Source organism: Cucurbita maxima, unplaced genomic scaffold (genome assembly GCF_002738345.1).
Source record: "Cucurbita maxima cultivar Rimu unplaced genomic scaffold, Cmax_1.0 Cma_Scf00008, whole genome shotgun sequence".
Classification (NCBI taxonomy): domain Eukaryota; kingdom Viridiplantae; phylum Streptophyta; class Magnoliopsida; order Cucurbitales; family Cucurbitaceae; genus Cucurbita; species Cucurbita maxima.
Genome location: NW_019272024.1, coordinates 3,759,933 through 3,862,487, shown reverse-complemented (window position 1 = coordinate 3,862,487; position 102,555 = coordinate 3,759,933). Strand labels below are relative to the sequence as shown.

General features: G+C 35.0%; 12 protein-coding genes, 2 long non-coding RNA genes, 1 other non-coding gene and 1 pseudogene across 18 annotated transcripts in view; 6 read left to right on the top strand and 10 right to left on the bottom strand.

The window, feature by feature from the left end:
- The window catches only part of LOC111482658 (probable UDP-arabinopyranose mutase 5), a 4,285-nt gene extending 3,485 nt beyond the window's left edge, over nt 1-800 (bottom strand). Inside the window, exon 1 of one of the 2 annotated variants that reach the window (XM_023128554.1) lies at nt 501-800. In XM_023128554.1, coding sequence (XP_022984322.1) covers nt 501-614 — 114 coding nt within the window. In that variant the 5' untranslated portion in view covers nt 615-800. The remainder of the gene's footprint in view (nt 1-500) is intronic. The other variant, XM_023128553.1, reaches the window with a different exon arrangement.
- Nucleotides 801-7,587: 6,787 nt separating this feature from the next.
- LOC111482659 lies at nt 7,588-8,063 on the top strand. The gene is made up of 2 exons (XR_002718247.1): nt 7,588-7,677; nt 7,766-8,063. It is a non-coding gene; the product is annotated as an uncharacterized LOC111482659 (long non-coding RNA).
- Nucleotides 8,064-10,120: 2,057 nt separating this feature from the next.
- On the top strand, nt 10,121-11,840 carry LOC111483388 (annotated as a pseudogene).
- A 3,340-nt stretch (nt 11,841-15,180) lies between these two features.
- On the bottom strand, nt 15,181-17,017 carry LOC111483220 (1-aminocyclopropane-1-carboxylate synthase 9-like). The gene is made up of 4 exons (XM_023129369.1): nt 16,871-17,017; nt 16,593-16,724; nt 16,353-16,513; nt 15,181-16,180 (listed from the first exon to the last, which is right to left on the bottom strand). The coding sequence occupies exons 1-4, from the start codon at nt 17,015-17,017 to the stop codon at nt 15,181-15,183; spliced, it is 1,440 nt and encodes a 479-aa protein (XP_022985137.1).
- Nucleotides 17,018-24,914: 7,897 nt separating this feature from the next.
- LOC111483252 (putative clathrin assembly protein At4g40080) lies at nt 24,915-26,219 on the top strand. Its single transcript, XM_023129400.1, has one exon. The coding sequence runs from the start codon at nt 25,003-25,005 to the stop codon at nt 26,200-26,202; it is 1,200 nt and encodes a 399-aa protein (XP_022985168.1). The 5' UTR covers nt 24,915-25,002; the 3' UTR covers nt 26,203-26,219.
- A 616-nt stretch (nt 26,220-26,835) lies between these two features.
- Nucleotides 26,836-45,047, top strand: LOC111482822. The gene is made up of 3 exons (XR_002718265.1): nt 26,836-26,848; nt 33,678-33,683; nt 44,962-45,047. It is a non-coding gene; the product is annotated as an uncharacterized LOC111482822 (long non-coding RNA).
- On the bottom strand, nt 31,596-33,441 carry LOC111482818 (homeobox-leucine zipper protein ATHB-6-like). 2 transcript variants are annotated; one of them, XM_023128791.1, is made up of 4 exons: nt 33,053-33,441; nt 32,491-32,864; nt 31,903-32,408; nt 31,596-31,702 (listed from the first exon to the last, which is right to left on the bottom strand). In XM_023128791.1, the coding sequence occupies exons 1-3, from the start codon at nt 33,105-33,107 to the stop codon at nt 31,914-31,916; spliced, it is 924 nt and encodes a 307-aa protein (XP_022984559.1). In that variant the 5' UTR covers nt 33,108-33,441; the 3' UTR covers nt 31,596-31,702; nt 31,903-31,913. The 2 variants fall into 2 exon arrangements, with proteins under 2 accessions (XP_022984559.1, XP_022984558.1); XM_023128790.1 differs by having other exon boundaries at nt 31,606-32,408.
- LOC111482817 (protein DETOXIFICATION 27-like) lies at nt 35,676-40,377 on the bottom strand. Its single transcript, XM_023128789.1, has 8 exons — nt 40,086-40,377; nt 39,471-40,012; nt 39,305-39,391; nt 38,355-38,411; nt 36,568-36,806; nt 36,294-36,412; nt 36,136-36,225; nt 35,676-35,886 (listed from the first exon to the last, which is right to left on the bottom strand). Exons 1-8 carry the CDS (start codon nt 40,350-40,352, stop codon nt 35,830-35,832), a joined length of 1,458 nt encoding a protein of 485 aa, XP_022984557.1. The 5' UTR covers nt 40,353-40,377; the 3' UTR covers nt 35,676-35,829.
- LOC111482820 (classical arabinogalactan protein 4-like) lies at nt 41,931-42,573 on the bottom strand. Its single transcript, XM_023128793.1, has one exon. It carries the CDS (start codon nt 42,554-42,556, stop codon nt 42,077-42,079), a length of 480 nt encoding a protein of 159 aa, XP_022984561.1. The 5' UTR covers nt 42,557-42,573; the 3' UTR covers nt 41,931-42,076.
- LOC111482813 (L-arabinokinase-like) lies at nt 43,849-52,601 on the bottom strand. The gene is made up of 27 exons (XM_023128784.1): nt 52,241-52,601; nt 51,776-51,883; nt 51,458-51,526; nt 50,813-50,896; nt 50,532-50,608; nt 50,308-50,374; nt 50,102-50,159; nt 49,930-49,997; nt 49,792-49,854; nt 49,576-49,629; nt 49,375-49,477; nt 49,178-49,287; nt 48,974-49,093; nt 48,757-48,813; nt 48,458-48,624; nt 48,189-48,354; nt 48,020-48,103; nt 47,797-47,922; nt 47,506-47,718; nt 47,205-47,292; nt 47,081-47,124; nt 46,293-46,388; nt 45,803-45,879; nt 45,006-45,372; nt 44,542-44,613; nt 44,246-44,449; nt 43,849-44,155 (listed from the first exon to the last, which is right to left on the bottom strand). Exons 1-27 carry the CDS (start codon nt 52,346-52,348, stop codon nt 44,024-44,026), a joined length of 2,982 nt encoding a protein of 993 aa, XP_022984552.1. The 5' UTR covers nt 52,349-52,601; the 3' UTR covers nt 43,849-44,023.
- Nucleotides 52,602-55,836: 3,235 nt separating this feature from the next.
- Nucleotides 55,837-59,245, top strand: LOC111482816. The gene is made up of 5 exons (XM_023128788.1): nt 55,837-55,987; nt 56,069-56,213; nt 56,432-56,589; nt 57,831-57,915; nt 58,021-59,245. Exons 1-5 carry the CDS (start codon nt 55,899-55,901, stop codon nt 59,086-59,088), a joined length of 1,545 nt encoding a protein of 514 aa, XP_022984556.1. The 5' UTR covers nt 55,837-55,898; the 3' UTR covers nt 59,089-59,245.
- Nucleotides 59,246-60,947: 1,702 nt separating this feature from the next.
- On the bottom strand, nt 60,948-63,005 carry LOC111482819 (protein CURVATURE THYLAKOID 1D, chloroplastic-like). The gene is made up of 5 exons (XM_023128792.1): nt 62,816-63,005; nt 62,328-62,536; nt 61,512-61,616; nt 61,318-61,389; nt 60,948-61,227 (listed from the first exon to the last, which is right to left on the bottom strand). Exons 1-5 carry the CDS (start codon nt 62,961-62,963, stop codon nt 61,162-61,164), a joined length of 600 nt encoding a protein of 199 aa, XP_022984560.1. The 5' UTR covers nt 62,964-63,005; the 3' UTR covers nt 60,948-61,161.
- On the bottom strand, nt 61,837-61,933 carry LOC111483522. Its single transcript, XR_002718386.1, has one exon. It is a non-coding gene; the product is annotated as a small nucleolar RNA snoR128 (small nucleolar RNA).
- Nucleotides 63,006-63,757: 752 nt separating the features above from the next.
- LOC111482815 (ATP-dependent 6-phosphofructokinase 5, chloroplastic-like) lies at nt 63,758-74,425 on the bottom strand. The gene is made up of 14 exons (XM_023128787.1): nt 74,419-74,425; nt 68,082-68,606; nt 67,838-67,931; nt 67,348-67,421; nt 66,886-66,997; nt 66,568-66,663; nt 66,339-66,440; nt 66,171-66,245; nt 65,482-65,622; nt 65,264-65,380; nt 65,083-65,187; nt 64,864-64,944; nt 64,224-64,352; nt 63,758-64,152 (listed from the first exon to the last, which is right to left on the bottom strand). The coding sequence occupies exons 2-14, from the start codon at nt 68,597-68,599 to the stop codon at nt 63,985-63,987; spliced, it is 1,812 nt and encodes a 603-aa protein (XP_022984555.1). The 5' UTR covers nt 68,600-68,606; nt 74,419-74,425; the 3' UTR covers nt 63,758-63,984.
- Nucleotides 70,359-74,911, bottom strand: LOC111482814 (phosphoenolpyruvate carboxykinase (ATP)-like). The gene is made up of 13 exons (XM_023128785.1): nt 74,720-74,911; nt 74,190-74,457; nt 73,797-73,975; nt 73,394-73,547; nt 73,221-73,305; nt 72,611-72,711; nt 72,107-72,405; nt 71,756-71,929; nt 71,593-71,658; nt 71,316-71,494; nt 71,041-71,210; nt 70,791-70,959; nt 70,359-70,717 (listed from the first exon to the last, which is right to left on the bottom strand). Exons 2-13 carry the CDS (start codon nt 74,444-74,446, stop codon nt 70,574-70,576), a joined length of 1,977 nt encoding a protein of 658 aa, XP_022984553.1. The 5' UTR covers nt 74,447-74,457; nt 74,720-74,911; the 3' UTR covers nt 70,359-70,573.
- Nucleotides 74,912-86,046: 11,135 nt separating this feature from the next.
- Nucleotides 86,047-102,555, top strand: part of LOC111482811 (ABC transporter D family member 1-like) — a 21,227-nt gene continuing 4,718 nt past the window's right edge. Inside the window, exons 1-18 of one of the 2 annotated variants that reach the window (XM_023128783.1) lie at nt 86,047-86,372; nt 87,952-88,066; nt 89,064-89,343; nt 92,633-92,857; nt 93,473-93,670; nt 93,798-94,252; nt 94,468-94,597; nt 94,680-94,758; nt 94,991-95,229; nt 95,340-95,644; nt 95,733-95,832; nt 95,939-96,097; nt 97,653-97,752; nt 97,833-97,941; nt 100,094-100,184; nt 100,481-100,605; nt 101,766-101,915; nt 101,998-102,070. In XM_023128783.1, the coding sequence (XP_022984551.1) occupies nt 88,005-88,066; nt 89,064-89,343; nt 92,633-92,857; nt 93,473-93,670; nt 93,798-94,252; nt 94,468-94,597; nt 94,680-94,758; nt 94,991-95,229; nt 95,340-95,644; nt 95,733-95,832; nt 95,939-96,097; nt 97,653-97,752; nt 97,833-97,941; nt 100,094-100,184; nt 100,481-100,605; nt 101,766-101,915; nt 101,998-102,070 (2,880 nt within the window). In that variant the 5' untranslated portion in view covers nt 86,047-86,372; nt 87,952-88,004. Of the gene's footprint in view, nt 86,373-87,946; nt 88,067-89,063; nt 89,344-92,632; nt 92,858-93,472; nt 93,671-93,797; nt 94,253-94,467; nt 94,598-94,679; nt 94,759-94,990; nt 95,230-95,339; nt 95,645-95,732; nt 95,833-95,938; nt 96,098-97,652; nt 97,753-97,832; nt 97,942-100,093; nt 100,185-100,480; nt 100,606-101,765; nt 101,916-101,997; nt 102,071-102,555 lie in introns of both variants that reach the window. The other variant, XM_023128782.1, reaches the window with a different exon arrangement.

The following is a 102,555-nucleotide window of genomic DNA, read 5'->3' as shown; positions in this document are numbered from 1 at the left end:
AAAAAAAAAAAAAAAAAAAAAAAAAAAAAAAAAGGATATAAATTATGGAGAGGATCAAAATATTACTAGTGTCGCAACATTCCATGACGGATAAGACAGCTCAAGCGTTTATATAATCACAGAGAAAATTAAAAACATAATCATCTAAACATCCAATGACATTTCTACAAAACAAAACTCCACCCTCCACCTACACAACCTTTCTCCTACCAATTTTCAGAAACAACAGACCAGAAATCATAATCTCGATAAAAACCAAGATTGTAGATAGAGTTGACCAAACGTTATAAACAATCAACAAACCCCAACTCCCAAATTAAACAAGCACCACGATCAAACACAACCCAAGATTCAAAAATAGAAGAACCCAGAAGAAAAAAAGCATCAAACTAAGTGGGAAATTTACAAATACGCATTCAAATCCAAAACAAGACGACGATGAATTAAACCATATCTGTAAAATTAGAGAGCGTGAGCGAGAGAGAGAGAGTGAGAAGTACCAGGAAAAGATCAAGGACGACGTGATCAGGGAGAAAGGAGAGATCGGAGATGCGAGAGAGATTATGGATGGCGGAATGGATTGTGAGGGACAAGAGGGAAGGAGGGGTTGTCATCCGAGGTATATATGCAGATCATAGTTGAGGATTCTCTCTCTCAACAAGCCCATAGGGCAAGGAGTGAAGGACAAGGGAATTGGTCTAAGCTGTGTCCCGAGATTGGTGTCTTGCAGCGGAGACAACGCTGTGTATTCTCCGTCACTGATCAAGGAACCCACGTTTACCAGACTTTTTCTTCCCTCTCCATAGCTTCTTCACACGTATTGCCGTGCCAGCTCCTATATTGGGCCTCCTTAATCTTAATTATGGCCCATGGGCTCGCTCTTAAACCTCAAAGGAATGGGCCCAACCACCAAGTCTATGTCAGCCAATGAAAAAGAGTTGGTCTAGGGTTGGCTAGAGTCATTAATTATTTTTGTACTACGTGTATCCATGACATCGAGTCAAAGGTATAGTAGCGGCATTAATTAAATCTACTTTTGACTAAATAATAGCTTTCATTAATGTCTAAATTGGCTTATGGATGGTCTAAAATTTTAGAAAATGACCCAAAACAATCCACGAGGGTTGGGTTTGAGAGGGGTGTGAATCACGACAAGGTAGACGATGCGGGTCTTTGGCTAGGATTTATGGATCGTTCAAACCATTGCAACATTAGTAGCATAAATAGAGAATATAATGGTTTTTCCTTCATGCTCACATTCAAATATTTTTCTCTAAATATTAAGGGTGTACATTTAACCCGACAACCCGGACCAACTCAACCCAAACTATAAGGGTTGGGTTGGGTTGGGTTTTATTAATATTTTGGGTAGGGTAGGGTTCATTTTTCTGAACCCGAACTGAATCTGTTCGATTTCGGGTTTGGGTTCATGAGATAAAACATTCAAATTGACCCGTGTCAAATAAAAATATATAAATTATAATAAAAATCTTTCTGTATTAATAGATTTTTATTTTTTTAATAGTTTAGGTTATCTAACTTTATCCGGTTACATATAAGTAAGCATATAGTAATTAAAATAGTATTTTTATTTTTGTTATATACATGTTTATTTAATTTCGTGATGTATTCTTATATTTTTCTTACTTTAAAAAATTCTAAAGAAATATCGATATTTTGTTGTCTTTAGTTTTATGACAATGTTGAACTATGTTAATATGTTGCCATTTTCGTTTGTTGTTTTTTATTGAGTTTTTTATTATTATTTTTTTTTTATGAATAATTATAGATGGATTTGTGCTTGTTTGTGAACTTTTAATATATTTTATATAACATTGTATCCAAATAATTATAAATTGTAGATAAATAAAACTTAAATATTTTTTACAACTCAATAACCCAACTCGAATAGAGAGTTAGGTTGGGTTTGATTATCAATCCAACCCACCCGAACTTTTGGGTTGGGTAAAAAAAAAAATTCCTAACTCAACCCAATTCAGACCATGTAAATCGGTCGAAAATATATTTTGAAAGTTAGAATTTGACCTAAAAAGCAAGGAGAAATTATTTCCAAACATCTTTTTTTATGGGCTATTTGAATACTTTAGGTTACAAGATAAGAATCAGAGAAATTGTGGCAGTTACAAGCCTTAATCAAGTTTCTTTGAATGGAAATTGTGGCTGTTACTATCTATCAATTTTCATATCTTGAACCATAGAATCCAAAAGGAAAGAGCTATTAATAATAAAAACCAAACGAACAAATATTCTAATATCTATATACTACCCAAAAACACTAAATCTAACCGTTCGAACCCACCGCTAGCATATATTGTCTGCAGCGTCACGGTTTTGAAACAAGTCTACTAGGAAGAGAGTTTCACACCCTTATAAGAAATGTTTCGTTCCTTTTTCAACTGATCTAGGATCTCACAATCCATCCTCTTGGGGACCGAACATCGTCATTGGCACATTGTTCAGTTTCTGACTCTGATACCATTTGTAACAACTCAAACCTACCGCTAACAGATATTGTCCACATTAACCCATTACGTATTGTCGTCAACCTCACAGTTTTAAAACGCGTCTACCAGGGAGAGGTTTTCACACTATTATAAGAAATGTTTCGTTCCCCTCTCCAACCAATGTGGGATCTCACAATCTACCATTTTGGAGGTCAGCGTTCTTGTTGGCACACACCTAGGTGTTTAACTCTGAAACCATTTGTAATAACCCAAACCTACCGCTAGCATATAGACTTTAGCCCATTACGTATTATCGTCGACTTCATGATTTTAAAATGCATGTACTAGAGATAGGTTTCATCTCTGCAACTGATGTGTGGTATCTCACACCAATTATTTTAGATATTAAACGATTCCTTCTTCGCTATATATACACACTAGTGATCAAAAGAAATAACTCACATGATCAACATTATCATCAGTTAGATTTTGCATATTTGTTTAGATCACTTAATGGGTTACATTACTTAAATCATTCATTCTATAATCAACACATCATAATTCTTGTTTTGATGGTGGGCTTGTGTAGGAGAAGAAACGATGGTTAGAAGTGTGAATGGGGCGCAATGCCAGAGGGTGTTGCCGATATTCTCGCCACCGGCATGCAACGATTCATCATGCACTCTCTACGTCTTGTAATAATTGTCATCTTTTAAGATGTCTTTACTCTTGTCTTAAAAATAGTTTAAATATTCAAAATGATCCATAAGTGACTATTGTTGGGATGGAAAAATGCATAGGTGTACCACTTTTATACCCATAGAACTTACTAGACCCATATCAATTTCATATCTTAGCATACATCAATTTCATGCATAAGCAATATGAACAAAACTCAACAACCCATCTTCACTCATCCAACGCCCAACCCACTATCCACGCATCGTACCCAAAGGGCCCGATCCACGACCTAATCCAATACTAAAATGACCCAATACACGATTTGATCTAGTAACTGACCCATGACCAATCCACAAACTGACCCATAATTCTACTCGAAGAGTCGCGCCTTACACCTGACTTTGACACACGCTCCCCCTTACCCTGATTGGCTCGTCTACCTGGTCGTGATCCACACCCCTCTCTAACTTCGGCTCAACTTGGGATATGTGGTCGGTTTCCCTAGGCGTATTAAGCTTGGGAAAATGAGTTTGAGATACAACTACAAAACAAGATATAAAAAACTCAAATAGGAAGACAGACAAATGCTTCAGATGACCCGCTTTATGACTGCACAATGTTACAACCTTACTATAAAGAGAATAGATTGTGATCTGTACGTTGCTACAAACAAAGCGACAACCCTCAAGTGGCGTCCATCCGACCACACGAAAACCTAGAGCAGTGTCTTGATGCGACTAAGGAGGATAATGCATCATCTAACACACCACACAAAATGGGCATGGAAGAGAAGATGAAACATAAGTTAAAGTGCACGCGTCAATCACATAAGTCCCTGCACAAAATTAGGAAGAAACGATTATAGGATTAGCTTTGTTGCATGCATGCTAGTGTATAGATTAGTTTTCGCATGAAATGAATTTAGGATATATGGTTATCAAGATGCATAATATGAAGTATTATGAAAATTATCTGAGTTTTGCCATTATGTTTTAACCTTCAACTATATATGTATATGTTTAATTCATGCGAAAGAAGAATGAGAATTTGTGAGCTCTGTATTCCGAGAGTTTGATGAAAGTTATCGCCCCGTTGAGCATGTATGTTTATTTTGCATGAGATAATGAGATGCAACATTGCATTGAGAGATCTTTACCCCAAGTAAAGGCAAGATCAAGCCAAATAACTCTACCTAGTATAGAGACAAATCGGTTGTATTGCAGACGATTGAATGCACATGCAGACAGCGTGTGTGACCAAACAAATTTAGATTCTACACAAGTTGTATTTGATTAGCAAAGACAAACCTTATCTAAGGTCCATAAAACCAAACGAAAAATATACAACTTCATAAGCATGTGAAGATCACAAGGTCAAAACTACTAACATCAACATCAACCACCCTAAATAAAAGAAACGTAGTTTCATAATATCTTCATCTGGATGGATAAAATATTAAGAAACTTAGAAAAGTGTTTTCAAATACCTCAGGGTTACAAGCCATAATTAAATACACCTTGTTGGAACTTGTTGTCAATAATGATTCAAAAGGTAAGAGCCATAAAAGATTGCAACACATACCATAAAATCACGAGACTTCCCATAAACAGATATCTAAACACTAAATCAACTCTTCTTTGTTTATGTATATAATACCACTAATCAAAACCAATACACTTCAGAGCTTAGAGTTTGCAAATTGGTAAACAAAAGAAACATGAATTCCAAGTCCATTCCAACCATGATGATGCTTCTTGTTTTCCTTCTTTTCAGTGGTAATCCTTCCTTTGATCATATTTTTTCTTTTACATTACTTATAAGAATGTTTTTTGAGCATAAAAATGTTGGATTTTGAATGTAGGAGAAGACATGATGGTGAGAAGTGTGAATGGGGAGAATTGTCATACTAGGTTTCCAATATACAAGCCACAGATATGCAACGATTCATTATGCACGACATACTGCCGACGGCAGTTTAGATCCGAAGCCAATGGACTTTGTTTCGGCCTTCACAAATGTACTTGTACATATCCTTGTTGATCTTTACCTTTCAAATTCTCTCCTTCTAAGAATTTGATGCTTAAAACCACAGCAGCTGTTTAGTTATGTATTGACTTTCGTTCGAATAAACCATGGTTGTATTACAATGTTATTACGTTTCAATCGAATAGGGTAAAGCTCTTAGGGGTATGAACCTTACGGTACCATATGAATGTCGTGTGGGAGTAATTAGGGGATCTCTAACTTTTCTTGGTCGTGAACTTGTTTGGATGAAGGCAAGAGACTAAAAGAATTGTTCACTAGATTAAAGATAGTAGGTTTCGGCATTTGGACCGACTGATTCCACCAAGAAACGACCAAGAACACGAGATTAGTTTGGAGTATTTGACCTTAATTTGTCTTCAAGATTCGCTAGCTAATGTTGGTATTAGAGAATGTTTATTTAAGAAAGAATCCTCATAGATCCGGTGTTAACGCCTCAATTTTTGGTAACAATAAATATTTCTCAAAGTTTCAATGTGCTTATTAAGGTATGTGGTTGACTAAAAATTATATAAAATTTACTTTCAAATTGTTGGATATGAGGTCAAATCTCGTGAAAGCTAATCGTTTCGGGTTAGACACGTGTTGTCTAGCGTCGACAGAAGTGTATTCCAACCAGTGGAGACATATGTCACACACATAGCGGAGACATGCAAAAATACGCTTATCGATATAAGTTATTTAAGGTAGTGCCTCAATTTTGGCTATCGATTACTGCTGCATAAGTAAAGCAAACTATCCTAAATCAAAGAAACGAAAGCTAGTTCATTCCAGAGATGGAATTAATCGCTTCGTCGATCTACAACATCAAAAAAGGGTGAGCCACCTCCTCCACATCAAACATATAACATTATTCTATGATCTCTACCGTAGAAGTCGTCATTTGTCTAGAGACCCCTTTTCTTTACCTATAAAAATGTTGGGAAGAAATGAGTATTTAATAATATTTGGTGGGTGACTCTGTAACTACCCTAAAATTTTCTACTTTTACTTTAGATTGCTACCGTACACACATCATCAACATTTAATGCAGAGTTAACTCTATTGATATTTTATCGTAGCCTCAACATTAAACTTGCATGCTTCGTTTATTATCTTGAAAATAAATTAACACAAAGGAAATAAATAAATGAAGAGTAATACAAAATGAAACGCCCTAAGCAACCTATATGCTACTAAATGGAAATACAACTCAACCTATACTACTAAATGGAAATGCAATTCAACTTGTACTAACCTATAATCTACCAAAATTAAATGTGAATCTATGCATGTGCACAGTCTTGGGATTTGCGATATCACTGTCAGCCTTACAGGTGCGTCTTGCCTTTACTTAAAAATGTAATAGCACATGGCTTGAGTATTTTAAAAATACTAAATAAGCGACCCCTATAGTAGTTAGGGTGCAAGGACATACAAATGCATGCATGGTTCCTATTATAACAGTCCGTTTTCCTAAGGTGGCTATCCTAACAAGCAACTTGGATGTGTAATTACTTTCCTACACTCGGCCCACACGTGCGATTATGGACCCACCAATTGGTTTGCACACCTCTTGGACTCCTTTCTGGTCGGATGAGCATACTCTGTGAGTTGTTAATGTCGGACACCCATTAGAAGTAGCGACCGTCACAACAACATTATGCTAAACATATGACCTTCTTCTGCCTAGTCGTGTACGCATCCGTACTATCGTGAAGGAACAAAGGTATCTCTCAATGTATGAACACACAACAATGCATAAGGTCCCTAAATCTACCTAGAATACAATCCCACTAACATCATTTATCGCAATCTTTCATGCATATGCCAGAGTTGTATTTCATCTATTTGTCATTTTTCATGTCAATCATATCATATTATTCATGCAACTTACAAGTTATAACATAACATTTTCGTGCTTGCAGACATAATAGTTCATATCATGCACATATCATAGCCTACATCATAACAATCACATAATATATTACAAACACGTCATCAATAAATCACATCACAACATATCATAGCATAAAACATAACAAATTCATCGAAAACAGCATACCAATCACATCGCATGACATTTACGTATTATTTCATGAGATGATGGGATGCAACATTACATTGAGAGACCTTGAACCCGAGTAGAGGCAGATATGGATGGATATGAATTTGACCTGAAAACCAAAGACAAACAGTTTTCCAACCCCTCACGGTTACAACCCATAGTTGAATTTATCTTGTTGGAACTTGCTGCCGTTATTATTAAATACTTACCTTAAATAAGGATACAAAAGCCAAAAGCATAAACAGATTGTAACACATACCATAAAGTCACCGGACTTCCCATAAACAGACTTCTTTGTTTATGTATATAATACCATTAATCAAAGCCAATAATTCACAGCTTAGAGTTCGCAAATTGGTAAGGAAAAAAAAAAAAAAAGAAACATGAATTCCAAGTCCATTTCAACTCTGATGGTTCTTCTTGTTTTCCTTCTTCTCAGTGGTAATACTTTCTTTGATCATATTTTATTTTTTTAACATTACTTATAAGAGTGTTTATTGAGCATAAAGATGTTGTATTTTGAATGTAGGAGAAGAGATGATGGTGAGGAGTGTGAATGGGAGGATATGCCAGACGGTGTTGCCAATATCCACATACCAGGTATGCTACGATGAATACTGCATGAGGTTATGCAGAGGTCAGCTTGGAAGCGATGCCGATGGACTTTGTTTGGGCGTTTACACATGTAACTGCACATATCCTTGTTGATATTGTACCTTCCAAATCTCTCCTTTTAAGAATTTGTTGCTTAAAACCACAGCAGCTGTTTGGTTCTGTACATGTTATGGAATTTTATCTCAATAAATGATGGCTGAATTACTATGTTATTATGTTTCAACTTCTTAAATTAATGGGTGTAAATCTGTGTTTTGGATATATATGGTATGAACCTTACGGTAACATATGAATATCATGTGGGACCAATTAGGGTTTCTCTGGCTTTTGTTGGTTGTGAAATTGTTTGGATGAGGGCAAGAAACCACGTAGGTATGTGATAGTTGACATGCACGAAGGTCGCTGTCTCCTTGATGATGATGGTTCCTGTTGGATAATGAAAGTCCCACATCGGCTAATTTAGGGAATGATCATGGGTTTATAAGTGAGGAATACTAACTCCATTGGTATGAGGCCTTTTGGGAAGCCCAAAGCAAAGCCATGAGAGCTTATGCTCAAAGTGGACAATATCATACCATTGTGGAGAGTCGTGTTCGTCCAACAGTTCCAATATCTCAATTGGACATTTTCACCTTTAGCCAATAGTCTCCATTTTGAAGAGATGAAAGGGGAACGAATCATTCCTTAAAGGTATGTAAACCTCTCCCTAGCATACGCATTTTAAAACCACACATATGACTTAGATATTTATTTTTCTAGACTTCTAACATTTTATTGAGAACCTATGAGGCCGAATTTTGAAGAGACGGGATAAGAAAGGGGAACGAACCATTCCTTATAAGGGTGTGCAAACCTCTCACTAGCATACCCATTTTAAAACCACCGAGGGCGAAGTTGATGCTACCTTTTTTTCTTATCGTATGAAGTTACTCATTGTTTATCAATCTAAAAATTGGGTTTGAGAGGTGGGGTTGTTTGGGTGTTAATGGGGATATTTATAAGAGGGTGGCCAACCCACGTGGGATTGTTTATGGATATGAAATTAAGAGAAGATGATATGTATAAGGACTATGGGTTAATCCCTTTAAATTAATAAGTTATTTGGTGTGGATTAGAAAGCTTATGGACCATGCCATTTGTGAGAGCCAACAACATATTGGTCCTATTCTATGTTCCTTTTCTTGTCCCTTTTTGCCATATTTATAATTCCCATTTAATTCGGTTGTTTACACATCTCCATTTGTCTACCAAATTCATCTGCATTTTCTTTCATTTCTATCCAGAGAGATCCGAGCCACCTTTATTCTTAAAAATCAAGCTTATAAGCACAAGTTTTACTTAATTAGTTTCTTTGTTTCAGAGTGATTTATATACTTTTAAACTCGGTTATCATCGTATCATTAAATTTTGATTTTGAATGATTATTAGCATATATTTTTTTTTTTTCTTTTGAAGAAAGTGTCGTTACATGTAACATCCGAGTAAATGAAGGGTACATGAATGAACCGAGATCACATCTAAATGATAGTAATGCTGAGATTTAAAAGAATTGAAAGTTGTCACTTATACCAAATATAATATTAGTATATCTGTGAAACCCCACATCTATCGGAAAGAGCAACAAGTGTTAGTTAGGATGCTGGGCCTCCAAGAGGATGGATTATGAGATCCTCACATCGGTTAGAGAGGGAACGAAACATTTTTTGTAAGAGTGTGGAAACCTCTCCCTAGAAGACGCGTTTTAAAAACTTTGAGGAAAGTCCGAAAGGAAAAGCTCAAACAATACAATATTTGCTAGTGGTGGACTGATCATGTTGGAGGAGATGTAGGGGAATGTCGAGATCATCAGGTGTCGAACTTGGATTCCAAATTCTAATATGACCATGTAGCAAACAGGAGAATGTCGGAACCATCTGATGCCAAATCTAGATTTCGAATTTTGATATGAATCTTGAATATGGAGTGTTAAGAGATGGGAAAGATTATGCAACGGGTCTACCATTTGACAAACTTTAAAAACAAAATAGATTGGTTTCCCTTTTCAAAAACATAGAATCATGAATCAAGTGACATAGCTGTATTGAAAGGAATGAAGAAGCAGGGAAGAAGGTCATTACAAACAGTAGTATCACTGAAGTAGGCCCTAATTACGCCTTCTTATTAGCTGTATCCAAACCTCACTCACCAAGTTACTTCCCTTCTCGTATCTATAAAACCCTCTCATTATTTGATCTCATGCCATATCACATTCAAAGTTTTATCTGTTCAAGAACTCTTCATAGCCATGGGTTTGAGCCATTTCAATGGCATTGGCTTACTTTCCTTGTGTTTTGTTATATGTTCGTCACCGTTTCAGGACGGCCCGCAACATTTCTTGAGGATTTTAGGGTCACGTGGGCGGATAACCATGTTAGGCAACTCAACGGTGGAAGGGGAATTCAACTCGTTCTCGACCAAAGTTCAGGTATAGTAACGTTTTAAATTATCGATCAATCTAAAAACTTAAGTTGATATGATATAGAATACTTCAACCGTCACACATGTGAGCGTGTTGTTCATAAGAACATAATTTTAAGGATTGAATGTTGATGAATTATAAGGATGTGGGTTTGCTTCAAAACGTCAATACTTATTTGGAAAAGTGAGCATGAAGATCAAACTCGTCCCTGGTGACTCTGCGGGAACAGTCACTGCCTTTTATGTAAGTTATCGTTAAACATAGAGAAATTGGCTTAGTTTTGGTATTACATAAGTTGAAATAGAATCAAATCAAATCATAATGTTTCATTGCAGATGAACTCAGACACAGATACTATACGTGATGAATTAGACTTCGAGTTCTTGGGAAATAGGACAGGACAACCTTATACCGTTCAAACGAACATCTATGCTCATGGAAAGGGGGACAAAGAGCAAAGAGTGAACCTTTGGTTCGACCCTGCTGCTGATTTTCATACTTATTCAATTATGTGGACTCATTCGATAATCATGTAAGTTATGGATATATAGGCATAGTTTTGGGTTGCTATAGCTTTTAAAATAATTAGTGATAAAGGTGTTTAAGATTTTTGATTGATTGATAATTAATATGAGATCTCAAATTGGTGGGAGAGGGGAACGAATCATTTTTTATAAGGTGTGAAAACCTCTCCCTTAGACTGTTTTAAATATAATATCTACTAGCTGGAAGCGGGCGGTTACAAATGGTATCAGAGTCAAACACCAGCCGGTATCCAATATGCTAACAAGGGCGTTGGACCTCGAAAGGGGTGGATTGTGAGATCTCACGTCGATTGAAGAGAGAAACGAGTGCATTCTTTATAAGGGTGTGGAAACTTCTCTAACAAATAAATTTTAAGACGGATAATATCTGTTAGTGGTGGACTTTGACTAATATATTAGGTATATTCGATGAAATGGGGTTTTTGTTGATACATATATTTTAATTTGTATGTAGCTTCGCTGTGGATGAGATCCCCATAAGGGTATACAAGAACAACGAAGCCAAAGGGATCCCATACCCAAAGCAACAGCCGATGGGAGTGTACTCGACGCTATGGGAAGCCGACGACTGGGCCACAAGAGGTGGGTTGGAGAAAATTGATTGGAGGAAAGCCCCATTCTATGCTTATTACAAAGACTTCGACATTGAGGGATGCCCTGTCCCAGGGCCATCGAGCTGCCCTTCGAACCCCAACAACTGGTGGGAAGGGCCTGCCTACAAGGCACTAACCCCTACGCAAGCCAAGAACTACCAATGGGTGAAAGCCAATCATATGATCTATGACTATTGCACCGACAAATCTCGTTACCCTCAAACCCCAAAGGAGTGTGCTTTGGACAATCTTTGAAGCACGATGGACTTAAGATAATTACATACATATATATATATATTTCAAACAATTGGGTGTGTGCTACATATAATATATCGGTCTCTTTTTATGTATTGGGTTTTATGAAATTAAAGATTTGATATTTCATTTTGGGTACACTAACGTTCTACTCGAACTATGTTAGTTTGAATTCGAATAGATAAGAATATGAAATTGTGCATGTCCATAAATGAGTTGTCAAAACTTTATAAAAGGTATTATAAAAGATATACGACGTACGTTTTTGTAAGCTATTAATTAGTTGTTGTAGAGCAAACATTATTTATTATCCTAACTTCGAACTCTTTTTGTTAGATAACATATGTGTAACATCCGAGTTACTATAGAAATTAAAAAGTTATATTTTTCATTTTAAAGTCGAACTTTTAAAATTTTATTGTGGGTTTTAGAGATTAAATTCAAGATTAGGTTGATGATAATCCTAGGAACTCAAGAAAAATATAAAATAAAATAGTAAAAATTTGGGAAAATCGGTCAAAGTCAACCCCGAGAGAGTAAATCCGTCATTGCGACCCTTCTAGCCTAGAAAGAAAAGGAAAAGTGAGGAAAAAGAAAAAGAAAATGCGGGTTAAGGGTTCTTAAGAGAGAGTTTCAAACGGAAAGTCGAAATCCGCTTCAATCCAAACTGTACTTAGAAGTAGGAATTTATTTTTACACGGATTTTTCATAGGGAATTTGTAGGGATCGGGTACCCTACGAAAAAAAATTCAATCTTTTTATATAGTTAAATTAAAAAAAAAAAATCATTCTAAATCATTTTTTAAGGGATAATTTTTATATTTCAATATAATTTCTAATTATAAAGTTTAACCTAATTTCTAAAAACTCAAATTTTAATATTATAGGATAATATGCTCCAACACATATATAAAGTTAGCAAGGCAGTTCGGTTTCCATCCTCCGTCCCGTTTAACTAACAAATAAGAATTTATCTCCACTCCATCCCTCTTGTATTTAAACAGAGATTCTCAACTCCATTTGGGACAGATCTCGTTAGATCAGATTATCGGTTCACTCGTTATATCAAATGACCCAATAAGCCCATCGAGCTCCATTATTGCTTCAGCCCAATTCCAAATACGAAACTCCAACTCAAATAAGGAAAAAATTAGACGATTTTCTTCTTCTTTTTTTTTTTTTTTTACCATTATTACTCAACTTTTAGGTAGCTGGAAGAAAGAAAAATGTAACACAAATGCTCTCATTTCGTGGAATTTTTAATCTCATTTCGAATCACTCTTATTTGAACGTGGTCTAACTTCATTCATATGCTTCCATTTTACTCGAACATCATAAAAATATGATCATCGTTCAAATGTAATCTCACTCAATTCATATAATTCTATTTTACCCGAACTTCACAAAAACATGATCATCATCTGACGTTATCCAACAAAGAAGACGCCAAAACAAAACAAAAGCAAGTTGAGCTTTAAAACCTTTTGTAGACCCTCCAAACAAAATGATCGTATTGATATTGATGACTCGAAATGACCTAAAACCAAAGGGGGAGAGAAGAGTAAAGAACGAGAGTCAATGAATGGGGCCAAAAGGAAGGGGGGGCCTAAATGAAAGCTTGGATTCAAGCAGCATGGGAGATGGAAGAAGAAGAAGAGCAAGAAGAATACATAGATAAAAGAGAGCGTGTTGAGTTGATATGCTCACATGGGCATTCTTTCGAAGACAATACAGCAACCAAAGAGTATATGGGGCATACAAGGTTGGTGGTTTGAAGAAAATTTGTTTAGCTCGATGATACGAATCTCTTCAAGAAAAGCAACGTCTCTCACAATGTCTAAAATGATAGTCGGGAGAAATCACTTTGTCTTGAAGCTTTTTGATATGAACCAAGAGACATCAATCATACAATATACTTTAATGAAGATGTGAAGAAAATGCTGTTGAAATTATCAAAAGATATTTCAATTCATGCCACAAGAAGTTTTATTGTTATAAATTTCGGTGGATTACAATTTAGAGTAATTTAGAGTTATTGTATTTCATTAATGTATTTTAAGACATTTTATTTACTTTAGGTTACATTTACATCAGGTTAATTATGACCATAAAGTATGAATGTTACCACTCTTGTAATGCTTTTAATAGTTTCATTTCGAGGCTATATAAAGTCATGTATGTTATATTTGTAGTAAAAAAAGCATTTGTGTTTTCTTTAGCCAACGGCTAAGTTTCTTTTCAATTTCATGTAGTTTAGGTTGCATGTAGAATCATTCAAGCTCGACATGATCAATATTTTTCTAGTGGAGTGATTCGAATCTCAAACAAATGTTATTGCGTTAAGATATTTGATCAACAAAAATCATTCAAGCTAGACACGATCGATCTTACTTGTGGAGTGATTCGAATCTCAAACAATGTTATTACCTTGAGATATTCAATCAATAAGGTAATCCAAATCTTACTCTCCTTGTAGTGATTTCCACATATCACTTTTGATCGACCTGTTGAATCTTTGGAGGGTTAGAAACCCAAAGTTCGTCTCGATGTTTGGGCCAAAACTCGTCGATATTTAGATTTGTTAGAGCTCCATCATGCTTGTCCTTTTCAGAATTCATCTTGATGTTTGGATACGAGCTCGATTATTAAGTTATTATCCAAATCTCTTCTTATCTCAACTCATCTGATCGCTCATAAACTCCTTTCACTCCGCTCACTTTTTCGAGTTTCTTCTATCAACATATATAGACTATTAATCAAATCTAGACTAAAGAAGGCAATCTGGTTGGAGTTGGATTGGGTGGGTTGTGAATGAAGCAAGCGAAGAACTCTCCAGCACCACACCCAAGTTGGTGGAAAGTGGAGAGCTCTCGGGATCCACAAGCAAATGCCATTGTTTTCATACTGCCGGCGACAACACACGATGCCACTTAACAAAAACATGCTTTCGTTGGGTTTGACGCAACATAAACCGACCATGCATGCTTTGTTATTTATTAACTTCACCCTTAATTTCTCCCAAACCCTACCCTTTTCCACTCTCAACGGGATACATGTTCACACTTATAATATTATATTTCGAGAATATGCTTAAAGTGAACAATATCGTATCATTATTGTGGAGGATTGTGGTTCCTAACCGCTACTCTTTTTGATGAATGGTTAAGATTTCACCCTCGAATTCATTATTAAATGTCGATATAATTATATTTGTAGTTCAAATAAGCTTGATATAAGAAAATTAGAGTAAGATAACGTAGGTTTAATATTGAAATTGAGATGAATTACAAATGACACTGCTAATCCATATGGATTGAGTGCACAAGATGAGTTACAGACGTCACTGCTAATCCACGTGGATTGAGTGCATGAACTCTTTTTTTTTTTTTAACATAGAGATTCGAATTTCTCTCTCACAAATGAGTAAAAAAACACAAAGAGGTGAAGAAATTAAATGGGTAAAATATGTTGCACCAAGCTATCGATCACGTGATTCGCTACTGCGATCATGAATCGATAACCGAAAAACCCATTTAGCCACTGACTTCCTCTTCGTGTCGAGGTTGTTTGAAGTAGAATTAACATTCCGAGATCGAATCCAAGTAGAATTTAGCTTAGTAGTGGTGGAGTCAACCACGAAAGCCTTGAATCTCTTCATTGCGAGATCCAAAGTAGCCTCAGACATGTTGGCAAAACAAACACGAAACCAACCGGGTTCGGAGCAATGGCACGATTGACTGGGCGACACGTTTAAGCGCACCTCGAACACAATCTTCCTCCAAAGCTCCATTTCTGCCTCAAACGTATTAGCTCCCAACAAATGCCTCATATCTACCCAAGAAAATAGTCCTGCATTCCCTTTATGGCACTTAATTCCAGCCTTTTCCAGCCCATCCACCAGCATTCTCTGTCTTTTCTTCAGCCTCATTTGATTCTCCCTTATGTACTTCCTCCTAAACGTCTCGTCGGACAACATCACCGATAAAAGATACTGCGTTTGCGACGAAACCAACCCAAAGCTCGACATTTTCGTTGCAGCAGCTACTACTACCTCGTCATTTGAATACACCGCTCCAACTCGAAACCCCGGCAAGCCGAGATCTTTCGAAAGGCTATAAACGATATGAACTTGTTTTCGGATTTGGTCATTGTGTTTGTAGCTTTGGTTGAGGATTTCCATGACACTTACAAAGGCTGGGGTTTGAAAAACAGTGCCTGAATAAATCTCGTCGCTGATTAAGTGAAGGTTTTTTGATGCAATGAATTGGAGTAGAAGGTTGAGTTCTTGAGTGCTGATTGTGGTTCCTAATGGGTTTGATGGGTTCGTGACCAGCACTCCTTTAACCTTGAGGTTGCGATTTTGGGCGCTTTGGTAGGCTTCTAACAATGCTGGCTTTGTGATTTTGAAGCCATTCGAGCTCGAGCATTGGATGGGCACGATCTCTATCCCCGTTCTCCATTTCAAATCTCTATCAAATCTGTATTAAGTAACGTCAAGAATGAGAAACACAAATAGAATTGAGTATTCATATAAACCGTTATATAAAATATATTTCACGTATACAATAAAATATATTTCACGAATATCTTTATATCTTAAATCAAATTTCATAATAAGATATAAAATCAAAACGAGGTTTTTACACGTACCCGGGATAGTATGGGGTAGGTAGAAGGAAGGCGTCGCCCGGTTCAGCCAAGCAGAACATAAGAGTCTCGTTAGCCGAGGTGGCACCAGCCGTGAGGACTATGTGGTCAGGATCGAACGTTACTTTGTTGTCTCTAATTTCCGACATGAACTCAGCCAATGCCTATATGAAACATTAAATTAGCTCCAAAAAACATGTCATGATGATCAGCTTAGGGTTAGGCAGATAATAAAAAACGTACCTTTTTGAATGCTGGCAAGCCATTGTAGTCTTGAAATAGAGCAAGTTCTTTAAAAATGGATTTGCCATCTCTTTTAAAACCCGCTGCATCTGGGTTCTCCTCGAGCCACCTCTCCACGAGGTCGAAGCATAACTATATCATCAAAATATACAACAAAAAATCATTAATTAAGATCTCAGGTCGATTGGAGAGGGTAACAGAAGTGTCAGAGAGACATAGGGCCCCAAAATGAAATGGAATGTGAGATCTCACATTTTAAGAACCGAACAATATCTTACCTGATTTTCTGCGAGACCCATTTGGATAATCCCGTTAGGGTTTCGAATCTCGTGGTAAGGATTCTTCTCGTATTCTTCCCAGCCTAAGAAGTAGGAGGAATCTTGACCATGGGAGTTGCACGTAGCTTTTGTAGACAACAGCCCCATGCTTGTTTCTTGTTCTCCTTTGTGAGGAATGCAAGAATTGAGAGTGAACATTGAAGGGTTGTGAATGTTTAAAGAGTAGTGAGGATGTCCATTGCAGACACAACATGAGGTATTTATAGACATCTTTGTTAAGGAATGACACGTGGAAAAGCATATGCTCTTTCCGTCACCAAGGAAACACCTCAGCACATCTATTTTCTTCCTTCCCTAAGTATTGATGCATATAAAAATAATATAACCCACCACCCCACTTTGCCTCCCATATAATTTAAACTCCCTTTATCTAAAATTAGAATTCACCCTATCATTCAACCGACACTCCATTTAATACATTCTCATTAGGATACCCGATACTCGATCTTGAATTTGAGTAGATGATAACTAAGAAAAGCTTAAAAGAATTGAAAGTACACGAACTTAAGCATGTTTTATTGTGAGTAACTCTATTTTGAGTGATCTCTGGTGAATTTTTCGATAAGATCCCACATTCTTGATAAGCATGTTTTAAAGTCTTGAGTAGAAGCCGTTTAAAAACAACAATATTTGTTAGTGGTGGGCTTAGAATGTTACAAATGGTATTATAGCAAGACATAAAATGGTGTGTCAGCAAGAACGTTAGGCTCTCAAGAAGGATGAATTGTGAGATCTCACATTAGTTGAAGAGGAGAACGAAACGTTTCTTATAACAACGTAAAAAGGGTATGTACTAGTTCGTGGAAATAGTTTTTACGATACTAAATAATTCTGACACGAGTCGATTAATTGAAATATATATTAGAAAGAGAGTATATAGGACCCGTACCGACATGAAATCTTGGCAAAGGTGTAGAAAAGAAGAGAGAGAGAGAAGCCATGGGAGAAGCAGCATCGCGTTGTTTGTCGGTCATTTATGACAATTCTTATAACCTCTCCATTAGGCCTTGTTTCTTATTTCCTAGAAATATATAAACTCACATGAATTAAATATTTCTTACTTAAAAGTTAAAGATTTAATAAAAAAATTATATTTGTATATTCATAAACTTAGTATTAAGTTCTTAATTAAGATTTTGAATTCGAATCTCGAATCTTGAGTATGAAGCGTTACTGGCTATATATTTAGCAAAATGAATATTGTTTCAATTATCATTAAATGGAAGTCGTCTCGAGGCCCTCTGAATGGGAGACAAACCGAGGGAGCCCCCCAGCCCCCCTACCCACCAATTTTCGTTTTTTTTCAATGCATGTTATATTTAAAAAAAAAATCGAAAATAAAAGTAAAATAACTATCTCGTGATAACGTTTAGATGCAATTTTGTAAATTTGAATGTTCTTTAATACATATTAGATAGTCAACCTTAAGTCCGCCGCTAGTAGATATTATCCGTTGATCCGTTATGTCTACAGATAGAGGTTTTCACATCTTTATAAGGAATACTCCGTTTCCCTCTCAAACCAATGTGGGATCTCATCGTTTATCTTTCGTGTATCTAACATATAACATACAAAATGATTGTCTTTTCGAACAATTATAACAATTTTAAACTAGTTTATGGCAAGACGATTGATTATAAAATTTGAAACGTTTTAAAACGATGCAAGTGAATCTGAAGGGGAAATCAATTACGACGTCAAAAGATAGCTCGAGAACAAAGGCAAAAGGGAAAATTTTGTAAAGGGGACAACAAATTTGTGTGTCATAAAAGTTTGGTGAGCTTATAATGCAAATATGGTTATAATGTTCTTGTTTTGTTTGTGTTTTGGATAAGTTATCTGGGAGAAGTCTTGGTGTTTTGTGTGGGAGAAAGAAAAGAAAAGCATTACCCGAAGCACGTGGTTTTGTAGTAGAAGGGAGTTATTAGGGCATGTGAAGGGATTGCCCCACGAAGAGAAGGAATTGGAAGGGCCATTTGGGTTTTGGAGGTGACAACGTCTATGATCCTCACGTTACTCTATTCCCCCTTTGTGCCCTTCCTCAAAGGAGGCATGCCCATGGTCCATTTCTTTACCCATTTCTCCTATCTATCTTAGTTTTTGTCTTCTTTTTCTAGACGATTAAGTAGTGTCAAATGGCGTTATGGCTAACTAGGTCGACCAAAGTTACAATGGTGTGTTTTTGTTTTTGTTTTTGTTTAGGTTTAACTTCGTATACTAGGGATGATAAAGTATTCACGGCCCAAGTCCACCGCTAGCAGATATTGTATTCTCTAGTCACAATCGCAATCGCACTTTTGATGGCACTCACTTTCCAGCAATAAGTGAGCTAAGTCAATTCGTTCTTACGTCGCCTACGACCAAGCGACATATGCTCGAGCCTCTGGCCTCGGTTTAAGAAGAAGGTTTTAGAAAACAAGCAATAAGTGAGCTAAGTCAATTCGTTCTTATGTTGCCTACGGCCAAGCGATATATGCTCGAGCCTCTGGCCTCGGTTTAAGAATAAGGTTTTAGAAAACGAGGGCAGAGAGAGATTTTCGAAAGAGGTGTTATATATGCAAGCAAGAGAGTAACAACAGTATATAAGTATATAACTATTGGTAGGGAGAAGTTGACAAACACCCTTAAGGGTATTTCGTTCTCCTCTCAACCAATGTGAGATATCACAATTCACCCCCCTTCAGGGCCTAGAGTCCTTACTAGCATACTGCCTTGTGTCTACCCCATTCGGGGAACAGCCTCCTTGCTAGCACATTACCTGGTGTCGGACTCTAATACCATTTGTAATAGCCCAAGCCCACTACTAGCCGATATTGTCCTCTTTGGGCTTTTCCTTTCGAGCTTTCCCTTAAGATTTTAAAACGAGTATGCTAGAGAAAGATTTACACAACCTTACAAAGGGGGTTTCGTTCTCCTCCCCAATCAACGTGGGATAGTACAAAATAAGTCATAATTTAGATGAAAAATTGAAATTTCAATAGCTTTTCAAGATAGTTTTTACCAATTTTATAAACACAACCTTACGTTAGACAGAAAACGTGCTTTTATTGATATATCTTGGTGTAAAGAATAGGGATCGGAGGAAATTAAGATATCTCGTCATAGGACTCATTGGGATAAGTGGCCAAACTATCAATTCATTATATAAACAATGGTACCATTTTATTTAACATGAATGAAACAAAATAAAAGTTAAAACTATTGATCATAGTCTCTCCTCTCTCTCCCTTCTGCCCAATATTCTTTGAATTTGAGCCCATTTACCTTCCCACATTCATACTCACCCCACGACCCTCCTCCAATTACGATCTTCCACAATAGTATGATATTTTTTACTTTTGAGTATAAGCTTTTATGATCTTCCACAATAGAGATAGTATTTCTTGTTTATACACATGATTTTCCTCTTAATTAGTCGATGTGAATCTCCTCTCAAGGATCCTCAATATTTGAAACGATCCTTGTTTAAGCTTTTGTAATGTCAGTTGCATTTATGTTGGAATGAGAAAGTTTAAACGTATAAAGCACGGCATAAATATCTGTCCTTTCAAATCATTTATAAGGTCAAAATCTCCTTTGTCATTATTGTGAGAAATACTCTACATTACCACATCTATTAAAGAACTTCGGTTAGTTTGAAATCGAGCTAACTTTGTTGCTTATCCATCATAAACTCAGGAATGTACGAGAGAGACTTCCATATGTAAATAAACAAAAGTGTCATATCTAAATAAAAGAGAAGTACATGAATTAACCGAAATCAGGTTCAAATGAAAGTAATTTTAAGAATAGATAGATAAAAAAGGCTTAAAAATCGAAGTTACTATCTATACTAAGGTGCACCTTCCTTTTCCACGGCTCAATTATAAGAATTTCAAAATTAAACGTATTTTGATTGGAGCAATCCTATGTTAAGTAAAGTGTGAGTGTTAAAGGACTCGTGTTGATCTATAAAAATGTTCTTTACTCTAATAAGCGAGAAATACGTAATCTTCATCCTATCTCAGCCTTATAGGAATTTTACTAGGAAGTAAGTGAAAGACGATAGAACAAGAAATTGATACAAAATTCATATTAATTGTAATGAAATTTAAGTTAGATTCTATGTTTTTGAGTGATGATCTAAGCCCTCCTCCATATCCGAAGTCACAACGATCTCCAGTATCGGTTACCTAAGTTAAATATTCTGTTTTTATACGTTGGGTTGTGTTAGGTCGTAACCCAATTTTTAAGTCGGTTGGATTAAAAAAAAACATTAACCCACCATCTAAATTTTTTGTTTTCCAAAAATTCAACTCAATCCAGACCGAACAAATCTAACCTAATCTAATTTTTATAGTTTAAATTTAATATTCTATATCACAATAATGACTCTAATCAATTTAAACATAACTCAATTGATTAAAATATATATAATATTGAATTTAAAGAACGAAAAATAATAAATTCAAAGTTTATAGTAAAAAATACCATAAATATAAAAGTGGTAAGGAAGGAAGAACCATTGAATTAAAACTTTAAAGTCAAACATTTTTATTTTATTTTTTAAAATTTGACTAAAGTTTTTTTTTTTTTTTTCTTCGTTCATATTTGAGTTTCAAATGTTGATTTGAAAATAACTATAAAAAAATGTTTTAATTTGAAATATAAACATTTGTAATATTAAACTTTTCATTTTATTCTTAAAAAAAAATTCAAAAATCAAAATTATTAATTTAATCTTTATTTTATTACAAAATTTAAATAAAACTTAATTAACTTTCAATGTCAAAATTTTATAGATAAAATATTGATTTAATAAATAATTCAAAAATAAACAATAAAATATATATATTTAAATTAATAATAAACATTTTACAATTTTAAAATAAATGAAGTGTTCACATTTTGAATTTCTTTTTTATGTTTTATTGTTTTTTTTTTTTTACAACATAATTTTTAATATTTTAATGACGTTTTAATATTTCTTTGTACCCAAGCTAGAATTGAAAATTATTGGAGTCTTTAATTTAGAATTGCCCGAGTTGAGGACCTTTCATTGAACTAGATGACGATACTCATTTTATTCGTAAATATTGTCTGCTTTGACCCGTTACATATCATCGTTAGTCATATGATCTACCACTACTTCGGCCTGTATCTTATATCATCCGATGATGGATTCTGATACTATTTATAACAGTCCAAGCTCATTATTAGTAGATATTATTTATTTTGATCGATTATATATTATCATCACCCTCACGATTTAAAAACGAGTATGTTAAATGAGTTTTTCACACTCTTATGAATTATTTAGTTCCACCTTTAATATTAAAATATCTTTCTTTTTTTCCTCAATTATTTATAATCTTTTATTTTTTAATATTAAAACTCCACTTATATATATATATTAATTTTCTTTTAACGTAATTAGGTGATTCAATAATTATAGATTGATTACGTGGGCCAATACTATTGGAGGGTTGACTTATATAAAACCGGCTCCATTAATGTCTCCCTAAACTCGTGGATCTGATAATTACAATAACCGATTTTTTATTTTATTTTTATTTTATTTTTTACGTAAACTTATTTATTTATTTATTTATTTATTTATTATTTCCCCACTACATTCTTCGTTTCCACGTGGTAGAATATAATTTTAAAATGAAATCTCATACTCAAAACTCAATTAATGGTTGAATTTAATTGTATTAATTTCTTTTAAAAATTTTCATAAGTTTTAATTTGTGTTTTAAATTATTAAAGGTTTATAAAAAATTTAAGTTGAAATTAGTAGATTGATTATTGTCCACTTATAATAATTTTGTAATTAATTAATATTACTTACATGATTTTATGTATAATAAATTTAAAAAATATTTCAAAAGTAAATGTTTTATTGGTTTTTTTTTTATTTATTTATTTTAAATATGAATACTACGGCTCTAGTTTTATGAAAAAAGCCAAAGCCTCTAGCGGTCATTTAGGGGCCTTAGCTGGTGATCGGGGCGCTTTCGTTTTTATTAGAGAGATCCGGACCATAAAATTTTTGTCTCACTTTATCATTATTTACTAAAAGGTTAGAAATATATCTTCTTTCGACAGAAAGATATTTTGAATTTTATAACCACCAATAAGTTTTTTGGAAAAAAAAAAATGTTTAGAGTTAATAAATAACAAGAATTTTTTTAAAAAAAAAACTCAATAATAAGAAAAAAAATGTTTGGTCAAAATAATAATGATATTAACAATAATAGTCAAAGGTCATGGTGTGTATAGTTTTACTTTATTTTATTAAAAAAACACAATTGGGAACTATAGTCAAAGGATGTGATCTTAAATTATATTTCATATCAATTATTTATTTATTTAATTTTAATTTTTTTAAAGCTTAACAATTATGAACCGATATCAAATTAACGACTATTAAAGTAATCATACGGTAAAATATAACAATATTAACTCTAAGTTTAACTGGTTTAGACTTGTAACGGACTAAAATCGTGTCATACTAACTAAGTTATGTGTGTTGGTCAAGACACTCTTTCACTGCTAAATATAATTGGTAGTTCTCTAGAGCTCGTTACGGTAGCATCATAACATAGGATAACGGCTCACTACGTGTCAATTAATATATATATGTGAGCTAACTATAAATGTCTCTCAATCAATACTAGGGGAAATTGACAATCATAAAACGTCCCAACATAGTGCATCTTAATTGTGTTATAACACATACATAATCATGGGACAGCAATCTTACGTGCATACTAACTAGAAGATATAGAAGGGCGTGACTTTGTAACTATCAACTACTATGATACAAATGTGGACCTTGTCAATCTCGACCCTTCCTTCTTAGAGGTCAATTGAAAACCCTCTAACAGTCTCATACCTTAACCAACTACTACATACTCATGTGGACCCTTACCTTTAACTAGATAGGTGCATTATTAGAAGTTAGTAAGTGTCTCTATAACAGATCCCGCACACAAGTTCATTTTTCTTTTTATTTTACAGAAAACTTCTAGTCAAGCTTTAAAATTACACCAAAAATCAATATCATTAAAATCAGCTAAAAAATCAAAGAAAAATACAGTGAAATAGTCAAATTGAACTAGACCGATCTAACTTAACCGGACCAACTAGTTGAGCTAGTCAAAGAGATCTATACCCCTTCACATCAGTGTCTTTCATTTGTTTTTCAGATTATATGGTACATTATTTTCAGGATAATAATATGATAATTTTGCGCCAGTTTTTGAACTTTATTATATCATTTTTTTCAACCAGACCAATTTAGCTCAATAGTTATGACATAAAGATCTTCCAAATTTTATGTCGAAATGAATCACATAACGTTGTGGTCCTATGCATTAAATTTCTAACCTAAGACCACCATCGATCCTATTAATTGACAAACAAGTTGTTCACATGAATAAATAAATAAATAAAATGCTTTAATGATTTAATTATTTATTTTACCCAGCTATAAAGTTTTATTATAATTATAAAAAAAAATAGTTAAACTTGATATTTAGATTTGAGTTAAATAAATAATTGAAGTTAAAAACTTCTCATTTCTAATAAAAAAATTGAAAAAATATTTAAATTTTAGAATTAGTTGACTTTAAAGAATATCAAATAATGTTTAATGGGTTGACTTTTAAAAATAAGAATATATTAATAATCTATTAAACAAAGAAAAAAAAGTATAAAAACTAAAATGAACCAAGGTGTGACACTTCACTTCAGTAAATGGGAGGTATATGGATGAAACGACACTACATATGAACCAGAGCGATCTACGTATAAGATTATTAAGAAAAGGCTGAAATAGTTGAAAGTTACTGTCAACATGGTGTACCGTGTTTTGTTCAGATCAATTCTACATTGAGTGACATCCTAAAATGACTCATTTTGATATCTAACAGGACCATATGAATATAAAATAAAAACAGCAAATGGTATTAGTGGTATTAGTTTAACAAGAATAGTAATGCAAATGGTATTAGTTTTTATTTTTTATTGTCATATGGACTGATGTTCCATTCTAATATAAAAGGAAAAGAACATCAAATAAAACAATGATAAAAGAAGATTATATCTTCCTTCTGTGGCCTCCAATTCCATACTCAATTTTCCTCTGTTCTGCTCTGTTCTGCTCTGTTCTGATCTGCTCTGCTCTGCTTTCAATGGTGAGCACAAAAAAGCTCAGTTCCCTAATTGGACTCATCAAAGACAAAGCCTCTCAAAGCAAAGCTGCCCTTCTCGCCAAGCCCAACATCCTCTCCTTCCAACTCGCTCTACTCCGAGCCACTACCCACGACCCACACGCGCCGCCCATTCACAAGGACCTCTCTGTTCTTCTCTCTTTTGGCAAAACCTCACGCGCCACCGCTGCTGCTGCCCTTGAAGTCTTAATGGACCGTCTCCAGAGCACCCAAAACTCCGCCGTCGCCCTCAAGTGCCTAATCGCCATCCACCACATCGTCAAGAACGGCGACTTCATTCTACAAGACCAGCTCTCTGTTTTTCCCTTCACCGGCGGCAGAAATTACCTTAAACTCTCCGATTTCCGCGACAGTTCCAATCCGATTTCTTGGGAGCTTTCCTCTTGGGTTCGATGGTACGCCCAATACATCGAAACGGTTTTGTGTATTTCCCGAATTTTGGGGTTTTTTTTTGTGGGTTCTTCGAGTTCAAACGCAGAGAGGGAGAAAAAAACAGAGCAGATTTCGGGTTTTTTTAACTCCGATTTGCTTAAAGAAACCGAATCTCTTATGGGTTTGATCGAAGAAGTCTCGAAAATGCCTCACTGTTTGCATCTGAATGGAAACGGATTAGTGGATAAGATCTACGCCTTTGTCGGTGAGGATTACTTGTCGGCTACGAAGGAAATTTCAACCCGAGTTACTGAGTTTCGGCACCGACTCGGTTGCCTCAGTTTCGGCGAATCGGTGGAGTTGGTTTGCGCGTTGAAACGGCTGGAGGATTGCAAAGAAAAGCAATCGAGGGGTATTTCTGGAAATCACGAAATTTTATTGAAGGGATTTTGGGGTTCCATTAGAGAGATCAGGAATTTGATTGGGGAGTCCAAGGATCTTCGGGAGACCGGTAAATTGGGCCGGACGAAGAGCAGGATGAGCGACTCGGGCCGGTTTATGGACCAGGATAACGCTAAACTTGATCGCCACTCGGTTCGGTTCGGTTCGGAGCGGTTTGATTTCACCTGTAAAGGGATTCCGGTTCTTGGTATAACGGAATCATATTTGTTGCTTAAATGATTGTATTGTTTTAGAGAGACGGCGTTATTTTGTAATCATTTTTATTATTTTGTAGATAAGTTTTGTGTGGATAAAAAATTATATTTTTACCATATATTTAAAAAATTGTATCAATTTTACTGCGGCTTATTAATAATAATTATTATTTTAGTCTTAAACACGAACTTATTTTAATGCAAAAATTGTCAATAAAAATTAAAAATAGGGATTCCAATAGTCTCGATCCAAAAATTTATGCTTGAGTTAGATTTTTCAATTTGAGTTGCGTTGAATTTGCGGAATATAAAAAATTCGATTTGGTTTGTCTGACAAAGAATTTCGACACCTCAGGATCGTTATAGTTACAGCTGTCGTTCACCAGCTCCCTTGTCATCAGGTCACCAACTTCCTTAACCTTTCAACACTGGATAGGCATCAGCCCCCATACATGGTCTTACAACTTTGCAGCGACTTGTGTTTTTGGTAAACAATCTCTCAGGCTTGGTCACTACGACCCCCTTTGTGAGGAGACACCACTTCTCCCGTGTTATAAGTCTATTTTGTCGAGTTCCTTAAAGATAGTTGTCCGTGCCCCGAAGTATTCTCTACCTACCCACTTATGTTAGTTTCGGGTACAAGTACCCTTTTGTTGAAGGCCATTCAATAGGTTACTTTAGTGCCATAGCACCTAGTACTCAAACATTGGCTCAAGGTATTTTTTTCTACCCTTTCTTAGGGTGACATTTTTTATTTTGGTTCAACCCGACCAATCCAAAAATAGGGTTACAATCCAATCCAACTTTACTTTCAAAAAGATTAAGAATATTTAACGTTCGTAACCGATGTTAATGATGTGTTGTGACTTGTAAATGTTTGATATTTAACCTTCAAAATATTTTAGTTAATTAACCTAATATGCATGGTAGATAAATATAATTTTAAAAAAAATAATATGAACTCTATTTGAGTTACTCGGAACACTAATCACCCAACCCGCCTCATAATTTAGTTTAATTCCATTTGGGCTTGGGCTAAAAACAACCAAATAGGCCCAACTATGTGAACAATAGTCATTGATGATAGCTTGATAACCAGCCCAAAACCAAGCCCAATTTTGAGGTAATTTGAAAACAAAACAATAGTATTATTATTATTATTAAGTTACAAAATTCATTATGTTGGCTATTTAATAAACACCAATTCATAAATTTAATCATTTATAGAATTGATTAAATAACATATTTTTATTAAAAATTATTATTTACTCTAGAATATTCGCATTTAATTGATTGATGAGGTGGATGAATGGTGAAAGCGACGGAGTATAATCCCCTATGGCCTTACTCCCACACCGTTCATCGAAACTCAGATAAGGAAGTCTTTTTCGTCTTCATCTTTGCCTTTGGGTCACAATTCCTCTCGAGATTTAATGAAACAATTATGAATGGAATGGACGAGAGATATTCTCAAGTGGGGAGTGGTTATTTACGGGAGAGACTTTTGACAATTTATTCTTAAAATATTTAATCATTTATTTCTAAATTAATTAATTAGTTTTATTGTTTGATAACCCATTTTCAATCAAATAAACTCATCCTCTCAATATTTATTCATTTATTTATTTATTTTGTAAATAAAAAAAAAAAAAAACAAAACTTCCAATCTATTTTTGAAGTAAAAAAAAAAATAGAAATTATAAATAAAAAATAATAATTTTTCTTAGATATATTAAAAAAAAAAAGTCGTGGTAAATGGTCAACTAAATTTTGGTGTTCATAAACAGATTCCTGGGAAAAGCTAAGGGAAATCTGAAAAGGTTGAGATGGACAGTTTTGTTTTAATATTCTTTTTATATATATATATATATAAATTAATTAATTAAAGAGAAAATAAATAAATTGAAATATGGAAGAAATTAGGACGTCGCTTTCATCCTCACTGAAATTTCAGCTTTGGAATTTTGTCGTATTCACATTTCTTTAATTTAAATTAATTGATTCCTCTCGGCGTAGCTCACCAGCCGCCGTTTCAGCTCTTTATCAACTGCGCGGAATTACAACATTCTCCCTTCCAAATTTCTAATTTACCCATCACTATAGGGTCATTTTTGTCCATTTGCCCTTTTTTTCTTTTGTAATTTTTATTTCCTCCATTTCGAGATATTTTAAGCCTTAAAAAATGATTTTTTTTTATATTTCAAATTATTCAAAATCTTCCATTATTATTAATTTTTAAAGTAAAATAAAACAAATACCCCCATTAAATCCAAACCCTAATCAAAATTAGCTCCGGGAATTTGATTCAGATAGACTTATGCTTACCCGACAAAATAAGAAGTGTAAAGACTATATCAGCCAAAAATCGTGAACGAAATTTTTAAACGTTATTTATAGAAACATAACTCGCGGTTTTTTTTTTTTTTTTATAATGATTAAATGGAATATGAAAAGCAAAAGGGAGATAAAATATGATTAAGGTTGTTTTGTGACATAGAGAGAACCCTAATAGTGGAGCATACCACCAATTTGTAAGCTAACTTCTAAAATATTCTTTATCTAATTATATTTAATTTTTTTAATTGGTTTTAATTAGTATATTAATAATTTGGTCGATAAATAAATAAATAAATAAAAAGGAGAGAGAGATGCATAAATTGGGGGAGTGGGTGAATCAAACCATTTTTTTATGCATAAAAGCAAAATTAGAGTCTTTCAATTTGAATTTCCACTTTATATTTTAACCAACGAAGCATTGCCACGTGAAGAACTCGTATGAAGACATGTGTCACTTCTCGACTTCATGTGTATTGAGCAAAGGAAATGTTCGATACGAAGAATTTAAATTTTGGATGATTATAGAAGTAAATTATAAGAGCTTATTCTCAAAATGAATAATGTGACACAAGTGATATCAAAGTTATATCTTAATCAAGAAATGATAAGCTCTCAAACGATACAGTAATAGTAGAGATTTAGGGTTCCCCAAAAGGCCTCATACCAATGAAGAGTGTATTCTTAGATTATAAACCCATGATCATTCCCTAAATTAATCGATGTGGGACTTTCATCATCCAACAAACCCGACCAATTCGAAAATAGAGTTACAATCCAACCAAACTCTATCTACTTTTAAGATTATTATGTAAATAAAGAATATTTAACGTTATAACCAATATTTTAATGATGCATTGGAACTTAGGAATATTTGTGTGGTCGATAAATAAAATTTTGTAAAATAATTAAAAGAAATAATTCTCTAGACGTTAAAAAAAAATTAGAAAAAAAAAACATGAGCCTTGAGGTTGAAATTTGTTCTCATTCAAATTCCATGAGAATCTAAATAAATTAAATAAGTAAATAAAATATATTAATAACAATTTTTGTTTTTCTTCCGAAAGAAAACAAAGTCCAAAAGAGGGAATTGAGAGTTGTCACCAATCAAGAGGCTTCTTAGAAAAGCCACTCAATCCTATCCGTCCATCCGTTATTAATTTTTCATATTTTATTTCAAAAATATTTTTTATATTATAAAAAGATTTTTAAAAAGTTTTAATCTTTTGAAAATATTTTTAATTTTAAAAATATTAATAAGCTTTCAAAAAGTGAGATTAAAAAGAAAATAATCTATTGGTGTCAATAACAATTTCCAATCATTATTTTTAAAATTTTATTAATATTTTTTTAAACACACTATTATAAGTATAAGGGTAGTTTTGAAATTTTATTTAAAAACATATTTTTAGATTTTTTTAGTTTATGAATATTTTTATTAATTTAATATAATATTAAATAAACATATATTTAATAATTTAATAATTTATGAGAAAAAGGTAAGAGGGATTTGTAATTTGAATATAAAAAAAACAATTTTATTTTATATTTTTGTCCGTTTGTAGTGACGGTGACGTGTTTCTGTTTAAATGATACATGGGTCCCGCAATCACATGCCTGGCGTGGGGCCCACTCCTATCTTTTTGGTAGTATAGCTTTGAGAGTGGGTCCCATGCCTTTTCTTTTATTATTATTATTTATTTATTTATTTATTTATTTAAATAATAAGCAAAGTTGCGTTTCCAAACCCCTCTCTCTCTCTCTCTGTTTCCCCACCCCATACACTGCCTCCACTCTGAGGTGCAAACCTTCACACCAATTTAAAATAAAAATAACTAAATGACCAAAATGCCCTTTTCTTTCTCGTTCATATTCTAAAGCTTCAAATAAATTAAACGACTCTCCACAATGGTATGATATTGTCCACTTTGAGCATAAGCTCTCATGACTTTGCTTTGAGCTTCCCAAAAGGTCTCATACCAGTGAAGTTATTATTCCTCGTTTATAAATTCATGATCATTCCCTAAATTAGCGGATGTGTAAATATCAAAATGTTTTTAAATAGAAAAAGAAAAAGGAAAAAGGGGAATAGTATTATTATAGAAATAAAAATAAAAATTAAAATAAATGAAGGGAGAAAGGTGTAATTTAGAAGAAGAAGAAGAAGAAGGCGGGGAAAAAAATAGATATTTAGGAGAAACAGAGAGAGGTCCCATCACCGTACACGTGTACATGAAAGGGAGGTCAGAGAGTACGTACGCACAATCACTACAGCTTCAACCGCACAATACTAGACACGTCAGCGCCCATGTGCTCCTCTTTCTCTCTTACCCTCTCCCCCCTCCCTTGTTTAAATATAATTTATAAATTTTAATTAACTATTTTAAAATAAACAAATAAATATATTTTATTTTTATTAAAAACAAACCTAGAAATTTTATATGTTCTTTTAATTTTATGATTGAATTTAATTTATCGATGGATGATGGTCGACTATGCCATGTGATGGGATTCAATTAGAGTGGATGTACCATGTAATTTTGTTTTACATTAAAGATTGGTTTAAAAAATATAAATCTAGATTAATTAAAGAAAGAAAGAAAAAAGTGGTCTTGTTTGTGTGCAAGAAAAAGGCGATGAAGAGGGGTTGGGTTGGGTTGAAGTTGGCTTGACTTTTAGGGCATAAAGTTGGGGGAAGGTTTAGGGTGCTTTAAAAAAGTTGCGGCTCCCTATACACATGGTCGCTTTGTGTTTAACTCTAATACTATTTGTGACACCCTATTGGGAGTGAGTCCCACGTTAGCTAATTTAGAGAACGATCATAAGTTTATAGGTAAAGGAATAAATCTACTTGGCATGAAGCCTTTTGGGGAAGCCTAGAGAAAAGGCATAAGAGCTTATGCTCAGAAGAGTTTGATTCCAACCAAACCCACGAGAGCTTATACCAAAAGGAATAATATCATATCATTGTGGAGAGTCCTAATTCCTAACCACCTCAAGCAAACCATCTTGGAGAGTGAGCGATAATTCCTAACAAACCCAACGGAACTCATAGTAGATATTATCCATTTTAACCAATTATTTTAAAGTATTGTTTAGACGACGGCAAAAGAACGGACACTATGATTATTTCCACCAGTACATCATTTTCTAAACCCTATTTGATTTTCTCTCTTTTTTTTCTTTTTCTGGTTTTAATTTTTACAGCGTAGATTTCTGTTACGATCTCCTCATTTTCCATGGAAGAAGAAGAGGAAAAAAGGACCACCTCAATTTCTCCAATGTTTTCTCCAATTTCATCATCTTCTTCCTTCATCCCATTCATTTCCTTCATCATGACACACCCAAATTTCGAAATCTACTTTTTTTTCTGTTATTATTCTCTTCAATTCCGCCATGGATTCAGCTCCACCAGTGCAGAGTCGGAGCTTGCTCATCGGAAAAGAAGTTACAAGCCTCCTCTCCGCCAAAGAAGTTATGCTCCTCCATTTTCGGAAACATCATCTGGGTTTGTTGATACCCCTTTTGAAACTGCAAGTAATTCAGCGCCGTCGTCGCGCAGTTCAGTTTCACGCCAGCGGTGGCGATGGAGGGAGATGATGGAGGTATCTCTCCCGTCATGAAATGGTTGTTGTTCTGCAACACTCCCGGTGAAGAAACGCCGGCCGTCGGGCTGTAATCTTCGTTTAAAATCGCGCTCGAATCGCTGTCGGATGACCCATCTTTTGTTGGTGGCTCATCCCCTTCTCCGCCATTGTTGTTGAAGCTTCTCGCCGGTGGAACAGAGAAGTCATCGGTAATTTCCGGCTTAGTTTGTTCAATCAGAGCATTTTCAGAATCGGCCGGCGCCAACATCTCTGAGTTATCTTCTTGAATCTTTGCTTTCAATTCCCGAATCTGCTAACATAAATTTACAGAGTTCATAATGATTACAACATTTCTGAACCTTCAAAAAACAGGTGAGGGCTATAGTTTTTACCTCTTTGAGAAGAGCTTGATTATCATTTTGGAGAGCTTCAAAACTGAGTTTAAGATTGTCGTAATTGGTTTTAAGAACACCATAATCTCTTTCTAATTGCTTAGTTTTCCATCTAGCTCGACGATTTTGGAACCAAACAGCCACTTGTCGAGGCTGTAATCCAAGTTCTTGAGCAAGCTTCAATTTCCTCTCTGGTTCGAGCTTATTTTCAACTTCGAAATTCTTCTCTAACGACTTAACTTGCTCCACACCAAGTCGCCTTTTCTTCTCAGAAACATGCCCTAATTCTTCCTCATCAAACCCATCAAGCATACACTGGAATTCCATCTCATAAACATGGTTACTGTTCTTATTTCTCGGACTCTGTTCTTGATCTGTACACAAAATTGGCAAAGAATTACTCAAAAATCCATCGAATCTTGCAAAACCCAGAAAGGAAACAAGCCGATTGGTTGATTGACCATAAGTCGTAGGAGACAGAAAAAGAAACCCACATGGGTTTGTCTGTAAATTACAAGTACAAAAACAGAACGGAGAAGAAATTGGTGGTTTTAATGTAAACCTGATGTTGGGGAAATGGAGATGAGTGCAGCCATGGAATCTGATCGTCTCTTCATGATTGCGAATCAGCACAAAATTAAACACACAGAAAACTCAGAAAACGAAGACGATGATGATTTTAATGATTGTTCTTGGTTTGTTTTTCAAATGTCTGAACAATTTGTTGAACAGAGCTGCTCACAATCACTGTACAAATTGTTCCTTCTTCCTGCTTCATCATCATTGTTCTTCAAGATTTCTTCTCCCTCAGAACCCATTTTAGAAGATTACAGGCAATACCCAGAAGAAAGACGGATCAAATTAAGCAAAAAAAAACATGGAAATAGAAGAGAACTGGGAAGGATGATGATGAGTGAAGCTAGCAAGCCAGTTCAGAACCCAGTTGGCCTTCCTGCTTTCTCTCTCTTTAAATAAATCAAACTTGGGTTACAATTTGACTGCGGTTAGGTCATGCTGGAGTTCCCATTCCCATTTCCCAAATCCCAAATGAAATTAACTCTAAATTGCAATCCAAATGCAACTTTCTTCTCACCGGCTATATCTCGGCTCGGCTCGGCTCGGGCATCGGGATTTAAGCCGGTAAGATTTGGTTGGCGTCAGCGTATCGGGGGCCCGTCACAACGGAGTTGTCTGTCCAACTAATCGACAATCCCCAAATCCTGAACAAATTACTTGTTTTTTTTTACTCCTCCAATCGTGGGGTAATTTTTTTTTCCCCACAAATTACCGCCCTAGTAAAATCACATTTTACCATGCCACGACCCCGGCACACTCTTGTTCTAATTTGAAAAATATTTTTTAGAATATTTGGTGAAATTTGTGTTCGGGTTAGATATACATACAATCACAAAAAAAAAAAAATGATAAATCAAAGGATCTATAAATCACTAATCAATTTCCGTATACATTGTGAAAATAAAACTACAACTCCGTAGTCATTCTCATACACACAGATGGGTAATTACGACGATTCTCATATAACAGTACGATTTATCGTGTGCACAACATCATAGAAATTGACAATCAACTCATAGATCAACGACGTGCATACATATCTAGGTGGATTGAATTAAGATAAATAAACCTTGAGAATGAAATCAACATGAAAAATTGAGTTATACGGGTTTAGTTGAATCGAATTGATGACTTATTCATTGACTATTGACCCAGCGAACCATGACCGAACCAAATCCAACCCTTCGGTAAATGTTGGGAACCTTAAAATGTAATTTACCTTTGATTTTTTTCACTTTTTTTCACTTTACTCCTAAGAGTAACAGCTTGGAATGAAAGTTAAAAAGGCCATTTTTTTTTCCATAAAAATACAAGAATATTTTAAAGAGACATATAATTTATTTTTCTTTATTATCTATTTTTTTAATGGTTTGTTCGCACGTGCGACATCAAGTTAATGGTCACGTCAAGTTATTAACAAAAATGAGGCCTTTTATTTTCCTTCTTTATAAAATATACTAAACTACACGACTTTAGAACCAAACAAACCAATTAAAAGACAAAATAAATAATTTATTTATGAAGTTTGATTTTTTTTTTAATATTAACATTTAAAATATCTCTTTCTACTTCCCCTCATTTTTCGTTTAAATAAGAAGTCTTCTCGTTCAAGACAAGCTCCTACAGGACAATGCCTTTGTGCACATCCGTGTTGGATGATGAAAGTTACACATCGGTTAATTTAGGAAATGATCATCGGTTTATAAACAATGAATACTCTCTTCATTAGGCCTTTTGGAGAAGTCCAAAGCAAAGCCATAAGAATCTATGCTCAAGGTAGACAATATCATATCATTGTGGAGAGTCGTGTTCGTCTAACAATCCGAAGATAAAAATCAATATGTCATAATTTTAGGTCCCGTTATAGTCATAGCAGCATTAGCCATGATTTCATCGAGGCACTTACTCGATAATCCTAATAAACTCGAGATTAAAAGACGGGTATTTAAAAAACAATAATAGGGAAATAAAAATGGTAAAATTAGGTGATATGAGTAGGGTAAAGTGTGATGTTATGTTAAGCTATATATGTTACCAACCAAATTACAACCATGCATTCCCTTTTTTTTTGGTTGTTTTTTGTGCTTAGAAGCATGCATCTAATTAAATGCCATTAATTATAGGAATGAATATTTCCTTTTTCGGACAATAAATTAATCTAAAATTATATATTCTTCAAATTTTCAAAAAAATTTAAATTTATAATTATTTTTCAACATTTTAAAATATTTTTAAAATACCTAATTTAAGTTTTGAAAAAAAAAAAAAAACTAATTTTTTCATAAATTTCACTTTTAAATTCTATTACAAAAAATCAAAAATAGGTATTAATAAAAAAAATTAAAATTTAAGGGTATTTTTGAAATAAAATATTAACCATCTTCCAGTCAAAACTAACATTTATTCAAATTTTTTAAAATATTTTTTTATTAATTTAATTTTTTTTTAATGTTCATATTACATTTATAACATGATCTTACAGAAAACATTCCTTTAAAATATTTTATAATGACGTCACAAACTTAAACGTTTATAATAAAGTCGCTAAAACAATATAGCATAAATGAGAAGATAAAATATTGTCGTGATCTAACTTAAAGACTACAAAAAAAAATAACATAAATGCATCTACACTAATTTCAGTTTTATAGTTGTTACTGTAACGTAGTTATTCATACAAAAGTATTTTATATTTACCTAAAAAATAAGAGTAACACGTGACTTGAGTATTTTAATAAATAATTAGTACGTATATTATTAGTCTCACCGTTCTTGAGTTTCTTCTGCCAACTTCCTAATGTGCAAGCTTGTTCTCTCGGCCTGAAAATTAATCAATTTTAACCCAATAAAGTTAATATATAAATATAAATATATATATTTTGATAAATGTTTAGGGTTTCATTAGACATTAAATTTAAAAATATATAAATTAATTTCAAGACTTATATAATTTAATCTTAATAATTTTATAAATTAAGTCCGGGTTTAATGATATTAATGATACTTTTTAAATTTTAAGAGTATTTTTGAAATAAAATATTAATAGTTTCTTATTCTCTTAAAAGATACCTCTCGATCCCAATCGCATCGAATGGTCATAATGCATAATACTAGCGTTTGAATTGCGGTTCCACCAAATATCATTCCGGCCCATATACCCTAATTTTCAACACATCATTAGTAACGTAAAAACGTTATGCTATAGAAAGAATGAATAAGAAGAATACCATAACTCCTTGGTTGAAGCTCCAACCCATCACAATCCCAAAAGGTAATCCAATAAGGTAATAGCAACCTAAGTTAACATACGCAACGTATGATTGCCATCCCGAACCAACTGCCACGCCTGCTCGAAATGAATGTTCAATTATACAAAATATTCTTCACCTTCCTACTTTTTTATAGAATATGTGTTTGATCGTTCAAAAGTTTCGTTAATCTCTTAAATTTTGTTAGATGAACACAAAACTTTTTAAATTCGTTTTTGAAAGATTAACGTACCCGAAAGAACGGGTTGAATGCTGTTGAGAAGGATGGTGAAAGCCAAGAGGATGGATAGCTTGTTTACTTCTTTTAGAACCACTTGACTAGAAGTGAATATCAAAGCAATCTGAGTGTCGAATGTGATAATGATTATCCAAAAAAACAGCCCAATTATGATCGATGTCCCCACCGCCACCATTGTTGCAAACCTTGCTCCTTTCCCATTTCCATCTCCCAGCTCATTTGCTACCCTCACTCTATGAACACGTTAATAAGAAACGACATCTTTATTGGTATAAAATATTTCGGTTTGACTGACACTAAGATTAATAAAAATTTAGTCTAAAGTGGACAATACCATATCATTATAGAGACATGTGGATGGTTCTATTGTTCGTAATTGTAATAGCTCAAGTTCACCGCTTGAAGATATTGTCCGCTTTGACTCATTATATATTGCCGTCGACCTTACAGTTTTAAAACGCGTCTATTAAGAAAAGTTTTCTGCTTCCTATAAGGAATGATTTGTTCTTCTCTCCAACTAACGTGGGATCTCACATGGGTCGAGCGTCTTTGTTGACATATCGCATGATATTTGACTCTGATACTATTTGTAACCACCCAAACCCACCGCTAACAAATATTGTTCACTTTGATCCATTACATATCGCGTTCGTTCCCCTCTCCAACCAATGTGGGGCAAAGACTATTGTGAGATTTTACCTTCGTTGGAGAGGAGAACAAATCATTCCTTATAGAGGTGTGGGAGCCTCTCCCTGATAGACGCGTTCTAAAACTATGAAGTTGACAACGACATGTAATGGGTCAAAACTAACAATATCTGCCAGTAGTGACTTGGGGTGTTACAAATGGTATCAGAGCCAGTCATCGGACGGTGCGAGGCACTAGTCGGAGTAGGGCTAGACCCTTTACATAGTGGCACGTTTTAAAACCACGAAGTTGACGACAATATGTAACGAGCCAAAATAAATAATATCTACTAGTGATAGGCTTGCGTTGTTACAACAATAACACTCCCGTTCAATGTATTATGCAAAAAGAAATCAAAAGATAGATTAGAAGTTGAATCATGCATTGTATTATTATCATCTTTATTGGTACGAAAAGGCTAAAGCTAGAGATATATATATAAACACCTTTTGTTTTGTGTCTAAACCTTTCTCCACTAAATTAGAAGGGTGATTTTTGTGTTTAATATGCTACCAAACACCCTATTTATCATTTCATGAATATTAATATAACAGTTATGAAATATATATATTCATAATCAATTAATTATTTTATTTTTTTAAATCTGTATTTTATGAGTAATAATATTTTCATATTTATTCACACTTTTAAGAGTAGATATTGTGTCAGAATCTAATCAAACTTATTTAAGTTTCAAGGTTGATTCATAAATTAAATTTTTAAATTTATATTTAACACCCGACTTATTCAACATTTTAAAATAAATATTATATTAACAGATCCATTAAAACGGTACATACAATTTTTTTGAATAAGATATATATATATATATAGATATAAATATAATTTGTTTTTATAGTTTGTTCTAAAAAAATATAAGAAAAAATAAACCAAAATGACATATTAAACCCTGACTTTGATCTAAAAAAAACAAAAAGAAAATAAATAAATAAATAAAATGTAGATAAGGATGGGTTTGGAAGGATGCTGTTTGGCACATGCGATGTCATTACTAAAATAAGACAAGTGACTAAGAATTTGCACATAAATAGTAAAATAAAACGAGGAAGGAAGGGGCATATAAGTAAAATTACCCGGAGCCGGCGAAGAACGCAAATGGGATCATCATTTCCCAGCCGTTGATCGTCATGCTGCGTTAAATTAATAGGAAATGTGGGGTGTTGTGATCAAATTCATAGAACAAAGAGACAACACAAATTGAAAAGATGTTTTAATCTAACCTTGTTATACATAAATGAATGTCCAACTACATTCATCAATTTTCGATTTTTTATTCCTTTTAAGTCTAATAAGAAACTTATTAATACCGGGTGTATACGGTTGGACTCCAGAAATTTTGAGTTGGTTGAGTTTGGGTCTATTATATCCACGTCAACCTCACACGCTCTTGTAAGCAGTGCTTCCTTGCTCCCTCCAACCGATGTGGGATCTCACAATCCACCCCCCTTTGGGAGCCCAGCGTTCTCACTAGCACACCGCTCGGTGTTTGACCCTGATACCATTTGTAACAGCCCAAACTCACTGCGAGTAGATATTCTCCGTTTGACTTATTACGTATCGCCATCAATTCCTCATGATTTTAAAATGCATATTTTAGAGAAATGTTTTAATACATTTGTAAGAAATGTTTCATTCCCCCCTTCATCTAATGTGGAATCTCACATGAACCCAGTAGGGTTCACATCTAACTCAACCAAACTCTCTAGCTTTAGTTGGGTTGGGTAATGAAGTCACAACACAAAGGGTCAAACCAAATTTTCAATTTTCTAAAAATTCAACCTCAATTCAATTGAAAAATCAAATTGAACTCAACTCAACTCAACCCTTATGATTTGAGTTTGATAGCAAGAATTTTCAAGTCACAAGAACACCCCTACCTACTGGACACGGATTGGTAACGGATTTAGTTGCAAGTAGCAATAAGGAAATGAATAATACAACCAAAAATTGAGTGTTCTTTGTTTAGGAGGAATTGCACAAACAATGGATACTAAACAAATGACAACAGGGTTAGATTTGTTACCATACAGACAAAGCATCCACTGCGAGCTTAGCATTCTCCAGATTCCCAGTCATCACTATCAATATTCTGTAATACCAATTCTCCAAACTGCAAAACATTTCAATAACTCAAAGTCAAATCAATGACAAACAAAAACACAAACCCAATGAGAGAAAATGGAGTAAACCAGAGCATGATTCCTGAAGCAGCCGACAATTTAACGAACTCCCAGAGCCCAGAAAAAGCTTCAACGGAGAACCCAGGCCAGGTGAGAGGGCAGCCACCGCAGACGGCGTAAAAAAAAAGCCCCAAAACCAAAACCCACCACGAAATATTGGTGGTAATGGCGGTTCCGACAAGCCCAAGCTCCAGATTATAAACAAGCAACCAGCTGACCAAAACGTGCACCACCAACGCCACCAGCGAAACATAAGCAATCACCGCTGTCTTTAACTGACTCTGTAGGAACCTCTGTACAGGAAATTGAATAGCAAAGCTGAAATGCAAAGGCACTAATAGCGCCGCCACTTTCCCTGCAAGCTCTGCCAAATCCGGCGGCTGCCCAAGAAGCAACAGAGCAGGGGTTGCAAATAAATAAATGGGCAAAATTAAAACAGAGCAAATGAACAGAACAATCCAAGAACGCTGCATGTAAATCCCCAACATGTGGAATTTCTTGGCTCCATAAGCTTGCCCACAAAGCGTCTCTAAGGCGCTGGCCATCCCCAACTGGAAAACGACGAATTAATTTCGTAGAAATCATAATATTGTCCACTTTGAGTATAAGCTCCGAGGAAATTACCAAGAGGCCGAAATCGAAGCCGACAATGACATTATTGGCGATGGACATTGCGGCAAGCTCAAGGTCGCCCAAATGGCCGGCGAAGGCTTGGGTGATGACCAACATGGAGTAGGAGGCGAGGCGGCTGAAGATGGCTGGACCGACGATGTGCCAGAGCTTTTGGGACTCGACCCAAATCCTTGTCGGGAGAGCTCCATTGCCATTGTCCTCAGGCTTTGATTGCAAAAGGGGTACGGTGGATTCCTGTTCTATGATGTTTGTAGCCATTTTAAGAGAGAAAGAAAGAGATGGAAGGAGAATAAATAGAGAAAAGAAGCTGTGTAAGGCATATTTGTACAACTAAAGATGGCGGCTGCTGACGGCCGACGGCTGAGGCTGCCCGTTTTTTCAACGCCTCCTTGGACACCAAGTCTAAGTTTCCCAAGTACAAATGAAAAATTAGGAGATTTCACGTTTGGTTGAGTGGAGAATGAAACATTTTTTATAAAGGTGTGAAAGACCTATTTTAAAATCGTGAAACTAACCGTTATACATAACAGGATAAAACGAACAATAACTACTAACAACAGTAGATGTGAGCTATTACAAATTTTTTCATTCGAATAGAAAATGAAAGAAATATTCATAATAATTAAATGAGTCTAGAAACATATATTATATTAATCGTCGGGTTAACAATTTTGAATCGTAATTTAAATGTAATATTTAAATTGATTGTTTTGAAATGAGTCTGTGTATATGTGTTTATTTGTTGGATATGCATAGTTTTATAATAATATTTTTATAACATTTTTTATTATGAATTATATTAAATATTACCATTCGGGACGTCGATGAATAATTTTTTTTAATGATTATAGATTAATTTATGTTTGTGAATCTTTAATATATTTTATGTAAGATTATATTAAATTATTATGAACCGTAGATAAATGGAAGTTCTCAAAAAAAAATTATTTTTTTTACGACCTAATAATCCAACCCATAAATAGGGAGGAGGATTGGGTTACCAATTCAACCAATCAAACCGGCTCATGGACACCCTTAAAACCACCCTTAGACAACTCAACTTCACACTCAAATCTATTGGCTCAACTTTAAGGTCTTTTCTTTCTTTCATCTTTGACTTGCCAATCTAGGTCTAGTGTCGGGATCATGCTTGTAGGCATCTTACCCATGGCCGCATACTCGTTGCATGCTAAACCTCTTGTGTTGTATCACTTTACTCATTTCCATTACTACTTTCACTGTCAAACCCTATGTGACTAGTCGTCAATTCTTTTTACTACTAAATTATATATTATCTAAGCCGTTGTGTTGCCTTTCTCATTTATAGTCTATGACTTTGTTTTCAACCTTCCTTTCAAACTCTCTTTCAAAAATTTCCTTTCCATCATTTTTTAAAACGTTCTTATCAAACATGAGTCAGAGGCTTGAGCATACGTCATCCAATTATAGGCAACACGATTTTGAATTAGTTGACTAACACGAAGTTGAGAGCGAGTACTGCACAATCGCTTATAAACATCCTGCCCCAGGACGTCCTACTACAGTCGCACAAGTAAACTAGACCTATTTTAGATTTGAGATGAGAAACATTATAGAACGTATAGAGCAATTTCATTCAAAATCTATCAGATCTAAAACGTCTTGTTCTAGATTTATCGGACCTGGAATATTTTATTTTATATCTAAAAAAAATGGTAGTAATTTGTTCCAGATCTGGAGAAACTTTTACTCTGTTTTAATGCAAATTCATTATGCAAATGCTGAATAAATGTTTTGTAATATTTGAAACAATCATAAATGTATGAATGTTTATTGAAGATAATTGGATGTACACTATGATATGTAACCAACAATTAGAATAATGAATCACCGAAGAACAACAACAAATCAATAATCAAACTCCAAATCCACAAAACATACACCAAATTTTAAGCAAAGAACACTACATCAATTTCAATTTTAAATTCCCTCAACAAATCTATCTAAGCAAACACCATTGCCAACAGAGCTCCTGCCACAGCACCGCCCACCATCACTCCCCGGCTTACCGTGGCTGCGCCGTTGTCTCCCGGTGGAGGTGGCGGCGAGTTGGGTCCAGGGCTAGCGGACGGGACCATTCCTTCCGAGGGTGGTGATGGCGGCGAAGCAGAGGATGGAGTCGGAGATGAGGCCGGACCTTCCTTTGGTGGTGGGGTTGGTGATGTAGGAGGTGAAGCTGGTGGTTGGGTCGGTGGGGATGATGGTGGTTGGCTAGGAGGTGGGGTCACGGCTGGTGGAGGAGTGGCGGGAGGTGGGGTTGCAGCCGGTGGTGGAGTGGCGGGAGCGACTACTGGGGGAGGAGTAGACGGCGGAGGAACGGCCGGAGTGGTGGGTGGCTGAGCCGGAGCAGCGCCGGGAGCCTGAGCCATTGAAGAAGTGGCAAATAAGGCCAAAACCATTACAAATTGAAAACCCATCTTCATCTCTCTCTGGGAAGTTGAAATGAAAAGCAATAGCAAAGATATATATTTATATAAACAAAAAAGAAAGAAATTAAATAAATAAATAAATAAATAAAAGAGAGTGATGACGTGGAAGGCTTCAAACACAGCCTTCTCTTCCCCCAATAATGCTTCAGATTCCCCAATTGTCTTCCTTTTCATTTTTTTAATCATTTTTTCTCTTATAATTCATAATTACATTCATTAAAAAAATAATTTACTCTTTCCAATTACTTTTTAATCATAAAAAGGTCCTCTAATTTTAAATTTTATATTACACATCTTCGAGGAACCCATGTGCACCGAACGACTTGTAACGGATACTTCAAGGGGTATGATGGTAATTTTGAACTCGAGCGTTCGTCTCGATATTAATGAGGGTAGATCTAACAAATTAGATTTACGAATGTGTTATTTTTTCAATGGCCGAGATGTTCATCGGTTGACTACTCCTTCCCTCGTTTCTAAGTCTATTTTGTCGTTTAATTAGTAATGTTACATCTTTTAAAAATAAGTTAGTGGCAGGCATGAACAATAAAGATAAAAATCGTGTATTTATTACTTTAATTAATTACAAATAAATATAATTTGCACAAAATGGACACAACATACGGGCTAGATTGTAACATTCACAGCACCCATTGTTAATCTTTTAATTTCGGTATTATTAGAAAATAAATAATATTAATAGGTGGTAAAATTACAAGAATACCCTTATAGTGGACACGTGTTGGATTATGAGAGGCGGGAATTGGGTAAAATATAAAAAAGATAAAATAATAGGGAGAGGGTGTACAGTCTGTCTCCTCCTCGGGTTGACAAATTCTCAACAACTCTTTGGCGTGGTGTTGACGAATTGACGAAAATACCCCTGGCACCCTCAAATTTCAACACTGATTGGATATAGCCAGCCAATTACAGCTACTAATCCAACAACGAGGGTGGATGATCGATCACCAAACGGGAATATTTTTATTCAAAGATAATAACGTGGACACGTGGCAGACACCCATTTCTTTATTGTTACCCACGTTCTTTGGGTCCCACTTCCGCTTGTTTTTGTTTAATTTCAAACCAATAATAAAATACATCTCCCCATCACATTTCTTCCAAATTCAATTTTTTTTTTTGGTGGGTAAAAAAATGATTTTCATAATGGTCATGTGAAGCTTCTTCCTACATTGTTAGAATTCATTCAAATATGGATGAACGTTTAGTACTATACTCATTTTCTCTCTAATAACAATTTATTGAGAAAGCCAATAATCTTATCATAATAAGAACCGAGATCATGAAAGCCTTAAATGAAAAATTATTAAATTATTTTATTCCACAAATAAATAGCGATGAATGAAAGTAAGTCCATATAAGTTCGAATCCTCCTCACCTCGTATTTGTGAGGTAGTATACCTTATTATATCTCAAGAAAGTGTATGAATGATGTTCTTGCTATTGCTCTTTAGCTTTGAGGGATGATAAGCGCCTTCGAATTTTGAGGTATCCAAATTTACCAGCACCAGGGGAAGAACCATCAAACACATATGGCAAGAACCCTGTTGCTCCTTTGTATCTTTGCTGTATCTGAATCACCAATTAAAGCTTACAAGAATCAAATAAACAACCATATGGGGAGGGAACAGAGGAAGTGCAGAAGGAAGAAAGACAAGAGACCTCGATGATTTGGTGGCTGCTGCTTAAGGAGTTTCGACCCATTACGCAGACGGTTCCACCGGAGCCCCCACCGGTAATCTTTGCTCCATACAATGTCCCATCTTCGGATTTGGATACCTTCGAGTGCTGCATGTCTTGAACCAATTGGACGAGCCTGTCCGTCCCATCCGAACCCAGCCCACATGCACTGTAACTATAATGGCACTGCGCTCCAACCACAATACAAATATTACCATTTTTATTTGGTTTTTTCAATTAGAAAACTTTTGTAACAGTTGGCATATATATGGTAGTACCTGATACAGCAATTCTCCAAGAGATGTAAGTTGGTCGTCAGAAGTGGCAGATGTGAGCAGCGCTTTGAAGGCCTTCAAATCCAAGCCATAACCATATTCAACATCCACCAATCAATCAATCATATGTATAATAGATATTGTCTGGTTTGGTTTATTACGTATCGCTATCAACCTCGCGGTTTTAAAATCTATCTACTATGGAGAGTTTTCTACACCCTTGTAAGGAGTGTTTCGTTCTCCTCTCCAACCGATGTGGGATCTCACAATTCACCCCGCTTGGGGGCTCAGCGTCCTCACTGGTGGTGTATGGCTCTGATACCATTTGTAATAGGTCAAGCCCATCACTAGTAGATATTGTCTGCTTTTGCCCATTACGTATCGCCGTCAGCCTCATGATTTTAAAATGTGTCTACTATGGAGAGTACTTGAAATTGCAAAATGTAAATGCCAATGCAAATGCAAACCTTGACACGGAAATTCTCATAGATAGGATGACGAGCAGAGGCCCTGACTCCATAAACCCTCTTTGGATTGATCACCGTAACAGCATCGTTATGATCCGAATATTTCTCGACAAAAGCCTCCCCTGTTATCGTCTCTGGCAGCTGCTTGACGTACATGGCTTCATAGCGGTGAGGCGGGAGATTGCATAGATAATCTAAGGAGGATTCGGCTTCCAGTAATTCGATGCCGTCGTCCTCCAAGTCATCCTGGCTTATGCAATTGGCCGGTGATGAGCAGTTTGATAACAACTCCAATGCTCTTGACTTTATCATTCTCCGCCCCATGAATGCTCCAATTCTAACTGACCCATAGTCCGCCCCACCAACGCTGCACCACCAACAATGAAGATTAACAACTATTTGATGTTTTCTGTCTTTTGAAAATAGAACACTTTGTAAAGATAGAATTTAGAAAGACAAAGTTTAAGGGGGGGAAGGTTAGAAAGATGACATTGAAGAAAGAAAGAAAACTAAAAGACTTGGAAGAAAAGAAAAATAGAGAAAAAAAGTTGAGAGAAACAAATTAAAAGTAAGAAAGAAAAAGCTAAAAGTTGGAAAGAGCCAAAGAGGTATGATAGAGAGAATATATTAAAAACAGAACAACTTATCAAGGAAAAGAAAAGTTGATATAAAGAGGAAAAAGGTAAACTTTTTTAAACACATAAACCTACTTCTAACACTTGATAAAAAAAACATTGAAGAATCAAAGTAATTGGCAAAAAAAAGTGAATAAAATTGACAAAAAGATGTAAAGATACCTGTGTCGAATTCCTGAATCGATTCCCCAAAATCGAATGTGACGAGGTATGTCAACCAGCCCAATCACCTCCGCAGGCTGAAAAACAAAACGAAATCCAATTCCAATACACGTTAGTATTAGTATTACCCTGTATAATTATTTGCGAGCTGCAGGCTTGTATATTAGTGAAAAACTGCTTAAAAGGCCCTATATGGGGTCGCTGTTAATGAAATATATGAAAAATGGTCTCTAGGTATTTCAGAACCCTTCCTCCCTCGGACGGCAAAACCTATATGTTCATGGACACCTTCGGTGTCTCCTCACAAAGGGGTCGCTGGGACCTGGCCCAGCCTAGGAGGAGTGGGCTGTGTGTCAAAAAGATCCCACGTTGAGTAAGAAAAGCTCATCATCATTCTCGAGCCATCTTTTGTAAATTTTGAAGAACATGATGCTTCTTCTGGTTTAGGTTTAATGGAGCGTTGATTGGACGGGATATTATGATATCATACCTGACACACCATTGCTAGCAGTTTATCAGCTTCACCACACGCGGACGTCATCTGGTCCATCACTCCACATGGTGCTCCAACTATGTGATTCTCCACCTAGTAAATTAACGTTTTGAACACTACTTAGTTCTTTAAAAGAAACAAAAAGACTATATACAGATAGTATAATTTGTTGACGATTGTTGGAAGAGGAATCTCACGTCGGCTAATTAAGGAACTGATCATGGGTTTATAAGTAGAAATATATCTCCGTTGGTATGAGGTCTTTTTTGGAACCCAAAAGCAAAGCCAAGAGAGCTTAGACTTAAAAGGGACAACAATATCAAACTATTGTGAAAAGTCATAATTTATAACATGGTATTAGAGTCGTGTCTTAACTTAGTCATGTCAATAAAATCTTCAAACGTCAAACAAAGAAGTTGGGACCTTTGAAAGTTTAGTCAAAAGTGACTCGAGTGCCAAACAAAGTACTTTGTTTGAGGGCTCCAGAGAAGGAGTCGAGCCTCGATTAAGGGAAGGGAGGCTGTTTGAGGGCTCCATAGACCTCGGGAGTGGCTCTATGGTGTACTTTGTTCAAGGGGAGGATTGTTGAAAAAGGAGTCCCACATCAATTAAGGGAATGATCATGAGTTTATAAATAAGGAATATATCTCTATTGGTATGAGGCATTTTGGAGAACCCAAAAATAAAGCCATGAGAGCATATGCTCAAGTAGACAATATCATATCATTATGGAGAGTCCGTGATTCCTAATTGAACAAAATCAACCTCAGTTTTAAAGTTCATACCTTTTGACAAAGCAGTGCCAGATCTCTTGGACTGATACTTAATCCTGCAATATTTTCCCATTTCATTCTATTTCATTCATTGTCAAATGCCTACTCCATACAAGGCAAAGGTTCTAGAAATTACCATGAGCAGCAGCTATGGCAGACATTGAAGCAACCTCCACCGATGCTGATGACGATACACCCTTACCTTCGGGGACTGACGACGAAACCTGTCCCATATTAAATGGGGTCAATGACCAAGAACAATTAGAACATCCATCCTGAATGGTGGAGAAATCTCCAAAGTTGAAGGAAAAACTTATCTAAAACCTTTCTTATTAAGTAATATGTCAAAAGACCCTAAAACTATCCCACATATCACATTTTCTTTTAGAAAAGATAATACTTTGGGCAAAATAATTAACACAATTTGTTTTGCCTACCAGCAAGCTGATGCTATCTTCAAAACGAACACCCAACTCCTTCATTAAAACCAATATGGTGCCTGCAATGTATGCTGCCCATTTCTGTGCAGGATCTTGAGCAAAATATTTCCTTGCTTTCTCATATGACATTGACTTATCCCCATCCATGAAGTCCGACAAATCCATGTCGAACGTCGGGGCACGGTTACTCAACTCAGACCCATACGACACCTAATCAAGTAGAGAAAATAATGATTAATGAGAAAACGAAAGGAAGATAAGTCCATGGTGATTAACATTACGACTTACAATTTGAAGAACAGGTTTGGACCCTTCTCCTTTGGCATTCTGGCGAGCCTGAGCGTGTTTCCAGAGGCGGTGCTTAGTCGGATGGTTTCTTTGCACAGCTACATGGCATGCTTCTCTTATAGGCATCTACAACAACAAAAGAGAGAGGGAAAGAGCATGTTAGAATCGCTACTATAAATAAGGAATAAGTATTTGAAGATTGAGAACAAAAGTGTAACTTTACCTGAAGAACAAGACTTCCTGAGTAGTCAGCAATGCCTCCCATGACATCCAATCTTCCTGGAGCTCTCGTCACAAAAATATCTTCCTGTATACACAAATATACATATAATAAGTATTCCCATTTAATCCTCACCAAAAATAAATAACAACAAAGACAACAAAATTGCAACCTCCCAATTAAAAAGCCCAGCAGCAGCCTTCCTCTCTCGCATTTGGCGTTTCTCAGCGTTTCCCTTATCATATACTGAGTCCAATTCAGCTAGGTTCTTTAAGAAACTCATTGTATCAGAAAGACCTTGAACATCTCCATGAAGCACATCAAAGTCTTCCATATATCTATTAAAAGTCATGATCATACAACAACAGATTATTAGATTAAAAAACAAGAATCTACCTGTTTTCAAGATAAAACTACATTTCAAGTTCAAAAAGTTCTCACGATTCCATGTGAGAGCCCCTCCCTTCTACAGATAATGGTGGTGACGAAAGACCAAGTTCACTTTCAGCATTGGCATACCAATCTGGAATGCATAGATCTCGTCCTGGGACCCTTTGGAGTTGATAACCAAGAACTATAGCATCCCTCAATCTTCTAGCTCCACTAAACTATAGAGAAAAATGAGAATAACACAAGATGTTTCATACACCAACCATATGCAAACAAAAAATTTCACTCGGCTACGGAAATAATCGTCATTACGAGTGATAAAAAACGAGTACACTAAAGTTGATTTTGACCTTATCTGATGTATAGTTTTTGCCACTGGCTGTCTCCTGCAAGATATGAGCTGCAACCTAAACTTTTCAAGGAGAGAATTAGAAACTAGAACAATCGTACCCCATGAACGAAAAAGGAGAAGCGCTTCATCTTTATTGATGGAAAAAGGTAGACAAACCAAATAGAATCGAGAAGAACTGCTATGAACATGCTGATACAGTGTGTAGAAGACCATACCTCACCACCATTGGTGCCACCCTCATAGCAAGGTTTCAAACTAATTGCGCGTTCGAGATACGGTTTCCAATGACCTGTGAGTAGGTCCCTTCTTATCATCTCAACTCCACTTTGATAATACTGCTCATGAGATGATGAAATATTTAGATTATGAACAACCAGAATACATGGAGTACACATTAGAAGACAGCGATCCAATTTCACCTCAAGCATATTCCTAAGGAATGGCTCTTCGTTAAAATAGTCACGACGAACAAAGACAAAGGGTAATTTGAATGCCAATGCTTCACTGACAGTTCCATATCCAATTTTGCCTGAAAGAACGGTAAGAATATTAATCTACCTCTGTTAATCCAATTAAGCTCAGGGACCAACAACTGACGAAATTATTCATAACTCACCAAGCATACAATCAGAAGCAGCTATTAGATCAGGTGTATATGCATCTTTTGCAAGTTTGATAAAATTTGGTGGAACTTCCTCAGTTTCGGAAGCACCGCAAACCTGAACCAATCATCAAAATGCCACAATGTCGTGTTGGTGATCACAGAATCACCTAACTATCTTATGAAAATGATGGAAATAAGATGTTCAAAAGATACCAGACACAGCCAGCCGGGGGGCAAGTATTCCTCTTTTAACTTCCAGCCGGCAGGCTGCCAGTGAGATAGACAAAAACAAGAAAGGGAAAAGCTAATAAGTTTATAAGGCTACATTTGAAATTTTATCTTGCTCAAAAGCGAAAGCTGTTATACCGTCTTTGCAGGCATCTCAATTTCATAAAAGAAAGCAATGAAAGCATTAATACTGAGACAAACCTGGCCCCCGAAATTGAGGATAACTAACTTTGTATCTTCTCCAATTCCAAGCTCTTTTCTGACCTATAATAATGAATCAAGACAGCGTTAATGACTTAAAATGATCAAGAGATTTAACAGAACTCCACAAGACAGTACCTCCTTGCGCTGCTTATGAAGCCTTCTAACAACTAGAGGTACATCAACGATGTCGCGAAAAGCAGGCACTGCAAAAGGTGGATGTGTTGTATAGTTATAAATGTAAAGAAGAGAATACCCAGAGCCATGAGTTGTGATATCGTTAAGAAAATGATTGGTAGGACATTAATACTTGGGCAGTATCCGGGAAGGCGAATCAGGAACTCGCAATGTGAATAATCCTCTGCAATCTGTGAAGAGACATAACAAATTAACAAGAAATGACCAACCAAGGGCTACTCCGAGGAGATAATAAAATGACCATATTCTTTTCATATAGCTCTAATCAGCATGATCAAGGCCTCAGCAACACATTAATGAAGAAAGAGATTGATTCACCTGCCAGACAATAGAACGGTGATGATGCCCTGCCGCCATCACATACTCCGCATAGATGAAATCCCAACTGCAAATAAGAACTAACGATCATTAGCCAAACAAGAGAGTTTTGGAACAATGCAAGATATTGCCAAATCTACTTTTAGTGCCAAGTGAAAAGAACATTAAAATTTAAGAGATATTGGCAGTTCTGAGTAATAAGAAATTGATAAACATTAAGTTACCTAAAGTTTGTGACACAAACAGATCGAATCCCTGCATCAGCAGCAGCACGACAAGCAACTGGTACAACATCTGAAACCTGCTTATCATGGCAACAAAAGCAAATCCGCCAAGCCTTCTTTATATTAAATATGTGGTTTAAAGCAAAAGAATCTCCCGCTTGGGTTTTTGATATTAGATGATAATGATAATCAACCAATTAACAGCCTAAAATGAATCATCATAATGATATTATGCAGTTTGAATTGCACTATTTAGTATACATACTATGAGAAGCATTTACCACTAAGTCAGCTTTAATTGAATTGAGCCACTCTACTTCTGTTGCCAGAATAGAAGCACGAGGCACCACAGCTGTCTCATGATACTAATAGATAAAAAAAAAAAACGCCAACACAATTAGAAGGAAAAAGAAAATGATAAAGCATAAACTAATAAGAATTTAGTGAAGTAGCCGGTAGCTCCAGCCTTCAATGTATTTTCTTTTCTTAAGGGATCAGGGGAGAATAATGGAAACAAATAATTGGTGAGAAGATAAATCTGTTTTGGCCCGTTACGTATCGCTATCAGCCTCACGATTTTAAACGTATCTACTAGGGAGAGGTTTCCACACCCTTATAAGGAATGCTTCGTTCCCCTCTCCAACTGATGTGGGATCTCACAATCCACCCTTCTTGGGGGTCCAACGTCCTCGCTAGCACACCGCCCTGTGTCTGGCTCTGAAACTATTTGTAACAGCCCAAGCCCACCGCTAGGAGATATTGTCAGCTTCGGCCTCTTATGTATTGTGGTCAATCTCACAATTTTAAAACACGTTTGTTAGAGAGATGTTTCCTCACACTTATAAAGAATTCTCCGTTCCTCTTTCCAACTGAAGTGGGATCTCACAATAAACAAGAAAAAAAACATTAAATATTTCTCCACTCACCTTCTCCAATGATGCCAACCGATCCACTGTCAGTGCATCTGCTTGAACAGCTCCGCAATCCAACAATACCTGATAAGTAATGAGACTTTTACAAACACTACAGAATCATTGTCGCATAAGAATTGACATGGTTTGCATATCCAAATCAAATTATACTGATTGTTCTAAGTAATGACACGGTCATGCATTCAAAAATGCATCGCAAATGTAAAACACAAGAAATTGATTAAACATCAAAGAAAAAGAATGAAAATCAAATTAAACTTTCATAAAAGAAAGGAAACGAATCTCTTGAACTGCCATTGGAATTGAAATTACCTTTCGTATGAACAACCGAGGAGACTGAATTGCCGAAGTAAAAACGAACTCCGGAGCACCGCTGACCACATGAACATCGTGCCCAGCAAGTATAAGATGTCGAACCACCTTTTCACATAAGCATTACGTCAAACATCTTCGATAATCAGGATATGATCGCCGGAGTAAAAAGTAAGCAATCAAAACAAAAATGGGAAAATTCTCACGTCCCATATAACCACTCCCTCAACGAAGCAAAACACATAAAACAAAACCCCAAAATCGAAATTCAAAAGGAACACGCTAAATAAACCCAAAAATTCCTCGATGATTCAGCTTAATTCGAAATCTCCAGCCCTACAGGTTCCATGTTCATAAGTCAAACTCACAATTTCTCATCAACAAGATCAAACCAGAAGGAAAAAAAAAAAAAAAAAAAAAGTTGATTCTAAACACGATCAATAGAATTGGATGAACAAAGCTGACCTCAATAACGCGAGTAGCGTGGCCAAATCCATGACCAGTAACATAGTAAGCGAAAACCAGATGATTTCGGGACGCTGAAACAGCCTCGGCCTCCTTCTCAATCCTCATTTTGATCCTCCCAGTGGAACAATAAAAAAAAATCCTAATACAATTAATTCTAAACAAACAGGACAAAAGAAAGCCACGAACAGGAAAGAGACGAAGCAGACGAATTTTTTGAAATGAATGGAGAATTTTCAGTCATCAAAAAATGATTGAGGATTCTCCCCCGAGGAAGAAACCGTATGACTAGAGTTTATTTTCGTCTTCCATCGAGAGAAAAACCGTTTTCTCTCTCTGATTCTGTTTTAGGCTTTCGGCGTTGGGCTCTGTTTTAAGACATTTAATTCCAAATTAAATACTGTTCGGATAAGTAAAGAAAAAAAAACAGTTTTTGTTTCGATTTTATCTTTTAATTGCGTAAGCTCCACGTCATATTAATTACTGGCCAATAATTATCTAATTCCTTGAGCCCTACATATTTTGGGATTATTGACTAATTAATATATCCTATTTAAGTCAATTTCAAAAATTTAAAATATATATATTAATAATTTTTACATATGTTTTAAGTTAATTATAAAAATAATATTTCCAATATTTATCTTTGTTTTAGTTTTGAAATACAAGTGTAATATTGCAATTTTTTAAAAAACAATTTAAAAAGCTACAGAATAGTTATTAATAGTTTTTTTTTTTCAATTTCAAAAAATATATATTTAATAAAAAGAAAACAAATAACCAAATATGGGATTTTATTTCCAAAAATATACATTTTAATTTAGTAAGATTCCAACACTGTTCCTGAAAAAAAATATTTTTTTTTTTAGAAAAAAGACCACTTGTAGCTTAATTATTAAAAATATAATGTAAAAATAAAATCATTAATTTTCTATTTAAATCTCTAAACCAAATCCACCATGTATTTTTATTTATTTATTTATCTATTCTTTTTACCCCTATTTTTTAAATACGTTTTCAAAAATTAAATTAAGTTTCTTTTTTTAAATAAAAATTTAACTGGCTAACGTTTTCAAAAAATTCAATCCAACCCAAATTCAAAAAAAAAACACAATAATTGAATTCAACATTTATGATTTGAGTTAGGTTATTCGAGTTAATCAAATTATCAACCCATATAAACATACATATTCTAAATTTCGTTTATTTGTTTATAGTCATATAACTTTCATTTCTTCAATTCTTCAAACCTGTTTCCAATGTATTTCATTGCTCATGTTTTCTAAACTTTTTCTCGTAATGTGACTTAATGCCCGCATATACGTCGGCATTGTTCGCGACGTTCGAATTTTTCAATGCTGACTTGTTCGCTTGTTTAGAACAAGTGCCGCACAATTGCTGTCCTGCTATCACAAGAACACGAGTATGAAAAATCGAAACGTCAATCTTAAAATAATAGTTAATATTTTTATACATTTTAATGTTTTTTCTCTATAAATTTTATATTCTTCTATGTAAAATTAGCTATGACTTGTTTTATCGTGCATCCAAGAGTTTAGAGGAGACGACCACAATGTTACAACCACAACAAGGTACTTGGATGCAAGCAAGCCTTAAATAAAGAGTATGGACGATATAGCAGCACATAGAATTTGCAGGGGTGTGATGCTATAACCAACACGTTCTTGTGCTTAAGCTAGTGTTCAGACATAGGAAGTGGTTATTTCCCTAATTTCAGTTCGATTCGAATGGTTCTTCAATCTATGTTGGTTTTTTCTCTTGTTGAGACTGTCTTAGAGTCATTTTTTGTGTTTTAATTGAGGTTTGACATGTTCGTTCAATCTTATTTATTGGAAATAGGATACCTATCTTTGAATAAGAACTAAATTTGGACAAGCGTTCTAACCGTTTGTTATACTTTTGGTATGCAGTAATGCTCGTTTTTCAAAATTGTTGAGTTAATATTAAGGCTTTGTTGTAGAATCGAGCTAAGGTTACGTGGGCCAAAGATGAACTGTGTTGTTGCTAAGAACCATTCGTTGTGAAGACATTTTTCTTTCGTATGCATGAAAACTTAACACAATTGTCTATCTATGTGCACAAGAACTATTGTAAGCCCTCGTGGAGACACATGAGATGTAGGAACTACCAACCGGATCAACCCAACAACGATAGGCCAGAGTTATCTATTTACATAAAAATTTCATTAGAATTATATTGGACGGTATGGTATGACCTTGAAAATTGTATTATATCTTTGTGATATGGTCTTGTCGTAATCACCTAGTTGTGTTTGAACGTTTTATAGGTCTTTCAATCTTTCGATATTTTGCTACGAATATATGTATATCTAACCCTAGGACCCTATAAAAAATATAGGGTAAATTAAATATCACAGATATTTTTGGTTTATTTTTGTAAATTAATTTTTTTTTTACTTTAATTAATTTAATTTTTGCAACTTTTTAAAATATATGTGACCTCTACCTGTTGTAGATGATTTGAAAAATAACAATTTATTAGTTATAAAGTGAATTTTACTTTCTTTATAATTTAATATAAACTATTAATAACTCATTATTAAAGTTGAGGGTAAAATAGATATATATTTAATATAAACTATTAATAACGAGTGGTTAAAGTAACAACTTCGAGCATGGCCAACTCTCATAGTGTGACGGGCTGTGTGTACAAGACCGAGAATGAATTTACCGTCGTATGGCTAACCGGCGATTACTAGCGATTTTGACTTCATGTAGGCGAGTTGTAGCCTACAATCCAAACTGTAGACGGATTTTTGGAGTTAGCTCACCTTCGCGGAATCACGACCCTTTGTCCGGCTATTGTAGCACGTGTGATGAAATTATTTTACCATTCTAATGGTTTTTTTTTTATAAATAATTTTTTAATTTTAAAATTTGGAGAGAAAATAGAGAATATATATATATAAAATATTAACCATCCACTCTATTACAATTTAAGTTATTAATAAATTTAAAAAATGTCGGATAGATATCTAAACTTTTAATTTCGCGCGTCATTATTTCATTAGAATTTCGTCTATTGCGAAAAATTTCTCATTGTTGCTTCCCGTAGGAGTCTAGACCGTGTCTCTAGTCCTAGTGTGACTAATCATTCTCTCGGACCAGTTACGTATCATTGCCTTGGTAAGCTATTGCCTCACCAACTAGCTAATCAGACGCACCCTCCTCGAGTGGATTCCTCCTTTTGCTTCTCAACGTACGGGGTTTAGCAGTTGTTGTCCCCCTTCCAAGGGCGGCTTCTTATGTGCTACTCACCCGTCTGCTATTGGAGACACCACTTTTCGTCTGACTTGTATGTGTTAAGCATGCGGCCGATGTTCATTCAAGACATTTTTTAGACTAAATAAAAAAAAAAAAATTAAGATTTTACCGGACATAAATATTCAAACGGTCAAATTAGTTCGAATTTGTCGCAAAAGGGCGGAGAGATGGGCCTAGTCCATGACTCTTGAGCCCAATTTCCTTTGCTTCTCGTCCACCTCAAGCATGGGCCATGGCCAGAGCGGGTCCAGGAAATCAATTCAGAAGGGAAAGGGAAGGTAACGAATCAATTTGATTTTGTTGTACCGCCATTTTCATCTCTGCTCATTGCTCTGCTTCACAGTGTATGCCTAATGGCCATGGCCGGCAACGACCTGTTCTCTTCGTTGATTTCAGACATTAAGTCATACTCTGGCAAAGACCCTCTGCTTCCATGGCTTCGGTATACCCTCAAAAAATCACACTCCCATTTCTCTGCTTCTTCTTTGTCTCTCACACCTTATTCCTTGCCATTTTCTTGCAGAGGGATTCGGAAAATGAAAGACTCCTTGCCTACTCACGTTTTGAACGATAAGCTTCCTCGATTCTTGCAGAAATGCACCGAGAAGTTCGAGTCCGATCGGCGTTATAGGAACGATTTGCGGTATCTTCGCGTTTGGTTGCAGTTGGTAACTTGTTAATTCATCTCGGTTGTTTTTTTTTTTTTCTTTTTTTTCTTTTTCACTTCCTTTCGGAGTTTGTATCTTTGAATTATTATTATTTTTTTTCATCATATCAATGAGATTTTTCTCCTTTTTTTTTTTTTTTCTTTTGAAAAATAGTGAAGTTAGAGTTTGATGTTTATAGCTTATAATGGTTGATTTTGGGATTCAAACCTGATAATCAGATGGACTATGTGGATGATCCAAGAGCGCTCTTGAAAACCATGGAAGAGAAACGGATTGGGAGTAAATCTTCTTTGTTCTACCAAGCATACGCCCTGTACTATGAGAAGCTTAAGAAGTTTGATGATGCTGAGAAAATGTACCACTTTGGAGTGCAGAAGTAAGTTTTTTATTTGGAAGTTTGAATTCATTTTTATTTCATGTCTTGTTCTTCTATACGCCTATGTGTGGCTTTATATTATGATTAATATGTATACTTTTGTGCTATTGGCTCCTGTTCTCTGTGTTGGATGATGAAAGTCCCACATCGGTTAATTTAGGGAATGGTCATGGGTTTATAATCTAAGAATACACTCTCCATTGGTTTGAGGCCTTTTGGGAAGCCCAAAGCAAAGCCATGAGAGCTTATGCTCAAAGTGGACAATATCATACCATTGTAGAGAGTCGTGTTCGTCTAACACTCTGAACCAAATTCAAATGAGTTAGCTATGTTTTTATTCATTGTCTATTGAGAATTGATGATTTAGAAATGCGTGTTTGAGACAGAATAGTAAATGGATTATGTGTGGTTTTGCCAGAGAATTTGAGGTACTTGAGAATGATATCTAAATATTTTTGTGCTTTTATCTTTCTTCAAAACATTATGATAACACTTTATAATTCAATAATCATAGTACTTTAGTTTCATTATCCGTGCCCATTGCGAAAATCGAATCTCTTGAAAGAAAAGAAAGCCGGGACAATTCGTAAACTTGTATAGCCTTGGCTAAGGGTAATACTAGTTGATAGTCTCACGAGGAAATCATCTGAAACAAGGTAGAGACTAAATCTGTTAAATCAATGAGGCTTAACTGAGACAGAAAAATTCATATAGGCATAATCGAATGACATTGCTTCTTCGATTTGAACCCAGGAATCCCTTAGATATAATACAAAATAGATCTTGTTCTATGGTTGATAAGAAATTTTTCTCTACGAATCGAAGTTTGAAGAACAAGAAGGAGAAGAAGTCATTGACCCGCAGTAGATAGAGGAGGCCCTTGGGGCCTATTTGATTGTATCGAAAGGCCCAACGAATTGAGATTTTTCTATTGGGATAGGTCATTTCCCGGCAAGGGATCATTTCTGATGAGATTTTTAAGTAAATACGGTCATGATTTGCATGATTTGCTGGTCAAAATTATCTTTGTTCTCAACCTTTTGCCTTTTCCTCTGTGGATAAGATTATTCTATTTTGTGAATTCTACCCACATATTACATTTTATCATTCTCATGGCTGTCTTCTATCATTTTTGTAGTTAACTTTCATATCTGCATCAATATCATTAAATCTTCTATTGAAGTAGCTGCTGTTAGTGTCAAGAAGTTAAGATGGAAAAACATGTTTTGGTTGTTGTACAGGCTTGCTGAACCTATTGATGAATTACAAAGGTCATATGAGCAGTTTCTTCGTCGCATGAAAAAACACAATTATAAGAAAGTCCAGGTGAGCCTTTTGTAATTATGCACTCTACTTTCTGTCTCACTCTACTTTCTGTCTCTTGTTGAGAAAATTCAGTTAGCTTTCTAAGGAACAACAGACATCCTGCAGCATCAGCATGGAAAAACTTCAAGGAGGCATCTGTCTGACAAAAGCACTTCTAATCAAGGTGATGCCGTGGTGAACAATAATGAGGATCAAAACAAAGGAATTTTTCAGAATGGGACTGAGAAGATGCCTCAAGATTCAGCAGCTGAAGCCAGGATGCTTAGGAGCGACGACACCGTCGTTGCGAAATTTGTAGATAATGCTATTTATGGGAAATCTGTAGCAGAAGATGCTTGTCACCACGGTTTGGTGGAACCAACTGTGAATATGAAAGAGGCAATGAATGCAATAAATAGTATGTTTTCTGAACCAATAGAGATGGCAACTATAGGTAGGAGATCACATAGAAGCCATTGCAACTTAAATGGTGGGTTTGAGGTGTTTGCTGATGAGAATCTTGATAAGAAACCTGAACTAGAAAAGCAGATGCCACAGCACGGTAGTATGACCGAACCATGCCAGCTCGAACAACCGCCTTTGATGATTTTTGTGGACGATGAAGCGGGTGGCGAGCTTGGCAACACAAGTTACGAAAAGGATGGATCAAAGTTGAGCGAATCACGATATGTCGTAGGAAGTTCTACGGCATCGGCATCAGGTTCAAAAGCATTCGTGTTTCCTTGTGTGTACAATCCTGAAAATGTCAATGACGACGATTCTGATGTACAAGATCCTATTGAAGCGAAGTTTAGAGAAGATACAGTTGTTTGTAGGTTTGTTGGTACTGCCATTTCAAATGAGCCAGAGGTGGAAAACATCTGCCACCATGGCTTGGTAGAGCCAACAGTTAACCTGAAAGAAGCCATGGATGATATCAACAACATGTTTGGAAAGCCCATAGAATTTGTTAGGAGTAGGAGATCCAAGAAGCATGAAAATCCACCAGAAGTGCAGAATAATTTTGGTGGGTTCTCAATACTTGTTGATGATGATCTAGAGCAGCCTGCACAGGCTCAGCCACCTGTAAAGTCATCAAGAAAACCAAGAGACTGTGATTTGTTTGAGCCAACAGTGTTTACTAAAGAGGCCATGGATGATATCAACAAAATGTTTGGAATGCCTCTTGATTAGTAGTCACCACGGGCTAAGTTTCTGCTTGGAATGTCAGCTTCTGATTGAGATGTGCTTCTAATGTGTACTGTAATTTTGAATATGTAGATTTTGATTCTGGTTGATTTCTCATCACTTGCTTGTCTATCATGAAATCTTGAATAGGGATGATTTCAAATTTCAACATTTTATAAGGAAATGCTTTCGTATTAGAATCTAAATGTTGAGAATGGTTGGGAGAGGAGTCCCAAACTCGGCTAATTAAGGCGAAGCCATGAGAGCTTATGCTTAAAGTGAAGTTTCCAGTTGAATGACAAATATTGTTGGCGGATCGGATCGGATGAAGGAAATAGCCATTTATATGGTTTCATTTAGAGGGGTCCTTGTAGAATCTTCCTTTGGGAGCATTGGTCTGAGGTTGATGACAAGACCTTACGCACAGTGGAACATGTAGTTTCTGATGAAGCTGAGCTGATTGCCTCATTGGCATGGGTTTGGATGAGCAGTTGCAATAAATCCTTGCACAACTGAGTGAGAATGGTCAGACCTTGCCTTTTTTTTTTTTTTGAGTGCAACCTTAGCTAGTGTTCTTGCAGAGTTTGCGAAGGCTGGTCTTCGTGAACCCCAGCTTGTGTGCGCCGCCTTGATTTAGACACTAAGATTTTCCCCGACTTTCATCTCCTTTGGATTATTTGGGTTTCGTTTCCTAATGTAAAATGTTCATAGTGAATAGGGAAAGCGTTGTTGGACTCTTCAACCAATTGGGTGTTTGTGTTAAAATAAAACCTCAAATTTATTCCAAGTTTTTTTTATAGATCAAGAATCTATGCAGAAGGGGCATGATTTTTGTTTGATGTCTTGGAGTCTCTTTTTTATGTGTACTTTTTGCATTGATTATTATAATATTTAAATATGGACTTCTAGTGTGGATAATCTGTCAGATGGCCTAATAATAATAATAATCATTCTTTTGGGTTTCTATCAAGTTTCAATTTCTGCATCTCAATTTGGATCTTAGGAATATGTTAATGAAGCTATTTTCTGAGATAAGGAACATCTTTCTTTTATAAATTTCAGAGAAAGCTATGAAAAATAAAAGTGGGATCGAACGTCCAAAAAAAATAAAAAAAAAATCGCGTTTTTAACCGCGAATATTCATTGATATTATTTTAGTATTTCAACATATATGTAAAAAAGGGGTAAAGAAAAAGGATGAGGAGAAACGCTGCTTTGCTGCCTTTTAGTTTGCTCATTTGTCTATTAAACGAGGGGCAGGAATAAGCATTCAGTGGCTAATAATGTTCATGTACGCCCTGAAGTTAAAAATGTAGAGCAAATTCGGAAAGAACCACAGAAGAAAGCAAATAAAATTCAACATATGAAGAACAAACCGACAACAAGGGGTAAGAGATTTGGTCAAAAGGGAAACAGAGGAAGAGGTTTGTTCGACTGCTTTCCATCTTTTTCCCGATACTTTGATTGTTTTAGAGGAGTCTCCTAAAGAGTGAAGATTTTCTCTCCCTTCAAAGTTTTAATAAAACTCATATATTTCCTTAAAAAATGAAATGAAAACATGAAAAGAAATGGTGAGAAAACAAACCCAACTTATAAAATCTAAATGGTTTCATAGAAGCCCGAATACTTTTACTCCCGAAGCCATCGCGACTCGACCAACCGATTAAACCTTCCAAAAACAAGGGACCAACATTAGAATTTCGACCTTCTCTCCAACCATGTCAAGACATTACTCAACAAGTTCATGGTTTACACACAAAATAAATGAACTTAGAATATTGCCTACCTCCACCACCTCAATAGTAAACAAGCATCTCCATAAGAAATCCCATCTCCTAAAAGAAAAATCCATCAATCTCATCCCCTATTCCCATTGCATAAAAGCCTACTCTGTGTTATTGAACATGTGAAAGATTTACAATCATTCTCGTTCTCTTTCCTATTAAACAAACAAAACAGTACTCAATCAATGCAATATTCGCTTATTTCCATTCAAGAGGATGTAAATATATCTATGCAAAGATAACTAACAACCTAATAAGAAGTATAAAAGGAAAAATTTTCCAACCAAATCCGACGTCAATCCGAACCAACAACCTGGTCCTTTAACTCGTCAACCTTAGCAGCCAATTCATCTCTACTTTCCTGAAAGGTCGAAAACAAGAGAAATTAGCTCATTTATCACACATTTGGAGGAAATGCAGGATTTCAAAACAAACCAATTTAAGCAACTACCTTCAATAACAAATAGCGAGCTGTGAACCACACTGTGTAACCAAGCCCCACAACTTCCAACAGCTTAGGAACCTAGATTACAAGACTCGACGGTTAAAAATTCATATGAAAAAGAACTTTACCAATGGACCCCCTAAAATTGCAGTTCTAAGGAAATACAGACTCTAACAGAGAGTAATGTAAAAACTACTCACCACGGGGATGGAATCTATAGCACCAACAATGGCTGAAACCAACCAAAGGCCCAAAAAAGCACCAGCACCATATAGGATAAGATTGTATACATCAACAGACTCGAACTGCAAGCAAAAGTAATCGCAACGGAAAATGAAAACCTCAGTACATTTAAGACACAATATGAGAAACTTGTTCCTCAGAGGCAAATTATATGAATCTATCAGAACCCTCAGAGCACATTAAGACACAATTCATGCAAATAGGGAAAAATCAACAAAACAAAAGTTTCAAATTTTGAAGATAAAGAAATTCAACGATGAAAAACCAGCAAGTGAAGTTAGGTTGCTCGATTAACCGCTCAGGTCGACAACAACATAATTGTCGACCTATCATGTAGCACTGGTATATGCTATCAAGTTTGATGATATCATCACTGCAACTAACTCTGAAAAAGTAGAAGGAAAAAACCCAAAACATTTCTATTTTATTATTAATAAAATGGCAGAAGCCATCCAAAAATTGTAATAAAAGAAAACCCCGATTACTCAAGTAATGACACACACATACACAATTGTCAAAGATACAAAAGGCATTGAACAGTGGGATCTAGCCATAGCCTAAGCCACGGGAAGATGTTGGAAGCAAATAAATAAATAAACAACCAACATATTCAAAAACCAAGTAGCTTTGAAGTTAAATCATTCTGTTGTTGAATTTTTTTAAAAAAAAAACTAGGAGACGGCTTTAAGCATTTTACTTACGGATTTAACACATTTATATTGAAAAAATTCATGATAAACTACAATTCACATGGCTTCAATATAAGTCCTTACTTGAAGACCGTTCCATAAATCGAACGTCTGTTCTTGCGCACCCTCAACTGGTTCTTCTGATGACGCCATTTCGTCGGATGGGAGCTTCTCAGCAGGAGAATCTTCCAAGATTATCGCACCATCCCGTTCTTCAGTAATGAATGGTCGATACCCATTTGAATCATCAGAGGCTGCTGCTCTTGGCAACGAAACAAAAAAAGGACGACATCCTAGGAACGAATTCAGAAAAAGAAAACTCCTCAAAATTCACATGCATGTAACATTCCCCCAACATCCAAACGAAATTGCTAATCAGCTCATCGTTATACCAGAAGAATCGATAAAGAACAGTGCAGGCAAAGCAAAGAACAGCATAAAGCAAGCAATCAAGAAAATGAAAAACCACAAACGACACACAGAAATTCAACTAAAAAGTAGAGAACACCCCAATACAACCTAAGGGAAAGTTTTCAAAGGCACACTGAGAATGCAATGAATGGAGAACATACGGAAGTGAAGGCTACGAGTAGAGCGGGAGAATATGGCGATTCTGAGAGGAAGAGCGTGCCTCGGACGGAGCTGCGGGTTTCCGGCGAGAACAGTAGAGAAAACGGGTAGGTTAGAAATGGCTCGGGATGCAGAGAGCTCCATGGCCATGGCGGGAGAGAGGAATCGGTGAAGCGGTGGAGAGTAGGAGTAGGGCTGAATGGCCTGATGAGAACCCTATATAGTGTCCCAGCCCAGATTCTTGTCTTGGCCCACCTTTTATTTTTTGAATTTCCATTGAATTTTTGAATTTCCAAATACGGTCTTTGGAGGATTATTATTTTTCTAGAATAGTCCACCTTTTATTTTGTTGTCATATTAAATTCAATTTAATTTGTACCAAATCATAGCTTTGTTTGGTGCCAATTTATTTAATTGCTCTTTGTTACAAACAAAAATTCATTCCAATATTACTTATATACCCTAACGGAAAATTTCGATCGATAATTCAACCCTAAATTTATAAGCGGCTTAATTTTGTATAGTTATATAGTATAATTTAATAGATAAATGCACAAGTTTAAGTTTCTTACCTAAATATAAATTTAAATTTAGAAAATTTACACCTTTAGGCGCAAGTTCGGGTTGAATATCATTCTGTCACTAAATTTTTAAAATGTCATTACTATATATATATAACAAGGATCAACCAAGTATTGTAATGTTGTCGTCTCTTCTCTCAAGAGAGCGAGAAAGCCAACAATAGGATAATGTAGGCAACGTGTTCGATGGACTTTCCAAACACATCATACCGCTAGATATACAGCATTCAAGAGTGCAAGCAATAAACTGATTCTTTGTAAGATAAACTAAATCAAAACATGATTGACTCACAAATCTATATGTTTTTGTATAAAAGATCAGTCTTCATAATTTGCAATTGCATTGCTGCAAGATCAATAAAATGACGCAAGAACTTGGTTTCTTTCTCCTCCATATACCCTTTATTAATCAATGAATCATCTCAAGTACTAATGTGCTGCTATACACTTGACAATTTCTCACTGCCACTGCATTATTTATTTTACCAAAACCATTGGCATAAATTAATAAAAAACAAAGAAACCGAAGCTACCTGCCTGCCTGCTCCCTCGGTTTCTCTTGCATATAAATTGAATGAAGATGATGATGATTACATAAAATCTGGTTGACCTGTTGAAGTTAGACATCGATGCCACATTCGGCTATTCGGGTCCAACATCCTGGCATACGAAATCACTTCTGGAATGGGAAGATACACGTAGTGTGTGTTGCAGATTCCTACTGTGATGCCGCTGTATCCTGCAAACGCGCCGTGGACCTGTAATCGAGGAAGAATTAGTGGAAGAAACCCCCTGAAGAACCTGGAGGGAGGAGAGAAAAGGGACTCACTGCATTCTGGCCCAATACGGTGCACAAAATCCCATCAGATGCATTTGCACGGCATGCACGGATCATATATGTTGGATCAATATACTTCACGTCAACTGGAACACTGATCTCCTTGAAGTATTTCTTCATCTGCAAGAAGAGGCCAAAAAAATGGTAAGATATGTTAATGCACCAGCAGAATAATCCAGATCAAGTTTCCAAGTGCACAGCAAACATCCTCGATCAGCTACCATGCCTTGAATAGCTTACTACTAGCTACTTAGCTACTAAGCTCAGAAGCAAACTCACTGTCGACGAGGGGAAGGAGAAAGAACCAAACAAACACTTATTTACCGAGATAGTGCAACTTGAACCTTTACATGAGAGTCGATGAATTGGCTGCTTTATCGAGTGAAAGAAAAAAAGAGAAATGCAAGATGGATGATAGTTGATAGGGTTACTCAAATTCAATTAATTTCTTTGCCTCTAGGGGAGCAAAGCCGAGGTGAAGGAAGAACCACCTAGTTCAGTTTTAAAACATAAAATTTCAAGCAGCAAAATGCCGTACAGCTCCCAAGTATTATGTACCAACGTAAGAAGGGGATCATAGATTCCCTCAAATAGCACGATGATTAATCTACATGGAAGTAGATTTACAAACCTCTTGTTGAATATATACGCCAATATCACCCAGTATAATGTTCCCAGATGCATCGGTGGCATTTGTTTTTTGTAGCAAATTCTGCAATTAAAGCAAAGCATCAGTATTTAACTCTAATCATTTATGATAAAAATAGTCAAAAAAGAGATTAAACGATTCATAAACGTTTGTGCAATTCATGAAATTAAAATATTCATAAAAATAACAATACCAACTCACCTGCCCTGCTCCCTCAGCCACACAGACCACAGCAGACCCCTTTGTCTCTATGAGATATTTCAAATGGCGTAGAACACCATGGGGCCCATGTAGTTGGAAAGGAACCTAATAACCATTGGTGATATCAGTATGGCATCAAGTAAATAGAAACTAAATGTTACATTGATATTTTGACTCATACCTCAGGGATCAAGCATACATCAATCTGCCCACTAGCAAGTGCTGCTTGCATTGCTATAAAACCACTGCTGCGACCCATCAATTTCACAATGCCAACTCCATGATAAGCACTATGTGCCTACACCGATTTTTAAACATAATTATGACAACTTCCAGAATGAGGAAGGAAAGTTGCACATGAACACGGCAGTAATGATTCAGCAATAGAAAGCACGTTACCTCAATGTAGGCAGAGTTTATTGCTCGTTGGGCTTCTTCAACAGCAGTATCAAAACCAAAAGTTTTATCCATCAATAAGATGTCATTGTCTATAGTTTTTGGAACGCCAACCACAGCCACCTTTAACCGTCTTTTTCGACACTAAACAAAAAATAAAATATTCAACAAAGTCAGAAATGGTGTTTCCTTTTCTATTAAGAAGCAGAGATGTCTCATTACAATCAAAGACCAAGTAATAATATTAATAGGAACAAAAAACATCAAACTCTCGCTAAATGCAAATCCACGCTTTATTAAAGTGGAGTGAAGACTGAAGAAAGATCGAGAGTGATTCTAATTAAATTCATGTACTTTAGAGTTGGTTCTGCAATATCATACAATGCCTATTGGATTCATGTTCTCGAAGAATGATAGATTCCAGTATATGACACGCTTGTGAGGTGAGCTTGAAGTATTGAAAAAACATATAGAGTGAGAGCATTCCAAAATACTGCAAATTTGCGTTGTAAACTCAATTTATCACTAATTTTTCTAGCGTAATTTAGAATGCAAACATAGAAATCAAACTTAACAATAGATCATGAAAAAAAAGACAATATTAGTACAACAACAAAATCCACAAATGTACTCACTGCACATCAGGAGAAACTAGTATACAAAATTGTCAAGTTAGAGAGGCTATGATCTACCTCGTTGTGTATCACATTAGCCCCCGCATGTGTGCCATTTCCACCCAAAACAAAAAGCAAATCAATTCCCCTTTCCTGAAACACGGACAATTATTTGCCTCAATGATTTTCAAATGGACTACTCCCAAAAAACTCTTCATTATCGAACTAAGAGAGTCTGTTTCAGACCTGCAAGCTGTCAACAATTTCGTCAATGGTAGGACCTCCACGCGAAACTCCTAACAAACTTCCACCAGAAAGATGAATGTTCTGAACCACCTTTCTGGACAACTAGGAATGAACGCCACCAAAAAGTCAATTAAACAGCTTCAGCTAAGGCAACTCTTTCAACCACATTGTCATGTGAAAAGCAGCACTGTTATAAGACACGTGGTTCAATAGAAAATAAGCAACCTACCGGCATTTCAGTCAGTTCTTTGTCAGAGAATCCGCGATATCCAAATGGAATCCCAACTATCTTCTTTACACCATAAATTTCAAGTGTGATTACAATCTGTATAAGAATGCATATTCTTTGAGAACGTAGAAAAAAATGCTGAAAACCTCTTCCAAAACAAGCTAACAAATAAAATCTAGAGTGCATATCCTTTTAGAAATAATTGACGCAATAACATCTAAAAATGAAATCTGCTTAAGTTCATGAAATAAAAAAATAAAAAAAAAATAACTTTTGCACTTGAAGTCGAAAGTAAAATAATGATATAATGAAAATAACCTGTCTGATAACATCATTAAGGCCAGGACAGAGACCTCCACAAGTCACAATTGCTGCTTTCACTTCTTCTGGTTTAAAATATATTTTCTCTCGAGGCCCAGCACGATGAACCCTATAAGTTAGAATTGTTATATTATGCATGGATGTAAATAAGAATCAAAATGCATTAGTTACTTTGAGAAAGAAAATATGCAAGAAATTCTTTTCCAAATTTGTGAAGCCCTATGATCCCCTTGACAAGCTAAATAACCCATAGTGTCCATACTGCCAAGTGATTTCCCCTCTTAGCCATAGTTTCAGTTCACCCCATAATTGAACTTCAAGCAGTCTTTTAAGGTTCTAGAAAATTAACAATCACTTCAACAGTTCTGGAAATAGGTTAGTATTAAAACTTTCAGCTCAATTATACCAATGCAAGCATGACCTACAATCGTTAATGGCTATAAGTTGAATAGATTTTACCATTGTTCTACCCATGTACAATTGGGGTCAATGCACTCGGCACCGGCGGAACTACGTGATGAGTAATTTATGACCTGGGCAGTGCACAATAAAACCAAACTTAAAGAGTAAATTCACTAAATTTCTCAAAAACAATAACAAAACTGCATGTCATTATAATATAGACGAGAAATTTTCAAGTTACCCAGATTAGAAAGTGAAAACAGGCCTCAAAAACAAGTTCTAGTATCACATGTAGCAAACAAAAATTCAGAGCCTACATGTCAGGGAGTGTTTAGAATATATCTTAAATGATCATCCAATAGCTTAAGCTTCGTTACTATTCATAACATAATGAATGATCAGGAAGAATATGGCAGAAACTAAAGTGAAAAGAAAATGGAAATAGTTCGCGAATTAAGGAAAAACCTTCAATACGGTGTTGAAATAAATGATGACCAACCAATCAACTTCCAAAATGTTTTCACCATAACAGTGACAGAAAATATACCTTGAGAAGTACACGATCATTATTATTTACGTATCCATGCCACTCTTCATCTGACGGATAACCTCCAGCAAAGGCATCCGAAACCGGTGGTGACCTGCAATTCCAATCCATACAAACACACATAGTAAATATCGACATTCATACCAAACAAACAAACAAACAAAAGGAATCATGTAACCAGAAACTAAAGGAAAAAAGGCCAAGCACAACCAAAAGCGAAGGGGGAAAACAGAGAGAACAACACCTCATCTTGAGGCAAAAAGTAGAAGGAATAGGAAGAGCATCTCCGAATACGTCGGTAATGTGAGGGAGACTGAAGCGCTTTTCGAAGTCCGCCTGGTACTTCATTTTCCAATCAGGATCACTAAAATCAATCGTTGTATTCTTGCGTTCATCCCTAACATCAACAGAGGCACAGATTCTTCCAAAAAGCTTCCTCGAACTCAGACTCAAAAACTTATCACCATTAAAACCGAACAGTCCATTGGAACAGTGCGATACCTGGTGATGAAATCCGAGTTTGGGACCGATCGCGTGCGAGATAGAACCCATCAAACGGCGATCGGTTCGAACAATGGAGGAACAACGTCCAGTATGAGGAACAGAGGATTGAAGAATTGGCGACAATAAGAGATAGGCAATATAGAATTGTTTCTCCAGAGCTACAGTACGGACGGAGACGAACGTCCAGTCCGATACGAACTTCGAACAAAAGTGGTGGCCGTCTGGTTTTCCCGTTTTGACTTGACGACCATGCTCCATATTAACCCTTATTTTTCACCTTATATTACAATATTGCCATTCACCTTCTATTATTAGCATTTAACTTGGTGTAATTCGATTAGACTTCTGCGAAAAAGTGGCGATGAGAATCCAAAAATAAAATAAAATATACATTTTGTATTTTGTATTTATTATACATATTTTAATTTAATAAAAAAATGAATTGAATTTATAACCTCAAATATTATATTTTTAAATATAATTATGAATTTTTAAAATTTTAAATTTAAAATACGATGATATTTTGTTTTCATAATTTGTATAATGCATAAAATCTTCAAAATAATTATAAATAACACGTCTATCTAATACATATTAATTAAAATTTTAAAAAAAATATAAAATTTTGAGATTTAGTGTTCGTTGATATTTGGTTTTAAATTTAATAAGTAATTGATTAGCGGGTTATTTAATAATTCATTTTAAATCATCACTATATTTAATTGGATTATTAATTAACGAGAAAATGACCTAACATATTGAGATGGCAATTTTTTTAATCTTTAAAAAATTTATGCCAATTTAAGCATACAATTAGTTAAAATATATATATTATCGATTAAAAAATTAAAAGTTCAAATTTCTAAAGTACAAATACTATTGAACGAAAAAAATAACATGTCGCTTTAAATTTGTAATTATTTAATCTATCGGATAAAAAATCTCATAAATCTAATAATTTTTATTATACCATGATTTAATTTTTATAATTTATAAAATATTTATCAATTTACCTACCTACAAAATTTAGAATAATTAAATTTATAAATTTAAAAGTGATTTTAAGACAATATAGATGAAAGTTTAGACCAAAAATTTGTTTTAAAAATGAATGCAAAAGTAATATTGTAATATAATTCTTGGAAGAGAAAATAGTAAATAAAATAAAATGCATAAAAGCAATGGTAAATAATAATAATAATAATAATAATAATAATAATAGTACAAAAACAATTCAATGATTAGGGGATGCTTGGAGTCAATGGGCTTGCATGTATCATTATCATAATTGAGTGAAATGAATAAATCTTTTTGGGAATTTGCCCAATAAAATATTAAAAAATGTCAGAAACAATGTTGTCCACATAATAAATGTCCACAACTCCCACAATTTCAATGGAGGTTATAATTTACATACACATTGCCCATTGTAATTCGCTTTTCTTTTTCGAACACCACACCCTCCTACCCTCCTATTCGGGTTGTTCCTATCTCTATTCGTTTGAGCCTTTGAGTTGGTATAAATCGAGCATGTAATAGTTGTTATATTTATCAATTGAACCATATTTGAATTGATAATAATATGTTAAGAAAGAAAATTCTCGTTCTTACGAAATATATATATAAAATATAGTTTTTTCTTATGGAAATAAAGTTAATATATCTTTTAAATATTTATATTATTGTAATATTTTGATATTAAACATATAAGAAAATTGGCAGATGTGGTAAGTTCCTAGAATAATTATTAAATTACAACCATGTAGTACCATAACTGGTAACATGCTAATGCTTTTTTGGTTGTTTTCCTTAAATTAAGTCTTTGTAAAATTAAAGTATTCTTAAGAGTATTTTTTTTTTTTTTTAATCTAAAATTGCATCAGATCGATTGAGTTGGAAACAATTTCAGATTGGATTGAGTTGAAATTTTAGACGGGTCGAAAAAATTTCCTCAATTCAATCCAACTCAACCCATCTACACCCCTCGCCTCGATGGTTTGATTCTCGGCCCACTAAATAAATAGAAAAGGAATGGATCTTATACTTGTATATATAAACCCCAAATACAAAGGTAAATAAACAGGATGAGATATTACTCTCATTTGGTGGTGAAGAACACGAAAGGTACCAGACACCATTTGTACACACAAACTAAAGACAAACATTTTTATCCAATGAAAAGCACCATACCAGAGCATGTAGCAGAAGCTTCATCTCCTCTACTCTTCTGCTTTAGAAATTTGGCCCAGCTGCGACTATCTCATCTGTCAGCTTGTTATCCTTCCCAATCTTGTAGTTGGTAAATGTCTCAAAGTTCTTCTTGAACAACCCACCCAGCTGAAGCAATGTATCCTTGTACGCTTTCTTGTCCGACCACTGCAAACAACATCCCATATACATTAGCAACTCGTGTCTTTTAACTTGGTTCGATCGAGAAATGCCAACTCACAGTGTTAATGGGGTCCAAGATTTCTGAAGGCACTCCGTCCATCTCAATGGGAATTTCGAGCCCGAATACTTCGGTTCTCTTGTATGTTGCGTTTAAAAGCTGGCCAGAGTGAATTGCGTCGATGATCTTCCTTGTGTATGGTAGCTTAATGCGGTTCCCTTGGCCATACCTGTTGGATAAAATATATGTATAGGTTTTTTCTTTTTGGTCTTTAGAGAATGTATTTAATGTGTCGAGTATTGATACGTACCTTCCACCAGACCAACCAGTGTTGACGAGCCATCCGGTGGCACCATGCTTCTGCATCTTCTCAGCTAGCATGGCTGCGTATTTAGTTGGATGTAGCATTATAAAAGCAGCCCCGAAACAAGCTGAGAACGTTGCCTGTGGCTCTTTGATACCGTCTTCTGTGCCTGCCACCTATTCACAAACGTAGTATTCGACCAGTTGTTTATCTTAATGTTTCCATTCTACATACAGACATTACTCTTATTATAAGAAGGTTGGATTGGCGTATATATTTACCAGTGCAGTGTAACCACTGATGAAATGATACATGGTCTGTGCCAGGCTCAGCTTGCTCACCGGTGGAAGCACCCCAAATGCATCACAGGCCAATAAAATCACATTCTTTGGGTGCGGGCCAACACATGGTATTTTTGCATTTGGAATGTATTCAATGGGGTAAGCTGCCCTAGTGTTCTCTGCAACAAGATAATCGAACTCGTAAGGAAGAACCCGAGTTTAGTATGTAATTTGTAGCAATGTAAGTCCGATAAAACCTTTTGAAGTGTTTTTGTACCTGTGACTGATTTGTCGGTATAATCAACTTCTCGGGTATGTTCATCAAACACCACGTTTTCGAGCACTGCCAACGACCCATGAAATTCGTCAATCTCATCCCGATGCAATCAGTACAAAAAATTAGCCAAATCAAACAAAGAAGAGGATGATAAAAAAATTACCAGTTCCAAATATGATGGCATTCCAAATGTCTGGCTCCTTTTCTCTAGCGAGATCGATGCATTTGGCATAGCAACCTCCTTCAATATTTGACACACCATTATCACCCCAACAATGTTCATCATCCCCAATCAGATACCTATTATGATCGGTCGACAATGTCGTCTTTCCAGTGCCTAATAACGCAAAACCAACGAGTACTGAGGACCTCAAAATCAGACAGAACACAATTATGCAATGACCATTAAGATTAAGATAAAACAAACAAGAGTTAAGGATGTATAGGGTAAGAGGGCATATATTGTTATGGCAGGTTTAGGAGCCATTCTGATTTGGCTCCAATGATACTATACCTGAGAGTCCAAAGAAGAGGGCAACATCTCCATCTTTTCCCATGTTGCAGCCAGAATGTAAGGAGAGGATTTGACGCTTAGGCATCAGATAATGCATAACACTGAATAAACCTTTCTTCATTTCCCCGGCGTATTGAGTGCCGAGGATGACCATTTCCCTCCTAGAAAGATTAATATCTATGCTAGTAGAGGATGTCATGTAGTGAGTGTAACGATTACACGGGAATTGCCCAGCATTGTAAATAGTGAAGTCCGGAGTACCGAAATTCTCCAGCTCTTCAGGAGAGGGTCGGATACACCTGTCACCGACCCAGTTATCGAATTGTACACTAAGCTAATACACCGTTGTACATTTTTTTTTACGGCTTATTCATCCATGATAATGTAACATATGAACGTTAAGGAGACTTATCTGGGAGGCTTAGGCTTAGGGCCTTTGTGGAAGGGACAAGTGATGAAACATATACTGCTGATAAAGATTGAGTGTTTAGTGATCTCACTTACATGTTGTGCATAAACAGTGAATGGTAGGCTCTTGCAGAGACGATACGGACTTTGATTCTGTTCTCCGGGTCCCAATTCAAGAACTGGTCATTCACAAACACCTGCAAATCACAGTGTTACTTCAGAAGCAATAATGAAATTGAACATAGAAAAAAGACAGCCAGCATTCAAAATGGCAGCTGCGAGGACAAAAAGATGAACTGTAGTCATAATGAATAGCTCATCAAAGATTACGGTTGCAACCGCTATTGTACTTTTCAAACGTACATTTTAGTCTTTAAAATGCAATCTACTGGTAAAAGTTTTTACATCATCATAAAGAATGTTTCGTTCTCCTCCAACTAATATTATGAGATCTCGCAATCTACCTCTTTAAGCTTAGTGTTTTTGTTGACACTCGTTCCGCTTTTCAATCGATGTGATATCTCATAAAGAACACAAAAGGAAAAATCTAAACAAGACAATGTAGGCTACTTGAGCCATTACAAGAGTAATAAGTCGTAAGTCGTGATTTGTATGTTAATATCATTTTGACTTTAGGGTTTCAAAGAAACATTCATCAAAGCCGAGAAAAAATAGATCATCAATGAACATAAAAATAAAAAGTAACCTTGTCCAATGAGTTGAGGTAATCAACAGCCCTTTCTCTGTTAACCATGAAAGTATGCTCGTCCATTTCAATGTTCGGGGAACCCCTAAAAGCAAATAATCCGTTAACGTGAAAGGGAAAGAACCCAAATAGTAGTAAACAGATGAAGAAGAAGACGGCAGATCGAAACTCACTTTCCCCACCAAAGATCATCCTCGGTGGTTTCATCTCTGACAACTCTTTTATCTCTCGGAGATCGGCCGGTTTTCGCACCAGAAAGAGTCGCCAACGCACCGGTCGACGTGATGAATGACCCTTTCTCATACTTTATCGCCTGCTCGTAAAGTTCTGCATACAGTAAAAGCGCAAAGATATTCAGCTTCCCCTTGGTTCGTTCCTGTTGACTTTTAAAAAAGGCAACAAATAATTTTGAGTTAAAAAACGTCTCAAGCACAAGTTCCAGATTCCCAATTGGGCCCTTAAAATATGGGCAGACTGATAAACGAATGGCCCTTGAAATAGACGAAACCATCTGATCTTCCCTGAAATGGAATGAAAATTGAAAGAGACGGAGAAACGGACAAAAAGAAAACGAACCTGCTGGGGAGAGATTGTAAAGAACATGGGTGAACTTCAGGGAGCTGTCGCTAACGCTTATTGTCGGCGCATGGTAGTGGTGGTGTACCGCATGGCCTTTGGCGGTTTCTGATTTCCTCGCCGGATCCCCTTTCACCAATTTTGGTCCGGTTTCTCTTGTCAATGATGCCAATGAAGCGCTGCTCAAACAAATATTGCATATTACAAATCAAATAACAAGAAACCCCCGCACAAATGAATCCGTCTTTGATCGGTTCACCCGACCCGATTATGCATAAACAATTAATCAATTCAAAATAAATATTAATTATGCGTCGTTTTCGAAGAATTTTGAAATGAGAGGGATGATTGGTTGTTGCGACATGTGTCAGTCGAGTACGTGAAAGCAAGAACCTGATGGATTGAAGTTGCTGCTTCTGCCTCTCCTCTTCAGAGAGCGCAGCGAAGGCTCCTTCAGTGGCTTTAATGGGAGTAGTTGGGGCCGATTTCTTCCTCTGCAGCGAGTGCAGTTCATCAATGGTCTGCGCCTTGACAGGCGGCGCACTGTCGTCATGACAGATCCCGTTCTTCTGCGTCTGAATTTTCGACAGACCGTTTCTCGCCGATCCATGCTTCGCGAAACTGAACTCTGCGTTCCCGTTTGCCGCCATTTCTTTTCAACCTGATCAAACAAAATTCACTAAGAACACAGAAGCAAAAAAGAATCGCCAAATCATAAACAACTATCATTTATTTTTAACAGATTCATTGAGATCAATAGATCGATCGATTACCAAACCAACTCAAACAAATCATTTTATTTCAATATTCAAATTCCTCCATCTTAGAAGTCAGTTAAAGTTCATTCTCATTTCTCATGGGTTCAACGTCAAACGGAATCTCCGTTCGGTGCATCCATAATCCAGCAGTAACAGAGAACTCACAGAAAACAAAAGATCAAAGAGATATCGATGAACCAGAAGCTTGAGAACCGAAAATGGAGAAGAAAGAAAGAAGAAGCAAGAAGCTAATTCTGGAGCAAAAGACAATGGGAGAAGAAAGCGATGGATTCAACCATCCAAGCAGGGAGAGATTGAAGAGAAGAAGCAACACGAAATCGAATCGGATGTGAAGAACGAAGTTGATGAGGCTGCCTTTTAAAGGCTTCACGAGGAGCCGTAGCTAACCAGAGCTTAACCAAACCATGGTTAGTTTCTATCACCGAATTTCCTTAAGTGGAAGTTCCGACGGCTCATAACACGAGAAGCTAAAGGGTAGAACAGGAAATCATGGAATCTAATGCCATGCCGGTCTCTTGCATCTCGCGGCTATTAATCAATGCCGATAAATTCCTTTATATCTCTTCCCCATCTATGCATATATATCGTTCTACATATATTTTATCTTTTGGTCCTTCAATTTATAATTAATAACATTTTGACCCTTAATTTTATAATTATTTTAATTTTGGTAGTGCTCATACATTTTTAATTAATTACAATAAAATTTAATACGATAACTGTTAGATGATGAAAGTCTCACGTCGACTAATTTAGAGAATGATCATGAGTTTATAAGTGAGGAATACTAACTCCATTGATATGAAGACTCGAAAGGAGTCGAACCTCGATTAAATGATCATGGGTTTATAAGTGAGGAATACTAACTCCATTGATATGAAGACTCGAAAGGAGTCGAACCTCGATTAAAGGGAGGCGCACTTTGTTCGAGGAGAGGTGTTGGATGATGAAAGTCCCACATCAGCTGAATACTAACTTCATTGGTATGAGACATTTTGGAGAAGTCCAAAGCAAAGCAAGTCATGTTCGTCTAACCATTGTTAAACGTAGAATAGATCATATCTGTATATAGATCATGTTCTCTCTCTCACTCATCAATCACGTAGCATTCTTATAAACGTCGTAGCCTATCTACTATCACCTGTCGTCGTCTTCTCTCGAGAGAGAGCCAACAATCGGGCAATACAAACAACATGCTCGATGGATTTTTCATGTACATCATGCAATTTATTCATGCATGCATGTATATATATATATATATATACAAAATTTAATCTTTAAATAATTTTTTAAAAAAATAAATTTATAGTCGTTGACTAACAATAATTATTTATTAAATTTTGTATGAACACATATTTTGGTTCATTTGTAATGTTCTAAATCTCGTGTCTATCTTGTACGGATGTTCATAAAATTTTTGTCATTTTCTCTCTCTTTTTAAATATATTATTATTTCTTTATTTAAAAAATATAGGGACAGGACATTTAATCATCTTATCCTATTAATTATTTTAAATTGGATGTTTAATATTAAGTTAGATTATAAATTTAGCCCATAAAAAAATTCATGTTATTGTCTAATAAATTCATAAATATTTAAAATATAATTTACTATTAAACATTTTTTAAAATTATGAAATATATTAAATTTAGTGGCGCAATAAAAAATTTTATATTTGTTTCCTTTGGATTTTCTTCACCATATATTTAAATTTCTAAAACAAAAATAGGTAAATTATTTTCTCCAGCTTTCAAAATTCGACTTAATTTAATAATAATTAAAAAAAATGTAGAAAATGGAAAACATAACAAACAAAAAAAAAAAAGTGAGAATAATATTTATAATATAAATTGTAAAATAAAATAACACGTTGGTTGGGCAGTGTTTGTTTTAAAAATAATAATAATAAAGCAAATGTGGGAGACAGAATTTGAAAATATTTTAGATCAATGTATTAAATTTTCACTAACATAATGATATAAATATTAAAACTTAATGAGTTTGAATACTAATTTTTTGTAGTTCAAATTTCTTTTTTCTCACGCACCGGTTTTGAACCACCACTAGTGTCTTCTCCACTATCCTCTGGCCTTAGAACGGGATTGTGGAATCTGGTGAGTGACTAAACTTGAGAGGGATTTTGTATGTATGAACAGAGTGTTTGTGAAAAGTTTTTCTCAAGGTTTTTCTCCAACAAGAAGAACTTTAATGTATTATGATCTTTCTATTTATAGACTCGTGTTTGCATGTTGATGCAAATTTGAGATCACCAAATTTTGATACTCAAAATTCCACTTAAATTTGTGGGGTTTATTTGGCAAGCATGCAAGTTTGGTTAAACCAAATTTTGACACTTCAAAATTCCACTAACATGGATTTTTCCATTAAATGAAGTCAACATTTTAACTTTCTTCATTTTGATTCAACAATCTATTTGAATTATTAATTTCAAATTAAAGTAATATTAAATGATTAATTAAACTATTTAATTAATATTTAATATTAATTCAAATGTCAATCCCAATTAATTCCGACACATATTTGATTAAGCTTATTTAAATATCTCATATTCTCTCTTTTTATTTAATTCGTAAATAAAACAAAAATGCAGTTAAATATATCGTATATATGTAGCGCATTCTCCATAATTTGAATTTGAACACTTCGAACTCACTCGTCACACTGTTCTATGGTTTAGTCCGATATGAGCTAGCAGAGGGACCTAATGGACCTTTAGAACATGGGCTCCAACGATCCAAGATTAACCGGTTAAACTCATTAACCTTGTTAACCAACATTCGTTAACTACTAAGACATTCTACTATAGCCTAGTAGTTGCACTCCCCTCACTATATATATTTCTGTCCATTTAATATAACCATGATTAGTAAGTCGATCCTTCACAGGTTGTTTGTAACTAGAGCTGGGTCAATTTACCGTTTTACCCCTAAAGTTACTTATTGTTTCTTATGTCTCACTAATCTTCTAATGAACAATTGGTTTGTGGTCCAACCAGTAAATTGAACCCCTCTCAGGCCAATGAGAGGGTGGGGCCCTAGTACTTAAGGGAACTACCTCTCTTCTATCCCTAAAAGTGGGTAGGAGTGAATAACATCTTGCACCCCACGTCCCCAGCCATTTACCCAGTCTTACCCCTAAAATGGGAGGTCTATTGAATCGGCGAACTTGAGTCACTCTCACCCATGCAAATCTAAGGATAATTCCGAATAAACAAGAGTTCATGGTTAGCTCAAGATTAAGATCGAGTTACCTAGGTCATCGAATGAAAAGAAAATCAGTCTCAACAGTAAACGACATTATAAAGTGAGAGTGATTTTCTTCATGGTCCGATCTTATGCAATACTCATTGCATAGGACGCCCCCACTCACATGTCTCCACATGTACAATTTTAGTGATCACATTGTTTATATCATATACAAAAGTGGGCCGCATCCATAGTGTCTCCAAAATAAGGTACTCAGTCTTATCCTTATACTATAGATCATTTTGACTATATACTTGAACTTGGACAACTCTTATGTCTCTACATATAGTTCAAGTAATCATACTATAATCAGAGTTTTCTTAGTTTATTGGATTTAGTTCACTTTATTCAATAACAATATTTACGGAATAAACAACAATAATAACTTTATTGAAAATAGAATATGTTTTTGTTTACAAATTCGGAGTTTTATGACATACAACCCAATAAATATATATATATATATATATATATATATATATTATTAATATTTTTGTAGCATTTAGTAAAATTGAGATATCATGGAATATATTTAAAATATTGTGTTTGTAGTATTGATTTACGAGAATATTTAAAGTGGGTTCGAGATTATTAAATTGCTATGTCTAAAGTTTTAAAATTAAATATAGTGATTAAAGTTTATTATGGAAAAGAGATCGTTTCTAAGTAGAGATGCATTTATCTGGTAGGTGTTCACGCTAAACAGGTTGTCACAATCGCATTTTGATGGCAGTAGACTTGTGATTGTGCCGACACTCACTTTCCAGCAACAAGTGAGTTAAGTCTATTCATTCTTGCGTCGCCTACTGTCAAGCGACGTACACTCGAGCCTCTGCCATTGGTTAAAGAAGAAAGTTTTAGAAAATGAGGCAGAGAGTTTTGAAAGCAAGATTTGAGAAATTGAAATTTGTATTATATGAGAATGTAAGCAAAAGTCAACAACAACAACTTACTGCATATGACTATCGAGTAGGGAGCAGAATTCTAGTTTAAATGGATAATGAAAAAAGCTCAACGGAACAAGAATAGAGATTATATTCCTTATCTCGTTTCCACCCGGCTTCGTTATTGTAAAAAAACTAGGTTGAATATTGAAATTTGAGCTTCTATAAAATTTTTAAAATACTATATTATATTTCAATAGAAAATATACTTTAAAAAAATTTAAAAAAGAAATTTAGGAAATGATCATGCTAATTTAGGAAATGATCATGGGTTATAATAAAAGAATATTATTCATATTGGTACGGGACCTTTTGGTAAGTCTAAAGCAAAGCCATGAACACTGAGTAGTGCTCAAAGTGGACAATATCTATTGTGGAGAGTCGTGTTCATCTAACATAGTATCAAAGGCAATAGAATCCTCAAATGTCGAACAAATGACCCAAAAGAAAAGAAATCGAGCCTCGATTAAGGGGAGGTGTACTTTGTTCTAGAGGAGGTATTAAATGAAAGTTCCACATCAGCTAATTTAGGTTATGCTCAAAGTGGACAATATCATATGATCGTAGAAAGTTGTGTTTATCTATCAGATCTAGAGGAAGCATCCTCATACCCTAAATTACGGGTCCGAGATTAATAAATATTTCATTAAATTAGTGGTGATTAAAGGCCTATTTTATTATTAAATAATTTTAAACGATCATAAATTAAATATATATAATTTTGATGTGATGAAATCCACAAACAGCCAAATTCAAAATGCAATTTATTTTTTTAGTATTTTCCACGTTAGGTTTTTTACTTTTTTTTTTTCTTCTTTTTTAGAAAAGACTTTTAGTTGGAATTAATATTTTAGCGATTGTCTTTCAATAAATAATTATATCGTTTACTTCTTATCACAGAGACGTCATGCAAATACATTTTGAAGCATATCTTTTATTTTATTATTATTATTATTTTTTAATTATTCATTCTCCACTTTCTAAATTTTTGTTTTCAAATATTATGTTATTTAGCTATTTGACTAAAATAATTACCGACATCTATATATTCTTTTTTTATTTTTCTCAAAAATAAACTCAACCTGAATTATAAGTGTTGAGTTGGGTTAGATTAAATTTTCGGGTTGGTTTGCGTTCATTTTTCTGAACCCAAATTGACTCGGTTCGGTTTCGAGTTTATGAGACAAAACTCTTGTGTTTGTTTGACAACTCGTATTAGAGCGAGGTTTAGATCCTAGGACATGTGGGTTATGGTGCACCACGCTTTTGCTGCACAACTTTGATTTGTTAATTAATAACTTTCAATTTTTTTAACCCTATTGTAAACATCATTTCCTCGTTATCACTCTCATTCGGATGTAGTATCGATTCATTTTTAAAATCTCGTAAGCCCTACAAAAATGAGAGGCAAATCAAAACCACACGTATCAACGAGATTAAAATTAGGAGGCCAAAGAGACCAATACACGTTTACTTCACTTATACAATTACAACACATTGAATGTTGATGCATGTCCTTAGTGACATAAAAGACATTCCCGTTATCAACGATAGATCAACCAACAAGGATAACATAGTAAACATAATTAGCCCCAAACTTTTGATTGCAAGATCATGCTCCCAATGGATACAATTTTTCTATAAATGAACCCTTTTATATTATTTACCAACTATATTACAATAAATTGGATATTAAAAAGAGGCATTTATATAAATATTATAAGAAAAGTCGAATTTGTTAAAATATTCTGAATAGAAAGGAGCCACGGTGGATATATATATACATACATACATATACATATATTGTAACGTCCTAGATTCACTGCTAGCAGATATTGTTCTCTTTGGGATTTCTCGATATTGTCCTCTTTTCTTTGGGATTTCCCGATATTTTCCTCTTTGGACTTTTCCTTTCGAGTTTCCCCTCAAGATTTTAAAACGCTTCTGCTATGGGAAGGTTTCCACATCACAATCCACCCCCTTCGGGACACAACATTCTCGCTGACACTCTTTCCTTACTCCAATCGATGTGGGATCGCCCCAAATCTACCCCACTTTGAGGCCCAACATCCTTATTGGCACACTGCCTCACAATCCTTATTAGCACACCGCCTCGTGTCTACCCCCATTCGGGGAACAACGAGAAGGCTGACACATCGTCCAGAGCCTGGCTCTGATACCATTTGTAACGCCCTAGATTCACTATTAGCAGATATTGTTCTCTTTGAGCTTTCCCTTTCGGGCTTCCCCTCAAAGCTTTAAAACGTGTCTCTTAGGGGAAGGTTTCCACATCTTATAAATGGTGGTTTGTTCTCTCCCCAACCAATGTGGAACATCACATATATGCATACATATACACACGTGTGTATATATGTATAACCCATATATGTGTATATATATATATATATATATATTTTGCAATGCCATTTCCATAGTTTTCTAAAATTTTTATATTGCCAGTATTTTAGAAGTATTTAACTTTTATCCCATTGATGGTTTAAGTGGCGTTTGACTGTTTTCTTTATTTCCTATTTTCTAAAATAATTTTAATACTAAATAAAAAAAATTATATTTTAGAAAAAAATTATATATATATATATATATACATACACACAAATTAAGAATTATAAAGAGTTATAACAAGTCGTGGGCCCTTTTGATTTTGAAAAAAGCCCAAGCCCAGTTTTCAAGCCTGAGATTGAGGCCCAAGCTTTTTTTTGGGGGGGTTAAATTATGTATTTAATTTTGAGGAAATAGATTTTTAAATAATATTGTAGAATTAATATTATAGTTATTTTAATTTATAAACTTACCTATATGTAGTTGTAAGTGTAATAATGAATGAAAGTCAACGTCCAACCTAATACTTTTTTTCAATTATTTAATGCTAATTATCTAACTATAAATGAGTGTAATATACACATAAATTTATAAATACCTATTATTAGAAAACTTAACTAATTTAAATCTAATTCAAATTCAGCTATATAGTTTTATTTCAATTTTTTAAATATACATTAATTATTTTAAAATTTAATGTATTGAATTCCATAAATATAATTTTATTTGAAATATTAATTTCTAACACTTCAAATTTTACATATTTTTCACATTTATATTTAATTTATAAAATATTAATTTGAACCTTCTAATTTTTTATTTAAAATAAATTTAAATTTTAGTATTATTATTATATGGTTGCATAATTAATTAATTAAACTTTTTGAGTAATCAATTCATACAAATTGTTCCTATAAATATAGTCATTCACACCATGTAATCATTCACAAGTGGCATTAAATTCTTGTAATTATTTTAAGAATAAATACACGACCGAATTGAGGGACCCTTTGTTTTCACATGTCTCGTCACAATTCTTACAACTACTTTCAAGGCGAGAGAGTGATTACAATAAATCGATTAGTCGTCACTATAACCTACTTTTAGAATTTGAAAATTTTATTAAAAATACTTCATAACGAGGTCATAGATGTATAGTATTTCTCTACACATAACCCATGTACACGCACATGGACTCAACAAGTAGGCGTATACGTGTTCACTGAACTTGCCCCCCCCCCCCCCCCCCCCCCCCCCCCCCCCCCCCCCCCCCCCCCCCCCCCCCCCCCCCCCCCCCCCCCCCCCCCNCCCCCCCCCCCCCCCTCAAGTCGTAACCATGTAGTGAAAGAAGGCCACATTATATTATGGTGTACATAGGTATCACAATGTACACATTCGTATTCATCATAACGGGGAAATATCATGATGCACGTGACATAAAAATGCATGAGGCTCCCATAGTTTTAAATCATGATGTTAGCGTATGATGCAGGTCGTACATTTATTCTTTCATAAACATAACTTTCATGTTACATATGTGCCGTAACAACGTCTCATAATCCTAAGGCAATTAGGTTAACATAGTGTACATAGTGTCACAATCGCACTCTTACGGGATGCTTACAAGTGCTTGTGCAACATTCACTCTCACCACTGAGTGAGTCAGCCAACTCGAAATTGTATCGGCCGGAAGCCTCAATCCCACTTTAAGAAGAAAGTTTTAGAAAATGGGGGCAAAGAGAAATTTTAGAAAGAGAGTTCGAAAGAAGAAAAATTGAAAGAAATGAATAAATAATGTTATAAGCTACGACTTAGATAACATATAACTATGGGTAGGAAGAATTAACAACTAGTAGCATTTCCTTATACACATTCCCTTATAGTATATTCGGTTAGGTTTACTCGGCGTATACATGATTTTGTCGAAATGTTATACACTTTGAAAATACAAAAAAGAAACTATACATCATGAAAGTGTTCAAGGAAAATAATAAACCAATACAACACAAGGGGTTTGACATGCGCTCATAGGCAACACGCCTTCAACAAACATGACTGTGACACATGACATATGATATAAATGTATTATGCATCATAAACATCTCATAACATACCTTACAATACAACATGACATAACACACGTCATAGCATCACATAACATAATAAGTAAACATTAAATAATCACAAGGCACATCATATTCAAGGGCCACAGGACATGCATGGTTCATATTTCAAGCAATTCATCTAACCAAGTCGATGGTAAAACTTACCTAAGTAGCTTAAGTGGGAGTTGTTAATTCATCCTTGGAGCTAGTCTAAATGTGTTTATTGAAATCTAAGTCAACCTATGTGAGTTCACGACACTAGATTAGAACACGTTGAACACTTTAGTTTATTTAATACTCCTAATTAAACCTTTAATTTAGCTTACAACACTTATCTCAAATGTCTTTTTGAAAATGCCAAAATCTTGTCCACGAGGATAAAACATGATAGGGTAGGTCCAAAAAATAGTGGAACAAGTTGAAAATCCTTAAACCGAGTGGATTGAGCGAGATGCACCAAGCCAAAGCTGAAGCTGAACACGAACCAAAGATGAGTCGCGACTAATGGGCCAACTAACACACACTGCATATGGGGTTCGACTTATGGGTCGTCAGGTCGAATCAAGTCGAGACGTAGATCATGGGCCAGTTCATGAGTCGTTGGGTTATGGGTTGTATTGGACTTAGGTTGATAGCTAGTGGGTTATGTGTCGATAGCTGGATGGCTTGCACTGCGGGTCGTGGGTCTTTGGATTGTTGGAAAAACAAATATCGTTTCTAAGGTCAACTTTCTATAACCCTAATTTTGGAGTTTTCCCAACTGCTTACCTTTTTCAACTACATTCCACTATCGCATAAAGAATGGATCCATTCGTTAGGCTGAATGAGCCACCTTCTATGTGGCCTCAGTATGTGGTTAAGATATTTTGGGAGAGACTCCCAAAGATTTTTAGGTGAGGTAGGGTTAGGATTGTAACGAACATGACCAAATAATGTAAACCTACAAATAGATCTAAATTTTTCAAATTTTCAAAAAATCAACCCAATCTAAATTGAAATAAAATATATATCCAACTAACTAGGACTACTTAACCCAACCTAAATGTTGGGTTGGGTTAAATAGTGCTCGTTAGTTAAGCTCTCAATTCATTTGAACATTCTTAAACATATGCGGTTTATTTAGTTGATAGTAATATATTAACTAATTGACTTTTATTATTTTATTTTTTATAATTATGGATTTTAAGCCAAAATTTGTTATCCATTTTTTTATTAATGATTTAAAAAATTAAGTTGAATTTTGATTTTTTTTTTTTGAAAATTTGACTAGAAATTTAAATATTTTTTTAATGGGAAAACTTGAAACAAAAATAAAATTTTAATACAAAAAAATGAAATTGTTATTCAGAGGCTCCTATTTTTTATTATTCATTTCTGAAACTAAATTTAAAAACATTAATTCTATCTATAAATTTATTTGCATTATTATTTACATTTTTTAGCCTTATTTTTTAGATTAAAATAAAATAGCTTTTAAGAACCTATTTTAATTCAAATGTCCTCAGTGACGTCACTGTTTTTTAATAATAAAAAATGACTAAAATCTTGCTGACGTATGTGCAAAACTGATCTTCTTCCGTTTCCGAATACGCATCCCAAGAACCAAGATTCACGTGCTAACGCGCTAAACTAAGGAAATGTTGACGTGGCATACTTTGGCACTTAAATTTATTATTTTTATTAAATTATAACGTACCCATAAAATTTGCTATTTATTTAAAAAATATTGTTTTTTTAATTACAAAAATTAGGGTTTCGACTTTAAATAAAATATGGATCAAAATATAGAGCAAATTCTCGAGATTTGAAATTTGGATATAACGACCTATGCTCGAGATTCGACACCATTCCCAAAAGGTCCACCAAATATAGATAGATTTTATATGATTGAATCGCTGAAAAAATGCATATTATTAATATAAATAAAGACTTTCATCTATTTTAATATATTTTTTTAATCATTTTAGCCTCATGACCACTCTCAATTGTGGTATCATGTATCCACCATTTACTCAGATGGTCACATTGGAGTTCTTCCATGAATATGTAATTGCACTCAACACTAAGATAAAACCGCTCAATTATGTGCACTAATTGTCTACTCGTGTAACATAAGAGTTCTTCCATTTTAATTTACATTCGACGACCTCTAATAATTTTCCAGTCTATTAAATTGAAAAACATAATTATGATATTTAAGTAATTGGAAAACATATAAGCCATAATAAAAATTAGATAAAAAAAAATAAGAAAGATCAAAATAATTAATCTTTAAATAAAACAAACAATTATAAAAATTTAAAAGTTTATGGATAAAAGGAGTTTAAATAAAAAAAAAATCTTATATACTCAATATTTGATAAAAATGATTTCACATTTATTGCACATATTTTCTGTTTGACATTAATAGCCACATGAGTTCGCCAATAATACCAACGCAAAACAATATTCTTAAAAAAAAAAAAAAAAAAAAAAACCCTTAAAAGAAGAGTCAAATTACAGAAAAGTACAGGTCTCAAAGAGTCAGAAGAGGGGTATTTTAGTAAAAACAACATCCAACACGCGCTCGATTTAATGAAATCTTTATTTATTTATTTATAACGACGACATCATAATTAATTTGGAAAATTATTTACCAGGACGAATTTTTATCCACAAGGCACGTTAAATAAAATTTTTAGCGTAAAAAAAAAAAAAAGTATAGATATTATTAATTTAAAATTGGATTTACAATTATTTCTCAACTAACTCCTCAAAAAAAAAAAAAAAAAAAAAAAAAAAAATATATATATATATATTTATTTATTTATTTTTGGGTGCGAGAATTTACTCATGTGCGGAAGAAGAGCAATTTTAATGCGGGTGGGGATGTTTCTCTGAAGAGGACTTGGAGGAAACCGAACTAGTTGAAGCCATTACGGCAAGGGGTTTTAGAATTTTAGGAAGCCATAGTTTTGAGGCAAAAAAATGGTAGGGAGTTCTCTGGGATGAAATAGGGATGGCGATGGAACAATCGAATGTTGATGCAGAAGCTAATAGGTGCCAGAACAAGCAGCTAAGGTCAGGATTAGGACGGATTGCTCCATATTTGGGAAAGAAATCGCCGAACGCTGACTCGCTTTGAGACTTGTCCACTACTTGGTATGGTTAGCTACAGTTTCCTACGATTTGAAGCTTTATATTTATTTATATGTGCGTATATTTCTTGGATATTATACTCGGAGGTCATCGGAGATGGCTGTAGGATGGAATGAAGGAATTCCTTTGGTTTGAGGATTTTTCTTTTTGTTCTTCTTTTAGATGCAGAGAGGGCTGAGATACATAGAGAGTTTGAGTTCCTCGTAACTAAAACTAGTGGTTTTTGTTTTTTAACCGAAGGTACAACAATTGAATCTCATACATGAATGAAAATTTGAATTTAGATAATGGAGACCTACTTAGTTGTAAGCGTTTCGGGGTGTAATTTTGGTTTTACCTTATTCGTGCATATCATTTAATTTCAAACATGTTTGTATATTCTTGAGGATTTGACTACCACTCTATCCATGAGGTATCTGGGTTATTCATATCGTGAATTGAATGGTTGGAGTTAGGACTATGAATTTATAATTTTCCTTTTTGTTAGCAAGCTAATCTCCAGCTTATGATGTCATGGGAAATTTTAGATTGTATTGCGGTGACAGTTGAAATTGCATTTCTTATCGCTTTGTTCTCTTCTTGAGGAGTTTTTAGTCTGTGTGTTGAGCTGATTAGTTAAAAGGAAAGCCTAATCCAACATGTGAATCAGTCAAATACACACTGATATGATGACTACACTAGCATTTATAGTAGTGAAACGTATTCTCAATGGCCAGTCCTTTACAATATTTAGTCTGTCTGATCTAGTCTTTATGGTTTTTGGTTTAATATAAAAAATACAATTGTAGTGTACCATACCATGCTACTGGGCCATCTCGCACCCAAAAAAAAAAAAAAAAAGGAGAGAAGAAAAGAGAGGAATAACAGAAAAAAGTAGAGAAAATGGAGACAACACAGTTTTCAGTGATTCGACTTATCTTTTGATTATAAAATTATGATGAATTTTATGCTGATCATATGGTCGTCCTATATGGTCCATCTTTCCCTAAAAAAGGAGGAAATAACATTGTCTTGTGAGATTGTTTATAAGTCTATTGCACTTAACCCCACTATTAATTCAGTGATTAAAAAGGCATTCTACAGATCTTAATTTCTACAAATTATATGGGTTCAAATCACATTGGCCAACCTAGTTAGGAAATAATACTCAGTTTCCTGATGCTAAATGTTAGAGGGTCTAGTATTTATTATGTGGGATTAGGTGAGGTGTGTGCAAGCGCCTAAATACACTTGATTACCTAGAAAAAAGGATATTTCCCCTGACATTTTCTTCCACAAATGGTCATATGAATGTAGTAAATTATATAACTTTGCACTTCTCACTTCTCTCTCTTTAGTATCTTTTTGAAAGATAAGTTTTTGTGTTTTTTCTCCCTTTTGACCTCATATATATCATGGCTAACCAAGGCTCCTTTTTGTAACCTCTTGATCTTGGTGATATCTTCTCTCTTGGGCTCTAGTTTCTCTCTATCAATAGAATTATCAGTTTCATATTCTGGAAAAGGCCTGTTGTGCTTTCTAATTCACTTTATGGCAATCTTTTATTGATTAATTTGAATTTTCTTCTTATTTTTAAGTTTAGGAGGTATTTTCATTGTTGATAGTCCTTCAGTGGAGGAAGGTTGATTATCAAAGATGCCATCTCTTCAGTTGTTGCATTTAACCAAGCATCGTCACAATATTCTTGCTTCAAGGAGGTATCACAGATTCCACTACTTGTGTTGTGAATCTACTTTACATCTGAGTTGACTTCATTAATTTGGTTTTTTAATACATTCTGTTCTGTTATTAGCCACATGTATGGTATTTGCCCATTCTCTTGTTTACGGAAAAAAAGAAGATTTATTGTATGGAATTTATTCTTAAACTGTGTGCAATTTTGTTTTACCGAATAAGCACCATAGTAATCAATATTTAATATGTGGTTAAATCACAAGTTTTGTCCTTGAACTTTCAGGTTTGTGCCTATTTGAATCTAAAGTTTAAGTGTTAATATGTCCTGGAACTTAAGAAAATGTCTAATAGGTTCACGACTTTCAATTTTGTGTCCAAAAGATCACTGAATTTTCAATTTTATATCTATTAGGTTTTTAACCTATTTGACATTTTTTAAAATTCATGGAGACGCAAATTTGCAAGTTTAGGATCCTATTACACGTTAAAGTTGAATTTTATATTTATTAGATCAATTAGTTTTCAAATATTTTTATATGTCAGCGACCTGTGCGTTGAGAGACTTAGTAGTCATTTCTTTAAAGTTCAATGACTTGTTAGATACGAAACTAAAAATTCAAAGACCTGTTGGATATATTTTAAAGTTGAACTTTTTTTGACACAAACCTGAAAGTTCATGGACTAAATTTATAATTAATATGTTGATTAAGTTTAAGGTAGTCTATAACTTTGCTTGTCTGCATTGAGATTATTTTCTAACCTAGTTGTGCGAACTGTGCAAGTTTGTGTTACTTTTAGTTTTGAAAATTTTAGAATATTTTTGTATTTCTTTTGATGTTTGGAGTCAATAATCAATATCCACTTCCCTTCCAATGGTCGTATCATTTTATAGTTTGTGCATGAATCCCATCTCGTTACTTATTATGAAATTTATTCACTTGGTCATTCCTGTTAGCCATAGTTACCATTTGAACTTTGGAATTGGGTGGGCAATGAATGTACTTTCATTCTTCGTGATAGGAAAGCTTTGCTATTTGCCACTGGCGTTGTTCTTGTTGGTGGGACTGCTGCATATCTGCAATCACGGTGCAGCAATAAAAAATCATCATCTTTTGACCATGTAAATGGGCTAGGACTTAGTGATGAGAGATCTACAAATTTGGCAACCGATGGTGGTAAGAGCAGAAAAAGTGCGCAGAAGAGTGGTGGACTGAAGTCACTTCATGCACTTGCCGCTATTCTGTTGTCTAAGATGGGCAAAAATGGTGCCAGGGATCTTTTATATTTACTGGGTATAGTGGTAAGCGCAAGTTATATATATTATATGATGTGATGATATATTGTCAATTTGGCTTCTTCTTCTCTTCCTTGGTAAATTCTTCTTAGAGTTACTTATATCAAACTTATATAACTTGTATTCTGATAAATGATAGAGTGGACGCTAAATAATTCCATCTCTCTGTATCTCTCTCTCACTTGCATATAAAAAAAGGAAAATTCAGATACTTTTCAGTGAATCAATGTTTTAGATTGAATAATGTTGAGCAGATGGCTTGGATCACAAAGGTTGGTTCACTGTTAACTGCGTGAGAATGAGATCACATTGCTCCTGGATGTTGGTGGTTCTTTGTAGAAAATTTTGTGCCAACCGTTTAGCATAGAGGTTGGTGATATAGGAGAAATACAAGCTTTGAGAATTATTGTTCAACTGAGAACAGGCCTCTTAAATGCCTTTGCCTCAAACTGTAATAGATCTCTATTGCCCAGAAGGGTAGGGTAGCTGATTTATTGGATTCACTAGACAATGAAGTTTCAAATTTACTCCCTTTAATGATATTCAATCTCAAGGAGTTTGAAGGGACATGAGTTTTAGGAATCTTATTAGGATGAATTTTAGAAATATTATTAGATACTAGGGACATTATAGTCACAGCACAATAGGTCAGTTAAGGAAATAGTTGTAAATAGATTGGGTTGGGGGAGCTAGTGGCAGGCTGTTTCTAGAAAAAAAACCCGTGGGAGAGTTCAGGTCTTTTGAAGTGCTTGCAATATTGTACATTTCCTTAATATAAATAATATTTTTTTGTAGCTTCTATTTTGATTTTTTGTTCCTATTATCAAATGACTCAATGGATGTTGGAATTTTTGGGGGTAGTGAGGGTATTTGGGCCATTTATGTGGTCTTCAACTAATCTCTCGAAATAACAGCATGCATAGCCCTTCAACATTGGTTGTCTAGAAATTCGTAGGAATGTTTAAATGGATACAGTGAAAATGGACGTTAGAATTTGGATATTGTTCTTGTAGTTCTTTTTCTTCTACCCTACCTCACGTATACAGTGCAAATTGTGCATTGGGACAGACAAGGTATGAAAAAAGCAAGGGAATGAGAAGCTTCTCGAAAAAACCTAACATCCCTTCTCCCAAGGATCATCGATTGGTCAAGTAAAAGACATGCATGTAGGATTTCGAAATAATGAAGAAATATGATCATCCATTTTTTTTTTTTTTTGCTGGAATTTAATGCTGAGGTTCTGATAACAACAGTTGAAATAATGAAGAAATGTTATGATCCTTATTGATTGTGTGCTTCCTATGCTAAAAGTGAGGAAACCTGTATAAGACATTAAAGATCCTTTTGAATATCTTGACAACCAATCATTGTAAGGTAAAATGTTGAGGTGTCAAACTGGTTCTTCCTTGGAATACCTTAGTAGCTATTGAACAACTTCTAGTGGACCAACCTGAAGAGGAAATATAGCCTTTTGGGAGAAATTTTATGAGAAATTTGGATAAAGTAATCACAATATGTTCGACAATATTGCTGAAGATTTTTTCCGGAGAAAATACAGGTGAGAGTACTCATGGGCCTCTTTCTGAACGTTTCTTCTGTGGCATTTAAGGATGAGAGTAATCATGGGTTCTGGACATTGTAGGATTGAGAGAGAATCTATCTCTTTTTTCTTTATTTTTTTTGAAAAGTTCAGTGAATGGTTGATGTTGGCAACTTTAAATTGGAGGAGAGAGGAAAAGTTCATCATTTTATATTAGTTAAGTTGTCTGAAAATGAGATAGTTGGAATACAAATTCATATCTGTTTTACAGTTCCTAATATCCTTCTAAGGTCTTAAGCAAACCTAGATATGAAGAAGATTCTTGCTGTGTGCTGAAAATTTCAAATTGTAATGGATGATTTGTTGAACTCTCAACCTTATCTAATGAAAGGATCAAAAGAAAGCGTGTATGTGCCTATGGGGGTGAAGAAAGAGGTGTCGGATCTTTTTGAAGACAGAATTGACTCCAAGGAGAGGATGGGGTGTCGGAAGGATCTCAAATGTTGGAGGACCAACGGTTGGTTAGGGAAGTGAAAGGGGAGGGGGGATCTTTTGCTCTACTAGTGACTGATATTTGGTTGCTAACTGGGAAGACTCGGGTGAAAAATGGGGGGAATGGGTTCTTTATTATTGATCGGGTGCACACCATTGTGATTACCAAGTTGCGTTTCCATAATGATTGTTCTGCCGTATTGAAGGCATTAAGAGAAGTCATAAATTAAGGCTGTAATATTGGTTCTCTTTACCAATGGTTATGTTAAGGATATAGTTCTTTCCTTTGATGTTTCTGTGTTCGAGCTTTCTTGAAGAATCTTATAATGGATGCTTGGTTGTTTCTTAGACAAGGCAGCTAGTGTTTGTAATTTTATTTAGTTTGTCATTCGGTTTGGGTATTTGACCTATTGGTGTTTTTTTTTCTTGAATTGGTGCAGGGGTGTTACACTAATCTTAAGTTGTTTTTTGAACACTCTTAGCAATGAATTAAATTCTGTGGTTTTTCTTCTTCAAATATTATTAATAGTTGATCTTATTATTATTGTTGTAAATTTTGAAATGCAGAAGGGTGGACGATTATCTTGCTTTTGGTAGAGTTGTTTATATTTTGTCTTGTTTGATGAAGCTTTGTAACTTTTCAATTTCGTAATGAAAAGTTGTGTCCTAATTAAAAAGAAGAATTATTTCTTGTGGGTGCGTTTGGTTTTCTCTTAATGGGAGGAGTTCTTCATAACATTGCTAGTACCTGTCCATAGTATCAATTATAAGTTGTTTTTTTTAAAAAGAAAAAAAATACAAAAAGGAACTACATTTACTTTGCAAATACACTTGTTGAGTTTTTTTTCCCTGTTATGTTTGGCAGAGGCAATTTTAAGATTCATGGGGAGAGATGGATAAACATAAGTCTTTGTTTGTCATTATTGGAAGAGGAGTAAAACAAGAGAATGAATGTAGTAGTATATATAGAATGCCAGAAAAACCATAAGTTTCTGGTTTCTTATCAAAGATGAATAAATAATAGAAAAGAACATATATTGCCAACCTAAACATAGGTCAATTGGCTAATAAGGTGTATACCCTCAACCAAGGGGTGGGTTTGAATCCTCCATCTCCACATGTGGAACTAAAAGAAGGAGAAGAAGAAGATGAAGAATGTATATCTTATAATTTCTTTTTGATGACTGATCTGTATAATATCGTTTGGAAACACTCTTTTTGGTCGTTTTATGCATTCATGCTTGTTTTTTATCACCCATGCAGGTATTACGAACTGCTCTGAGCAATAGACTAGCAAAAGTTCAAGGATTTCTTTTCCGTGCAGCATTTCTTCGACGAGTTCCATTGTTCTTACGTTTGATTTCAGAGAATCTGCTTTTATGTTTCCTTCTCTCAACTCTTCACTCTACTTCGAAATACGTGACTGGGATCTTAAGTCTGCATTTCAGAAAAATATTAACACGACTCATTCACACTCACTATTTTAAGGTACTTCTGGCTACAATTTGTTGAAGCAGCGCTATTGATCAAATGTTGACTCTTTGTATTATCTTCTGTAGATTTTATAGACTGTCCTGCTTATTATATTAATGTCTTTCTACCTTAGCATCTTTATTGTAGCTCTTGATGAAGGGTCATTTCTTATTTCTGCTTTTAAGTGGTAGAAAATTGTCAAAGAAGGGGTGGGATGTTTGTTTGGTGGTTTATCTAAACTTGAGCAAAAGAAATCATAAAAATGTCCTCCAACTAGTCTATATATGAAAAAGTTCATACCTAATAACTCTGCTCTCTCTCTCTCTCTCTCTATCTCCCCTCCATTTAGTTTGTTCTCATATTATCCTGTGATGGTTTGCTCTCTCACCTCCTCTTTTTTAGATAGGAAAATTTCATTGATACAAATGAAATTTCCGAAGGGAGGCAATTGGAGTTACAAAAAAGACTGATTTCTTTCATACTATCTTGGGTTGTGATGCTAGGAACGTTGTTTACAAGACCTGTCAATGTCACCGTGATGAAATCCTACAAGATCTAGGTTCCAAATGGGCCATCTTTTATGGCAACTGAACTAATAGTATCTATATTCTTCTTTCTTTCTTGTTTCAGAATATGTCATACTACAAAATATCAAATGTTGATGGTCGAGTGACCAATCCTGAACAGCGAATTGCAAGTGATATACCTAGGTTTTGCTCGGAAATGAGTGAGCTTGTACAGGATGATTTAACAGCAGTTGTTGATGGTCTGCTCTATACCTGGCGCCTTTGTTCTTATGCTAGCCCAAAATATGTCCTTTGGATTTTGGTAATCCCTGCTGTTAAATTTTCTCTAATGCTTTTCATTTGACATGTGAAATTGTAGATATTTTCTAGAGTTCAGTTTAAAAATTTGAACTTTAATACTCAATCTGATAAACGATGCTACTTTCCAGGGCTATGTAGCAGTATCCGGAACCTTGATTCGAAAATTTTCTCCTCCTTTTGGGAAACTAATGTCTAAAGAACAACAGTTTGAAGGGGAGTATCGCCAACTTCAATCTCGTTTAAGAACCCATTCTGAGAGCATAGCCTTTTATGGTGGAGAAAGAAGAGAAGAATTTCATATTCTGCAGAAGTTTAATACTCTCGTCGAGCACTTGAAGATTGTCCTTCATGAACATTGGTGGTTTGGCATGATTCAGGATTTCTTAGCCAAGTATTTCGGTGCCACATTTGCTGTTATTTTGATTATTGAGCCCTTCTTTTCCGGTCATCTCAGACCCGACTCTTCAACTTTAGGGCGAGCAGAGATGTTGAGCAACCTCAGATATCATACTAGTGTTATAATCTCATTATTTCAGTCTCTTGGAACTCTATCGATTAGTTCAAGACGACTCAATCGTCTCAGGTATTCTTAAGCAATAAATTGGTAGATACTATATTACTGTCTTTAGTCGATGAAGAGTATTTGTTAGCCTCAAAGCAAGCATAAACAGTCTTTGCATGACGTGGGTGATGAATATATGGATGAAAGTAGTTTACCTTATTAGGAGCATATACATGTACTTCTCTAATATTTATTTATTTGGTTTCATCCTCTTTTCATCTTCTTTGTTATTGCAGTGGTTATGCTAGTCGGATTCACGAGCTGATGATTGTATCCCGAGAGTTGAGCGTTGAATCTTCTCAGCCAGCAATGGGTCGTATGAATTGCTTCAGTGAAGCAGATTATATTGAGTTTTCAGGAGTTAAGGTAAATCCTTCGGTGAATTAGCTGAGATTAACTCCACGTGTAGATACTTCACATTCTATCTTAAAATTGAAATTGCTACCAGGTTGTCACTCCCAGTGGTAATGTATTGGTGGATGACTTGACTCTTAAGGTTGAACCAGGATCTAATCTTTTAATTACAGGTACTCCTTCCATCGGTTGTCATCTTGCTTGGTGTTAATTCTTTACCCATTTAATCTCTATTTTCTGTTTTCTCACCACCTTAAGTCAGATATTTGTATAACCTTCAATTTAATTGTTATGGGATGCTTTATTGCTATTATGTTCAGAAAAATATACCAGATGCGAAACATTTTCAGACACAATGCTGTCAATGTTATTTGGACTAATGAAGCTTGTTATTTTGTGCTGAAGGTCCAAATGGTAGTGGGAAGAGCTCACTTTTTCGAGTTCTAGGTGGTCTTTGGCCTCTGATTTCTGGCCATATTGTTAAACCTGGGGTTGGCTCTGATCTTAATAAGGAAATCTTCTATGTTCCTCAGAGACCGTATACTGCGGTTGGCACCCTTAGGGACCAGTTAATTTACCCACTAACGGCAGATCAAGAAGTTGAACCACTCACGCACGATGGAATGGCAGAATTATTAAAAAATGTCAGTTTCTTCTTATGGTATTTCTCTTGTAGTTTTAATCTTCAAGTTTAGTGATCATTACACTACTTTTGAGGTTTTATTGTGTTGGCATTCTGTTCCTTTCTATAAAGGTTGACCTTGAATATTTGCTGGACCGTTACCCACCTGAAAAAGAGATAAACTGGGGTGACGAACTATCTCTAGGCGAACAACAAAGATTGGGGATGGCCAGATTGTTTTATCATAGGCCCAAGTTTGCAATTCTCGATGAATGCACAAGTGCTGTCACAACTGATATGGAAGAACGGTTTTGCTCTAAAGTTAGAGATATGGGAACATCATGCATAACAATCTCGCACCGCCCAGCCTTGGTTGCTTTCCATGATGTGGTACTATCCTTGGATGGCGAAGGAGGATGGAGTGTTCATTATAAACGGTTAGATTTCAGCAGTCCAGCTCCATCAACTATCTATGAAATGTGAAAAATGCATATGTTTATTCATTCTACTTCCTTGATAACCCAGACAGGAGGTTCCGCAGGGAGTGATCAATTCCATGAGACCTAAGACAGATCGTCAAAGTGATGCAGTTATAGTACAGCAAGCTTTTTCCAGTCTTGATAAGGTTGAAAAGCTGTTAGAACTTTCTGTTCCATTGGGTTATATAGTCTCTCCATCATAATGCTGCATGATAAAAACTCGCGATTCTTCCTTTTTTTGTTGTTATGTAGGCATCCAGTTTCTCCAAGTCAGATGCAGGATCATACAATCCAAGGGTGATAGCAACCTCACCTCCTGCTGACAATATTTCTACTCGTCCAATTGTTCCTCAACTTGAAGGAATTCCTAGAATATTGCCACTGAGAATAGCTGCAATGGCAAAAATACTGGTTAGTCTCTCATAAGTCTAACGACGAAACTCCCATTTATACATGCTGCCAACTGATAAACTTGTAACTAAACCCAAAAATAACTGCCAACTGTACTCATATATAAAACAGTGAATCAACAAGCTCATTACTGAAAACTAGTTGGACTAATAAGTTATAAAATAAAGATTGGAATTAGCTCAATTTTTACTGCATCAAGAGCACATTAAAAATGTAAACTCAAATAGAAATAGATTCAACGAGGACAGAAGGAAAAAAAAGAAAAAAGAAAAAACAGACTAGAACCCATTAATAACTAAGGTACATGAGAGAGATCCTGTCCCGTGGTTGTCAAGCTGGAGGAGGAGGAGTTTACATTTGGGTTTTATGTAGTCCAAAGATTCTGAGTGTTAAGATTTTGGCTGGCTCCGAGGAACCCTAGAATTAGGTTTTGGGCAGTAAAAAGGAAGTCATCCTGATTTATGTTTTATGCAGTCCAGATGTTACATTTAGATTTTGGGCAATCTAGCTCGGGCCCTAAGCCCTAAACCCTAAACCCTAAAAAGAAGGAATTGGCATTTTGCTCAATTTGGAGTGGATAAAGGGGTGGGAAATTTAGGTTTCGGCCAGTTTATTACAGGTCAAGTGGCCAGTTGAGATAAGTTCAAGGTTGCCAAATATTTTGGTTTCTGGAATACTAGGCTATGAGACTCAGGATTTGGGAGCAATCAGAAGATGCAATTTTAGATTTAGTTTTCTGGCAGAAAGGATAGACGAGAGTCTAGAAGAAAATATGTTTTGATTCTAGGTCTTTACATAGTAGAGAGAGTGGGGAGGGATGAGAATACTCTTGTAGATGTGTGAACAAAAAGTGTAGGAGAGGAACTGACTTTTATTTACTTATTTTACATTTCAAGAATTTTACTTAAGGTGAGGTCTTTCATTTTTTTTGATGAAGTAATCTCTCTTATTTTTGTAAATTCTTAATATGAAATATTGATATTTTCTTCTTGTCTGGAAAAGTAATATCCATCTTATTTTATCGTTTATTGGGAATTGTGTTTAAAAGTACAACCTTTTTCTCCCCAAATTTTAATTTAATCTAAATATATAATGTGCCTACAGGATCTTGAAAGTTTAGGGAGTGACTAAAATAATGGTAGGTACTAAAATAGACATTTTGAAAGTTCATGAACCGGAATGGAATAAACTTAGAGAAAATGTAGAGTGTGAAAGAGTTTTCTCCCCGAGAGGGCCATACACCACAGCATGCAGTGGATTTGCATTTTCTCCAATTAGGTCTACATACAAATTAGCCTGCTGTTCTTGCTGGAGAAACATAACAAAATGACATGAGATGTTTTTATTTTGATACTCTTGTGTCTAACCCAAACCGTAGTTGGAGTTCCACCAAAGTTGAGCTGCATTCTGAATCAGAATAAGCTTCAATTGTAGCCTATTGATATTCTGAAATAGGCTCAAGTTTTTCTGTTCTAAACGATAGATAACATGGCCCTTAAATACTCTCTATTGTCATTTATGAACATTACTCATCACTGATCTGCTTATTCTGCAGGTGCCCACATTATTTGATAAACAGGGAGCACAGTTGCTGGCAGTTGGTTTTCTTGTGCTATCTAGAACATGGATATCAGATCGCATTGCCTCATTGAATGGTAAGTTTGAATGTCATTGCTGAAACATGAATTATCTTATAAGATTGCCTATTTCATTGGGGAAGAATCAATTTCCACAGGAACCACTGTAAAGTTTGTTTTGGAGCAGGATAAGGCTGCCTTTATTCGGTTGATTGGAATTAGTGTCCTGCAAAGTGCGGCTAATGCATTTATTGCTCCTTCTCTAAGGTGATTTCGGATTCCTTGGAGCACACCATAAAAACCTGAATTCTACAATGAAGTTCTTTTAAGAAAATTTTCTGCCCTTTCTCTGCAAATTTTCTTTACAGGGATGACCATAACACAGACTGAAAGCCATTAGATGTTCTTATTCGTTTGGCTTTGGCATTGCAGAATATCTTTCAATTTTTTTATCCAATGTCAATTACCATGTCATGTGCAATATTTACATGCTCAGGCACACCTATATACTTGCTTTGTCTTATATATAACTCTAAATATGTTACCTAGTCAAGTAGCCCACACGAGTGGGTGAGTTTGTTGGCAAATGGGCAAGTGTTTTGGTCGGAGCAAGCTTGTTAACAACAATTGTTAGTGTTGGTTATTTTCTTTTGTGTTAATTAATTTTTTGTATTTATGTATTATATTTGCTAGAATTTTATTTCCTCATTTGTAATGAGGCCTTTTTGTATTTAAGAAACCCATTTCTTCTTAAAGAAAATAAGATAGAAAATATACTATTTTCAGCCTGGTATCAAAGGTAAAAATCCTAATTTTTGTAAACCCTAAAACTAACTCTAACCTTAGCCGTCCCTGCTGGATGTAGCTTTTGTTTTTTGTTCATAGTCCCACGCCACCTAGCTTTCTAACTGCTCAACCTGTTATTTTCATTTGCAACTTTTTCCATATGTGCACCATTGGTTGTTTGTTTGCTTCTGCATTGTCATCCGCTGACTGCTCAGCTGCTGCTATTCTCACTGCCGCTGGTGATTGTATTCTGTTCTAGCATTTTTATTGTGTTTTTTGCTTGTGGTTTCTTGTTTGGTTTTGTTTCTCCTATTTCTTGTCGATTCTATATTTGAGTTTACTGCTTTGGCTTTGATTTTCTTCAGCAATAATGTTAGAAAATAAGTCATCTATTGCTAAAGTCTTAGGCAATCACATCTATTCCAATGGTCTTTCCTTCCAAATAGCCACCATTTGCCTTAATTGGATAAGTTTCTTTGTTGGTCCTAAAGAGTTTAGATGTATATTCGTGGGCAAGGGAAGATTGGCTACTTTATTGGAAAAAAATTCGTCAGACACAAATGACCCGTTGTTTGCTGAGTGGGATGTTAAAAACTCCATGGTTATGACTTGACTAGTAAACTCCATGGGATAACGTCACTCAGATGTATTCAGTTCTGGACAGTCCATCACAAGTTTTTGAGCTGAATTTCAAACTAGGTGACATGGGACAGGGAAGGTAGTCAGTTACACAATATTTTCACTCCTTGAAACACATTTGGCAAGATCTCGATCTCTTTGATACATATGAATGGAAGTCAACAGGGAACCAAAAACATTGGAAAAATTGTGGAAGATGGTCGTGTTTACAAATTTCTTGCCTGTCTATATGTTGAATTCAATGAGGTTAGAAGCTTTGGATTACTACTCTTCCAACTATTAATGACGTTTTGTCTGAAGTTTGTAGGGAAGAGAGTGGTTAGAATGTTATGATTGGCAAAAAAAAAAAACTATTTCTCCAGTAGAACGATCTGCGTTGGTGGTTGAAGCTACTACAAACAAGGCTTTTGATAAGTCAATTAAGACACATTACATGTCTTGTGTCTGATGCGACTACTGTAACAAACCTAGACATACTCGTGTTGGAAACTTCATGGAAAACTTGCAAATTGGAGGAGTTTTAAGCAAGGAGAGAATAGTACCATTCAACATACCCCAATGCTAATGTTGTTGACTCTAACCCATTCAATAAAGAGAATTGATAAAATCCTGAAGTTGAGAAGTTGAGGTTAATTCTTCCTCGGGTAATTCTAGTGTTTTCTTTTCATAATTAGGTAATTATCCTCAAGCTCTCTCTTGTCTCAATTCATCTCTGTGGATTGTAGATTTTTGAGCTTCTAATCATATGGTATGTTCCTCCCAATTATTTGATTCACACTCTCCTTTCTATTGTAATGAAAAGATTCGTATTGCCAATGGTAGCTTATCTTTTACTTCAGGAAAAGGAACGGTTTGATATGCTCCAAATACTACTTTACATTCTTTACATCTTGCTCCAAAATTCGTCTGTAATTTGTTATTCATCAGTAAAATCTATAAGGATTCTAACTGTCGTGTTATTCAAATTTAGCACTGATATCCTGCTAATTAACAGGCATTTCACTGCAAGGCTAGCCCTTGGTTGGAGGATTCGGTTGACTAAGCATTTGCTTAAAAATTACATGAAGAACAATGCATTTTACAAGGTACATGGGTTAGTGTTCAAAAAAACAAGTTACATAGGTTATTGGTGGTTTTCCACCCTGAATACATTTTCTAATTGTGAAGAAGTGTTCATTCAATCAACTGGCTTTTATATTTGGCATCACAGATCTGCTATATTCTGATGCCGGATTAGCAATTATATGGTCATATCAATAATAATAAGAATACTACTAAAGCATTGTCAAAAAGCTTCTCATTCACGGTTTAGTTAGGCTACTATTTGTTTGACCTTCAATATAAAGACCATCTCTAATGCGAGTTATGTTGCTTCTTGTAGGTCTTTTATATGTCTAATAAAAGCATTGATGCCGATCAGAGATTAACCAATGATCTTGAGAAGTTGACAACTGATCTATCTGGGCTAGTCACTGGGATGGTGAAACCATCTGTTGATATTCTTTGGTAAGTGAAGTTTAGTGGTGGAATAGAAGAAATGAGGACTTTGTATTTCTCTGTATAGTTTGGGTAAACTGAGTACAAACTGCTTTAAAGAAATTTCAAGCTAATTTCATGTGGTAACTTGCAATCGGTAGAAGAAAAGAAGTAAACGCAACACATCAACCACTAGGGAGACGAGAAATAAAGATGATACTAGTTTTAATTTTCTCCTTTACGATATGCTTTGTTCTATCATGTAGACCTAGATTATGGGATAAGAGATGGTATCGTTGTTGTCACAGTACACATGTACAGGTCTCTTCCGAAAAACTTCTAGTTCTTATTATCCTTTTATCTATATTCCTTCACTTATACCATGCACCAAACACTACATTCTATTTCAGCCCTACATTTGGCCACCGTATTTTATTTTGTTCTACGTCAGATGACTAAGTTACCTCCAACAAATAAACAATAGCCAGAAGTAGACATATGTGGATGTTTGTGTCAAATAAATAAGTCTTCCCACAAGTCTTTGATTTCGTTCCTTCTTTTTTTTTTTTTTTTTTTTTTTTGGANTTTTTTTTTTTTTTTTTTTTTTTTTTTTTTTTTTTTTTTTTTTTTTTGGATAAAAAAACATCTAGTATATTCCACGAAAAAACAAGGAATGACTTAGAGGGCTACTAGAGGTAACCCCCAAGAAGCTAAAAGCCATGAGGGCCTTCCTATCATTTGTGATCACAAGGAGGCTATAATTACAAAATAATTGTGTGAAAAGATATCCACCAAAGGTGTATTTGGTATCGTTCCTTATTCTTTATATCTTAATTTCTGGCAGCTTCCTATTTCAAATTTGGTTCCGTAGGTGCCTCAGCTATCTTGCACCCAAGTAAACCAGTTTCTCCAAGTAAACCAATAATATATTTTCTTTATTTCACAAAGATAATCTTTTTTCTCTTATACCTTGAAGTTTGATAGTGGATTAGTGAGAACCACAATATTTATATAGAAAAAACTACTCATGTACAGCCGAATTGAGCAGAAATAATAAGGGTCAGATGGGGGCTTCATAGGCCTATTTTAATCTTTCAACAGTTAGTTTTTAGCAAATAACGAACTGTGTTAATTTGCTTTCTTGTCTCATGTAAATTAAAATCTTTCTGTTTCTGCTGGTATGGTTTAAGGTTCACTTGGAGAATGAAGATGTTAACAGGTAGGAGAGGAGTTGCCATTTTGTATGCCTATATGTTGCTTGGCCTGGGTTTTCTAAGAGCAGCTGCTCCTGATTTTGGTGAACTAACTAGTCTAGAACAGCAACTTGAGGGAACATTTAGGTAATTAGTTTATTTATTATATTTTTTATTTGTAATGTACTGCTGCAAATGGTGGTTGAGTCACGATCATGGATAAATTCAGGTTTATGCATGAAAGACTCCGTACACATGCTGAGTCTGTTGCTTTCTTTGGCGGTGGTTCTCGAGAGAAAGCCGTAAGTTTTCTGAACTTTGCATTGTGTTGTCTAAATGGAAGAAAACGTCTTATTGAAGGTAATGAAATTACAAAAAGAAGATTTTCTGATTAGCTAATATGGAGCGATGGAATTATTGGAAGGAAAAAGGGGCTATTTGAAAACTTATTTTGAGAACAGGTTTTTGTTTTTGTTATCGGGGATCATTTGAATAAGTTTTCTGCTTCTGGTTTCAATTAATAATCATAATTAGTTGACTTTTGTGCAGGTTGAAACCAGTGTTCATACATTTTTAGTTCTGGAAGACATAGCATTTCTATTTTCTAAAAAACTGGTTCTTTGTGAGAACATACCGGAAAAAGACAACGAAAAAATAATTTTAAGTATACTTATTGAAACATGCACATCTTTTTAATCAAATTTTTGTTCTAAAAAAATGTTCCAAATGCTGCTTTTTTTTTTTTTTTTTTTTTTTTTTTTTTTTTTTTTTTTTTTTTTTTTTTTTT

Excerpts from the sequence above, each read along its gene's own strand:
- LOC111483252 (XM_023129400.1), top strand. The coding sequence starts at position 25,003 with ATGATAAAAGAAGATTATATCTTCCTTCTGTGGCCTCCAATTCCATAC.
- LOC111482815 (XM_023128787.1), bottom strand. The coding sequence starts at position 68,599 with ATGGAGCATGGTCGTCAAGTCAAAACGGGAAAACCAGACGGCCACCAC. Across the intron at positions 66,441-66,567 it reads AAGAACTGACTGAAATGCCG|TTGTCCAGAAAGGTGGTTCA; the intron begins GTAGGTTGCTTA and ends GTTCATTCCTAG. Across the intron at positions 64,945-65,082 it reads TGGCTGAGGGAGCAGGGCAG|AATTTGCTACAAAAAACAAA; the intron begins GTGAGTTGGTAT and ends CTTTAATTGCAG.
- LOC111482813 (XM_023128784.1), bottom strand. The coding sequence starts at position 52,348 with ATGAGGATTGAGAAGGAGGCCGAGGCTGTTTCAGCGTCCCGAAATCAT. Across the intron at positions 50,160-50,307 it reads ACCGTTCTATTGTCTGGCAG|ATTGCAGAGGATTATTCACA; the intron begins GTGAATCAATCT and ends GTCTCTTCACAG. Across the intron at positions 48,814-48,973 it reads GTGGCACCAATGGTGGTGAG|GTTGCAGCTCATATCTTGCA; the intron begins GTATGGTCTTCT and ends TGAAAAGTTTAG.
- LOC111483220 (XM_023129369.1), bottom strand. The coding sequence starts at position 17,017 with ATGGGGCTGTTGTCTACAAAAGCTACGTGCAACTCCCATGGTCAAGAT. Across the intron at positions 16,725-16,870 it reads TGGGTCTCGCAGAAAATCAG|TTATGCTTCGACCTCGTGGA; the intron begins GTAAGATATTGT and ends TTGATGATATAG. Across the intron at positions 16,514-16,592 it reads GCTTGCCAGCATTCAAAAAG|GCATTGGCTGAGTTCATGTC; the intron begins GTACGTTTTTTA and ends TGTTTCATATAG.
- LOC111482816 (XM_023128788.1), top strand. The coding sequence starts at position 55,899 with ATGGCCATGGCCGGCAACGACCTGTTCTCTTCGTTGATTTCAGACATT. Across the intron at positions 56,214-56,431 it reads TTCGCGTTTGGTTGCAGTTG|ATGGACTATGTGGATGATCC; the intron begins GTAACTTGTTAA and ends CCTGATAATCAG. Across the intron at positions 57,916-58,020 it reads ACAATTATAAGAAAGTCCAG|CATCAGCATGGAAAAACTTC; the intron begins GTGAGCCTTTTG and ends GACATCCTGCAG.
- LOC111482818 (XM_023128791.1), bottom strand. The coding sequence starts at position 33,107 with ATGAAGAGACGATCAGATTCCATGGCTGCACTCATCTCCATTTCCCCA. Across the intron at positions 32,865-33,052 it reads CTCCATTTCCCCAACATCAG|ATCAAGAACAGAGTCCGAGA; the intron begins GTTTACATTAAA and ends TTTTGTGTACAG. Across the intron at positions 32,409-32,490 it reads ATCAAGCTCTTCTCAAAGAG|ATTCGGGAATTGAAAGCAAA; the intron begins GTAAAAACTATA and ends TTATGTTAGCAG.
- LOC111482814 (XM_023128785.1), bottom strand. The coding sequence starts at position 74,446 with ATGGCGGCAAACGGGAACGCAGAGTTCAGTTTCGCGAAGCATGGATCG. Across the intron at positions 72,406-72,610 it reads TCACTGTTTATGCACAACAT|GTGTATCCGACCCTCTCCTG; the intron begins GTAAGTGAGATC and ends GGTCGGTGACAG. Across the intron at positions 71,211-71,315 it reads TCAGTGGTTACACTGCACTG|GTGGCAGGCACAGAAGACGG; the intron begins GTAAATATATAC and ends GTTTGTGAATAG.
- LOC111482820 (XM_023128793.1), bottom strand. The coding sequence starts at position 42,556 with ATGAAGATGGGTTTTCAATTTGTAATGGTTTTGGCCTTATTTGCCACT.
- LOC111482819 (XM_023128792.1), bottom strand. The coding sequence starts at position 62,963 with ATGGCCATGGAGCTCTCTGCATCCCGAGCCATTTCTAACCTACCCGTT. Across the intron at positions 62,537-62,815 it reads TACTCGTAGCCTTCACTTCC|GATGTCGTCCTTTTTTTGTT; the intron begins GTATGTTCTCCA and ends ATTCGTTCCTAG. Across the intron at positions 61,390-61,511 it reads CTATAGATTCCATCCCCGTG|GTTCCTAAGCTGTTGGAAGT; the intron begins GTGAGTAGTTTT and ends CTTGTAATCTAG.
- LOC111482817 (XM_023128789.1), bottom strand. The coding sequence starts at position 40,352 with ATGGCTACAAACATCATAGAACAGGAATCCACCGTACCCCTTTTGCAA. Across the intron at positions 38,412-39,304 it reads GTGGATGCTTTGTCTGTATG|CATGACGATCAACGGCTGGG; the intron begins GTAACAAATCTA and ends AATTTAACGCAG. Across the intron at positions 36,413-36,567 it reads CATTCAACCCGTTCTTTCGG|GCGTGGCAGTTGGTTCGGGA; the intron begins GTACGTTAATCT and ends CATTTCGAGCAG.